Raw genomic sequence first — 141,004 nt, 5'->3', positions numbered from 1 at the left:
TTGCAAATAGTTTCTCCCATTCTGTGTGTAGTCCCATCGCTTTTGTGATGGTGTCCTTTGAGGCACAAAAAATTTTCAGTTTTGAGAAGTCCGATTTAACGACTTTCACTTTTGTTATCATAGTTTCAGTGTTGTATCTAAGGACCCTTTGCTGAGCCAAGGTCATGAAGACTTGTCCCTCTGTCTTCTTCTAAGGGTTTCGTAGTTTTGCTCTTGCATTTGGATCTTCGATCCATTTTGAAATAATTTTTATATACAGTGTGAGGTAGGGATCCACCTCATTGTTTTGCGTGTGGCTATCCAGTTGTCTCAGTGCCGGTTGTGGAAAAGACTATTCTTTCCCCATTGGATAATTTTGGCAGCCTCGTCAAATAGAAGGGAGTGTCTTTTTTTTCATTCTTATAGACTTTAAAACAGAGAGGGGAGTAGTCAGTGACTTTTTATCTGCCATTATTTTACAAATTTACATATGTAACAGATTGTAGTAAGCAAAACCAGTCTTTGTTGTTGTTGAAGATTGATCTGTAAGTCAAGTTTAAAAACCTCTGCTTCTAGTCGTTAGTACTCGGATGTGATTCTTGAGAGGTCCCCAAAATGCCAAAGAGCAACTTTTGAGGTCTCCATTGGGGGGGGGGGGGTAAAGTGCTACTAAAAAGTCACTGAGCGGACAGGGGGAAGTTCCTATTCTGTCTCTCTCTTTTATAGCTGCATAAGATTTTATTGGGTTGTTTCCAATTTTATGTTATTAAAAATAATTTAGCTAATAACTATGTACAGACGCCAATTTTCATACATGCAAGTACTTCTGTAGAATAACATTTTAAAGTTGAAATTGCTAATTCCAAAGTATATTACGACTTTGTTGTAGATGTTGCCCATTCCATCCCATTAGGGGTTGTGCTGAGTTATAGCCCCACCAGCAATGTATGCATGCCTGTTTTCCCAAAGTTTAACCAACATAGTGCCTTATCAGACTTTTGGTTTTTTATCCATCTGCCAGGTAAAAATGGGCAATTCACTGTAGAATTTATTCTGCATTCCTTACGTTAGGAATGAGATGATACATCTTTTCCACATATTTAAAACCAATTGATACTTCCTTTTTGGCATATTATCCATTCATATCCTTTGCTATTTTTATTGTGTTTTTCCCCCTTATTTGTTGAAATGCGCTTTATATTTTAGGGATGTTAGGTCCTTGTCTGCAACGTAAACTTCGACTGTCTTTACCAGTGTGCCACTTTGTCTTTCGAAGTTGCCCACAGGCTTTTTGGGTTCGATTCTCCAGTAGGTTTTCTTGTATCGCACGGCAATTTTGATTATGTGGTTGAACTTAGTTTTTCTTTTACAACTTCTGGACGTTGGAGTCATCATCGGAGAGATCTTTCTTTGCTTCCTTCTCGGGGGATCTCTTTTAAGGTCAAGTTTATTGAAGCATAATTTACTTAAAGTTCACCCTTCCATGAGTTTTGACAAACACATACAAGGGAGTAACCACTGCTACAAACAGGGTGTAGAACTGCTTTGCAGCCCCGCAAAGTTCCCTCCTGTCTCTTTGTATAGTGAAGCTCTCACCCTAGCCCCCAGCCCAGGAAATCACCAGTTCCTGTCCACATACTTTTGCCTCTTCCAGCACATCGTATAAATGGAACCATACTATAGCCTTTTGAGTTTTGCTTCTTTCGCTGAGTAGAACGTATCTGATACTCATCCATGCCCTGTGTTCTTCAGTGGCTTGTTTCTCTTTATTGACGAGTAGTGTTTCACTGTAGGGATATACCCCAAGTTTTAAGGGGACATTTGGATTATTTCCAGATTTGGCAAATACCAATAAAGCTGCTATAAACATTCACACCCACTGTGTGTGTGTGTGTGTGTGTGTGTGTGCATGAGTTTTCATTTTTCTTGGGTAAGTGCCTGTGATTGTTGGGTCATCTGATTAATAGATGTGTAACTTCATAAGAAACTGCCAAACTGTTTTCCAAAGTGGCTGTGCCATTTCGCATTCCCACCTGCAAAAATGAGTGCTCTGGCCGATCTGTATCGTTGTCAGCACGTGGTGGTGTCAGATTTTAAAATATTATCTATCCTAATAGGTGTGTAGATGTATCTCAGCGTGATTTTAATTTGGATTTCTCAAGTGACTAATGATGTGAGGCATCTTTTCATGTGTTTGTTTTCCATTCGTGTATCTTCTGTGAGATGCCAGTTCAAGTCTTTTGCTCATTTTCTTGGCTTGTTTGTTTTTATGACTATGGTGATGTGAGAGTTCTTCATGTGTTCTGGATCTGTGTTATCAGACATGGGCCTGGCAAACAGTTCCCCCCAATTTGTGGTTAGTTGTATTTGTCGTCTATTGCCACATAACAAATTAACCCCAAACGTAGTGATAAAAATGATAAACATTTATTATCTCGCATAGTTTATGTGGGTCAGAATTCACCCACTCGGCTGGGTGGTTCTGGCTGGGATCCCTCACGAGGTGCCAGGTTAAGATGTCAGCCAGGGTTACCTCCTCTGAAGGCTTGACTGGGGCTGGAGATCTGCTTTCAAGGTGGCGCACTCAGGTGCGCACAAGGAGCTGTGCCACAACACAGCTACTGGAGTCCCCCCCGAGGAACAATCTAAGACAAGGCAAGATGGAAGGCAGAATGTCTTCTGTGACAGCCTCAGAAGTCACATGTGGTCATTTCCCCAAATGCTATGGAGGTCTACAGAGGTCCGCCCTACTTGGTATAGGAGGAGATGATGTAAGGGCATGAATGGATAGCAAGAGGCAGAATCTTTGGGGACCATGGTAACGGGTGCCCACCTTTGTGTTTCCACTTTCTTAGCAGCCTGGGGAATTTGATTCTCCCTCATGAGCTGCAGTTCCTTCATCTGAAAGTGGGGACGACAACCCACATGGAAAACACTTTTGAAAGCATTTTGTGGACCTGTGCAGACACTCATCCCGCTTTAACCCCATTCTCCTTCAACGGCGCCATTTGGCTCCTTGAAGTAAAATGGCAGCTTCTCCCAGACCCTAAGGCATTCATTCTTTCACACATTTATCTACTGAAAAGCTACCATGAGCCCAAAGCTGTTCCAGAGGCCAGGTGCTCGTGATCCAGCAGCGGACAAAATCAAGGCCCCATCCTCGTGGGGCTTCTTACGGAGGGAAACCAAAATGGAAAGGAAATGAAAAATGATCAGAATAGCATCTATGACTCACAGGGTACCAACGATGTGATAGGCCTGTGTTTCATGTATTCCTACAACAATCCCAGAACAAAACAATGGTTGGCTCCATTTTACAGAATTTTGTGAAGGTTTCAGAAAGAGAAAATGACTTGCCCAAGCTCATAACTTAAGTCAAGAGGATTCGGATCCACTGCCGTCTGGCTCCGAGGACCTGGGGAAGAGAGTCGACTACCTAAAAGTCCTGAAGCACCTGTGAGTTTTGGGGAGGGGTTGGGGTGGATGCTGGACTGAAGGGGAGAGGCTGGCTCACGAGTTCTAGCATCCTCCAAAGAAGCCCCTTGGCAAGAGCCCCCCTACCCACCCAGGTCCCAGCAGAGCCACTGACCCCCCCCCCCCAGCACACGGTCGGCGATGAGCCAGGTTTCATGAGCAATTCCATTCCACGCATGATAAGACTGTGCAGGAGATGCTTAATTAGATTCTTTCTAAACCTTGGGTTTCTTTGAAATGAAACAGCCAGAGGGCTGTAGGGCGCATTGTGCATGCGTCGGCTTCTCCCTTCCCAGAAACAGGGCCAATCTCCAAGGCTGGAATAAAAGCACTTGCCCCGCGAAGGCATCTGGGCTGACTTCAGCGCGAGATCCCCCGGCCCTCACCGGCCCCCCAGCAGCCCCCCTGCTCTGCAGGGCCATCTGGCCGCTGCGGGCGGGAAACCATCCTGGGGGGGGTGGGATGGGTAGCGGGGGCCGTTTCCCGCTCGGGAGATGCCGGGTGTTGAAGTCAGAGCCCAGATGGCCCCTGACTACCGGGAAGGCCTGCCTCGGGCCTCATCTCCGTGCAGGGGTCCAGCCGGCCTCTGGGCCTCCCTGACTAGCCTCCCTTGGAGGGACCTCCACAATCTTACCCTCTGAGAGCCTCAGTCCCCCGATCTGTGCAAGCTGGTGGTGACCCTGGCTAGACCTGGGTGCAGCTGGAATGTGCGTTTTCAGAGAGCAGAGACCTCACCTGTGTTACTCGAGCTGGAGCCCTGAGCTCACGCCAGGGCTGGTACACAGCTGTGGACTCCATTTGGACCCGCCCAGCGTGGGTTCCCGAACACGAGTCGTTGTGAGAGTTTTTGTTACTCAGGCGCCTGTACCACCTGGGGAAGGGGTTGCCAGGTTGAGTTTAGGATGCCCAGTTAAATCTGAATTTCAGATAAACAACAAATCATCTCTTAATATAAGTATAGGCCATAGCGCATGAAGTATTTGGGACATACTTATGGTAAAACGCTATTCATTGTTTAGCTGAAGTTCACGTTTAACTGAGTGTCCTGAATTTCCTTTCCTAAATCCCTACCTACCTAGGGAAGGTATCGGCCACTTGGAGACCCGGGGTGCGATTCAGGGTTGGGGGCTGGGCCTCGGAATCTGCATTTTGCCCCCATTCTCTGGACATCTCCTTGCGCAGGGTCATTCATTCACACGAGGATGAAACATGCGGTGCTTCAGGAGAATGAATTCAGGAGCAGGCCTTGCCCTCACCTCGTCTGTTAACACAGCGTGCCCCCTGCCCCCGCACCGCAGGGCCGGGGAGGGACACTTGAGGGGGGCAGCACCGATGAGGGGCAGCTCAGGGTCCTGGCTTAAAGCCCTGGAATGTAGATCAGGTGGTCCCGGCTTCAGATCCGGGCTCCTGGACTCACTGCGCGGCTCGGAGCCAGTCAGCCCCTCTGGCCTCCGGCGTTTGGTGGGGAGACGTCATGGGCCGTCGGAAGAACGGACATGACACAAGGCAAGTGCCGAACTCAGCGCCGAAGCATGACGGCGATCGATGATGGGAACCCGGTGCGAGTAACGGTCCTTGCTGATACGTACGGGGCACGCCCCTGCCCCTGCCTCGCTGGCTCGCAGGCGCCTCGGCCCAGGCAGGCCTTTGCCGCAAGGGCCTCAACACCTGTACGTAGCGGCCGAGGGGCAGCTCTGTGCCGATCCCACTGAACAGGCGCAGAGGCTGGGGCCCGGAGAGGAGCGGGGTGCTCGTTCACGGCCACACCGGCTGGCGTGGGCACGTTCACCGTGGCACGCACTGCTCAGGCCCCCGTGGCCGTTAGGATCCGTCGGGCTGCACCCAAGTCCAGACGTAAGTGAGACAATGAACCTCCGTCACAGTGAGGACACAGGGGACCAGGAGGTACAAAACAAATCCAGGAACGCGGCAGTGAGAGTCAGAGATGGGTCCCGTGAACCAAATCGACTGGTCTGGTAGCTCTGGCCTGTGGCTGGTGGGGGGACGGAGAGACACCAGCCCGGGGGCTTCTTCTTAAGAGAAAGAAGGCCTATGTGGCCGCCTGGCGGGTCACTGTTAGCCCTGGGTGTGGGATTTGTGAAGAGAGTGGGCCAGCTGGTCCCTGCCACCTGTGTGCGTCGAAAGGCTTGAAATATCGGCACCCCGGACGTGACGTGGCCGCGTGTGACCCGCGAACGTGGTGGGTGGGGGCCCTGAAAGCCCTCGTCCACTCCATAGACCCATGGAAAGGGCAGGTAGGGATGCCAACATCAGTCTGCCCTGCGTTTGAGTCCTGGCTTCTACACAACCCAGCGCCGAGACCCTCTCTGATCCTCACTCTACTCCTGTGACGAGCAGAGTTTTAAAACCCACCTCCCAGGGCTGTTGTGGGTTGGGGAATGAACACGGAATCTGGTAGAGAACTTAGTCGGCTGCAAAGGGCTGGCTGAGCGAGGGGACGGTGTTGACATCATCCTCCGTCTGAGCTCCCCATGCCCCTCTGGTCCTTCCCAGTCCATTCTCCATGATGTCCCAGGGAAGATTCAAAAACAATTCCTGGCCCCCTGTGACCAGCCTCGTAAGCTTCCTCTTGCCTCAGGGCCTTTGCACGTGCTGTTTCCTCTGCTTACAATGCCCTTTCTTCCCTGAGCCCACTGACTATGCCTGTCCCCTCTATTTTAATTGCCAGCGGCACCCCACACCTCTCCTTCATTGAACTCGGAGCTGTGGCTCGACGCCCACCCTGGAGGAATTATATAATCCCCTTCTCCCTGGCCCGCAAGCTCTGAAAGGACAGGGGCCGTGTTTCCTTTTGCTCATCGCGGTCTCCAGCACCCCTCACGACACATGGCCCACCGTGGGCCCCTGGCTGGAAGGGGGCGGAAGAATGGAGGCCCAGGAATCCCATGCTGAGTCCTACGTGTCACCTCTGCTCTCTGGGTCCCTTCCAGAGCCAACCGAGAGATTGTAAGCCTGAGGGAGGAGGCGAAAGAGGCCATTTGCTCATGGGTCTTGCTCGTTTGTGGCGAAATGTTCTCTGCGGCTTTTCTGAGCCTGGCTCGTGCCAAAATAGACACGCTCCCCGCCTCCTGCCTCTCCCTTCCCTGGCCGCAGCCGAGCCCTCTGCCCCGCGGACACGCTGGGGCCCGGCTCTGGTTTCCCTTGGCCCCTGGCTCGGGATGTTCAGGCCACACAGCAGTCAGCTTGTTCCTGCCCAACAAGAGTTGCCAGCTCTCTGGGACAGGCTGCCCGTGTGTGCTGGGCCCGTGGGGAGCCCTGGGGCAGGAATCTGCTCGGTGGCGGGGAGGGAAGGGGGTTCCCGGTCCCGCCACCTGCCCCCTTGCCACATCCTGCTCTGGACTCCCGTCCCGGGGCCCAGCGGACACCAGCACGTCCCTGGGAGGCAGAAGGGAACAAGCCACAGGGAAAGAGCTCTCAGGTTCCCCGCCCCCCGTCTCCTCCGCTTCCCCCTCCAGCCCCCATCCCATACTGGCTCAAACATGGGCTCCCACGATCAGGAGAAGGTTTGAAGGAAAGTCCGCAGCTTGATGGTCATGGCTTCGGCATGCTCATTTCCCGTGAAGTACAGAGGAGGGTGGGTGGCGCTGGAGGGCAGGAGGTGGGTGTGGAACACGGTGAGTGCCAGGCCCGAGTGCAGGCCCAAACCCGGAATTTTGCTTCCGTCTCCCTTCATTCTGGTGCCTTCCGAGATTCCAAGTATCACAATAAAAACATTTGAGCCCACATCAGTTACAATCATCTCTCCCACCAGTGTTTGGGAGCTCCAGTGCCATAACAGGAACGTACATTTAAATTTTTTTCATGTTAATTTATTTATTTTTGAGAGAGAGAGAGTGAGAGAGAGACAGAGCACGAGTGGGGGAGGGGCAGAGAGAGAGAGAGAGAGAGGGAGACAGACTCGGAAGCAGGCTCCAGGCTCCGAGCTGTCAGCGCAGAGCCCGACGCGGGGCTCGAACCCACAAACCGTGAGATCGTGACCCGAGCCGAAGTCAGACGCTCCACCGACTGAGCCAGCCAGGTGCGACAACAGGAAGGTACATTTAGCCGATACCGTCAAAGGAGAGTTGCTAAGTCTTGGGTCCTGCTTTCTGGCACGTTCCGTTGTGAATCAAATGGTTCATCTGACTCCTCTGGAGCCCGATAGATTGTCCCTCAGGCATTTCCATCTGCTGGGTGGCGTTTCTCTAACTCCTGTGCCCACTTCAGCCTTTCAAAGTCACGTTTGACCGTCCAGATTCCTTCACGACCACCAGCACATGCTGTGGGGAGCAAAGTCAAGGATCCCGATCTGGCCAAGAACCACATTTGTCCCTTCAGATGGATAAGCAAACGGGGGGGGGGGGGGGGCTTATACTTCAGTCTCCTGTAAATTTGGTTGCTGTGAGTCTATCCCAAAAGACCTGTAATATTGGGGGTATCTATGGGAGCTTAATATCTGTGCCTGAAAAGGTATGGCCCTCCTTTGGGGGCTTTTTTTTTTTTTTTTTTTTTGAGAGAGAGAGAGAGAGAGAGAAAGAGAGCATGTGAGTGGGGGAGAGAGGCAGAGGGGGAGAGAGAGAGACAGAGACAGAGAGAATCTTAAGCAGACTCCACACTCAGCCTAGAGCCTGGCACAGGGCTCAGTCCCACAACCCTGGGATCAGAATCTTGACGGACACCAAGAGTCAGATACTTAACCAACTGAGCCCCCCGGGGGCCCCCGGAGGCTCTTTTTAGCTGGCCAAACTCCTATCCCTTCTGACTGTAGGGACCAAGCCCTAGGCTTTACTTTTAAAGTGAATCCCATACTTATGTTTGTAAATAACATTTGTATCACGCGGCAACTTTACTAAGCAATTTCGTACGTGATTTTGCAGCGTCCTCCTGGTACCCCGGAGGCATTTTGTGCGAAAGCGCATCTGACTTTAAACTCTAGCTACTACCTCGAACCGTTAATCCTGCTAAGATAGGACCCCCGGGAAACTGCCAGCGTTTGACTTTTCTGGTCCACGTAACAGGGCAGTTTCCTACGGTTCAAGCAACGATAGCGAACCTTTCCAGAGCTCTGACCGCAGAGACAGGATCCACGAATAGTATCACAGAGCGCAACTGTTACCGTCATCCCCGTGAGCTCAGAGAGGTTAAGTGTCTCACTGGAGGTAACACAGCGGCAGCTCCACGAATCAGCACTGAGGTTGTGCCGCAGGCCATTGCCACCTGTCCGTGGCCCTCCCGCTCCCCCTGCCAGGCTGCCTTCGTCTCTTGCCTGCTGTGTCTCACTGGCCTCCCGGCGGGTCTTGGGCCTTCTCGTCACTTGTCCCTTAGCGGGCTTCCAAAGTCCCATCTCCTTGCCTCACGCTCCCTACACTCGAGCCACGCCGAATCCAACCACACGAACCGAACCGGCACGCCAAGTCGTCCATTCGACAGACGCCAAGCGAGCGCCTGTGCGTGCAGGCGCTGGGATGTGACGGTGAGCAAGTCGGCCGGTCCCCTGCCGTCCCGGGGCTGACGTTTGAGTGCAAGAGGCAGAAATGAACCGGTAAAAACACCACCACGATACATCAACATTGGGGCATCGCCGAGAAGGTGAGGTGAGGGGATGGAGGGAAAAGACCCGCCGGTCAGGGAAGCCTCTCTGCCAAGATGACACTGGAGCAGAACATAAACACAGCTGGAAGAAGAGCATTCCAGGGGCTGGAGCAACAATGCAAAGGCCCTGGGGTGCACGGCGCATTCAAGGAACGGCCAGGGGTTAGGGCGGCGGAGCAGGATGGGGGAAACGAAACGGAGGAGAACCTAAGTGATGCAGCGTGTGACCCACGCAAGACAGTCTTTGGGCACAGAGCAAACATTGGCCAACTGTTGGCCTTTAGAAGCGGGCATCGTCCCCACCGTCACAGGAGAGCTTTCTGGAGGGACGTCCCGGCCTGGGAGCAGCGAGGGTTCGGCCTGCCTCCCTGTCTCTCGGCCTGCTGGTTCCTCCACGCTCCTGCCCCAGGCCCTGCACTGCAGGGGTGAGGTAGCCATCTGGCACTTCCTGCCCTCGTTCTCCTCGCCCTGCTCCAGCTGGTGGAAGGCAGGCCGCACCTGGCATCTGGGTCACACGTGTCGGCCCAGGGCGGCGGGGTCACCGTCGGATGGCTCTGCAGGACCCGGCTTCCTGTCTGGGAGGCCCTGGCCGACAATGCCCCATTGTTCCCGGTCGTCGCAAGGAGCTTGCTCAGGACGCGGAGGCCCAGGCCGGAAGTGCGTTATTTTGGGGCCGGGTGAAGGCCTGGATGTGCTTTGCTGTGAGCATTTTTCTCAGGAGAAAGGTCAGTGGGCCCGGCCTGGGGGGTAAGTCAGTCTTGTTGGCTCTGTTTCCCACGGCGTCCCCGGCTTCCTCTGTGAAGAGGGGAGGGGGGCCGGTCGTGCCGCCAGGCCGGGGCCCCCGCCCCCACCCCGGGGAGCCTTTTCCTCCCTCGGGGGCCGGCCTGGGGCCTTGCTCGGGGTCAGGGACTCCTGAGGTTAACCTGCTCCGGGAAAAGAAACACACGTTGGCATTTAATTTCAGGGGGTTCACGGGGCCCTGATGAAACAACCCTGGTGTATGTTTGTCGTATCCCCGTGTGTCCTGCGTATGTACATAACGGGGCGGGGGTGGGGGGGTCACAGGACTGACTCCAGCATGGTCGCCGGCTGGGACAACTCGCTCGGACCCTGGCTGTCCCACGTGACCCAGGAGCAGGACTCGAACCTCTTCAAGCAGCAGGCTCCCGCCAAAGCATAGCGGTCACGCCCACCCTAGAGCTGTCGTGGGAACCTGAGTTCACTGAGGTAGAGCGCACCTGCCCCCCGGGGGCCACGGGGCCTGAATCTGGCTCCTGGAGGTGGGGGGAGGGGGTGGCAAAGATTCTGCTTCTCTGTGTATCAAGCACAGATACGTACAAAAATACACCGTTTATCTGTGGTGCTAAAACGTTAGGGGAGGGGCAGTTGGGAAAAATCATCTAAAAATGCTCCTTCGGGGGATGGTAATGGAAAAAGCTTACAAAATGCCGATGTGGGGGGTGTAGTATGTGCTCAGTAAACGTTAGCGCGTTGCAATTCCTGTTACTGGCAGCAGGTGTCCCAGGAACCCTTAAGAGCTTGGGGTGGGATCCGACCTCTGTCACGGGCCAGCTGTGTGGCCTCAGGCAAGTTGCTTGACTTCCCTGGGCCTCAGTTTTGGCTCCTCTCGTGTGGCTAGCGTGTCGATTACATGAGGTGATTGGTGTCGCGTAGGCGGTTCAGTGGGTGACGCGTTGTAAGCGCTTAAGGAACGTGAGCGGTTGTTAATATCTATTACTGAAATTGTTATTTTACGCACAGAGACTTGGGCCGATGGTTCTAAGCGGGGGGAAGCCGTAAGAGATGGTGTTTCAAGGTCAGCCCTCGAAGGATTTGTTTCTCCCAGGCGTCTGGTCTGGTTTCCGCCTCAGCCACGGGGGCCTGGCCTCGGCACTCGGGGAGGAGGGGCAGTAACCCAGCAGCGCACTCCGATTTGAAGTAACGTGAGGCCTTTGCACACCAGCGCACATCCCTGATGACCGCAGGTACCCAGGAAACAGCTCTGTTTGAATGCTGGCCTCGGGGCAAGGTGTCCTTGGTACATGAACCCGCTCTCACATGTAGGAGCCAGGGTCACCGTCCCCAGCCTTCTGGCCATGGCACCCATCTGCCCCCCCTTCCCCTCTGCACTCTTGGGCCTGGCTACGACAGGGAGGGAGGGGTTTGTACTGTTCACACGCCGCCCCAGGTAGAAGGTAAGCTCCTCACTCTCTTCATCTCGACCCTCAAAACTGGGTGAATACCCGCTGTCTTAGGACAGGAGGGTCTCCCTGGCACCCATGCGGTCCAGCCCGGCTGCCTTCCTCTCCTGCCTCTCCTCCAGCCCTCCTCCCTCAGTGGGCTCCAGCACACTGGCTGCCTGCCTGTCCTGCCTCAGGGCCTTTGCACATGTCATTCCACTGCATGGAACCCTCTTCCCACGTCTGCATTCTTCTCAGCCTCTAAGCCATAGCTCAGCTGTCCCTTCCCAGACCACCGGATCTGAAGTGGGCTCCCCGTGCTGCCCCCCCACCCCCCAGTCCTGCTTGACTTTATTTTGTTATTACTTTAATCATGAGTAACAATTCCAGCGTGGTTTTTCGTTTTTTAATTTACGTGCCTATTTCACATTCTGCTCTCTGCATGGTATGATGAGCTCCATAGAGGCAGAGGCTGTAGTCCCCCAGCTCCTGGTCCAGGACTGGGCCCGGAGGTCCTCAGGACCCGCTTATTGTGGGCAAGAGGCCAGCCGAGGCCTTTTATAGCCCTGGTTATTTACCACAGTTGCCACCCCCATTTTACAGATGTGGCCACGGAGAGTGGGGACTCCTCGCGTGTGCCAGGGCTCAGGGAAGCTCCCAGAACCCCCACCCAGGACCCAGGGAAAGGCTGGGCTGGAAGGGAGGTCTCAGAGTGGCAAGAATGGGACCCAGGCCCCGGCTTTTCCGTTTCTCCTAAAGGAGCATTTCCCGAAAATCTCCCCGTTGTCTCTCCGTAAGTAAGCAGGGCTGCGAAGGGACCCGGAATTCAATTAGGCCGAAAGATCCGGACAAACAGGACAGGTGGCACTAATCAAAGCTGACGCTCAGACAAGGCCCAAGAGGGCCCCCGGGCTTTGTGAGCTCAGAGCACCTCTGTGGAGACTTCCTTCCTCCTGGGCCCCAGACAGATGGGCCCCTTGGAAGGATGGCCGCCGGCCAGCACCCTCCCCTGCCTGGGAGCCGTGGGGGGGGGGGGGGACACGCATGGGCCAGAGAGGACACCTGTGGGTGCCCCCAGCTCAGAGGCCTTCGGGCAGGGGTACCGAGAAGGAAAGTGGGGTCACACTGGTGCTTCATGGCTGTCTCTGGCCAGCGTGGGAAGGATGAGCTTGCCCTGGGCAGTGATTGAACATCTCCGGCCCTCAGTTTCCCCATCTCTAAAGGCCATGCTCTGGCCCAGCCTCGTCTCACCCCTGAGCTGGGGTGGGGGGGGGGGCTGCTCTCCCAAAGCGTGGAAGACAGCCCGCATCTGGAGCCCCCACCGACCTTCCCGAAGCCCGGATCCTCCCTCAGATCCCACCCCGGAGGGCTGACTGGACGCCCCCTGGGCTCCTTCCCCTGTGTGAACACAGCCGCCATGCTGACCTTGGGCCACGGCTCCCTCCAGCTTTCCAACAGCCCCATAAACCAGGCCCTGCCACTGGCATTCCTCTCACAGATGTGGAAACGGAGGCCCAGCGAGGTTAGGAGACGCTCACCAGCTTTCCGGGTTCGGAAAGGCGGGGCGGGGATTCGGACCCACGTGGGACACTAGGGATTTTGCACTGTTCACCGTGCAAGTGAGACATCCTTGCTTGAGCCATCCAGGTGGCTGGAGAGGACCCTCCCTCCATCCCCTGCTCACCCCTCCGTGCCCCACGCATGCTTCCGGGGGTCCTCCGCCCCTCCCTGCCCTCTCCTCTCTCCCTCTGTCCCTCTCCCCCAGTAACTAGACGACTTAGGCAACTAACGCTCTTTGGGGAGCTGCCCCGCGGCTCCCTGGGCGGCAGAGGATGCCCACGCGGTGTGGCCCATGCGGTTCCTGCACCTGCGGCCGGGACAATGGACAAGAGAAGGCGCCTGCAGACCAGCGCAGGGGAGGGGGGCCGCCTGCGAGCTGCACCCCTACAGGAGGCCCCAGGGCCCGAGGCGTGTTTGCTCTGGCAGCTCGTGAATAGTCTTGCAAAGGCTCCACGCTCGCCACTTCCTTGGGGAGGGCATCTCGTCTTTTTTAAGTCGTTCCGTTGTGTGGGTAATGCCTAGTCTTTCCACGGGGCCATCTGCCAAGGTAAACGTCGGTGTTGTTTTAGAAACTTGCATTATGTCACTGTGGGAAACTGGGTGGACAGACACCTTCCCCGCCCCCACTTTTAAGTAGGGGGTTGGGTGGGAGGCGGAGGGGGGAAAGGCTCCCCCCCCCGCCCCGCCCACTTTTCTCACTGTTGCTTTAACATGAGACACCGTCTGGAAGGTGCCGGCTTCCCGGAGCTCCAGATATATGAAGTTGTATTAATTACATTCAGGGCTTTCTTTCTCCTCCCGACCCTCTCTGAGGGTAAGGCAGTCACTGGTCATTTCCTAGCTAAATAAATAAATAAATAAAAAGGAAAAAGGAAGAGGGCGACAAAGGGAAGGGTAGGCGGGGGCTTCCTGGAGGAGAGACCCTAATGTGCTCAGGAGGAAAGTGTGAAATATGCCGTCAGGAAAGAGAAGGGGGGGAAAAAAAGAAAGGCTTGGAATGAAGTCTGCTCTGTTTGTCTGAGCCGTCGGCCCGCAGGAGGGCGAGGGGGTGATTTTAATTAAAGAGGACAAAATTGAATGAGGCCTGGGCCTCAGGACCTGTCCTGTAGCTCGGGGGCCCCGGCCGCCATCTCCTGCCAATTATGTGGCCCGCCACCGACATCAGGATCCCCAAATTAGATGCCATGGCCCGGGGCCCACTTTGGTGTTGGGCGGGCCAGACGCACGGCTGCCATGGCGCACGGCCCCAAGACACGGGGAATTTGTTCTTCCACAGACGCCAGGATGAGGCCGGTGTGGCAGGGCACCAAGGCCGGCCAGGTCTCCCGGGTGTCGGTAGCCGGAGCTGGCAATGCCATGGCCACTGGGTTTGTCTGGGTCTGTTGGGCAAGAGCGGCAGAGAATGGGCCCTGAGGCTCTACCCCAGGCCACCTACACCTCTCCGCCACTCCTCCAGGGAGGACTCTGTGATCGGCGCTCTCGGGGGGCCCTCGGCACTTGCCTTGGCCCCAAGGGAACCTTACCCCTTGCCTCCCGTCCTTCCACGAGTGCTGGATGTTGGGAGTCCAGCAGAGACGGGGACACACGGCTCTGTGTCCTGGAGCTTACAGTCTAGGGGCACCAAGGCCCTCCCAGGAGCTCGGAGCTGTAAAGGAGAGTACGGTGGGCCTTGGGAGGCAGAGGACAGGGACCCCCCCCCGCCCCCCCGCCTCATCTGGGGAAGGGACAGGCAGGGTGAGTGGCAGGAGGGGCCAGTGCTGTATCACAGCGAGACGTCCTTGCTTGAGCCATCCAGGTGGCCAGAGAGGACAGCACACACACTGGGGCCTCGGAGAGCCCGCAGGGAGAGGGGGCCGGAGGCCTCCCTGGGACCCCGGGGTCACCCGTGAGGTTGCCCTTTCTTCAAAGGCTGGCCCGCCCGCCCCTCTGTGCCCGGGTGCCTGGCGGGCAGTCACATTCTGTTCACGCACTCGCCAGCCTGCCCGCGCTCCCGGGCTGCTGGCCTCCCCCGGGAGGGCAAGGGACGCCCTCGAGAGCACCCGGCTCCCCAACAGCAGAGGGGGGCTTGCTTTTTGCCAGACTGCGGTCTCCGTGACTCACCGCCACTCACCGGCTGTGCGTCTCTGGGCGAGTGACTTAACCTTCCTGAGCCTCAGTGGGCTCACCTGTGAAAATGGGGCTAACGGCAGCCCCCGCCTTGAGGGGTCCCGGTGGAGAGGTGGAGACTGATATGTGTGAAGTGGGCAAGATCCCCGTCCGTCTTTGCGACCCCTCTGGCCCTGGGTCCGTGCGGTTCAGTGTCCAGACGCAGGTTGCCCAGGACGGGCCCGCACGTGAGCTAGTGTGTGTGGACACGGGAGATACAGACACACCCAGCCCACACGGGGGCAGCCGCCCCCGTGTCCTCTGCATGCTGGGCACCGGGCTCTGCACGCCTTTCCTTCCCGGGACCTCACAACAGCCGACGAGCAAACGGAGGTCCAGAGGGGTCCGCTGGCTTCCGGAGCGTGGCACAGCTGGAGCGCGGTCCCAGCGGGACCCCCTCCCACCACCGACACCCCCACCCCGTGCCGGCTGCGGTGCGCTTTCCTGGTCGTCATGGACACTGCCTACGTGTCCTCTGGACTCCCGAGAAAGCCGCAGACACGAATCCCTCCCCGGGACGCCCCTGTCTGCAGGAAGCAGGCGGTTCCTATGCCCCGCAGGCCAAAGACACCACCAGGGCTGGGGCTGGGTTCGAGGGCCCTGTTGCTGGAAGTGCAGGAAATGGTAATCAGGAGCCGTCCGCACGCTCTTCCTTCCCTTAACGCGTTTCCTCTGACAAGAACAGCAAGGCAAGGCGGGCAGAGGGCTCACGGTGGCCCCGGGGCCCAGCTGCGACCGACCGACCCGACCGGCATGAAACAATCCCCGTGACCAATGGGATTAGGGAAAGTGCGGGGGGGGGGGGGGGCAGAGCGAAACACCCATGGGTCGCGGTTGGAACCCCCCACCTCTGCACGTGCACCCGTGGCTGGTGCTGCTGGGGCTTGGGGACGGGTGCAGGGCGCCCGGGAATGTTGGGTCTTAGAGGTGCTGGGCCAGGTGGGGCCAGAGACACGGCACAGGTGACCGTGTGGGGCCGAGCCTGGCCACAGCCTCGACAGGAAAATGTCTGAAGCTTGGGCCACGGTTGCCTCCACTCTCAGATGGGGTGGGGGGTGGGGGGTCTGCCAACCAAATCCCGCCTGACCTTTCTCCCCTGGCATCATTTGGCCGGAAGCGACCGAGCATAGCGCCCTCTCTGGCTGCTGCTGTCCTTTGGAAGGTCCGGGGCGCTGAGAGGCGTGGGGCAGCTTCGCAGCCGAGGGCATCAGCGGCCCTGGGTCGGTTTGAGACGGGAGCCCCTGTCTTGTCCCCCTCGGGTCATGGGGTGGTAGGAAATGCTACATGAAAGGGTGCCAAGGAAGCTGAGCCGGGGTCACTCCGTGCCCAGCCTACATGTGTCACTTCTCATTTCGTTTCCCAGCAAACCTACAGGATGGGCGTCCTGGTCCTGAGACCTCAAGGCAGTCAGGAAGTGGCCAGGGCCAGCCGTGAACCCAAATCCATTGTTTTTGACAGCTTTATTGAGATGTGATTTACAAACCATACTGTTCACCCATTGAAAGTGTACGTGGCTTTGAGCATATTTACAGAGTCGTGCAAGCGTCACCACGTTCCTAAATTCTAAAACATTGCATCACTTCCCAAAGGCCCACAGTCACCCACCCACCCCCCTGTTCCTCCCGCATGCCCCCTCCACCCCTGAGCAAACACTGATCTGCTTTCTGTCTCTGCAGACATGTGCATTCTGGATGTTAGCCGTAAACGGGGTCATACGCTACGTGGTCTTTTATTTTTATTTATTTATACGGTTTTTGACATTTATTTATTTTGAGAGACAGAGACAGAGCGCGAGCGGGGGAGGGACAGAGAGAGAGGGAGACCCAGAATCCGAAGCAGCTCCGGGCTCCGAGCCGTCAGCACAGAGCCCGACGCGGGGCTCGAACTCACGCACCGCGAGATCGTGACCTGAGCCGAGGTCGGACGCTTACCTGACTGAGCCACCCAGGCGCCCCTGTATGTGGTCTTTATTTAATGCTTTGTTGGTTTTTTTTTTTTAACTTAGTGTCATGTTTTCAAAGCACATCCACATCCTAGCAGGTCTCAGAACGTCACCCCTTTCTGTGGCTGAATAATATCCCGACGTACGGATACACCATGAGTTGATGGACGTTTTGGGGTGGTTTCCACATTGGGGCTGTTGTAAGCGGCACTGTTGTGAACATTCGTGTGCGGTTTTTGCGCGGACGTGTGTTTGCAGCTCTCGTGGGCACACACCCGTGAGCGGAATCACCGGATCACAGGGCGGCGCCGTGTTCGACTTTCTCCGGAACCTCCAGACTGTTTTCCGAAGCAGCTGTTTTTCCTTCCCGCCGGCAACATCTAGGCGTTCCAGTCTCCCCGCATCCTCGCCAGCACTGGTTGTCATCTTTTTGATTCTAGCCATCCTAGAGCGTGTGAAGTGCTCCCACCCGCCACTTCGAACTTACGGCCTTCCCTCCTCTACCAAATGAGCTCTGCGGCCTTCCCCCCCGCCCCCCCTTCCTCAGTCCCCTTCCCCTGCATCAGCTTCATAGAACCCCTACTGAGTGGGACTCCACAGGGTCGAACGGAACATCTGAGCCTAGAGGCCCACATCTCCTCTTTCCTTGTTCAGAGTCCGTGGACACAGGTCTTGACTGAGCGCCTGTGCTGCGTCTGGCTCTGCCTCGGGAGGTCGGGGTGAAGGTGAGGGCCAGCGTTCAGCTCTGTGATGATACAGCTAGTGCTGAGACAGGGATGCTCCGGGGAATCGTGTCCTTGGAGAGGCCCTGGAGGATAAGAAAGCTATCGTACAAAGGGAGGGAGGGGTAAGGGGCTCCACGTTTCCTTCCTTCCTTTGACAGTTATTTATCGATCACCAGTTGTGTGCTGGGCATTGTGCGAGCAGCCGAAGGCACGGGGCGGGGCGGGGGGGGGAGGGCTGCGCGCCCCCTGTGCCCCCACCTCTACATAGATGGGACCTGGTGATGGCAAGCTTATTTTCACATTTGATGAGATCCCTCCAGCTGTGTGAGCAGTCCCTAAATTGCAGGCCGGCTTGTGTCGGGAGCGATTTCATGCAAATCACGGAGATGAGAACAGCTGACATTTGTGACCGGGTGGACACCCATAAGCAGCCACAAGCACCTTTGTAACCATTAAACACAATGGCCCGTGCAGTGGGCTTCTAATTGCTCCTGTGCGGGCATGGAAAGTCCCCTCTCGGGCCCGGCCAGGTCCATGCAAGCAGCACCACGCTGAGTGGCCTTTTAAGACCTTAATGCTCTCCATCTCGGTGATACAAGCTTCCCGGACGTTGAGAGAGCAGTTCCATTCGGAAAAGCTCCTCTGTGGGTGTTAGATTTGCGTTTGACGGGGCTTCCGGATTCCTCACCACGAACAGTCTTGCGCGTGGTGGTTGCTTCGTTCGGGGTCTCGATCCGGTTTAGGGCCGGAGCGTAGGGCTTTGGGGGACGATCCCCTTCCTGGGGACACTCGGGGATTTGGGCCAGGCGTATCCTCCACCCGAGGTCACCCTCTGGATGCCTGTCAAGTGCCCGAGCTCCACAATAAAGTCTTACTGTAAAAACCGCACAAACAACTCCAGCCATCTGCTCCCTGTCTTTCGGGCGTTCACTCGTGATTTATTTGTTTTCTGGATATTCTGCCTACCCTGTTCCGTCAGGACTTTTCAGCGAAAAGCGAGTCTTGCTTGTTTTGTGCTGGGATGTGACGGGCTCCTTCCTTTTCCTGTTTCACTGAAGCTGCGACTACTGGGCGTCAGGGAACGGCGCCTGGAGCGAGTCCGCAAAGAGAACAGGGCTGCCTGCTGGGCTCTGAGAAAACGGAGGCTGTCAGTGGGGTCTTTAGCCATGCGGCTGGCTCCGGAGGCCTGGAGAGGAGCAAGGCACGGGGTTCAGCTCCCTGATTATGTTTCAAGATCTACCTTAGCTTCAGCTTGTTGGCCGTGTAACTTGAGATGCCGCACTGTGTTCCCAAGCTGAGGCATGATTTCCCCTGCCCTTGGTTGCTGGGGTGTTGACTGAGGAGGTCGTGCTTCGTAGGACACCCTACTTGGGGCGTCCACCGTGACTTCAGACGAGCTTCTCCAAGTTCAGGCCCCCACGAGGCCTGGAACTCATCTGCCCGGGCTCCAGGGCCTCCGTGGGGAGAACCAGGGGCAAAGGAAATGGGGGAGAGGTGCCCCCAAAGGTATAAAAATCTCAGGACAAGGATTGAGGAGGAGCCGTGGCCCCGGGTCCCCAGTCCCTCGGCCGGGGGGCCGCCTGAGAACAGGTGCTTGGGTCTCCCTCTGAGGGTCACTGTGCCGTGAGGCAGGGCTGGCTTGGCATCCCGCCCCCTCACTTACTAAACTGGATCGGCCATTCCATCACGTCATGACCATTTTCGTTCAATATTTGTTGACTCCTTCCTGCACACGCTCGCTGAGGTGGCGCTGGGCCCCTGACATGCAGTGGGGGGGGGGGGGGGCGCAAAACCCAGCCCGTCCCCTCCAGGCGCCCCGTCCGGTGGAGGAAACACGCAAAAGAAGGGAACCAGGCACGTCAACGTATCATTACAAATGTGCCACGCACGCGCCCTGAAGGAGAAGAGAGGAAGGTGGTGAGAGCAAAGCCCACGCATTTCAGGCAAGGTGGCTGGCGACCGCCCACATGACCGAGCCCCAGAGGGAGAGGAACGGCAACGACAAAAACAACAGTGGTCGTGATAATCAGCAGTCTCGCGGGTGCTTGGTAGGCAGCGCGGGAAGGCTGCACCTGCGCGGACTTTGTGCGTATTGACCCGTTTGAGGGTGGAAGCCGTGGTCCAGTGGGCACCATCGTCGTCTCGTGGGGGGACTGTGAAGAACCAAGGTGACACTGGGAGCAGGATTCGGTTTTCTCGAGCAGAGGCCGTGCCCCGAGCCCACGCTTTTCAGAGGGGCCAACAGAGCACAGTGATGCCTCCCGTTCCCCGAGGGCGGAGACCAAGCCTTCCGCCCCCGGTGACGCCGGCCGTGGGACCTTCCAGAGGAGCCTCAGCTCCAATCCTGTTCACGGCCCGGGATGAGGTTGGGGCAGGAGAAGCCCGGCTCCGGGCCGGTCGTGGTGAGGCCCCGTGCACTCCCGACTGGGCGCTGGAGGCGGGCCTGGTGCCTCTCCTCCCGGCAGGCCCGGGGCCAGGCCGGCCAGCACAGGCCCTGTTCGAGCCGGCAGCGGGCAGGCAGAGCGGGCCACCCCCAGCATCCCTCAGGCTCCGTATGGAAGCTGAGACATTTGCAGGGACCCCAGGACAGCTGTGCCCCCAAACCGCCTTGGATGGCGGTGGAAAATACACAGCCTCCTGCACCTCTCCGTTTGGTTGAAGACAGCAAAATATGTCAGGGCCGCCGCCCTCCAGCTCATACGAAAGCCTCACGTCCTGGAGCCCAGGCCGGAAGCCCCAGAGAGAAGCCCCCTGCCCCGAAGAGGAGTCTTGCCCCAGAGCGGGTGCTCACGGCCCAGCGGGGCAGGGGGTGGGGGTGGGGCAGGGGTAAGGGGGTGGGGGTCGGGGAGGGTGGTTGGGCCGCCAGGTACCAGCGTGCGCTTGGCAGCCAAGATTAGATCATCGCCGGAGGCGGTGGGGACGGGACAGCTGCCGCCTGCATCTGGAACCCCCTCCTGCTTCTCTCAGCGGGGAGGTATGCGGATTTGGGTGTCTGCTTTTTGGATGCTTTCCTCTCCCCACCCCCCAGCTCCCCACTCAGGGGATTAAGCAGATTGGAGGAAGCAGGATAATAGCGTCTTGGTGACAGCCCAATTTTCTTTCCTTTTGGAAGGGCTCTCACGTCTCCTCTCCCTGCTAGCTCCCTCTTTCCCAGAGCTCTTCCTCTGCACCTCTCTGCGCCTCCCTTCCCGGCTTCCTTAAGCTTGTCTAAAACGTGAAGGCAAGCCCAAGGTCATCCCATTTCCCTCGGCCAGGCTGGCGATGTGCTGTTTAAACCGCCTTGGCCAGGAAGGCTGTGCAAGTCAATAAACACAGCACTGAGTCTGATAGCAGTCCAGGCGAAACACTGGCGGCAGTCCGAGGTGCTGCTGAGGGCCGACTCCCACCCCGGGCCCTGTCCAGGAGGTCCTAACTGTGGCTCCAGCATCGGTCCCGGCAGCCAGAACTTCAGTCCTGGGGCTCCTGGGGCTCCTGGGGCTTGGTACCTGTTCTTTGATTTCACCTGTTGGGACAATGGGGCAAACGGTGCTTATCTGGGTCACCTAAATGCATAGGGATCTGCTTTCTGAGAAGTCACCAATGGAACACTCGTTAGAGTTGGAGTTGTGTCAGCTTTGAGTTGTGGTCAGGGCTGGAGGCGGCTAGGTTTAGGGTCAGGAGTAGAGTTTGGATTAGAATTGGCTTGGGTTGGGTTGAGATGGGGTTAACGTTGGGTTGGGTTTAAGAGTAGGTTTAGAGGAGGACCTGGGTAGCTTAGCTGGTTAAGCGTCTGACTTCAGCCCAGGTCAGGATCTTGCAGTTCGTGAGTTCAAGCCCCACGTCAGGCTCTGTGCTGACAGCTCGGAACCTGGAGCCTGCTTCGGATTCTGTGTCTCCCTCTCCCTCTGCCCCTCCCCTGCTCACACTCTGTCTCTCAAAAATGAATAAATGTTTAAAAAAAAAAAAAAAGAATAGGTTTAGATATAGGAGTAAAGTTGGGTTGGATTAGGTTGGATTGGACTGGGGCTAGAGTTAGGGTTGGGGTTGAGTCAGGTTGGGTTTAGGGCTGGGGCTAGAGTTGGTGTTGGGGCTGAGTTGGGTTGGATTGGGTTTAGGGCTGAGGTTAGATCGGGGGTTGGAAGTTGAGTTGGGATGAATTATGGTTGGCGTTGGAGTTAGGTTTCCAGTGGGATTGGGATCAAGGTTAATCACGGTTAGTAATTAGGTTCACTTTGGGAGAAAAAATTACCAATTTTCTCCTTTCCCCATCTTCTCTCACTCCTTCCTGGGAATGGAATGGGTTTTCACTCTGGACACGACTGGGTCACTAAGTGACATTCAGGGCCATGAACAGAGGACCTTTTTGGCTAGCCAAACACTAATTCAAATGAGTTTTAAGGCTATCGCTATGGGGTGTATCTCCATAACACTCCTCCCCTCCCATGGGGGGCAACCTAGACAGCTACATGAAGAGGAGACCCAAAGAAGGGAGAGTGGGTTCCCCAGGCCCAGTTCTTGGGGTTGAAGGGCTGGTTTGTCTTGTCTGGAGGACGAAGGCAAGCAGAGTTGTACCTCATTGACTCATAAAAGGGAGAAGCATTCACTGTATCTCCAAATCAATTTCTGTTTGGGCAGTCCCAGCCTGAGTCCTTGGCCTCCCTCTCCCAGACCACCCTCTCACGCAGTCACCAAGCCTTGTCCATTCTCCCTCCCGACAGCTCTTGGATGCATTCATCCGTCTCCACCTCCACCACTGCCACCTACCTGCAGCTGTCACTGCCATCTCCTGTCACCTGGCCCCAGAGCTGCCCGGGGGGGACCCTAGTTCCCGGTCTTGCCCTTTCCAAGCATAGCCTTAGCTAGGTTTCTGGAAAACAACACAGGCCTCTTGTGGTCCAGCCTCTCCTGCCCTTACCAGCCCCACCTTCCCTCTTCTTCTCAACCTGCCAGCACTGTGTCCTTCCCTCCAACCCCACTGGCCTCCCTGCGCTCCCCAAATGCCCTCTGCCTCCCACTGAGAGCATGCTTCACCAGCCTTACTGCCTACCCCTTGCCTCACGCCGCAGGCCCCTGCTGGGAAGGCTTCAGTGGCATAGTGTGACCTGCTCATGACAGTCCATAACCCTGTAGGCAGCGCGGCCTACAGATAGAGCTGGGGGTTCTGTCAGGAGCTTCCTGGAGGCCCCGGCTGATCGGGGAGCAGCTCAGAGCACCGATATAGAATCCTGAGCAGACTCCTGGCCCCCCAAAGATGCCCATATCCTAATTCCTGGAACCTGAGAGAAGGAACTTTGCAGCTGTGATTAAATTATGGACCTCGAGGTGGGGAGACTGTCCAATCTAATCACACAGATCCTTAAAATCAAGGAACATTTCCAGGCTGGAGTCAGACGGAAGTGTGTCAACAGAAGCAGGGTCAGATGCACGTTTGTAGCTCTGAAGGTAGGGAAAGGGGGCCACAGGAAGGGGGCCACAGGAAGGGGGCCACGAGCCAAGGAATGTGGGAGGCCGTTGGAATGTGGAAGAGACAAGGAAATGGACTGTGCCCGCGGCGGCCAGGAGGAACCGACCCTGGGAACGCCTGACTTTGCGCAGCGAGACCGGTGTTGGGCTTCTGACCTCTAGGACTATGGGATATTAGATCCGTGTTGTTCTAAGCCACTAAGCGGGTGGTAGTTGGTTACGGCAGCAACGGCGAACGCGGACGACTGGCTTTAGAATTAACAGAACCGGGCCTGTATCTTGGCTCCAGCCCTTAATACCGGTGTGATCCCGGGCGAGCATCTGGCCAGCGTGGGCGTCCTCGTATAGAAACAGTTCCTACCTCATAAGGTGGTCCATTGACTCACGTCCTATTTCTGGGCCACCGGCTGGGTGCCGGCACCTCTGTGTCCCACGTCCGACCCGAGGAGCAACTCAGTGCGTGGTTACGACTGGCACGGCTGGAACCCGGTCCCTGCCACGGCAGGCCCTGCTGACAAGTCTGCTCCTTTGGTCTTGCTACGGAGGTGGGGGTGGCGGGTGGGGTCTGTGTCCCCTGAGCGTCAGCGAGAAAGGCAGAAGTGTCCCTGGGTCACGCGGGCGCTCCATCTGATTGGGCGTGGATGGACACACGCGCTCCTCTCTCCGGGACTTGAGGGCAGCCTTCGCCCAGTCGGGGGTGGAACCCACGGGACTGGGTTCTTGGTGATCTCGCGGGTTTGGTGACTTCTCTTCCTTCCCCCTCCTTTCCTCTCCCTTCCCTTTTCCCGCCCCTCCTCCTCTCCCCTCTCACTGTCTCTCTTCCGTGAGTAGGGGCTGCTCCGGGAGTGTGTGTGTTTTCTGTGTGTGCTTACATGTGAGTGTGAAAGCCTGTGTGTGTGTGAGTGTGGGCGCTTGCGGGTCAGTGTGAGAGCGGGTGTGTGTGTGTATGTGTGTGTGCGTGTGCGCGCGCGCTTCTCTTTAGTAAACCTGGCACCTAAACCGCCCACTCCGGGGTGGTCCCGGAGATGACCCCCCAAACCCCGTAGTATCCGGGAGCAAGAACAATCCCAACAGTGAGCCCGTTTTGACGAGCCATCTCGCAGGGTGGATTTGGGGCCCTGAGGCCTCCCTGCCGAGGGCCTCTCCTCCTTGTTGGGGTCCTCTTCCTCCCTCCCTCCCCGGTCCTGGGGAGGCCAGATGGGTAGAGCTTGGGGCAGAGACCCAGGGCTTCCCAGAACCCTGCAGGAAGCCTTTGTCACGCCTTCTGGTTTCACAAGGTGGTCTTGGACTGCTGACTAGACCCACCGGGTTGGAGCCCAAGAAAACGGAGACTGGGTCCCCACGAGGGTCTGACCTCGGTGTAGAGTTTCATTCTGTTGGCCCGGGCGCGCCATGGTAAACACTTTCCAAAACTCTGGGGGCTCCCGCCATGGGCTAAAACCGTGAGTGCAGCCCTCACAGCTGCCAGGGAAACCACAGTCCCGGACCCCGGCCTCCCGACCCCACCCCTGGCTTCCAATCCACCTCCTCCAGAAGCCCCCATCACCGTCTCATTATGGGGTCCCCGTCAGAGACCCCCAGCCCACCTGCTGCACTCGGTTGATGGCCAGTGATGTCTGGATAGATCAGCAAAGAGGCGAAGGCGTTCATCTGACTTCAGCACAGAACTCGAGTCTCTTACGAACATACAGTTTTGTCAATTCCCTCGCAAAAATCAAGCCCCCCGTGGTGGGTTTCATTGTCCCCCCCCCCCGACAGATACATGCACCCAGATCCTTATTTGCGACCTTGTTGGGCATGAGGATCTTCGCGGATGTGACTAAGGTGAGGGTCTGGAGGTGAGATCCTCCTGGATTAGGGAGGACCCTGGGTCTACTGACATGAGTCCTCCTGTCAGACAGAGAGGAGACACACAGACACAGAGGAGGCAGCTCTGTGACGACGACGGCAGGGAGGGGGGCGAGGCGTCTCACGCAAACAATCGCCAAGGGTTGCTGACGGCCACCAGGAGCTGGGAGAGAGCCTGGAACAGACCGTTCCCCACAGACCTCAGAGGAACAGAGCCCTGCCAACGGCACCTTGACTTTGGACTTCTGACCTCCAGAACTGTGGGAGAATACATTTCCGTTGTTTAAAGCCTTTGGGTTGTGGTCATTTGGCAGGCCCTCGCAATCCTATCCTCCTTACGGGATCCAATGCCCCGCCCCGAGGAACGCCGTCAACTCACCACAGACCCCCACCCCTCATCCGCCTTGAGGTCCAGTCTCTCACTGGGGATGCGGCCTGCCTCCGTCTCCCCGGGGCCCCCCACCCACCCCCCCTTGCTCTCAGCTGCCCTCTGTCTGCTTTCTGTGGCCCCTTGGAGAGCAGGCTTTGTTGTTCCACTGCTGCAGAAGGAGGACAATGTCTGGCCCAGCGTCTTCCCCCCTTCTTCCGGCTCTGGTGCCTTGGATCTCTTTTGGGGGGGCTATGCCTCTCCGATTTTCAACCTGAGAGGTCCGCACAGAGCCCGTGACCCCAGGCTGGTCAGTTAGAGTATCTACCTTGTGGCCACTCTGGCTCATTTAGAGTTGGGTACCTGAGCCAGGGGGTCAAGGAGATGCGATTGTGCGGCTCTGAGTGTGGCTCTAATGAAGCAAGTCCTCTCCTTGGGTTGGCCGATCTGGGAGGCGTGAAACAGGACCCACCATGAGCCACGGGCAGGGAGAGCCTGCCTAGGCATGCGACCAATGTGGAGGAAACCAGAGCTCAGGACGGAGCAAGATGCTGATAGCAGTTTTAACGTCCCTGGATCTTGCCATGCCTGAAATCCGCCCTATCAATCTAGATATGCGCTTTCTTGAATCAGCGTCGTCCCACAATGTGCCTTGAGCCACACGAAACTGGGTTTCGGCTCTTGTCAACCAAAAGAGCATTGTCGACAGAAGAAGGCATCCCGGACCTCCCTGCAGAGACGAACAAAAATAAGGGGCACAGGGAAAGTGTGTTCTTTGCAGCCAGCCCCAGTCATTTTGGGGTTCCTCTGGCCAAAGGCCACTTCCCTGGCTCTTGAGTCCCTACCGACCCCTCTCCCCCCGCTACTGTCTGTAGGGGTAACCAAACCCACCAGCGCTGATCCGGGAGTCATCCCCCCACCCCCACCCCCACCCCCGGCCTCAGTCCTGCCTTCAGATCGCCGCTACGGTTTTCCGTCCTCAGAATCTAAGCCTGCTGTGTCCCACCCCCACCCCGCTCGGTTCCCGGCTCCGTAGCTGCCTTCCTGCCTTGCTTGTGATCCGGTTGTTTACCCGCCGGCTCTGCTCCCAGACCTTGTGCCTGGGGAGGATTGTGGGCACAGACTGGGCACCAGGACTCCACGAATGACCCTAGCTTCGGGGGCCCAGACCCACCCAGGGCGCCTGCGACGATGAGTCAGGCCTCATTGCAAGCACTTTGCATGGAGCTTCATCAAGGGGGTGGCGTGAATGGCCTCCGTGCCCTGCAGACCAGGGCACGAGGGACCGGGCCGGGGAGGGGGGGACATTTGTACGCGGTCGCAGACGGCTGGGATGTGGTGGGCTGGGGTGTGACGGCCCGGTTTCAAAGCCCACGTTCTTAACGGGAAGAGAGGGGGAGGGAGAAGGGGGGGGGCGGGGAGAGAGAAAACGGAGAGAAGGTGGCTGCGTGGGTGTGTGCGTGAATTTGGGTGTCAGTGTGTGTATGAGGGTGGGGGGGGGTTATGAGTGTGCACAGAGAGATGCGTGTGCAAATACGCACGTGTACCCTCGAGGGTGTGTGTGTGTGTGTGTGTGTGTGTGTGTGGCGTCGTCCAGGGCTGCCTGCCGGCTCGCCCGTTACCACTGTGCATTTTTAATGCCGGTCTCATCAGCGTGCGGCCGAGCTGACTCACCCCACTCGCCGGGTGAGTCACCCCTCGTCTGAATGCAGACGTGGGGGCCGCGCCGGCACCGAATCCCCCGCTGGCCTCCGTTCTCGGCCGAAGCCCCCGCCGATCGCCCACACCCACGCCTGTGCTGCCCTTGTGTTGAAAGGGCCACTTCTTGAGGTGGGAGGAGAGATTGACAGGCTCGGAGGCCGCGGACGCGCTCCCTGGCCAGACACGAGACGGGCAGGGCGAGCAGACGCGCCACCCGGGCCGCCCCCGCCCCAGGGGTCCCCCGGGCGCGTCGTGCCCCGAGTGGGCAGCGGGGGCAGGGCCGGGAACACGGCAGCCCCGGCCCAGTGGGAGGGACGGACGGCAGACGGACAGACACACAACGAGACGCAGACAGATGGTGAGAGGCGCTGCCCATGCCCCTCCATAGCTGTTGGGACCACAGGAAATAGGTCCACGTTTATTTGTGTCCCGGGACACACGCCCCCCCCCCCTCCGGTCAGGGCCGCCCACTGCACCTGCGGGAGCTTTAACGTCAGGCCTGGCCTGCCTCCCCTGGTGGCCCCGGATGGGGAGGGGGCGGGGGGGCAGGGGCAGAGTGGGGGGTGGAGGCCGCTCCGACCACCCCCCCCCCGAAGATTCGCCTGCCACCCTACTCTCCATTCACCCCACTCCGGGAGGCCGCAGAGGTGAGCGCGGTCTGTCACCCGGGTCCAAACGCTCAGACTGGCAGGGAGCGATACGATCACCCGTTTCCCCAATGAGCTTGACTTCGGGGGGCTGGAGGAACGATCTGTAGCACTTTTAAAGCCTTTTATGGGTCAGTCTGTTACCGCTGATGACAGAGAAAGGAATCACGCTATTAGGCGGCCAGAGCTCTAAAAGGTTGGGGTACTGGGTATCTCTGATCAGAATGCTGTGCTGGGAATAAATGCCCGCGCCTGTCCTCGAGGGGCCGTGAGCCAAAGCCGCATCAAGGCACCTTGTGCCCTCGGCCGCGCACCCTGCCCTCTGCCCGAGGATGCACTTGACTGAGAACCTCGGCAGTTGTCTCTCCTGTGGCTGGGCCCGGGCCTGCCGAGGGCCCAGCTCGGGGATGGCCCACGTTTGGGATCAGAGACGGGTCTCCTGGGGGGGGGGAGCCCGCAAGATGGTGGGGCTGACACAACTGAAGGTCGTTCCGTCTCTCTCGATTGCCTCACGTGTCTTGTTCTCACTGCCTCGTCCTGGTGTCTCTGCTTTTCACCCCCACCTTCCTTCTCCTCTTAGGCTCCTCCCTCCTCCAACTCCACTCCTCTTTCCCTTCCTCTTCTGCACTGACTCCAACTCCACAGGCCTGACAAGAGTGGACGCTGCGGGTTCCTGGCCTTGCTGGTCCTGCCTCAGACTGAGAATCCGGTTCCTTCAGAAGACGTGTTGCGTCTGTTGAAGCCGGTTTTCCGGAAAGGCCTGTGGCATATACATGGACGACCACACGGTGGTACCCACCCTGGGTCACGAGGCTCGTGGGATTCCCGGATGCGACCAACCACACATAGGTTGGTGGGCGTCTCACTTTCCCGGGAGGAAACCAGACATGGTCCCAGGTGGCATGGGTGCATGGCAGAGGGTGGCACGGCCCGTGGCAGAGCCCAGGAGAGAAGCCCAGATCCGGGTGGGGAGCCAAGATGGCCCTGAGGGGACGTGCAGAGGAACGGGTGGGCGGAGGGGCGGTGCCCCCAAGCATCACAGCGGAGCTGGTGTCGTGCTGGGCCTCTGGGCCCTGGAGCCATGCAGTCCGCCATGTTTTCCACCTCCCAGGTGAGGGGCTCCAGAACCAGGCTCTGGGTTTGCACTTTCCCTGGCAGGATGGGAGGCGGACAGACGGCAGGCCCTGGAAGTTTCTGTACCGGGCACGGCTCAGTCTCATCGCAGCGGGCCAGTGGGGTGAAGGACCTCGGGGCTGCCGAGTGGTAGCTGTTGTTCCTGTTTCTGGGAACTTCTCTCGCGCCAGCCTTGTCGCTGGGAGCATCCGGTCTAGGGTCTCTGGAAGGCTCTCCTCTGCTTCCTTCCTTCCAGCCTCATGTCCCGACAGCACCATGTGCCAGGGGGGCTCACGGAATATTGTTTTGCTTCAATAGCTCAAGCAGCCGATGAAATGTTTGGTGACAGGTTCTTCACGAGGCCTGGCCCTCGGAAAGCCTGTCTTCAAATGACTGCCAGGGCCTTCAGTGCCGAGGCTGCCTTCCTTGGGGACCATCAGCATGTGGAACTTATTTTTAATGTAATAGAACAAGACTCCCCCTTCCTCTCCCTCCCCCTGCCTCCTGCCATCGTTCCCGGCTGCCCCATAAACACGGGGCTGTTGCTACCTCTGGGGCTTTGTTGCTGCGTCCAGCCTGGAAAATCTCCTCCCCCCCCCCCGCCCCCACCCGCCCCCGGTTGGCTTGGCCAAACGTTCCCATGCCTCAGGGGCTATGCCAAGGCCCTGGCCGGGCTAGGAAAGCTCCACAGATACGCTGACCCTTCCCATCTCCCCCTATGGAGGGAACGCCCAAGGGAACTTGCTCTCTCGGTGACAGGACCACCCTGGTCAGGCCTTGTGCTGCCATCATCGCCCCCACCTTGGCTGGTTCTCCACTGGGATGCTTCATGTGATGTCCTCCCCACCGCAAGGCCGTTTTCTTTTTCAGTTGTGTGTTTTTTTTTTAACGTCTATTTATTTTTGAGAGAGAAAGAGAGCGCAAGCAGTGGGGGTGGGCAGAGGGAGAGAGGGACAGAGGATCTGAAGCGGGCTCTGTGCTGACAGCAGAGAGCCTGATGTGGGGCTCGAACTCACAAACCCTGAGACCATGACCTGAGCTGAAGTCGGACGCTTAACTGACTGAGCCACCCAGACGCCCCGGCTCGTTTTACAGGCAAGGAAGCCGAGAGGCCGGCCCCCAGCGGAGTGGCGCAGTGGGGCCTCGACCCCAGTTCTGGCCCCACGGCCTGCCTCCTGCAGCCTCCCTGGGACCTCTCATCACGGTTCTGTCACAGCTGCCTTTAAGACACAGCTGGGGGAGGGGCCACACCAGTGGCTTTGCACCAGTGACAAGATGCGTCTTTGCAGATAGTAGCTTTTTCGTGAGGGATTCAAGTCAGTTAGGTTCAAGGGGGGAGAGAAAAAGAGAGGGGAGGGCGGGGCATTGTGGCTGATTCAGTGCTCGGTACATTTCTTCTCTCTGGGCCTCTCCCGGCTCCAGAAGCCCCCTCCCCAGCTGTGACGTCGCCGGCCAGCCCCTGCAGATGACAGTCTGTGATTCATGACCGGCCATCTGCTTTCTCACTGCCGGGGACAGCCAGAGCCCAGAGCGGGGGCCCACCCGGGCTAAAGGGTAGCTGCACCCTGACCCGGCACAGCCCTGGAAGGGCGGCAGACCTTTCTGGATTGTTCGCATGTTTGGAAATGCTGGCTGTCTCACCCAAGTCTGCAGATAGAGGCATCTCACCAGTCCGGGTTGGAGTTTCTAAACAGTCAGATAACCTTGCTCCCAGAGAAAACAGCCTGAATGCCATTTATAGATAGCGACACGATTTAATGAGATAAAGCCTTGGGCATCCACGAACCAATTTATGGTGCTAGCCATGATGAAATGGCTGTTTTCTTAATAGATACCCAAACCGAACACAATCCAGAGCTCTAGAAGCTTCAAAGAAACTTCTCAGCTCTTGCCTCTTGAAATCTCGGGCAAAATCCAAACACTTGTCAATCCTATCACAACCGTGAAAATGATGTGTTTTTGGAATATTATGTGGCACCCATTTGCCAGGGGGGGAAATGCCCCAGCTGCTTTCGGGGCTCGAAGCCAGCGTCTTCGCCCTGGTTTCCCATAATGCAAACACCAGATTCCAATACCTCCTCCAGAGGGGAGATTTCAGATGAGTGGCTTGTCCTGGAGAAGCTTAAGCACCTGGAGGAGCAATAAATATCAACCTTCCACTGGTTCCCCATTTCCTTGAACTTGCTGGTTTTCTAAAGACACCCACGTGGGTTGACCATAGTAAGTGGGCAGCTGAATGTCAGTCACTCCTTAAAAATAACACTCTCCCCAGAACTCCTACCCTCATGGGTCCCCCAGACAACAGCCCTTGTAGACCACAGCTCCACCAGCCCCCTTTGAAAGGGCACAGTCACCCCCATGGTGTCTGTTCTGGCCAGCTTGAAAAAAAGAAAAAACGGCTCCCTCCCCTGAGTTCCTAAAACATTAATCATCCCTACGATTCTCCAGGCAATTAATCATGTAATGTCTTGAATATCTCTTCTATTGTTGTATTGAACGGCTGTTTAACCCTTATCAGCAGTGAGGTTTTCGATACTTGTCTTTCTAACTAGACATGAACTTCCAGAGGGCTGGGCAGATGTCCACCCATCTCTCTCCCCTGCCCCTAGCCCAAATGTGCCCGGTCTTGCCACCATCTGGGTTAGGCGTGCGTCTTCTTGTTGAGGATAAAGTGTTCCGGGGCGCCTGGGTGGCTCAGTCAGTTAAGCGTCCGACTCTTGGTTTCCACGCAGGTCACAATCTCATGGTTCATGAGTTTGAGCCCCACATCGGGCCGTGTGCTGACAGCATGGAACCTACTTGGATTCTCCCTCTCTCTCTCTCTCTGCCCCTCCCCTGCTCGCTTGCTCTCCAAAATAAATAAATAAACTTAAAAAAAATAAATAAAGTGCTCCGCACAGAGATTGGTTCCTCATGAGTGCCCAATAAGGGCCACTGACAATTAGCATGATGATTAATGTTTTTGCTATTTGGCCTTCTCGCGTAGTTATCAAGCACCTTTCCTGTGCCCGGCATTATGCCAGGTGCTTCAGACGCCACCTGACAGTGGTGCCCATGGATTTGCTTGGAGAGTTCTGGAATCCAGGTGGACACTCCGGGCATCTTCCCTACTGAGGGATGCATTTATTCCCTGGCGAGAGCGTTTTCTTTCCTCCAAGGCCCTCGGCCCTGTCAAGGACCCTTCAAATCTGGGCAAAGTTGGTTGTTTTTTGGTCTCAAGAGCTGTGTGTGGCTTTCAAAGAATAGAGGGTTTGTAGGCAGAAATGTGCATCAACTTCTCCCCCAAAAGAAGTCAGGAACCGCCAGCAGGGAGGTGGTGAGCCAGGGGGGTTCCGCGGGTCTGGGGTAGCTCAGAGAGGCCCTGTGGGGTGGCGGGAGGGGGTGGGGGGGGCACTGCTCACTGCGAGGTGGAGAAGACTTTCATTCTCAACAACTGCCCTTGGCCAAGACGGGAGGGAGATCCAGATAGACTCCAAGGGTCATACACATATATAATAAATACGTATTTGTACAGTATATAGTATATATAAAATATATAAATGTATTTTTAAAAATCTAAAACCTCTGTCATTTGCAATAATATAGTTATTACTGGACCGTCTGATAGAGCTCCACCTATCAGATTTTTAAACGCTTCCTCTGGAAGCTTTGGGGGTGCTGGGTGTACCCCGGGAGCTCAGTGCGGGGGGGGGGGGGAGCTCCATAAGGGCAGAGGCTTTGGCTTCTCCGCCTGCTGAGCACACAGGTCATTATGTTTCTTTCCCGGTTCAGTTCTTTGCGGTAATCCCATCTGTGGGCTTTGTTACAGCAATCCAGGCCTGAAGTAAGAGGCTTATCTCCCAGGCTGTATATTATTCCATTCAAATCCTCACATTTTAAACCATGCTTCATTCCTGCCTGGGGTTTATGACTCTCCCGGGGTCCATTCTGCAGCCCACTTCCCAGCAAATCCGGATTCGGGGACAGCGGAGACCAGCCCCAGGCCCCAGAAGGAGAGAGACTGACATCTCCCCAGAGGGCCCCCGGCCCTAAGGACAATGGATCCTCTGTCAACCTGTGGCAAACATTACAAGGACCTAAAGACTCTTTCCTGGCCCCAGTGCGCCTTTTAAGAAATGAAACAAGTTAAACACACACACACACACGCACACACACACCAAAAACAAAGCAAAAATTGGTGGTGATGATGATGATGACGATGGTGAAATCAAGGTGACCTTATCTCCATCTGGCCCCTAAAGAAAAGAAGGCAACGCAGGCCCTTTCTGAAGCCTCCCTGGAGAACGGGGTATGTGCAGACCCCACTGTGAGAGAGCCCCACTCTTAGGGGAGTGATGCCCACGGGGACAGTGAGCACGGGGAGCCCTGGCTGCTGATGTTACCCTGTCTTCCGGGGCATCTGGATCTGACGGCCTCCCTGGACGCTCAGGGATCTCCGCCCACAGCCGGCCACTGCCCTAAGGACCCCTGTAGTGGACCGAGTGGTGCCCCCGCAAATTTCACATCCACCTGGGACCTCAGCGACCCTATCTGGGAATAGGGCCATTGCAGGTGTATTTAGTTAAGGATGTTGGGATGAAATTATCCTGGACAATTTAGGTGGGCCCTAAAGTCAATGACTGGTGTCCTTATAAGAAGAGGAGAGGACACCAAGGAACAGAAGGAAGAAGCCGGTGTGAAGATGGGGGCAGAGACTGGTGGGATGGGGCCACAAGCTAAGGAACACCAGGAGCCACCAGAGTCTGGAAGAGACCAGGAAGGACCCTCCCCTGGGAGCCTGCAGAGGGAATGTGGCCCTGTCTACAAATTGATTTCATTAAAAAAATTTTTTTTAATGTTTATTTATTTTTGAGAGAGAGAGAAACAGAGAGAGGGAGGGGGGAGGGGCAGAGAGAGAGGAGGAGACCCAGAATCCGAAGCAGGCTCCAGGCTCCGAGCTGTCAGCACAGAGCTTGAGGTGGGGCTCAAACCCACGAACCATGAGATCATGACCTGAGCCGAAGTCAGATGCTTAACCGACTGAGTCCCCCAGGCGCCCCACACCTTGATTTCAGACATCTGTCCTCCGGCACTGTGAGAGAGTAAATCCCTATTGTTGTCAGCCGCCCAGTTTATGGCACTCCGTGATAGCAGCCACACGAAACTAATATAACCCAGAGGAATCTGAAGTTGAACCTCTTTGGGAGAAGGTGGCAGAGAGCTGAGACCCTGGAGCCTGGCGCCGGGTCCCGGCTAGGAAGCTGCAAAGGGGAGGGTGGACCCGTCTGTGGAGGGGACTGTTCCAGGCTGTGTGGAGCTCCGATAGCCAGCGACACTGGGGAAAATGGATGGCCCAGAGAACTTTCCAAACAGCAGCCGAGGGCCCCCAGAACGTGTTCCCAATGTGGGCTGGGCTCCTAGTGTGTCCCCCATTGCTTCCTACTTGGGACCAGAGGTCCTGGAATGGTGGTGGCCAGAAGTCTCCCCGAGGAGCAGCGGCCGACCTTCCTGACCAAGCGAGAACCCCTCAGCTCTCACCTGCCTCCCCCTCGGAGACCCTCTGCTAGACGGACTGGCTGAAATGTACCAGGCCCTAAGAGGGTCATGCAGTCTGGGTTTGAGTTCTGGCTCTCTTGCCCCCTAGCTGTGTGGCCTTGAACAAGGGACTTCCCTTCTCCGAGCTCCCTTTCCCCCTTTGTGAAATGATGGCTAAGCGCTCTGAGCCTCAGTTTCCCCGCCTATCAAATGGAGATAAGAGTAACGCCTACCTCCTCAGGTAGACGGTCTACGCGGGTTTCGTGCAGGGGCTGCTGGTGGTGTTAACCCCACGTTCGTCGTGCCTGATTCCGGCACTCACCTGGAGGGAGCTGAGGCCCCACTGCATTCAGGTGGCCGGACACACGCAGAGGACCAGTGACGCACCGCAGGGGGACGCGGGTCGCTGTGAGAGTTCTGCCGTGTGAGAGCGACGGCGGCTTCAGCGTAGCGACCGGGGCTCCGTGAAATACGTAACGTAATTAGCTGTTCTGTGGAGAGGCTTTGCAAAGACCTCATTGTCCCCAGTCCCGTCTGGGCTTTATTTCTTCTTCATTCTTTGCACCTCCAGGAAGTCGTTCAGGGTGGCCTTGGTAAAGGTGAATGGCAACACGGCAGAAAGCCTAGGCCTGGCTTCCTGACCTGGCTGTCATCACCTGTGTCGTTGCCTCTCACGGTGCTTTGTATACAGGGGTGGGTTTCTAATCCTCCCAAGACATGCAGAAGAGGACAGCATGATGTCTGTTATTCCACTGATCCCCGGGATTGATGGGATGCCTCTGGCCGGTCAAGCGGGTGACCCCTCATCTCCCAGAGTCTATGTCCTAATAGACCTTCCCAAGGAGGAACCCCCCACCCCCCGACCAGGGGCCCAGTGTCAAACAGAGAATTGGGGAGCTACACACACAGTGATCGATTAGCAATGTCTGCTCGGAGCACGGGAGGCGCGAGTGGGCACTGGCGTGCCATGTTTTTGCCATCATTCATAGCTGAGAACCTCATTCCCCCTCCCCAAAGCCCCATACATTTTCTAGGTCTTAACCCAGTGGCACGCACATGATGGATGCTAAAAATATTTGTTATTTGATCGATAGTTTATTCAGCAGCCGTTTTAGAGCCCGGTGACTGCAGGCTGGCTGAAGGGGGCGGGGGACACGAGAGGGCGGTGTTAGAAGCATCTGGCTGCCGGAGAGGATTCGGGCAATGTGCCCGACACAAAGGTCAACCGTCTTGCCAATCTGGGCACCGGGAGCCATTCCTCCTTTGCCTGGGAAGCTTCCCTGCTCAGGAAGGCACCTTTGCTGTCTCTGATTTCGTGAACTTTGTGCAAAGAAGCCGTGCTCACCTCCCTCGAAGGCCCCGGAGTGCATGGCTCCTGCCCTCCCAGTGGAGGGAAAAAGGGATTCAGGTTCCGTTTGATAAACACTCTTATAAAAGCAGCCCTCAGCAGGCAGGAGAAAGGCCCTATTTAATGGGGCCTTGTCGGAGAGTCTGGAGCTTAAATTCGCTTCTTGAGAAAAGGAAAAATACCATACAGACCCATACCCACAAATTCATAAACGTGGGCGTGATTTATGAGCCCACACGTCAACTGGTGTTTTCTCGCAGTAACTGTGAAATCTTTCCTCCTCTCTGACCAAGACGTCAACAGTACGGTCCCTGTATACGGTTTCCCACTTTTTCCAGAGCCAAGAACCAGGAAAAAAAATTTTAAATGAGAGTGTACGAAAAGTAAAGGTCAGGCCATACCCAGCCAGTTTGGGGAGGCACATAGGGGAGCTTCGTCGAGGAGCCGCTGGGCCCCAACCAGGGCCACTAGCTCCTGACTGTGGGTGATCCCCGCCCCCCGCGTTCCCGCAGCCTGTCCCTCTCCCTGCGGCTGGCGCTCATGAACACTCATCACGCTCCTGTAGGACACGGGGGAGCGTCCAGCAGGCTTCTCTGCAGCCCAGTTGCCTTTCCTAGCATCCACGGGAGGTGATATCCCTTCTGAAAACCAAGAGACAGGCGACCCGGTCGATGACACAGTCAGGTCCGGGCAGGTCCACAGCGTGTCTCCCAGGTTCCTCACAGTGTCCACGTGCGTGATCCAGCCCCTGAGTCACCGTCACATGGAGACGGTGACCAGCCACGGGGCCACCATCTAGAGCCCGAGGCGTGACAAGCAGGAATATTCACCTGTACCCCGCCCCCCCGCCTGCGTCTTCGTTCTCTTTCCTACTCTCCTCAAGGGTGGGTGGCCCGTGACACCTTTAAAAATAAAAGCGAGCAGAGAGAGAGTGCCAAAACCGTTCCTGCAGCCTTTTCCACCAGAGGAAAGCGAGTTAGGCCAAGTGGAGAACCATGGTGGTTGAGAGGCCCGAAGAGTCAGAAAGAAGGAAATGTTCTCGGTGGTGACTCTTCCTGTCTCAGGAATTTCGGGAGAAGGGCCTCGGAATCCTCGTCTTCCAGGGGGTAGCAAGGGCAGGCGACCACAGGGAGGGGGTAGTGAGACCACCCTGACCCCACCCCCGCTCAGAACCTTCTCCGCGGGGATGTAGTTTGGAAGGCCTGAATGAAGGCTTCCGTCCAGAGGGAGTGCTGCTAACCTCAGCCTTCAGGGGCGCTGAACCTTCCCCACCTCGAGAGGACCCACGCGTACAGACCCCAGGGGTCGCCAAGAGGCTCATTAGATTCAGCCAGACCCACGGTCCTTCCCACAGCCTCTCAGGCTCTGCATCACCTTCTGGTCCCTGCTGTGTTTCTTCCCCATGCCCTCCCCCTCCCCCGCTTTTTTGTGAGTGCATCAGCCAGGCTCCCGCCCTCATGCTGTTCCCTCCCTAGGCGACACTCTTCCAGGATGGTCTCTCTGCTCCAACTCCTGGAGGCCTTCCCAGATCACCCTTCATGGGAATCTCCCGTCTGCCCAGAGGCAGGGCCCCTGGGTCACGCTGGCCGAAGCATCCCCAGCCATCAGCTCTGTGCCGGGCATGTCGCGGGTACTCTGTCAATGTCTGTTGACGACTGGGTCGCACGCTCCTGTTCCTGGGGACTTTGCGGAGGTTTGACCTCGGAGGACTTTCTTACAAGGTGCTCTCAGCTGAGTGGGTTGACGAATGTCATGGGTGACGTTAGTAGATCCCCTTCCCCCAGTTAACAGTGTGATCGAGGGGCTGGGTGTGGGCTCTGGAACCAGTCAGACCTGGGTTTCAGCCTGGCTCTATGTCTCTGTGACCTCAGGTCAGTCACATACAACTGCTTCTTTGTCTGCGGAATGGGGAGGCTTAGCGGCCCTGGCTTCCCGGTTTGGGAGGCGATTCGTTTCGGGTGCTGAACTTAGTTGTGGCTACAGCAGACACTCACACACACACACACACACACACACACCAGAAGGAACCTGGTTAGGCAGAGTTTCTTGAAAACTGGGATGCTGTTTCTCCATGAGCTGAGAGCCTGGGGTGTTCCTTTACCAGTATGCCCTTCGGGGGGGCCTCCAAATTGGGTGGCCCTCCAGGCGCCTCTCATTTTAAAAGATCAAGGAGCAATGAAAAAGCCTCTCCCTCCACACGGGGAACTCAGGCGTAGGATTTGCGTGAAAAGCATCCCAAGGCATCCTTGTTTTGCCTTCAGACGCTCTCGGCCCCTCTCCTCCCCTTCCTACAAGGTAAATGCTCAAGATTGTCCATTAGAACTTCCTTAACCGGAAACTAAAGAATTACAGGTTCGGTCACAGTTACATCTGCCCAGCACTGCCGTCAGGAGCCCGGAGAGCCCCACGCGGGCCAGGCCAGCCTCCCGGGAGGCCACGCTGCCCCGTCATCTGGTCATCTCGTGTTTCAGGCCTCCCGCAGCCCATCCCCCAGCTCGGGAAAGAATGCCTGTCAAAGATTCTCCCTTCTGGGCTCAGCTTTCAAGGAGCAAGGAAATTATCACGCCCGGGGGCTCTCTCCTATCACTCCGGATCCATCTGTTACCTGGAAAGTTCCTCCAGACCAGGGCCACTGGCCAAGGCGGATGCATTTGAGGAGAGATCCCCTCATTTCACACCACACCGCACCCTAAGCCCATAGACCTGCCACCAGCTTGCCAGCGTGCGTGGCCTCGCGCCGAACTTCAGGCCCAAGTGCCCTTGGCAGGGATGCGACCCGGCCTCCGTGGCCCTGCACACACTCTCCACACGGCCTGGGCTTCCGGACTGGCTCCCAGGCCAAGCCCGCTGAGCATGGGGCCCGGCCATTCCCCGCAGCTCTGGTCGGGGCCCCACTTCTTTCCCATCATGAGGACGGCCTTTGCTCTCAGGAGGTTCATTCATTCATTTGCTATTCATTTATTCTTTCATTCGCTCAAATATTTACAAAGCCCTCACTCTGCTTGAGCATAATATAGAAGTGAATTGGGTATACAAGGTCCCACAGCCCTTTGTGGCTCTGGGAGGGAGATAAGGAAATCCTTGCTTTTCAGTCTGTGGGGCTCTCCGCTCCTTGCCTGCCCGGCGTCTACTTCTCCTTCTTCGGGTAGGAAATTGTGATTTTCTTCGGGAAAGCATCCCCCCACCTCTGCCCCAGTCGGTGTGCTGGGGGAGAGGGCCCACCTCTGGCTCTCTCATGAGTAGGCGAACCAGGCTGGGCGGGATGGAGCCTCATTCTCCTGGTGAGAGCAACTAATTGGGTTGTGTGGCCGAAGTCAGGCCAATGAGACTCAGTTCTGGAACCTTTCCCGGAATGACCAATGAGTCCAGAAACACTAGTCAAGGCCAAAGAATCCATTCATTCTCCCATCAATCCGAGAAGACTTCCTGAAGGTAGAGTTTTAGGTCTTTAAATGACGGGAGACAAGTGAGGATGGCCAGCACCCCCACCAGGTGGTCAGTCACCTACTGACCCATCCACCCAACGTCAGTCGGGGATGCCCTGTGTACCAGATGGTTCCAAGAAAAGCTGGATGTGTTCTAAGTGTGTGTGGCTTGGCAAGAGGGCCTGAACCCTTTTACCAGCACGTAAATGGTTCCCTGCTTCCGTTCCCTCTGACCTGCACACCTCACCCGAACCCTTGCTTCTGAACTGGATAAGCGATTGCATCTCCAAAGTGAGATATGGCGCCCATCCTTCCTGAGAGCCACACGCAAGAGATACTGGGCTTCGTAGGGGACTTTGGGAAGGCACTGAGTTGTCTCTGAGGGACAGGATAGTGCACTAAAGGGCTGCTCTGGGAGTTGAACTGGGTTCAAGGCCAATGCTGGCATTGGGCAGCTGTGTGGCCCTGGACAAATGGCTTCACTTCTCTGGCCTGCATGGTCTCTGGGCGCCCATCCCATAACATTCGTTATTTCCAAATCAATTAGAAATGCTATGGCCAGGAGGCTTGGAACAGGAGTCAGTGTATGTGGGGCTGACCAGTGACCCCTTGGGAAGATGGCTGCCATCTGTCTTGTTTGAAGAGACGCTCCCTCTGCCGGACTGCCCCAAGGCCACCTCTCCCAAGCCAACCCCCCGACACCATGTCCTCCTTCCTGTTTTTCCTCTGTTCCAGGTGGAACAGGGTAGGAAATTCTGTCAAATAAAGAGGCGACGTGGCTAATGGCATCCCAGGGAAATGAGGCATAAAACCACACGAGTTATTTGGCTTCACATAATTCTTTTATCAGGGGCCCTGGAAAGAACTCCTTAGAGGGAGGAAGTCTGATTTCTTTGGAAAGATGGAATTCTGGTGAAACGAGAAGGCAGTCGGGCCCTCGTAGCACTGATGCAGGATGGAAAGGACTGCAGGTTGGCCTGAGACAAAGACCAAGGATGTGAAATTCTCTCCTCCCCCCGCCCCCCGACACATCCACCCACATGCACTAAGACCGTGTTTCTTCCCCACTTTTCTAAAAGTCACATGTGGGCTTTTACTTGGCCAACGTTGAAAGAGGCCTTGACCCCAGGATGCTCTTAGAGCAAAATCCAGTCTCCTGACTTTGACCTCCAAGGTCAACAGGGAGACCCGCGGCTCTGATCTCACCCAGCATGCTGCGTGCCAGCCCACCCCACTCCTTCCTGTTCCTACGAGACTCGGGGCTCATCCTGCCTCCAAGCCTGTGACCTCAACATTCCCTCAGTGTGAGTGCTGTCTACATGGTGGGTCCTGCTGCCCATCAGGGCGCAGGTCAACGCCACATGTTCCCAGAGGCCCTCCTGAAATATCCTGGTCTACACCCGCCCCTTACCCTTTGGTTTCCTCCTGGCACTTCTCAGTCTCTGAGTTCACGGTTTTTATTTTTTGCTCATTCTCTGCTTCCTCCTCCTAGAAAAGGGACCGTGGGAAGGCACCACCACCCCAAGTTGGGAACAGCACCTTCCAAATCTTGCAGGCATCTCTTTGTAGCCCAGACTCACTGTCAACAAGCAAGGAAGGAAATTCTAGGAAATACAATTCAGCGTGGCCACGCCCCTGGGGTCTGAACGCCCCCACAGATTCGGTTGTTGAAATCTGAACCCCCCCAAAGTGATGGTGTTAGGAGGTGGGGCCTTTGGGAGGAGATTAGGTTATGAGGGTGGAGTCCTCATGAATGGGATCAGCGCCCTTCCTTATAAAAGAGACCCCACAGAGCTCCTTGGCTTTAGCCACCCGAACATGACTGTGCAGACACCTTGATCTAGGACCTCCAGCCTCCAGAACTGTGAGGAATAGATTTCTGTTGTTTACGAGCCCCCCCAGTCTGGGGTATTCTGTTACAACAGCACGGCCAGACTGAGACCACAAGTTCACACATTCAAAAGCCATCGTCCTAGGTCCACACGATGCTGGCTGATGGGGTGAGTGAGTGAGCGGTGTTGGAACCAAGTGTGAACTCAGCCCAGCACCTCATTCTCTGTGTGGTCCAGGCTTTGCTGACCCCACAGCTGCCTGTCCCAAGAGAACCTTCCTCCCAACGCTCGCCTGCAGTCTATCAACACCCTAGGCTGTCCACTCCACCCAGAAGACTATTTCTCTACCATCCACCTGGGTGGCCTTCAGCACGTTTTAAAATTCAAGCTTCGAGCCCTGTCTCCTTGTGGAGTCACTTCTCGCCAAGCCTGAGTGACAGCCTTCCTCTCTGTCTTCTTCTCCCTTCCCCTCCCTGGGAACCATCCGGCATTCCATGTTTCTTGTGTCTCTTTCCAGAGACAGCCTAGTCATTTACCAATGAAATTTATGTGTTTCTCACATGAAAGATGGCAAACATTTTTCTGGATCTTGCAATTTTTTTCTTTCTTTTTTTTAAGTTCCTTTATTTATAAATAAATAAATAAATATTTATTTATTAAATAAATATTTATAATATATATATTATAATATAATAATATAATATATATAATATATATTTTCTTAACACTGTATCTTGGAGACCTTTCCAAATCAATATATACTGAGCTGCTTTTTTTTTTTTTTTTTAACTGCTCCATGGGATTCCTTCTGGATGGACCATAATTTATTTAACTGGCCACTTTTTGTTGGAAATTCAGATCGATTCCGTGGTTTTGCTCTGATAAACAACATTGCAGTGAACATCTTTGGACGTGCCCAGATCATGCCTCTGCCCCGACGACATCCTGCCAATTTCTAGCGCTCCATGAGAAACCCTCCAAGAAGCTTGCTTAAATCTTTACTGAGTTGGGGGCTCCTGGGCGGCCGAGTCGGTTAAGCCTCTGACCTCAGCTCGGGTCGTGATCTCACAGTTCGTGAGTTCGAGCCCCGCACCAGGCTCTGTGCTGACAGCTTGGAACCTGAAGCCTGCTTCCGATTCTGTGTCTCCCTCTCTCTCTTCCCCTTCCCCACTCACACTCTGTCTCTCTCTCCCTCTCTCTCTCTCTCTCTTTCTAAAATAAACATTAAATTTTTTTTAAAAAAAGATCTTCCCCGAGCTGGGCTAGCTGCTCCCCTTTGGTCTCCGTGCACCTGGGGCGTCCGTCCACGGTAGCACTTACTATGAGATATTCCTGTGTCTGACTCTCCTTGGGTCTCGTGCATTCCTGAATCTCCAGCACCGTTCTCAGTGGCCAGCACCCAGCAGGCACACAGTAAGCGTTTGTGAACTGAGTAAACATCAAAATTCAAGCCCTGACTTCCAGGGACCTCCAGATCTCGCTCTGCCATAATTTAGGTGTGCGTCCTCCTCCCCTCTCCCCACCTCGGGGTTCACCCAGCTCAGGCAGGCTCCCCTTTGTGCCATGCCCTCCCATTGCTGAAGCCTTTTCCCGTCCTTCAAGGCATAGGTTTTCCTCTACCTCCTTCATGAAGGAGGCCTCTGCTGAAATTATCAATCTCTCCCTTTTCTGAACCGTCGCTGCCTTTATAGTCACTTTGGCATATTTTTTCAAGCTCCATTGCTCACTAATTGTTTCCCGTCTGTTGGCTTTGTGTCCCCAGCTAGGCTGTGAGTTCTTTGAGAGCAGAGTATGTCACACAGACCTCTAACATCTCCCGCAGTGCTGGGCTCGTGGTAGGGGTTCAATTCTTCCATATTGGTAAAGCCATTGGTCCCTTCATTGATTGACTCAGATCTTAATAACCGATTGCTGGAAATGGTCCTCGGGGCAACAAGGAGGCGCTCAACATCCTGATCCTGATAACCTTTGTCGTAGGAGATAGCACCCATGCAGAGGAGTCCGGGGGCGCTCGGCTTCTCTCCAGACCTACCCTAGCCTTCCCCACCCTCCTTGGATTGGGCCTTGCGCGCGAGTGGCCCGCGGGTACCTCGAGGTGCACCACTCTGCCGTCTCCACGGACCTGAGAACGTCTCTCCTTTGGAAGGTGTGGGTAACACACATCCCACCCACTTCCCTGGCTCCTCCTGAGAAATGGAGCGTCCAGAGAGAATCGAATGAGCCTCACCCAGACCCCACGTCCAGTCATATTTCCAGAGATAATTTGACACGAGTCCGACTCAATCAGCCTTTATTTCCATCAAGAAGACACGAATCAGGCTGTCGATGCCATCAGGGGAGAATAGTGAAGTCACATCTAATGCAGCCAAAGGAAACATTTAACTAGGTTTGCTACTGAACTTTGGAAAGAAAAAAAGAGAAAGAGGGTACCAGGGACATGTGTTTATCACCGACAATCCAACCTTGAGACTCAAATTGATTTAGACGGCCAGCTGACGATGAGCTGGCCTTTCGAAGGGAGGAGGAGAAGTGCCAGTTGGAGACACAAAATTTAGCTGGATTTTTCCCCTCTGTCCCTTTCATCACAACCTTCTCGTTAGCCCAAATACCCCTTGAGGCCTTTGGGCTTACGGATGGCTCCCGATTACAGGTAGCAGACCCCAAAGACATCTGCCTGGACTCCGCTCGGCCCAGCCTCACAAACCTCACATCCTGACCCCTGGGCTGTGTTGTAGAGAAGGATGCATCTTCCTACTGTGATGCTTTTGATGCCTCCCAGCCCCCTCTGACCCCGGCGGGCCCACCTCGCCCCCCACCCCCCCATTCAGGATGTTCACATGTCATTCATTAGGTCATGCGCGACGTGTGAGTGCTTCCGCTGGCAGACACTGGAGACTCAGAGGTGTGTCGGCCAGTGCCTGCCCTCCCCGAATCCCTGGCTATGGAGGCGACAGATGTGAGGACCCAAGACAAGATGGCATCTCCTGCAGGCCATGAATGAACGTGGTGCTTTGTGCTCCAAGAAGTGAAAGTGACTGATGTTCCCTGGGGGCCGGGGGGCCGGGGGAGGGTGGGAAGCCTCACCAGTGACGTCTCAGCTTGATCTTGAGAAGTTTCCAGGAGAAGAGGGTGGAAATGGAGGCACCTGTTCCAGGCAGAGGATATCACATGTCAAAAGGAACAGAAACCGTAAGCACAGAGTGGGCAGAGAATGTTCCACAGGACATAGGATTTGCAGTAGGTGTACCTCGAGAGACCATGGGCACTTCAGGCTTTTAGAGGCAAAGTTAAGGAGTTCGTTTTTTTCCTGTAGGCAGCAGGGTGAAAATGCAAGTGTCTGACTGGGAGAGGAACATGAACCGATTGGTCTTTGCAGAAGGGTGATGGTTTAGAGACTGTCCCGCAGCAGGGACCAACATTGGGAGCATGGAGACCGGGTAGACTGGCTGTGGTTGTGATTTTCTGGGCAAAAGAGATGAGACCAATGGAGTGGCCATGGGGAGGGAAAGGGGGAAGGGCCACAGACATGGCGGCATCTGGTCGGGAGTGGTATACTGGCTCGGGCAAAGAGGAGTTGCCCACGGTGGATGGTGACAAAGGGGACCGAATCTATCTATGGGGACCAAATGACGAGTAGTGCCATTGATGGAGATCTGCAACAGAGGAGGAGCACCCCTAGAAGGGAAGCCGGGGTTCCCTGTCGTGCCCTCAGGGGAGAATAGCGAAGTCACATCTAATAGAGAGCCAAAGAAAACTCTTCTCTCGGTCTGCTCCCGAACTTTGGAGACAAAGCAAGAGATAGAGGCACCAGGGACCGGTGTGGCCTCTGTAGGACACCCAGGCAGCTTTGTGCGGCCGGAATGTGTTCAGAATGAGCGACGAGAGCAGAGGGTGGCATCCGTGGAGACAGCCCACAGGTAGCCGGCACCTGAAACCACAGCAGGTTGATAGGACAAGAAAAGCAAGGACAGGGCGCCCGAGTGGCTCAGTCGATTGGGCGTCCAGCTCTGGATTTCGGCTCAGGTCATGATCCCGGGGTGGTGGGTTTGAGCCCTGTGTGGGGCTTCACGCTGAGTGTAGAGCCTGCTTGGGATTCTTTCTCTCTCCCTTTGTCCCTCCCCGCTTGCTCGCAGGTCTCTCTCTTTCTGAAAAATAACATAAATAAAGTAAGCAACTGAAAAAGGAAGGAAAGAAAGAAAGAAAGAAAGAAAGAGCAAGGACAAAAGACTGGGGGCAAATCAGCATTCGGGGACTGGGTGACAAAGGGATTGTGGAGGAGAACCAGTCACACCCAAAGTGCTGGAAGTCAGGGGAGGGAGTTTCAAGGAAAGGCAGATGGTGATGTGTAAAGGGCACAGAGCAAGGATGGAAAACTGGCCTAAGGCAGAAATCTGTTGCATTTGAGCACCCAATATCCCTTTTCTTGGGTCCAACACACTGATCTCAAAAAAGGCAAATGTGTACTGCGTTTTGTTTGAGCGGCTCTGACCCTGACACCCTCACCTTCCTGAGTCCAGACGCCGTCACATGACTCAGGCCTGACTGATCACATGATCGCTGCTTTCTGGCCTCAGTTGAGGGTTTAGGGTCTAGAGAGAAGGATGTGACTCTGGACAGGTCAGTGAGAGTTAATTCTAGAACTTCTGCTGGACTCATTAGGGAAAAGTAGTGTCCTTCCTCTGGGATTGCTCTGCTGTGAGATACCAGAGCAGAGCTTCAAGATATCAATTTGCTACCTCCTGGGGAGAGCCAGCCTGAGCATGAAACCAACACAGAGGAAGGAAGGGCTGAGAGAGAGAGGGAGAGAGAGAGAGAGAGAGAGAGAGAGACAGAGACTGTTCATACCATGTACCCTCTGGATCTAGCTTTGCTGAGGTTGTTTTTGCTGTTGTTCGGTTGTTGTTGTTGTTGTCAAGTCATTTGGGCCACGATATTTGCTTTTAAGCTTAAGCCAATCTGATTTGGGTTCCGTCACATGTAACCAAAGGGGTCCCGACCCATAAACAGCTACGCCACGGGGATGGCATCTGGAGAGGACTACAGCCCAGCTCTGTGCTCGCCCATCACACAGCATACAACAAACAGGTCAGTGGCTACAGCCATGGGAAAAAACTAGAAATGGATGAGCCCTCTGTGTCTCAATACCTGTTACCATGAAAACACAATGATTTCCTTTATATTTTTCAAGGGTTGAGTCATGCAGGTCAGTCCTGCTTTGGCACATCAACTTATTGTTCCTGCCAAGGGAGATGGTTAAGATGGGAAGGCTGATTTATTTGAGTACATATGTGTCAACATTGTCCTGGAAAAAAAAAGAGAGAGAGACAGAGAGAGAGAGAGAGAGGAGTGCCGAAGATATCCTTTGCTGGTGTGAGCTACTATCAGAGAGGTCTCTTCCTCGGCCTCAAAGAGCAAAAGCCATGAGGTTAGACGTTGGTTGAGTCTTGAAGTTGACGGAGTGTGGGTACAGGGTGTGATGGGCCTAGGGCCCTGGGAGAGGCCAGTCCTTTCCCAAGGACACGGGCAAGTAGTCGGGGGGCTACTTTATAGGGGGTGGGCTGGGACCTGACTCGTGAGAAGGAGCCAAGTCACGTGAAGAGCCCAGGTGAGAGGGGCCAGCCCATGCTAAGGTTTGAGGTAAGAAGGTCAGTGTGGCTGGAGTCATAGCAGGTGCCGGGGGGTGGGGGGGCGGGGGGAGACAGGGTCACCGTACTCTCTATCTATGCCGCCCATTTAGGGTACCGACCGCCTGGTACTCTTGGGTACTTCAAATATTTAGTCTCGTCGTTCTCTCAATCCGCGAATTCACCGATTCCCCCAAACATTTGTTACACCAGGCAACAGAGGGGACTAAATCTTTTTTTTTTTTTAATTTTTTTTTCAACGTTTTTATTTATTTTTGGGACAGAGACAGAGCATGAACGGGGGAGGGGCAGAGAGAGAGGGAGACACAGAATCAGAAGCAGGCTCCAGGCTCCGAGCCATCAGCCCAGAGCCCGACGCGGGGCTCGAACTCACGGACCGCGAGATCGTGACCTGGCTGAAGTCGGATGCTTAACCGACTGCGCCACCCAGGCGCCCCAAGAGGGGACTAAATCTTGAAGGAAGAGTCGGCCAAGCCGACGGGGGAGACTTGAAATCCAGGCCCCGGAAAGCTTAGCCCTCCGGGGGGCCTGTTGAGAAGGGCCTCGAATGCCAGGCCTCCATCCCAGGGGACACTCCACCGTGTCGAGAAGGCACTTCAGCCACAGGCAGAACACGAGGAAATGTTGATATGTGAAAAAAAAAAAAAGTAATGAAATCCGGAATTCTGGACCAATCAGCTATAGTCTGGTAGTACGTAGAGCCAGGGGGTAATATGGTCCAAAGGCTTAAGAAGAGTGAGGAGGGGCGCCCGGGTGGCTCGGTCGGTTAAGCGTCTGACTTCGGCTCAGGTCATGATCTCACGGTCTGTGGGTTCGAGCCCCGCATCGGGCTCTGTGCTGACAGCTCAGAGCCTGGAGCCTGTTTCAGATTCTGTGTCTGCCTCTCTCTGTGACCTCCCCCGTTCATGCTCTGTCTCTGTCTCAAAAATAAATAAACGTTAAGAAAAAAAAATTTTTTTTTAATATAAAAAAAAAAAGAAGAGTGAGGAAAGTAACACGTAAAACGGACACTATTCCATCAATTAACTTCATTTTTTTTTTTTCTGCCAACCACGAAAAGACCATCATTAGTTACTATTAGTGAGGGCCTGGCTTAGAGGGCACCTGTTTTCTGCTGAGCGTCGCGGGTGTGGGCCGGAGGGAGCCGTTCCGGGGCCTCAATCAGGCAGTGACATGATGAGCTCTGTGCTTTGGAAAGGTCACCGTGGCCGCAGCGTGGAGGCTGGCTGTAAGAACCAGCGTGCGGGTGGAGTCGGGGCACGCGGCAAATTCCTTGAAGGCAAGGGTTTTGCTCCGTTTCACCCCTTCTAGCGGCGCCTGGCAAGAGCGAGACCCGGCCGCTGCCAGGTTTGTGGAAATGCCCACTGAACTGAGCCGTCTGGTCTCAAAACCTGGTAAAATGGACTCGGGACGAAACAGAACTGTTGCCTCTATCTGGAGCTCTTCTGCTTGGGAGAGGCGTCGTGGCTGAGGACAGAGCTAGGGGGAGTTCTCCGAGGTTGGAAACACTCAAGGTTTCGAGGAGCTGTTTGGGGAGACGGAACATCAAGTTCCTGTTTCCTAAATCTGGCCAGAACCTGCCTGTTATGTCAGATCTGTGCAAACACGGTATGTATCAGGCTTTTGCTGTTCATCTTGATTTAAAAAAAAAAAAAAAATGACCATCTGTCTTTCGATAGGCGCTAAAAAGGTCAAAGTCCAAAGGTGTCTATGTGAGACTGTTTAAACAGTCTCAAACATGAGAGTACATTATAGACACATCTGGATTTTCAAACCACAGAACAGGAATCTTGCAAATGTGCTCGGAGCGTGCCCAGTTCCCACCACGATGCCCTGCACTTTGGGGACGCTGCCTTCCGGGGAGAGCAGAGCCTGCGTGAGCAGGGCCTTCTGTGTGTCAGCAAGGCGGCTGCTGTCACAAACCGCGTTGCCCGTTTGTGGAGCACTCACGAGATGCCGGGGCCACATAAGGGCTTCACCGGCCTCATCGCCCCTACAACTTCTTCACCAGAGCGTGAGTCTCGCACTGCTGACCCACATCGTCCGACCATGAACTCGTCAGCGCTTGAAAACCTTCTCCGGCCCCTGCCGTCCTCTGGCTTCGGCCGGGAAATTCCATGTTTCTGGTTCCCTTCCACATTGACGAAGATGACAGGAACACAATAAAACACTTGTCTCCAAAAGTGACTTCTTGGATCCACTGGCAAAATGCTAGAAAGTGGGTATGAACGGAGCCCAAGAAACAGGACACCCAGGCTCTTTGAGCTCGGGGAGTATTACAGAATCCTATCCCGGGCCAAGAATGAGTCACAATGAAAGCTTTTAAAATATAAAACCATCAACCCAGATTTCAATTCCAAGGAAACACATACTTGGCCATGAGGGAATGCTTAAAAAAAAAAAAAAAATCAGGCTTAAGCCACTTGACAGGAAAATTAAACAGCCAAGGAACATTCAAATAGAATGATTTACATCCTCCCCCCCACCCCCCTTCCAATATGGGTCAGGGCATACATGGATACAGTCTCGGCCAGTGTGCCTGTCCCCTCCCGGGCCCTCTTCTTTTCACTTAACACTGTTTCATGCACACAATCCCGTGCCTGGCTGCGGCTGGCTTATAGCGGCACGGCATTGCCTTTGCCAATCTCTTGGATTCTTCATGATCCCCGTGCTGTTGGGCTCTTGGGCTGCTTGGGGTGGCTGTTTTGGGAATACGAGGATTTTTCTTCCATTATTTATGTGTGCGAGCACTGTTCATTTCTCTCAAACAAATGGAAGCCTGATTGATTTCCTAAGTGTAAGAACGAGATTGGCCCGCAATAAATATTTAAGACTGACCAGGAAGGGCGACCACCGTCTGCTGAAAAACAAGCCCGGGAATTACTTTGTTAAAAGCTTTCCCAGCGAAGGGGATGAATGAATAACCATCCTATACGGTATTTGCTCAGCATCTGATGGTTTACAGAGGTTTTCACCTATCTTACTTGATGTTCACAATAGCCCCAGAGAGGTAGACAGGGCACGGATTACAAGGATTATTAAAGCCCCACATTCCCCTCCTCGTCCCCCCCCCCCTTCTTAACAGATAAGGGCGCTAAAGGCTTAAAGTCATTCGACGGAGGTCAGACAGTTTGGGGACTAAAACGCGGGGCTCTCGGTCATTCATACGCATATTTAATAAACATCGATCCAGAGCCTCTTCCAAGCCAGGTGCGATGGCGGTGGGTGCAAAGATGAATAAAACACGGCCCCTGCCAGGAGGAAGCCCGCGCTCTAGCCCCGGGGAGAGAGAGAGCCTGTTGAAGTAAACAAGGGCCTGCTTTGCAAGGTGATGAGTGTGCTCAAGAGAAAGGAACAGCGTGCGGACCACATTTCTAATCTGATGTTCCGACCGAAACACCGGCTCGGTTGTTTATTCACAATATGTGTTCTCCGAGGGCGGACGGAGAGGGGGGCTTGACCGTGCGCCGGGAGAGGGGACCGGGGGGGGGGGGGGGGGTCACATCGCTGGGGGGCTGGTGGGGGACCAAACGAGCAAATAATTTTCGGGGTGCACCCCGGCTCCCCGAATGGCCCCCGCACGAGCTAAGTCAGGGTCGGCGACCCCCCTCCCGCCGCCGCCTCGCGCAGGGCGGGCGGCGGCGCCGGGTGTCCGCCCGCGCGGCGTGCGGGGTCGCGGGGTCCGTCCCTCGTCGGCGCCCCCGCCGTCGCCCGGCTCCGCAAGCCGCAGCCCCTTCCCCGGCCCGGCTCTTCGGCGCTCCGCTTCCTTCGCTTTGATGCATTTTTCTGGTTCCCCAAGGTCTTCTTGACGTTCCTTTTTAGTTTCACGAGCGACACGTAGGAACGTGGTCCTTTAGAGCAGGGCGAGGACGTGAGGGGCGCCCCGGCCCGGGACCCCCGCGGACGCGCCCCCGGCAGGTGTGGGCCGCGCGGCCGCCTCGGCGCCGCTGCCCGCCGCGCTCGGCACGAGGAAACGCTCGCCACACACACGCGTGTGCCAAGTTGGGGCGACGCGGGAGCGGGCGTGAGGGCCCGCAGCCGGGGTCGGGGCGGCTTCCCGCGGCGGAGACCCCGCTGCCGCGACCCCCGCCCGCGTGTCCTCCCCGCCGCCGCGCGGCTCCGCGACCCGGGCCCGCTGCCCCCCACGCCCCAGCCCACGTCCCCGCCGCGGCGCCCGGCTCGGGCCTCGGCCCCGGGTCACACGCCCGGCGGGGCTCGGGCCTCTCGGTACCCCGCGGGGCCCCTGCCCGGACGCCCTCCCCCCGCCCCAGCCCTGCCCCGGGCCGGCCGGACAGCGGGGCGCGCGGGGAGACCGTCGGGGCGGCCGTTGGGGCGCGGGGCCCGGGCCCCTCCGCGCAGGGAAACGGCGTTCGGGGAAGGAGGGTGGGGGGCCGTCAAAGTTTCGGGGAACTTTCCCACTCGAGATTGCACAACCCTGCAGTGCCCCCTACAGAAAGCGGCGGCCGGGGAGGGAGGGCGGGCGCCCCCCACGACCCCCGACTGCCGGCGGCGGCTCGGCCCCGGGCGGCCTGCAGCTCTGGCTTTGCTTTTTTTTTTTTTTTTTCCTCCTGGTTGTTTTTCGGATACATCTTTTTTTTTTCACAGTATTGAAAAAAAAGAAGAAAAAAAAAAAAAAAAGCGAGCCGGAGCCGCCGCCTGCAGTGGAGCGTGCTCGGCCTCCAGAGGCAGTCGTCTCCAACTTTTGCTCTCCCGCCCCAACTCCGAGCGCGCCTCAAACTTCGCCAGTGTTGGGGCCCAAATTTGCCTGCCGCTCAACTCCACTCTAATGCGCGCGCCAAGGCCCCCGGCGGCGCTCCGCAGCCCCGGGGGCCGCGCTCCTGAGGCTCGGGCCCGCCCGCTGGCGCGCTCCCCGAGCCCCGGGCCCGGTGCGGGAAGGGGGAAAGCCGGCGCCCCGGGAGCACCCCGGGAGAGGGCGGAGCGCTCCCGTGCCCCGGGGCAGGGGTGGGGCAGGGAGCTCCCGCGCCCGGAACGTTGCGAGCAAGCCTTGCGAACGTCGCAGGGGGGCACTCGCGAGGGACGGACAGGAAGAGGGCCAGGGGGGACGCCAGAACCCGGGACCACAGCACGGAAACGGCCCGGGGCTGAGCTGCAGTCAGATCCGGGGATGGAGGGAGCCGGAGAAGAGGAGTGAGGAGGCCGGGGAGGCAGGCCCTGCTGCCCTCCTGGAGGCCGGCAGGCCGCTGTGGCAGTGGAGGACCGGGCCGCCCAGAGAGGGACGGGGTCAGGAGGTCGGGCCCGGGCCTCAGCAGGCCCAGACGAGGCCCAAGAAGGGAGTACCAGGCGCCCTGGAGTTCAGGGCCCAGGCCTTGCCTCGGCTTGTCCAAAGGAGGCCTAGGCCAGGCCTCTGGTGGGGAAACTGAGTCACGGGCAGGCCTCAGGGCACGGCCTGGACGCGTGTGAGCCAAGTGAGGGGTAGGGGGCACAGCCCCTGGGGGGGTCTCCGAGACTAAGGGGGGTAGGGGGCTTCAGGGCCTCCCAGTCCACCGCCGGATTGGCGAGTGAGACGCTTGTAGATCCAAGGTTGGATTGGGGTGGGGTCTCTGGGACGTTGGCTAGCGAGGCGAGGATTGGGGGGATTTAAGTGCTTAGAGATCGAAGGCAGGCCTTGAGTAGGGGGAGTCAGACAATTGGAAAGCCGAGGTGGTTATTTGGGGAGGGGTCTCGGCGCCTGGGCGAAGCGCAAAGCTGCGCCCGCCTGGCTCGAGGCCTTGTCCAGGCAGGTGTCTGTGAAGGGTGGGCCCGACCCGGCCAGGCCAAGAGCAAGAAAAGTGAACAAACCAGGAGTGCTAAGTGGGCGGGGGGCCCCTGAGCGGGGGGTCACAAAGGGTGAGACATGGCCACCAGGCGTTTAACCGACGCTTTCTTGTTGTTGCGGAATAATTCCATCCAAAACCGGCAGCTGTTAGCCGAGCAAGTGAGTAGTTACACCACCTCCAGCCCTCTGCATTCACGTAGCATTGCTGCGGTGAGTCTCCCGGCGGCCTCTCCGACACACGCACCGTGTGCACAGCGGCTCTGCCTGTCTGTCTGTCTCTTGTCTGTCTCTCTGTTTAAAAAAAAAAAAAAAGAGAAGAAGAAGAATGAGACTAAGAATAATCCGAAGTGGAAGGTCTCTGGGCGAGGGGCCGGGGACGTGTACAACCCTGGACGGGGAAGAAAAAGCAAAAACAAAAACAGTTTTAGGCCCCTGCTCCACCTCTGCCTTTGCCCTCTCTCTCTCTTCACTTCCGCAACCCTCCTCCCCCGCCTCCCTCCCGCCCCGGGCGTCACTGCCCGACAGGCCGCCTCCGATTTACATGTGTTTTAACACGGAGATTTGGAAAAATTGGGGCCTTCCGGAAGCCTTTTTGTCTCGTTTTGTGTTTAAGCCCCCGCCCTCCCCCTCCCCCTCCCCCCATACGGAGCCTCACTTTGGGTTGCAAGATCGCCGAGCCCGTATCTTTGCAAATGAACGACACCCTCCCCCAAATGAGGAAGCAGTTGGGGTGTGTGTGTGTGTGTGTGTGTGTTTTGTTGTTGTTTCACCCGTTTTCTTTTAATGGCCTCGCGGCCCTGTGTGGGGCCCTGTTCCCTGTGAATAATTGCTTCACTGTTTTTCCTGGGGGCTCCTGTTTGGGAGACTAAGGTGCTAGGTTCTTCGTTTTCCATTTCCCAGACAGGAAATTAAGCTTCTCCCTCCATTCGAACTTTAAAAAAAACAAAACAAAACAAAAAAAAACCAAACATGTATGTATGTGAAAATTAACCTTCAAAATAGCACATGCTTTTTGATTTAATTAATCTGAACCTTTCTTTAGCGCAGCGGTAGGATCTTTTAGAGGGAGGGCCTGGGAAGATTGCCGAGGGGCTTTTTTTGTTTGTTTTTGACGAGGTCTACTTACCTTTTCTGAGCTTCAGTTTCTGGCTCTTTCTTGCTCTGGTAAATCAGGGCCCGGGTTGCATGGTCTGTGCAAGACCGTGATTAGCTCTGGAAGATCTTAAATTGAAAAGTGAAGTTAGGAAACTAGTTTGTAGTGGGGGGGGGGGTGCTCCTTGCTATAAACAGGCTAGGTTTGAATAGAAGCAGCCTTGGAGGATGAAGGAAATAAAGTCACCCCCAAACCAGACTCTGAGGGACTATACTTGAAATATACAGCGCTGGGGACCTCACAGTTATTTCACCTATTAGGGACTGTATTACCTTTTAATTTTTTTCCTTTATGGCCTTACTGAATGCTTCAGAAAAATCATGCCATGTGTCTTGATGAGTGACAAAGACAGTTTTTCCCTTTTGTAACTCACAAGTGGAAAATGTCTTTGGCCATATTGCTTCTATGGAAAAGCTGTTGTAAGCCGCGTGTGCACAGTTTCAGGAATAAAATCGTGCAAATTCAGGTCAAAAGGCATAGAAAACAGGGACGGGGTATGTTTAGATTTGTATTTACTTAAGAATCTGAAGTTGTTTTTTGCATTTATAAACTGAGGAAGAAATGGTATTGTACCGAAAGAGGTGTAAATGAAAACGGGCTAATTCCAGTGCTGATTTTTTGAAAAGAAAGCTCTGAAATAAGCCAAGAATTAGAGAGTAGAAATTGAATTAATAAAATTCCTCAGTGGAACTTTAGTTTTATCAAACAAGATGTAAAAATTGCATATTCCTCAAATGCTTGGTTTTATGCTACCTGATGGGGGGCGCGGGGGGGGGGGGTGAACAACAGAACCAAAACTCGGGTTAATGTTTCTAAGGTATCGGTTTTAATTTATTGAAACAACGTTGTTTGCTTTTAAATTTTTCATCGTATAAAGTTCAAAACACCCTGAACTGTTGGGTAACATGAGACTTTTATTATCATTATTATTAATCATTAAGTCAGACAGTTTAAAAACCTGGTGTCTGAGCCGGGCAGCTTTTTAAAAGTGCATCTCTGAGTCAGACCGATTTTTAAATTGGTTTTCTAAGGTAGGCCATTAGAAAATATACGTATAAGCTAAGTCAAATAATTAAACATGGATAGCTAAAGTCTATAATTTGGAAAATTAGATATGTCAAAAAAGGTATAGATGTATTTAGCTAACTCAGGCAATTTCTGGAAAATAGGTTTCTGAATCAAACTATACATATCTAAGTCAGAACATTAGAACGATATTTTCTGTATGTTTCACCATTTAAAATGTTACATAATGATATTAGTCTCTGAAATTTTTCTCAGCTTATAAGCAATCAGATCATTTAAAATATCCTTGTAGTCAATTCAGACTATCTAAAAAATAGAATTTGCAAGTAAACAAAAATGGTTTGCTTAAGTTAGAGTTAAAAAGCCCCACCTATTAATATTTTTAATTGTATGCATTAAGAAAACACATGACATGTCAAGTTTTTCTCAAGCGTTCAGGGGTGAAGTAACACATCTTCAGTCTGCTTCCAATCAATTCACCAGAAACTGTTCTACACACACACACACACACACACACACACAAAATCAAACATGACAAGATGTTAACATGACTAAGTAGAGGGTATGATTTTTTTCAACTTTTCTGGAAGTTGTAAAAGTGCTATAAGCATTTGGGGGGGGGGTTGGGGGAGCCATGTCTAACACAATTTTTTAAAACTTTATCCAGTAACTTCTGCAGCATTTTTCACTGCATGTTTAGCTCATAGAAAATTTAACACCTCATTTCTGAATTGCAAATTTCAAAACCATGTAGCAAATCAAACAAAATCAAAGTTATTAAATTTGAATATGGCCTGGGTCTTAGGTGACATTAAGAAATAATTAGTTAATTAAGCTAATTATAATTAATCAAATTTGTTAATTTTATTAGAGAATACCTAACTGAAATGTTGAGTAGTGAAATGAGTAAAATGCAACTTACTTTGTATATTTAACCCCCCACAAATGAAACAAATAAGGCAAAATGTTACTGGTTGTTAAGTCTACTGATGAGTATGTGGGGTGACATCATACATACATTTTACATATTTTTCAGTATGTTTGAAAAATTTGAAATAAAAACTTAAAAGATATATACAGGGCATATTAAAAACGTGAGCAAAATAATTCAAAGGAGGCAATTTGTAAATATCTGATAAAACTCAGATTCATGAAAAAGGAAGCAGCTAAATTCTAGAGTTTAATTTAAAAAAATCATAACCTGAAATTTCTAGTTCCTAGTTAGAAGAAAAAGCTGCAGAAGTTGATTTCCATGTGTGTTTGTTACCTCACACACAACCCAAAATAAATCAAAAAATCACATCGAACTGCTAGTTTGGAGGAGGGGGGTTAGGGGGCTTTTGTTTTCAAGTTTTAAAGCTGAATTTTCACATCCTTATTTAAGGAAAAGGCTGTGATTTTTTGATTTGATTAGAAGGCTGTGTGCACGTGTGTGCCTCACACACCTCAAAACACAGGACACCCAAAGCCATATCGTTCAAGAAACTTAAACATGCATTTCACTGCATCCTAGTTTAAGGGGAAAAAACCCAGAAGTTCTATGGTGGCGACGGTGGGCTTGCTCTGTGCGCCTGTAGACATGCATGCTGAAACAGGTTGATGCAGCATTCAGGCAAATATGTCACAGCTAAGCAGGAATTTAAGGAGGATGTGCAGCGACAAAGCAAGCCGAGTCCCCAGGGCCAGCAGAGACCTAAAGATCCTTGACCCGACATCCCAGCTGTGATAACCCTTATGCCTCCCTTCCTCGACCACATTCTGTGATGGCTACAGGGGAATCCAGCAGCCAGTCAGTCCCAAACAGCCTTTGCCTGCATGAACCCCAAGTCTGTACCTTGTATCCTGTGGTCCTAGCTCTGGTTCTGGCCCTCAGGGTCTCTGACACGGGAAGCCTCTTCCTTCTTCTGCCTGATAACCCTGCAGCCTTCTCCTTGCCGAGAGCTTTTTCTATCTAGCTCAGCAGCCCCGGCTCACACAGCCTGGTTAAGTTTCTTGCCTGTGAATGAAATCTAGTTTTCCTCTATGCCTTTTAAAGTTTAGCAGCCAGAGCTGAACAAAATTCTCCTTAATTGTGGTTTTGCTTGTATTGATATTGGTAAAACTAATTGTTAGAAACAGACAGGGGTTGATTTTGTTTGTTTGTTTTGTTTTGTTTTTTTAGACTTGCAGCAAAATGCAATTGTTGGCGTTTCTCATTCATTGTGTTTGGGCCTCAGTCCTAGATCCCCCATCATTGTTGTGCCTCACGGCAGTGTGAAATAAAGGAAAAGAGCACTGGACTCTGAGTCTGGCGATTTAGGGTTAAGTCTCACTCTGTGGCTGACTCTCACTCAGAATGAGTCTTTAGGCTCCTTGGTCTCTTCCGACATCTTTTGCCTTATTTATAAGTTGAGGGGTTTGAGTTAGGTGGTTTCTGAGGGCCGTATGGATTCAACAATGCCTTCTTGAGTTCTGGTCCAGTACGTGGTTTCCCCTGACCAAGGCACACAGCCCTAGGAGCCCTAGCTTCAATTTGAAAAGGAGAAATAGTCAACAACGTCGCTGTGCCCACTGGGCCAGCGTCGTGCAAAAATCCTTGGAAGTGGCTCCGGGACCTCGCTGACCTAACTTTGACGTTGTATCAGCCAAGTGCAGGGTTGAAGGCACCGCCTCATTCAAGCAGTTACAGGCAGCTTGGCTTTAAGGAGCTCAAGTGAATTTACAAAGTAAAATAATCATTCAGGAAAATGTGTGAAGTCTCAAACGAATGAATGAAAAGTAGTTGTTGAGTTGCTGTTCTGACCTTGATGAGGTGCCATATGACGCCTTTGGTCTGGAATGGGTCTAAGAGAGGGTTTGGAGCCACGCGGTTAGTGTTGACTTGCCTGATCTATCCTGTGCTTTAAAATAATGCGTAATCTATCAATGGAAGCTGGAGTTAATTGGCCTTAGATTAGTTTGAAACCACATTATTTTTAATAAAACATGGTGTGCTTTAGGGGGAGAAAAGATACTGAGGATTAACTAAGGTTATAAGAAACCTGAAGTCCTTCAGTCTTGACTGTAACGTAAGCCGAGATTTATTGAGAGCTTACTATGTGCCTGGCTCTGGGCTCCGGGCATGTGGGCACCTTCTGTGTGCAGCCTCACAGAGCTCTTGTCACACGGGTGTTGTTGTTTTTCTCACGATACAGATAAGGGAACTAAGGTTTGTCCAGTGCCCCCCACCTAGAGAGTCCGGGAGCTGGGGTGGGGCCTCCGGCCAACCCGGCCCCAGAGCCCCGTGCTAACCCACTGGGCTGCAGTACTGTTTGTCGCTGCACATCCCGGAATGTGGAAGGACCCATTGTTTAAGTCTTGGGGGTGTTTTTTCCTTACAGTAGGGTAGCATCTTTCTGTGTCTTGCTCTCCAGCCATGCCTAACTGCGTTTTTACTAGCATATTGAAGGTTCTAGTCCCCACTGAGTCTGTTGGAAAATTAGTCCTCTGTCTTTAGAATCCAAGTATGAAATCATTGTATATTTCTCTTTAGAGCTGTTTGCTTTCCTGCCTCTAAAGATTCCCTCTGAGCAGTGAGGCTTACTTGAGAATAAGGGTACTTTGTTGGATAAAAGAGAAGCAAAGTTTTATTTTGGCCGTAACGGAAACAAAGTAAATATCACGATAGCATAGACCTGTGCTTCCAAGTCATTTTGCTCAACTTTTCCAGACTTCCTGAGTAAACACAGATGGGTTTCCACTTATTTTTCAGTTTTATGTAGAAAGTTCGTTAGACTATAAATTCCACATGCTACTTGGAGTTTTCAATATTTGCTTGGTTATATGCCATTGGCAGGTCAACCTAGACTTAGACATTGTAAAGATTTAGAAGGTGGTGATGTGTAGTAACGTGTTTTCATTTGGCTGTATTTTGGTTTTTCCTCATGGTAATTCTAAATGTTTTAATTTGTTTCTTGACCAGATTTTCTGGTAATTTGATGGCATTGGGGGTTTTGAACACCCTCTATTTTTAAGTAGCAAAATGGGGGGGAGGTAGGTGGGGACTCTTTGGGAAGCTGACCTCTGAATTTAATTCCCGATGTGTTACGGTAGTAGCTGACTATCACTAATAATTTCCTGAACTGTTAATAAAATTAGAGATGCTGGGGGGGGGGTGCGGGGAAGAGGCCTGAACACCTGGGTCTGTCGTCCCCTTCTGAGCCATAAAGCTCTGTGACGCTGGGAAAATGGATTTATACATTCTGCAGCTTAGTTTTCTTACTTACAACAAAAAGAGGCTTTATCTAGTCCGTGATTCTGATTTCACCTCTTATCAGCCAGTAATTGTAAAAACCGAAAGATCAGGGTGTGTGCTGGGTTAATAATCCAAGAGGACAGGCTCACGTGTAGCAGAGACCTTACCCGAGGCTCGCGGTGGTACTTTGTTCGAAGATTCGATGCCAAGTAACCACAGCAGAAGGGACAGAGAGGTACAGGCTGAGACACCGAAGTTAGGGGTTCTGCCCTCTGTCCTGTTCTATTAATAAAAACAGTGCAGTGCTTTCTGCATGAAAATGTTAAGCTCTTAAAAAATAAGAACACCGTCTTTTTTTCTTCTTAAAGCAAAAGGTAATTAAATCAGATTTCCGTTTGACACTGTCTTCTCTATTAACATTTTCTAGTACTCCTGTTATGGCAGGGTGTGTATATAAATATCATTCTCTTTGTTCTCGTGGCAAGTTGTAGAAGGAATGAAGACGCCTTTCAGGTTTATAATGTCAGCTAATTGAATTTTTACGTGGAGGAATACTGCTTGATTACACTTTTTATTACTGTCATTGTTTAATAATATTTTGGTCCTGACAGACCAGTTTCATTTGCACTATTAATTTTTAAATAAGGAACTTACGTTTTTTAATTTTCTAAATTTACTGCTGAACATAAAAAAAAAAACAAAAAACACAGTTGGTGATGGAAATTTACCACAAATTATTTCAGTGATCAATAACACAAAAAAGTAAAAAAAAAAAAAGACCTAGTTCTTTAGATTATCTATCATTGGTAAATATCTGTTCCGAAGCGAGAGTTCCATGTCGATCTAAAAAAGAACCTTTAGTTTTGAATTGAAACTTTGTCCTCTGGCTGCCGGTGCTTCTTCCTCCCTGTTCCCCCCTTAGGAAAATCTCTCGTTCTCGTTTTGTTTTGTTTTGTTTACTTGCTTTGATAATGGCTTTACCAATAACTGTGTGCTTTCTAGACTAATAATAATAAATGGCAAGCAAATGGGGAGAGTTTTTCTTTTCTCTTACCACCTGTGTCTCTCTCCGGGGAAGAAGGGTTTCTCGGCTGGCTTATTACCGCGGATAAAGCCGTGTCTGCGGGATTGAATTTGTAGAGACCTTACACGTGTGGTCACTCAAATATGATCTGAACGCAGCCATAGACCGTTTCTGTGGGTTGTCCATTTGCTAATTCTGCTGCGTTTGCAGGGCTCATTTACATGCTAAAATAGACACTTCTTGGACCCGGTAAAACTGCATTTTAGCTTTGCTCTCAAATTACTGTATCTTCCTAAGGGAAATTTAGAATATTGTATGTGGTATTTGATACTGATCGAACAGATTAGCATTATATTGTTGTGAGACTAAAGCAAGTGTATTTTATTTGCTTTATGGTATTTTAATTTTTACAACTGCTTATTGTTTCCTATCTCATTCACCGAAACAACAATCATGGTAAATAAAAAAAAAAAAATACATGTGTATTGATGTAGCTTTTTTTCTTTTTTTTTTAAAGGAGCAATCAAAAGGGGGAGATTTTTTAAATGCCTTGGTTAGTGGATCTTTATTTTTAGTCAACTTTAGAGCTGTTTAAAATCAAAGTGTTTCTCAACTGACCATGCCTTATCTGTCTGTCCCCATCCTTCTTTCTTTTCTGCTATCCCTAACTGGATGGGACTGATGGGAACAACATGTCTCTTCAGGAGCTGGACGAGGTATTGTGTTTTGAATATTTCTGTATGTTAGTTAATAAAATTATGTCTTTTTTTTTTTTTTTGAAGTCTTTGGTCATATACAGAATACTAACAGAGCTGATACACGTTTTAGCGTTTCTTTTGACTACTCATAATTGTTGTGTTTATCAATTTGATCTTCAGAATGTCTTAATATATTTTCACCCCAGGTAAATTGGTGGCTTAGAGAAGAGTTTAAGGAACAATTATTTGCTACACTTGGGAAAGTGTCTCAACTTGAGAAATAAATAGTAAAGGTTGAGTGAGCCTTTTCTTGAACTTACAAAAAGCCAGATTGTTTTTAGGATTGTGTGTATAACCCCCTGCTTTCTGCGAAGCGTGCTGCTTGCTTTCTGCGAAGCAAGGCTGCTCAGGTAGAGTGTGGAGGACATGGTGTCTGTCTGGCGAGAGCCCCAAGGAAGCGGGCTCACAACCTGGGGGCCTGCCGGGGAGGCTTCGCGGTCGCGGTCACGTGCCGGGGTGAGGCCGGCGACCCTCTGTGTGTGCTCGTCACTGCAGGGTCCCCTCTTTGCCCCCTTCCCTTCCCAGCAGCGCACGTTCGGCCTTTTCAAGACTTAACTAGCAACTCACCGAGAAGACGGACAGGGTGCATGTTCCTAGCACTGTAGTCTAGAAGCGCTAATGAAAGGGTTGAGGCAAAAGGGGATTGAACTGTGGCTGTCAGTCTTGTGTCTCTCTGACCCATTTCCGCTGTGGAAGGATAAAAATATTTTTTCCTGAGGGTAGACCTTTTAAAAAGTAACAGAGAGGAGGTATTTGGGGGTTTTGTTTATTGCAATTCAGATGGGACCACCGAGGTGGGATTCGGGTGACTGTCTTCAGAACCAGTGGAGCTCCTAACTAGTAGATGAAGATCTACCTGTACGTTCTACAAGCTGTTTTAACTAGTCAGTGGTAGGAACAGATGGGGAACAACCTGCTGCATAGCCTTCGTCGAGAGCTGGTTAAAGAAATTGGGTAGCATCTTGATTCCCTGTACCTCGAAGGGTGCGGTCCCTCCGTGGGGCCGCGGCCAACTGAGCTCCGGGACGCATCACCGAGTGGGAAGGAGCCTGATGCGAACTAGTGTGGAAGCTGTGGTTCCCGCTCTTCTGGGTTTTGTTGTTGAGAAGAGCAACTCCCATTTACGCTTGGGTGTGCTTAGAAATTTCTGAAGAGACAAAGTAGACAGTTAACAGTGGATCCCTTCCAGGAAAAGTCTGGGATGGAAGAAAAACTTCCTCTCTATCGCATACCCTTTTCTTAGGTTGGATATCTGGTTCTAAAACCTGTGCATGCACTACTTCTGTCATTAAAAAACAACTAGTATTTGGGGCGCCCGGGTGGCTCAGTCGGTTGAGCGTCCGACTTCAGCTCAGGTCATGATCTCACGGTCCATGGGTTCAAGCCCCGCGTCAGGCTCTGTGCTGACAGCTCAGAGCCCGGAGCCTGCTTCGGATTCTGCGTCCCCTCCACCCCCCAACCCCACCCCGCTCTCTGCCCCTCCCCTTCTCACACTCTGTCTCTAAAAAATGAATAAATGTTTAAAAAAATATATTAAAACAAAACAGAAAAAAGCTAGTATTTAAAAACAGCTACCCAAGGGGCGCCTGGGTGGCGCAGTCGGTTAAGCGTCCGACTTCAGCCGGGTCACGATCTCGCGGTCCGTGAGTTCGAGCCCCGCGTCGGGCCCTCGGCTGATGGCTCAGAGCCGGGAGGCTGTTTCCGATTCTGTGTCTCCCTCTCTCTCTGCCCCTCCCCCGTTCATGCTCTGTCTCTCTCTGTCCCCAAAAAAATAAATAAACGTTGAAAAAAAAAATTAAAAAAAAATTAAAAACAGCTACCCTTAAGCGAGTAGCTCATTGATCCCGGTGTCTTGGCCTCCCTGCCAGCACTGGGCCCGGGCCCGGGCCCCAGCCCTGGAGAGCTAGGAAGTGACTGCAGCTCCCCGACAGTGGAGTTAAGCGTCTCTGGGGCACAGTGGACAGGATGTGCCTGGGTTTGCCGACCAGACTCGAAAGGCATGAAGGCCTGGGGGCTGAGAGCGGAGGCCTTTTAGATTAGATGCAGCCCCTTCTTGAACAGTTGGGGGCTACGGCTCCCAGAAGGAAGTGTGAGATGGGGGATAGATAACAAACCACAGAAGAACAGAAGTCAAAGAAACACTGGCCACTTTCCATGTGAGGAGCACATCTACGGTCATGTTACTTAGGGGTCTGCCCCGGGAGCCGAGTTCCAGTCTTGCCTCCCTCTTCAGAAACTGGCTACCCACAGTGAGAACCAGCAGCCCTTCTGCTTTTCTTCTTAGCTTCTGGGTGTTTAAAGGGGGTCTCCACATCCTGTCACCAGAGACGCTGCCCGGAGGGCCACTTGGCCCCACGCGACTCCCGTGCTTCTGGGATTCTCTAGACTCAGTCAGCCTTCATTCTGGGTCCACATGGCCACCTCGTCCTCGTGAGCACTTCACTTGGCCCTTCTTGTCCTCTGTCCAGGACTGTTGTATCTTTTATGAAGTTAGCTTCCAGAATTGTACGTGACCTGGGTTTTGTCTACTTCGTTCATTGCTTGTGTTTATTGTTGACCCAGCTAATTACAATGGCACATTTCTTACCATTCAGCTCCAGGTGCTGGGTTAGGAGCTGGGGGTGTTGGGGCTTGGTGTCTAGAGCCCTGCTTCACCACAACTGCCGCAGGGCTTGGGGTCGGTGTCTTCTGGGGATAGTGAGAGTGACACACGGGTTCTGGGCATGAGTTAGAAGCCCATCCCTCTGGAGTTGAGGCCTGAGCAGAATTTCCTGACCGCATCCCTCGGGTCTCCCAGAGTGAAGCCATCTGGTGGCACCTTACAGGGTGCCCACGGTAGACTGTCATTCTGCCCGGATCAACTTGAAAATCTGCGCCCTGGGGATCCCGCTCTGCGTCTTTCTCCACAAGTAGCAATGGGGTGTCCCTAAGGAGGAAGCACACCCGCCGTTTACTTTCTTACCCAGAGAAGTGTCTGGCCCTCTGCTTTGTTCCCTGCTCTCATCTACTTCTCTTCCTGTAACAAAGTCGTCTCCCAAGCTGTTGGGTCTTTAACATTCATAATTGGACGTAATAAAAAATTACAAGATGTAAGTGCCAAGCTCTCCAAGCACATAGCCTGGGCAGGGCACGGTGACATAGTGGGGACATGGGGGCCGCAGGCCGGGCCCGCTGGTCACCTGCTTGGAAAGTCTCTATCCAGGGGGGCGGGCTTAGTGTCCATGTTTGTACAACAGGGGGCAGTCCTCTCCGAGGGCTTGTTGTTGGGGTACAGGGCTCCCGTCAGTGGAAGGACGGCAGCGACAGCACGGGCCATCATTGCTGCCTGAGTTTTTAAGGGTGTGAACAATAGTTGAGAGAAAAGGAAAATCCGTGAAACCAGCAGCATTTATATCTGGGTGGTAGGATTCTCTGATTTTTGTTTTTGTTCTCTTTTTGTATGTTTCTGTTATTTATTTTTCACACACTTAAAAAAAGTGTCTCTTTTGGACATTTAGTGTCTCACCAACCAGAAAAATTAGTCACTATTTAAATGATCACAGATTTATTTTTTAAATTTTTTTTTTCAACTTTTATTTATTTTTGGGACAGAGAGAGACAGAGCATGAACGGGGAAGGGGCAGAGAGAGAGGGAGACACAGAATCGGAAACAGGCTCCAGGCTCTGAGCCATCAGCCCAGAGCCCGACGCGGGGCTCGAACTCACGGACCGCGAGATCGTGACCTGGCTGAAGTCGGACGCTTAACCGACTGCGCCACCCAGGCGCCCCAATGATCACAGATTTAAAAATCAAACACACTGCAGTGCTGACACCCCCTGATTTTTTTTTATCCACGTGCTTTTTTACTCCCTCAAAAACCTGAGATTTCTGAGGCCTAACCATCTGTGAGCAAAGTCCCCCAGCCATCTCGAGCCCAGCGAGTCCCGCTTGTGGTCTGACTTCATCATACACACCCCTAGGTTGTCTCACGTGGAGGCGAGAGCGGCCAGGCTGTGAGTTTCGGCGTCCCTTCAGGACTTGCTAAGTGCCCGCCGCCACAAACCATCCAGAATTGTCAGTATTGTTTCTCGTTACCAATCCATTATGACGGAACTTAGTTTATTTTATTTGTGTTCAGATATGGGGGGGGGGGGGCATATGTCAGACTTTGCTAATCTCTGCGGAGGCTTTGCTGTGTCCTTAATCTTACAGGACACCAAATCAGCCTTCTTGTAAAGGCAGGGTTTCCAAAGAGTAGAAAGGCTCTAGGTTTGCGGCAGCCGGATTTATAAGAAGAGGACGCGTGTGCGCGCGTTCCTTCCGTAGATCAGGAACTTGTCCGTGCTGTCTGGTGCTCTTTAAGGGACGAGTGTCGGCATCTAAAGTGGACCAAGGGCAAAGGTAACTGTAGGGAGACCGGCAAGGAGCCCTGTGGGCGTGCGGTTTTGAACATCTGTTGGAATTTTCCTGCGTCGATGACCCCGGGTCCAGCGCACCCCCAAATCAGAGCCCCAAATCAAAGACAAGAATTCTGACATTCTCCTCAGAATTTTTACTGATTTTTTTTTTATTTAAAAAATACAGAAAAGTTTTTGTTTTTGTTTTTATTTCAGAAGCACAAGTTCGTTTTAGAAAAGCTTTATAGACCAGGATCATCATATATTCAGAGAGGGGACTAAGTTGAAATTCAGCAAGGATAAGCAAGGAGAATAAAAAATCTGGCAGTTTTTTAAAAAGCCTGTCTTGACTGAAAGGGCAACTTGAAAACTGACAGGATCATCCTGGATCTTAAGAATATAAGAAAACGTGTTTTCAGATGTGAAGTGAGGTTGAAAGGGGGTGATTGTTTTGCATGTAACATAGATTTTGTTAATGTTCATATTTGTTTCTATTTCAAGTAGTTGACATTTCTCTTCAATTATGTTTTTCCCTTCTCAAAACGATGTGGGTTTTTTTTTTCATTTTGAATTCATACTGGTAAGATACAGGACACATTTCATCTGAGTACTGCTGAATTTCTTTATCAGGATGAGCTATGGCTATAGACTATACGAGGAAAGAGACAATTTTTCCAATATTTAAAGTTTGCAGCCCCAAAGACTGCATAGACTATCTTACTGGCAAAATCCTGATGCAATGTGGGGAAGCCAGGGCCAGCTTTTTGAGCTGGGATCTGTCACTTTCGGGCAGGGATCTCTTAATTAGCAAGCTTCCTCAGAGCGTTGAAAGAGAACGTGTTGGCCCCAGTTTTAACTTATACGCATTTGGGGGGGGGCGGACACAACTCTTGGGTAAAACCAGGTACCGCTTAAAAGAGGTGGGTCCAGGGGCGCCTGGGTGGCGCAGTCGGTTAAGCGTCCGACTTCAGCCAGGTCACGATCTCGCGGTCCGGGAGTTCGAGCCCCGCGTCGGGCTCTGGGCTGATGGCTCAGAGCCTGGAGCCTGTTTCCGATTCTGTGTCTCCCTCTCTCTCTGCCCCTCCCCCGTTCATGCTCTGTCTCTCTCTGTCCCAAAAATAAATAAACGTTGAAAAAAAAAAAAAAAAAAATTTTAAAAGAGGTGGGTCCACTTCAGCTGACTTCACGTGTGATTGAAGTTTCAGGAAAGTCGATTTGTTTCAGAAAAGTCGATACTGATTACTACGCAGGTAAATTTAGATGAATACCACCTCTGTATCTTTTTTAGTTTAATGTATTTCTATAAACAGTAAAAACAGTACAAAAAAGGTCATGAGCTTAAAAGCCTACATAAAGTATTACTCTATTGCAAATGATATACTAATAAAATTAGTATATAGATTATATAATAATAATCTAGATTAGATAATAAGCTGGCGTCGAGGAAATTCTGTGACCCATGAAGAGGTACCTTAGCAGTTTTGGGGTTTGCTTTGTATAAACAGCTGGAGGTTTGAGTTCAGGTTCTGCTCCAGGAGACAGACCCACAGCTCTGTGTCCCGCACGAGTTGGCCGTGTGGTCTGTCCCTCCTGCCTTGGTCAGTATGTCCTGTGCAGAGTTGCATACCTTTCCGTGACTTCAGAGCAGGAGTTTGAGGAATAAACGGCTCGACTTCTCCCGGTCCGTTCCTGCTCTGTGTACGATGAGGTCTGAGCCCCGTTGCTGTACCCGCAGGTGGTCAGTGAGAGAGGCCGCTTTATGTTGAGACTCTTGTGCTCACTGGGAGCTGGTCCCCTCTCCCTGGTACGGTTTGGTGGGGGGTGGACCCAGGCCTGTGTTTCATGGTGGTGGTTCAGTCTGAGGGCTTGCTGTCCTGATTTGTTTTCTTAGCAAATTGCAATTCTATTTCACGGGCCTTCCAAAATGAGTGGCAGCCTGTGGAGGAGACGGGGCCTCTGGAGTCATTGGACCCAGTTTTAATCTGTCACATAATAGCTCTGTGACCTTGGGCAAGCTACTTGACTTTTCTGAGTTTCAATTTCCTCATTTATAGATTGGAATAACAGTTCCTAGCTCACCTAGTTTCCGTGAGGATTAAAACAATAAAAAGAATATAAGATTCCTATCGGTGAACTCTTGAAAACAAACAGGGTGGCTGTGGTTGAGAATTGCCACTTTATGGACCCAGCGCCCCAGATTGTGCAGGTCGGATGACACACAGTTTGTCTGTGACCCGAGATGACTCTGTGGTCCTGTAGGGTCCACGCGGTGGCAGAATGCTGGTGACTTAATCACGACTCAGAGACGCTCAGGGAGCAGTTACGAGGGTTCTGGTGTCTTCGGTGTGGTCATTGCACGCGGTGTGATCCGGGAACACACAGAATGTCCTAAGCCCGTGGGGGCAGGGCCTGGCAGGGGCGGGGGGTGGGGGTGGGGGCAGCTGCAAGATGCCAATTTGCTTGTAGGAATTTTTCTGTAAACTGTTTAGCATAGAAGAATTAGGATAGAAGAATTCTTTGAATGTAGGTTTTTGCTTATGTCACATTTTTTCCCTTTATCTGTTGATTTTTAAATTTTGTCTTGTTTCCTTATTAGAAAAGCAAACAAGTATTTGCTGAATGAATGAAAACATAACTTTAGGTACATGCAAGGAAGTGGGGGGGGGGGGGAGAAAAGCAACATAAATTCTTCACCCAATGCCACAGTATGGTTTAGGGCATTTACAAAGTATTACCTGTAAAGACTTTTATATTACTGTTTTCCATTATTTTTCAATCATCATTTGGATCTTTGGAAACTGGCATTTATAAATTCTGAACTCCGGAGGGCACCTCCAGATGGCTCTCAACCCGTTCACTGCCTCAAGGCAAGCCAGCAGCTTAACTCAGCCAGGCCCGGCCTTCCCTCCCCGGGTCTTCAAGGTTTTCGAAGCCAGTGTCTGAGACCCGGGAAAAGAACCAGAGCTCTGGGTATCATTTCAAAATAAGTGAAAACACCGCGTGTGGACACTGAACTGAAGAAAGGAAGCGACAGGCAGACTTGCGTTGAGATTTTTGAGGATTGCTTTTGCATGGTGGGTGATTTGCTGATCATTTCAGGCAGTTCTTTGAGACATTTTAACACATGGTTAATGACCTTGTGACTAAGATGACTGGCTCAGTCCCATTTCCAAAATAAGCGAAACGTGTGTAAGTAAACCTTGCTCCTACTGAACACTTTGTGTGAGTTCCGTTTGTAGCCTCGTATTTTTTTGTTTAACTTGTATCTGCTCGCATTAATTGTTGAGGTTCATGCCATCCTGTCCGTACGTAGTGCTAGTGATAAGAGGTCTTTCTGTTAAGGCTCTTCTGTTGATTTTCTTTATTACATTTCTATAGCCAGATCAAGTCAAATTCATGTTCACAAGTATGTCCGAGAAAATTAAGAACTGGTGCATGAAAAGATAGGAACACAATCCCAAATGCTAGCAGTACCAAAGCAAGCTTATGATACAGGCAAGTGCACTTACTCCTACATTTCTTGGTCTTCTCAGGGAGTGACATTTAAAAGGGTGTGAGAGTGTGCTTATCAAAATGGAACCTGAGTAACTTTTTTCCCATGTCCCTTTATTTCCCCGTAGCTTGCCGACGACCGTATGGCTCTGGTGTCGGGCATTAGCTTAGATCCAGAAGCAGCAATCGGCGTGACAAAGCGGTCGCCCCCTAAGTGGGTGGACGGAGTGGACGAAGTAAGTGGGATGTTAGTTTCACGCGATCCTATTTTTTTAAGTAATTGTATGACGCCGACACGTGTAAAGGTGCTTTTGCCGTGAGAAGCGTGACGACACGGTGAACGCAGGCACCTGGAAGTAATCCCGCCTTAGGGTCGCTCGCCTTACACCCCACCGGAAAAGGGGTGTGAGCCGGTGGTTTGGGCTTCAGTGGGAGTGGCCTGGATTAGAGAGAGAGACTCAAGCACCATGTCATGAGCAGTGGGATTTGAACTTCGATAATCTGAATGCAAAGTCGCTCACGCGTCGGTGAGACTACAAGTTGGCTGAAGCCCGGACCCTGTGCTCTAGAGTGTAGCTGATCGTCTCAGAGGCAGACAGATGCCTGGCAGGCGGCACTGCAGCTTTGGTGGTTTCATTTGCGTAGATACAGTACGACGTTGGCCGGATCAAACAGAAAATGAAGGAATTAGCCAGCCTTCACGACCAGCATTTAAACAGGCCCACCCTGGACGACAGCAGTGAGCAGGAACACGCCATTGAAATCACCGCCCAAGAGATCACTCAGGTGAGGGTGGGACTGGGTCCCCAGGCCGGAGTGGGCAGTTCCCGGCCCCCTCAGAGGCCGGAGCGTGGCACAGCTCTCAGATCGCACCTCCCTCCCCCAGAGTTACGCTTCCCAGCCCGCAGCCCACCAAGAGACTTGAGACCCCGGGCTCCCCCAGGTTATCAGCCTGTGTCTTAGACGAGTGGGGACTGTTTCCCCAGTTGTTGGTACCTGCCACCGTGAGCTGATTTAAAAATAAACTCAGAGCATTGCTGAGTTCAGTCACTTGATCTAGAGATGTATAAGTTCTTATATTAGTGCTTACAAATCGTTCATGTTACAAAATGGTCCTCGTAATTGGAAAAGATTGGGAACTTGCGCTGCCCGAGGCTGGAGTGTATTAGCATCTTCAAGAAACTTAGCACCCTAGAAACATTCCTTGTAAAATGTTAAATTTGAGCAATTAAAAAAAGTGTGTATTTATTTGAGAGAGAGAGAGAGACACTGACTGAGCAGGAGAAGGACAGGGAGAGAGAGAGAGAGAGAGAGAGAGAGACAGACAGACACAGAATCCACAGCAGGCTCCAGGCTCCGAGCTGTCGGCACAGAGCCCGATATGGGGCTCAAACTCATGAAATCATGAGATCATGACCTGAGCCAAAAGCCAGACGCCCAACGGACTGAGACACCCAGGCGCCCCAAATTTGAGTAGTTTTTAAATAATCTGACCAGTGGGGAAACCTTAGTATTTACGTTGTTTACTTGTTTAAATCTCCTGGTGCTCAGAGGTTCTGGGCGCTGGGATGTGTGGGTCCTGGCTCTTCGCAGGGGGTCCGCGCCACGGCTCCCCTTTGCTCCCTTTGCTCCCTCTGCCTCCCGGTGTTCTCGTAGGCAAAGTGGGAACAGTAACGGTAACCGCCGCCTCGGGGTGGTGGCGGGGGCTTGGGGAGAGGACCGGAGTCCCAGAGCGGTGCGTGGCCGGGCAACGGGCCGGAGGGGGTGTGCGCCCCGCCCCGCCCACAGCGTTTGGCCACGCCTGGGAGCCTCGGAGCCTCGGGTTGCTTTGGCCTGTGCGCCTTGGGTGACTCCGGCCTGTGCGAACGGAGCCTCTCCCGGCTCTCAGACCCTCGAGCGCAGCGGCACTGGCACTCAGGCCCCTCCTCCACGGCTCACTGGGAGCCGTGGCCTCCTTCTCCCAGCTCTTCCACAGGTGCCAGCGCGCCGTGCAGGCTCTGCCCGGCCGGGCCCGCAGGGCCCGCTCCGACCAGGAGGAGCGGCTCCTTCGCAACGTCGTGGCCTCCCTGGCCCAGGCCCTGCAGGAGCTGTCGGCCAGCTTCCGGCGCGCGCAGTCGGGCTACCTCAGACGTGAGTGTCCCCGGGAGTGATGGACGGGATTTCGAGGCATGAAAGTTCCAGCACTAGGACCGCTTTTTGTCTCCATCCTTCCTTTTGGCCGCTAGTTCTCCATTTCGTCCCGAGCCCTCCATCGCCACCCCTTGAGCACGTTTCACAGCTTATGCAACGAAAGGGACCCGCCCCCCCCTCCCCCCCCCCAACACACACACACACCGTGCGAAATGATGCCCGGACCGAGGCCGAGGACGGGGTGTCAGAACAGTTACATGCAGCAAAAACAAAACTTACTCTTTGCCAAGCTCGAACAATGTGAAAAGCATTCTAGCACGTTGGCGAGGCCCGTAGCTTCCCAGATGTGGGGTTGGAGGACAGTGCGAACGCGGAGGTAAAAAGTTGCAATCACGTGGAAGCTTCATATTTGCAAAACAACTGAAGTATTCGAGTGCCTGAAAATCTTTTCTGGGAGTGGGTGAAATGCTGGCTGCTGGCTGTCCTGGCCAGTGATCCTCTCAGCCTGCCCTGCCCTTTCTTCCTGAACAGTGGGAAGTCTGGTGTCAGCCTCGTCTGCGTTCGAATTACCTCATAAACTAGGTTTTTCCTTATTACCACTGCAATCAGTAATATCCCCACATACTCAAAAAAAAAAACAAAAACAAAAAAACAAAAAAAACCCTAGTTCCCCCTCCATCTGACAACTGGCATATTGGTATTTTAATTTTATTACTTCTAAAACTTGATTAGGGCCATTTGAAATTGTTACTAGAGATGCTTCTGGAGAGAAATACCGATTTTTTTAAAAAAATGTTTTGTAACAGCAGTGCGATTAAATATTTCTGCCTTACTTAGAGATGCTCAGATGGTTTCAGTGTCCTTTTGTCACTCACTTGGCATCGAGTGAATTGTACCCATTTGCAGTGTGATTTTTGTCTTGAAAAACGCCAAATGCTTGCATATTGTTTTATGTTTATAATCTTTACTCTCCCCCCACCTCTGTTGGAGATAGGCTTCTTTTAAAGCTGCTGAGAGTACCTCCATTTTGACTGTTGAGTTTTACTCCAGATTTCCCTTTTTAATGGCGGCGCAGTAACCAGGACGGTTTACATATTCCAGTAAAGTGAATTCCTATCTATGATAGGCATGAAGAATCGAGAGGAAAGATCCCAGCATTTTTTTGATACAGCAGTACCACTAATGGATGATGGAGACGATAATACGCTCTATGATCGGGTACGTGAAGGGGCTGCAGAACTGACTGCTCCACACTCGCGCTCCGCTCTGTTCCTTCTCTTCATAGACCGTTGGCTTGTGTGCGATGAGATGGGTCAGCGCTGCTTCAGGTAGAGTCTGTGCAGCGGTTGCAGGAGCGGTCGTGGGGGCCATACTGCTTCTCCCTCTGCAGAGGCTACGAGGAGACCTTGCAGTCTTGCCTTCCGGAACCTTCAGGAAAGCAGTCTGCCCACCCCACTTGGGGAAGAACCCAGAGAAGCGCAGGGTTCATCCCGCTGGTTTTGCTCCTCGGCCCTTGCGGAGCGGCCGACGTGGGTTCCCCCGCGTCCCCTGCTCGGGCCAGTCGTGCTTTAGATCCTGCGGCGTGTTTTAGGAGTTTGGATCTTGCCTGTCGGGGGAAAATCAGTGCTTGTGTGTTGTTTACCTGCTTTGTGGAAGTGTTTCCAGAATTCATTCTTTGACTTACGTCTAACATCACACACCATCCCTTTCTGGAGGCGGGGCGGGGGGCGGGGGGCGGGGGCGGCCTCCAACGTACAAACCCTGTATGTTTTGTTTCGCTAGGGTTTTACAGATGACCAGTTAGTGCTGGTGGAACAGAACACGCTGATGGTGGAGGAGAGGGAGCGGGAGATACGCCAGATCGTGCAATCCATTTCTGACCTGAATGAAATCTTTAGGGACTTGGGAGCGATGATCGTGGAGCAGGTACGTGGTTTAGCTCCCTCGTCATTGAGTTTTCCTGCCGTACCTCGGGTCCTTCTTCAGACTTCTGATTCTGCATTCCCGTCGGGGAACAGAATTTGCCCCTCTCCCCCCACGTGTGCACGTATGTACGCGTGTGCGTGCACGTGTACGTAGGTACATGTGCAGATTACATACACGTGCTAACGTCACTCCCTGTAAAAATACCGAGAGCTTTGTTTCTCTCTCTTTTTTTTTTTTTTTTTTTTTTTTTTTTGAAGTAAAAAACAAATATCCAAAGGTCTCCTATTCTCCGACCGAACTCCAAGGATGCTCAGGGGACCACCCCGCTTTGGGGGTCTGGTGCCCCCCACTCAGCAATGATTCTGGCAGTAGATAAAGTTTCCCTTCTAATATTGGCAGGTTACTGCGTAATGGCAACGGGAACCACTAGCTTTCAAGTAGAATTAAATTGTCTGTTCGCTGTTACAATCTGATTACGGGGTTTTATTATCTTGCCAGCAGGGATTTGGGTCCCGATCCCCCTGCCACCAGCTGCAGAATGGAGTGTTGAGGCTGTGGAAGATCTAGTTACAATAATTACTCCCGTGGTTCCCAAGGAACTGCTCTTGCTATCTCTACTGATACAGCGTGTTCCATTAAGAGCCCTGTTCTTGCATGTAGCCTGGTGTTCCCTTCTTTCTGTGTGAACCGAGAGATTAAACAATTAAAACCAGAATTCTCCTGGAGGCAAAGGTGTAATTTGACGTGGCGGATTGGAGCTCGCTGTCTTTGCTCCGACCCATGGAAGCCTGTGTTGACGTGTGTAGACATGATGGGCAATTTCCAGGCCTCATCATGGCTGGGTCTAGTTTAACCCGCGTTCTCTGCTTACCTGCATCCAAGTATTTACGCAGCGGATGGGCACAGAAGTCAGCCCTTCGCCTCTCAGAGCCTATTTCCACTGAACCGTATGTTTTTTAAAGCCCCAGTAAGTCTGAACGTGGCATATCTTAGAGTGGCTAAATCCAAAAAAGAAATCTCAGTTTGTCAGTATTTCTGTCTCACGAGGTAGACTTTATTGTCACTAACACAGCACTCTGCCATTGAGTGCCTAATATCGCTTGGGGATGGATTCCAGAGCTTTCCATGTGCACCTTTACCACCCAGTTAAGTAAAACAGATAATCCTGTGCGTAACGATGTCTGCAGTGTGCCTTTCTCATTTTTGAAGTTCCGTTTTTCCCGTTGGGGTTGTTGATGGTCTGTAACTGTCATTTCTTACTCAGGGTACAGTCCTTGATAGAATTGACTATAATGTCGAGCAGTCCTGCATCAAAACCAAAGACGGCCTGAAGCAGCTTCACAAGGTAATGTCGGATGTTTCGGTAACCTAGAACTCGAGGAACTGTTCTCAGACACCAAGGCTTCCCCGGAGGACCCTCCGTGTAGCAGCACAAGAACGCACACTGGCGGCTTGTGTGGAGCCGGCCGTGGCGGTGGTTACCCTTGTCCGGCAGGAAACGGTTCCAGGTGCACCTCACACGTGGGTTTGACGTTGCTGAGAACTCCCTCCCGTGACAGGAAATTACAAAGCAGCTGGGCTTTTCTTTCTGTCAGAAAGCATCTCGCTCTTTGAATCTTGTTTCAGGAAGTCAGGGGAACGGGCATTTGTTAGACGCGCGTCGAACGTTCTGTTGGCTCGTTGGTGCTGACTCGGGGCTCTCTTGTTGTGACGCCCTTCTGATGGATTGCTGCTGGAGGGTCATTCCGGAGCAGATAAAAGTCTCGTTTTCCCTTTTAGTTGCCACGGCGTCTCTGTGTGCTACCTTGAGAAAAGAGCCGTTTGTTGACGTGAGGCTAGCTCCCTTACTCTTTGCTGGGAAGGCGGCTCTTTCGGGAAGATCTTTCATGATACTTGTTAAAAATAAACGGGAAGCGTCCTCGAAGCCTGGTCGTCAGTGATGAGAAACCCACACATGCAGCCGAGGGGATCTCGTGTGTAATTAGGGGCCTGTGTGCTTTGAGAGGGACGAGGACGCTTCACAAAGGAGACAAATTTCTGTCCGTTTCCTTGTATCTTTGAGACCCGGTGACACTCGGAGCCATAGCGTGAGCATTTTTCCAGTCCACTAACGAATCGCTCTGTCGCTCTGCGGAAGCTGGCTGCTCTCCGGCCAGGACGGCCCCGGCTGCGGGTGGTGTCGAGTGCACAGGAGGTGACGCCTGCCGAGGTGTGACCAGAAGCCCTTGACGCTCGCTGCCGCAGCAGGGTGGGAGTGAGACTCCCGGCACCTGGTGCGAACAAGAGGCCCGCCTCAGACGGGCCGAGGGCTCGAAGCTTGCGGACTCGTTTTGCCGCCAGCCTTGTGTATGGGGGTGACCGCCAACTCGAGTTTCCCCGCTCTGTAATACCCAGCTTCTGATCTGCTGTTGCTAGAGTTTCTTCAATAAAAACTAGTGAAACGTGTCCTCTGATAGAACGCAGACCACGGGCAAAGCTTTCTCCGCAGGAGCGTACAAATCCAGGGGGAACGAAGAATGTTGTTTCAGGGTCTACTTCATGAATCATTTTGAGAGGTTTTTAAGTCCCGTGCGGCATCGGCTCCCCTGGCGTCCCGGGTTCCTTGTCAGAGAAGTGAGCCAGCCCCGTCTTCCCTCTCACGTCACGTTCCGTCAGCAGCGTGGCCGGCCGTCAGCCGGCCGTCACCTCCTCCGGGGCTGATTGAGCCTCGGGAGTGGCCGCACACGGGCCCGACTGGCAAGACGGGCTGACCCGTCTAGGCCGCGGTTTCCTCCTGGTGGATGAGTGGCTCCCAGGGGGTAGGTGGGTTCACTTAGGAAGCAGAACTACCAGTCAGAAGGTTGGCGGGGAGCACGGAAGTAAGACAGAAGGGGCTGGATCTTCTCGGCAGACGTGGCCATCAAGCTGCCGCCTTCTTGTCCTTGCCCGTGAAGTAGCCACCCCGCCACCCGCCCCCGGGGCAGCGCGGGGCCTGCTCTTCCTTTCTCTGGGCCAGTCCCCGGGAAGCCGAGGCGGGCCGCCGTTGGGTTTGTGCGCGGCAGGGGAGGTGTGACGGCTGGCGCGTCCGCCCCCTCTCCCGGCCTCCAGGCTGAGGTCTGCGGGTGCGGTGTGCAAGAGGGTGCGGGGTCGGCAGAAGCACGGGGAGGGAGGACCGCGGGCGGGGGGGGGGGGGGTCTCTCTCTGCTCTTGCTACCCATGGCTCACTCCTTCCCATTCCCATCTCAAGGGAGGGGTGTGCTCTTGTTTCCAAAGTCAGGGGAGGCGGAAAACACCCTCTGGGGGGCCGTCAGTCCCACGGGGGAACCGTAGCCAGTTGTTGGGCGTCATGGTGAAGGAGGTACACGTCCGTCCGAGGAACCGTGCCCAGGAACGGGAGGCTCGGGTGGGAAGAGTGGCTCGTCGCAGACGGTGGGAGCAGGCGGGGAAGCGGGTCGGCCCGGCCCTGAGGCAGAGCCGTGGACTCCTCCTGCCGGCCTTTGTCATAACGGCGGATCCCGGGCCCGGGCTCTGGGGCGGGCCCGGGCTCTGGGGCAGCCCCGGGGGAGATGGGTGGCTCCGGGACCGCGGCACTCGTCCACTCGTGTCGATTAATTGTGCCGGAATTGGCGGGCGGGACTCTGATGACGTAGCCCGTGGCGGAGACGCCAGTTAGGCAGACAGACCCGCAAGCCCAGAACCGGAAGTGGGCGGGCTCGCTATTCGGCTTTTCGGGGAAATGACGGCCTCTCTCCCCTCCTCTTTCTGTAGGCAGAGCAGTATCAGAAGAAGAATCGGAAGATGCTTGTGATTTTAATACTATTTGTCGTCATCATTGTCCTCATTGTTGTCCTGATCGGCGTGAAGTCTCGCTAGGCGGCCGTGCGGCCACGTGGGCCGCCCGTGTGCGCTCCCGGGCGCGAGGGGCTCGGCCGCCCTGCGGGCACAGCGGAGGCGCGGGCTGCGGACCGCGTGGGGGCGGCGAGCGCCTGCCTGGACCCCTCGTCACGGTCGTGCTCCAGCAGGGGGATGAGCTGCTGTTTCTCCTTCGTTGTCAAGAATTTAAGGACCTTTGATGCTGCTGCAGAATAGAGATTGAGTTCTGTCATCGGTTATAATATATATTTTTTTTAGAAAGAGAAAATGAGTTGAATGTTTACAGGCACTCCGCAAGCTGTTCGATATTGTATGTGCATATGCTATTTTTTTAGCAGTCATGTCTGAGCAGCATGTAAAAATAATTTTTGGAAACGTTTTTTAAAAACCATCTGGTTTTTAAGAAATTTGGTACCAAAAATTTATGAGTAGAGGCAAAAATGCCTCTTCATCTTTCTCTGTATATTTTCCAGTTGAAAACAAACTGAGAAGTCCTTTAAGAATTTATAATCCGTTCCCCATTAACTTAATTTAGCTTTTCCATCACTGTTAATGATCAGAGTAACAAAGTGTGAAAAATAAGAAACCATCATTGATGTTAATTAACACATTTAGATGGGCCAGTTAAAACAGCTTCATAAGTTTAAATTAATCGTAAATGGACTATTCCTCATTTAGAGTTTGTGCACTGCATTTTCTACTGTAAACCCAAAGGGGTTACCAAACAAAACCACCTAAATTTAAAAGTTGGTGATTTGAACCAACCGCACCTGAAAACATGAAAAAGGGAAGCTTGGCCGTGTCATGGAAGTCACCAGAATCAGCCAGTGTGCCCCTGTCCTCGTCCCCAGCCATCCTTGCCCAATCCATTACTTACACACTAACTACATAATGACCTGTTCAAACTAGCCACCATTTAATGAACTGTGAATTTACACAGAGGCCATTCTAAATGGGTCACCCCATTTAGGATTAGTGGATCTCAAATTATTAACCAAACATCACTCCATTTCAAAGTAGAATATTCCACCAGGGGCATGATTTATCGGCTCTTGCGTTGCTGCTTAACATGCCCGGAAAGTAAGCACGTTCCGACAGATTGTGAAAATCTTGACTAGAAGTCCCTCATTTGTGCGAGCACGAATCAGATCGCCAGAGTGGGACTTTGCCGTTTTCTTACCTATTATCACTATGGTGCTCGAATATATTCCTGGAACTGTAGAATAATGTGGAAAGCGATGATGGCTTTGAAAGCTCAACTTGTTCACGTTTTTACTTGGTCTTGAGACGCCAGTATAGTTCTGATGGTCTTTGTATAATTTTCGATGGCTTTTCCATTGTTTTTTACCTCTCCTGAGAAGTTTGCGAAGAGCGTGACCTCATTAAATGTGCTATGTTTTATTTGGATCAGTCACATAAAATGTGTCTTTAGAATTGACTTTGAAGTCGTTTCCAGAAACTTAAACGCAAGTCCAGACGTTCAGGTTGTCCAAACAGATCATGGTCTTAGCACCCACACCCATGCCCCAGCCTGCCCCTTCCCAAGTTCCCGGCCACCACTGGTTTTCTCACGACCGATGTGGCTGTAGAACGATCCGAAGGTGCCCCTGGCATTTCAGGAAATCGCCTGGTATTCCCTGACCAACCATTATGTATTAGGCAAAAAGGTCGGGAAGTAAGAATCCACCTCCTTGATCACCCCTGACATGTGCGGCTTCTGCAGATCTTGAGAAGAGCCGTAGGCATTTTCTAGTCACAGCGGGTTTTAATCCGGTGGCCGAGTCGAGATGTTCCTCTGGACCGACTGCTCCCAGGAGCGGGGGCCGTTCAAGGTCACGGGGCTTCCCTCCCCAGCGGTGGACAGCGGTGGACAGAGGCTCGGTGGTCTTAACGTGCAAGGCAAGTGACCCTTTAAGAAAGGATCGCCAGAAAAAAAAAAAGAAAGGATCACCATTTATTTATATTTATTTTCAGTTAACAGGGTGATTGGGGCTGGTTTTTGCCCCCCTCACCCACCAGGGTAAAGTTAACGGATCTGACAGAAGTGATCTTGAGGATCTCGAGTGAACTGAGAAAGCAGTGCAGTGCCACAGAAAGCCCCCCGCTGTCTGCTGCCATCACCTTGTCCCCAGGCGGGGAAGCGGCCCCAGGGCGTGTGCTCCTCAAAACACTGTATTTTTCTTTTGAGCCTTTACTTAGGGAAAGATCAGCAGCCTTGGGGGAAGGAAGAGTAGATTGGTCCGGGGGCCCTGGGGCCTCAGGGTAACGGGTGATTCTCTGCCTCTGAAGGAGACGGGCTCCTTTTGCTCCAGACGGCCATTGTCCCAGGGAGGGCCGGGCCATTCAGCTCTGTTGGGCTCTGGTGGTAATGATCGCCAGCCCGGTCTCTCCCCGCGCCTGGGACACGACCGGAGAAAGGGGGTGGGGGGGAGGGGGAGGCTCCCTCTGGGCAGCCCTGGGCTCGGCCCCTGGACACCTGCCCCCTTGAACGTGTCCGGGGGTGGCTCCGTTGAGGGGGCCGGAGAGGAGATAAGGAAACGTTTACCGTCAGGTCTCCAAAGCTCCTGATCTTTCCTGCGATTGTAACAAGTCTACTGTCTCTTGTTGTATTAATTTGGGGGTGGGGGGTGCTGGCTTCGCCATGGGCGTGAAGCGGTGTGTGTCTCTAATTTAACGGATTTACCGCTTTCTCTGCTAATTGAGAGAGCATTATTTATTTGTTTTGACACGAGTGCTTTCAGTGTTTTATCCTAGCTAATGGCTTCTTAAAGGTAATAAAACCCTTCCAACCTAATTGGTCAGATAAGACTTTTTTCCTTGTGTGCTTAAATAAAGCAATTAGTGAAGCGCTTCTATCCAAAATGACTCTTTTTTTTTTTTTTTGTCCTTTTTTAAAACTAATTCACTGTTACTGGAAACTTTTTGTACAATAAAGCAATCATGCGGATTAAAGAGCATCCTGCCGTCCTCGCATTAATTTTAACGACGGGGCTCGTGTTTTCTTCCAACGCATCTGTGTTACAGGAGGGCTTCGTCCGTCCTGTGATCGCTTGGGCCAAATGACTATTTGTTTTGTGTCGGAGGCCTTGCCTCAGTGTCTGAAGGTCCATCCATCTGCCTAATGGACGCTCGCAAAGGGACCAATCTGTCTGCCATCCGGTAGACAAGAGGGAAGGTGCCGTAGAGGCAGATAATTCTTTTCCTTAGGGAAATGTATGCTTTATATACATACCAAGAAACATTAGGAGACCTTCAAATGAAATTGTGGTGTGTGAGCCTCGTCGAGAAGTAATTCTTACGTCTGGGCTCCGGGAGACTTGCATTTCTAAGTGACTATGAATGTTTCCTATTCTGTGCCACGGAAAACTTGAGAGCGAGGCTTTGCCAGCTGAGCTCAAAGCCAGGACCTCGTTTCCCATCGAATGTGTTGTGTCCCGGGCTCCTCCTCAAAGGCTGGGCTGGGTCTTTGTCACCCAAGCATTGTCTTACACGTCATCGAGGCATGATGGGGTGAGTCTTTTTTTTTTTTTTTTTTTTTTAAGTTAAACGCCAGAATCTGCACAGGAGCGGTCTGGCCCAGCGGTCCCCTTGGCCAACGAGGCATTCAGTCCTGGGCTGTTGCTGTTGCTTGTGACGATTAGTTGCCTTCAGAGCCTGTCGAGGAAGCGCCCAAAAGAAGCAACCTTCTCTTGTGCCCTCACCTTGTGTTTTGGCTAGGAATTCTATCTCCCCAACTTGTTCAAAAGCCGTTGGCTCTGTCCAAGAATCAAAGCCGCCTCCCAAAGGGTAGACCTTTGCCGTAGGCTTCGAGAACATTCTGACCAGCGATAACAACCTTGAAGAAACCCTCCACTTTGACGGGGACAGCCATGTAGGTGGCAGCGCTTGGGAACGTTCTGTAGGCTCTGCAGGGAGCCTTAGGAGAACGGGCTTCGGGAGCTCTGATCGTCACCCAAAATGTGAGCAACCTAGAATTCTTCCCCGTTCTGGAGCTGCAGCAAAATGACTTGCCCGGCCCGGCGTCACGGGTAGGATAGTGTGTTACTCTAGCGTGCTGGCTTAACTTTGACCATCGGGCTCCCCTAGTCTCGTCAAAACCTGCGGGAACCAGCTGGAGAGGCCCAGGCCACGTCTTCCCAGAAGGAACGTCTGATAGGCGGGTGTAGGGAGGTCAGGACGGAGCTGCCGTGTTGCTACTCCAACTGACTCGTGTAGCACGAGTTCCCGCGTCAGATTCTGAGATTCGGGCCGGGCCAACGTGGCTCGTTTGCCGTCAGCTACCTTCGAAACCTAGCAGCGAGGGTACGCGTAAATGTGGCTTCGGCTTGTTTGTCTCTGTGCGTGTTAGCCCTTAGGAACTCCTCATTTCCCCTCTCCAGATGGCCCTGACCACCCAGATGCCACCTCTGACCTCGTTGCCCGATGTTTTCGTTTAGTTTGGTTTTGGAATTGAGGTCAGCGATGGGCGTTCGTTCAGGTGACCTAATGTGGATGCGGGGTGGGCCCTGCTCAGAGACTTCCAGCTCGTCTGAAAACGATCCAGATGTGGCACTCCGAGCCGGACGGCGGGCACGAGCTGTGTGCCTCACGCGTCTCGGCCTGACGGCACACCACCCTCAACTTCCTCCTACCAGTCTCCGGCGCGGCCTCCTGACGCCACAAAAGACATTCCGCAGAGTCGAGTGGCAGAGACTCGTGCACAATTACCCGGTCGGTTGAGGCAAAAGAAAATGATCGTTTGTCCAGTTGTCCAGGTGAGCTCTCTGGACCGTCCCGGATGCTCGGGATAGTCGTGTGGGCCTTCACTTCAGCTCCGTGATCTGGCTCAAAGGGACCCTTCGAATGAGACGCCATTCGATACGATGTGCATTTGCATCAGACGTCGCGAAAGCAGACCGTTGGGTTGAGTGTTTCTGCTTGTCAACTATTCTTATAGAATTGTTTGTAGCTAATCATCCCAAGTCTGCCATTAGTGATCACCGTTTCTCTCATTTTATAGATGTAACGGAGGCAAAAGGGGCTCTGGTTTGGGTCACGTGGTCCCTCTTGGAGGAAGCGCTGAGGGAGTCACATGGTTTTTTAACTTGACCTTCTGACTCGGGACCCCGTGGTGGACCTCCATTTTCATTGCCAGTTAGGCAGAGAGACCATCTTCCTCTCCTCCCCCAACCAGCCCCCTTTCCCAGGTGGGGAAACCGAGGACCCCCCCTCCCCCGCAAGGGGCCTCCCCAAGGTCACGTGACTGGTACAACCCAGGGCTGGAACTAGGATGTTCAGCGTTCTCATTTGCACACCCGGGTACCACTTCTGCCTGTGTCATCTGGATCGTTCGTTTCTTTCCATAAAATCAAATGACCGTCTACGAGAAAGACTTAATGGCCAAGATGCGATGTGGTAAAGGCTTCCTCAAGGATTTTTTCCTTATTACAAAGATCAGACCAGACTGAGGCTAAGAGAGATTTGCAAACAGCGGTATCTCATTATCCCTGGTTCAGTTTTTCGTGTAATTGGCGTGAAGAGATTACCGCTGATGTCTAAGCCGGCTGCCGCACAGAAAATAATGATTCTTCTGTGACATGACTCGGTGTGCACACGTGTGTGTACTTGGGGGTGTTTACGAAAGGTATGTGTGTACATAAAATGCTTACCAAGATGGGTAATGTCATTTTAGAGTTGTAAATAACGAGAAATAGGCTTGAGCAAAACTGATCTTACAATTGCCCGAGAATGTAACACTTCATTTCCGCACTATGAAATGGCTAGAAATTGATTTTTTTTTTTTTTTTAAATCCAATTAAGCCTCAAGGTTGGTTATCCATTTAAAAGGTCGGCTGAGTTAAACAATGACAGTACCGTCAGTTCATGCTAATAATTAAATTGACACAGAACTTGAGCGCCTTCCGTCGTGCCTCGTGGAGGCAGACGTCCTGCGTGTTGATCGAAAATGTAAAGGCAGAAGTCACCCCCCCCCGCCCCCACCCCGTCCCCACCGGGGTGCCCGCACGCCAGCCGACCGTGAACCCTGACCGGGTCAGTCCGCAGGCCCCGGCCGCCATCCCCGTGGCTTCTTCCCCTGGGATTCCCACAGAACACCCTGGAACGCCCTGGTGCCCACTCACCTCCCATCTCCCCCTTCTTCCGGCCCCGGGGCTGTTGGGAGGCGGAAAGTAACCTCGTTCAAAGAGAAAAAAGAGGGGTCTCTTAGCGCGTGTACCCTTGGTGTACCCACGAAACCACTCGATTTCACGCGCTGCCGAGTTTCTAATGGGACAAATAAATCACGTCTTAAAAATAGTACTTTACGGTGCGTATTGACCCTGTGTTCCCAATGTGTTAAGGAAAAGACTTCAGAATGTCTTTTGATGGTGCTCATAGGCGATGTTCAAGTATTTGAATTTATGAAGGTGTGAGGCGAGCCAGGAACCTGATTGGAACACTCTTTACCCTGTTGGGGCTGTAACGTCACTCTTGGTTTGTAAATTGCCGAGAAGGGATAAGTGATCTTATTTCAAATCTAGCATTTTAACCTGCATCGTAACGTGAGTAAGGTTGCATCCGTTCAGTACTTTCCATCCGTAACTATGAGCCACCCTGAAAGATGGAACCTTCCAGAGTTAGTGAGAGAAAAAAATTGTATTGAAGTTCCCTCTCGGGGCCCTTAAGGCTAACAATTCCCGCTTGGTATTTTGTCCCCCACCACACCCCCTGCCTCACGCTCCTCAGCTGCCAAAATCCTCAGCGACAGATGTGTGATCCTGTCTTACTTTCCCAAAGATCCACGGTTAGCTAATGCCGATAGACGTGTTGCTCCACACAAGAGTGTTTCTGAGGCAAAAATGGGACTCAGGTTTTTCAATATTGAATCATTTCTTTTTATTAAAAAAAATATATGTATTTTTTATGTTTATAAATGAGACAGAGAGAGACAGAGCATGAGCGGGGGAGGGGCAGAGAGAGAGGGAGACACAGAGTCTGAAGCAGGCTCCAGGCTCCGAGCCGTCAGCACCGAGCCCGATGCGGGACTCGAACTCACGAATTGCGAGATCATGACCTACCTGAGCCGAAGTCGGAGGCTTAACCGACTTGAGCCACCCTGGCACCCCAAGATTGAATCATTTCTGATGCACTAGAGAAACATGCTACTTAAAAGGATCCTGTAAGTGAAGGTTTTCCTAAAGAAAAGATTTCTTGATCAAAATAAACATTTACCCCCTCATTTTGCTTTTCTGTACACCTTCTTTCCCATATGCTAAGTTGCTCCAAGGGACGGGGAGCCACGCCCGGCCTGTTAATTACTTCTCGATTCCTTCCTGCGGGGTCACCCCGTCCCAAGGTCCCAGGTCTTCCATGTGCCCTTGAAGACTTCCGCGGCGACGGAAATAATTTTGCCGGTGTTCAGCGTAAATAAGAATGTGGTCCCCGAGACAGGAGGGTTATTACTGTCCGACCCCGCGGCCTCCCTGGGAGGATAATTTAGGCCCAGAGCAGCCAGCTCAGACCCTCATTTTCTCGAAAATTCCTAAAAACTGATGTTAGCAGGAATGCTTTTTGTTGTTAATAAGCGGTTCCTCTGGTACATTTGTATTAACGTTCTCTCATCCCGCTGATACCAGAAGGTAAAGAGCGCTTTAGAGGAGATTGCAGAATGTGCTTTTTGAACAGAGTGCGAAAGAGTACGTGCAGGATGCTGTCTTTTGTACAGATCCGTGAATACGTATAAACGCGTTTTGTTTTTTTCAAAAAGAAACAGGAAGGACAAACCAAAACCTGATAAAAATGGTCACCTCTGGGGGGAGAGGGGAGGGGAAAAGGAGGAGAAGGGACAGGGAACATCTTTGAGCATTCCTTCACGCGGTTTCGACACTTGAACCACATACATGTCGTTCGTGGGGCGCCTGGGTGGCTCAGCCGGTTGAGCGACCACCTTCGGCTCAGGTCACGATCTCACGGTTCGTGAGTTCGAGACCCGAGTCGGGCTCCTGGAGCCCGCTGTGGATGCTGTGTCTCCCTCTCTCTCTGCCCCTCCCCCGCTCATGCTCTGTCTCTCTCTGTCTCAAATAAATGTTAAAAATAAAGGAATAAATAAATGCTGTTCGTATTCAAAAAAGAAAATGAAAAAATGAAAACAGCAAGCCCTTCAGTTCAATACAAACAGAGGCACGGTGACGAAGGAATGAGGTGAGCACACACACAAAAGCCAAGTCAAGTGTTGCCCACCCCAGTGGGGTAATGCTAAGAACAAAAAGAAAGAACTCTCCAACTTGAGGCGGTGGGTTTGTTGCCACGAATGCTATGGAAAGAACACTCCAGGAGCCACAGAAGGGTGACCGGGGCCTCACTGTGGGAGAAGGAAGTACAAACATGGGGTGGGGCGCGTGAGGACGAGCCCAGTAACACGGGCTTCGAGTCGGAGGAAGCCGTGTGAACCCACAATGTTAAAAGCAAACAAACAAACCCAAATCCTCCTTCTGTCTACCAAACGGATCGGGAACAGCAACAGCTGAGGAGCACTGAGCACACTTCCCACGCAGCACTGGGTTTCCAGATGGGAATCTAAACGGCCATTCCCCCGGTTTCAAGAAGACAGGGCTCCCATGAGGCCTGGCAGACTCTTGATTTGGGGCAGGGAAGGAGCAGAGGGAGCCTGGGCATCATCAGCTCCTTCCAAAGAGGACAGGAGTCCCCAAAGACGGAATAGTGACACGTGGAAAAGACACGGGGGAGGGGCACCCGCGTGGCTCCGTCGGCTCAGGTCGTCATCTCACGGCTCGTGGGTTCGAGCCCCGCGTCTGGCTCTGCGCCGACAGCTCAGAGCCTGGAGCCTGGTTCGGATCCTGTGTCTCCCTCTCCCTCTCTGCCTCTCCCCCGCTCACGCTCTTTCTAAAATAAATAAACACTAAAAAAAAAAAAAAAAAAAAAGACATGGGGGGCTGGCGTGACGGGGCCCTGACTGGCCTGAGTGGGGACAGTGACCGTGAAAAATCCAGACATAGGGACGTAAGTGGGGCACGGCCGGTCCCGGAGCCCATGGCCACCGCTAGGGCACAGGCCCGATTTTTGGGTTGATCCCCCACTGCCACCATCTTGAAATTTCTTGACAAAGAGGCTCTTGCACTTTCCTTTCTGCACCAGGACCCGACAGATTATGTGAACTGGTCCTGGGGACAAGGGGAGGCAGGGAGGTCGCTACTCAAGACTTCCAGGTGGCAAATGTGGGAGGGATGATTCAGCTAGAAAAATCACCGTGTTGCAACCCATACTTGATTGACGCAGAGATCGTCACCGGCTGTGAAAGCTTTGGGGGGAGAGGTCAGGAAACAGAAGAGGTCACGGTCTCAGAGCGTCCATGCGCTTTGAAGAGGAAACCGAGTTGAATGCTATTAATTACGAAGAGGGAAATGGACCTTTACCGTGAAGAGACCTGGTCAACCCCGCTTATACCCAACAGCCCACCTTGGCTAGTAACAGGAGACACCTGGGTTACGTGGTTCCTGATGAGGCGCAGCGGGAAACACAATGTGTTTGACGCGAATCTAATCGTAAGGAAACACCCCTACGAATCCAGGCCGTGGGTCCCTCTATGAAACATGTTAATGTCGGGAAACACAAAGGCAGGGACTGTTCTGGATTCAAGGAGACCGAAGAGAATTGACAACCAGGCGGAAGGCCTCGTCTTTATTTGGGTTCTGGATTTTAAAAAGGCAATGAAGGACATTTTGGGGACAATTAAACACATTTCAGTGTGGACTGTAATAGTATTGCTTCAGTGTTCATTTTCCATGGGTACGATCAGGATATTATCGTGATTATGTGGGCTCGTGTCCTTGTTCCTAAGAGATACACGCTGACGTATTTAGCGTGTTTAGTGTATGCAACCAACTTTAAACAGTACAGGAAAAGACATATGTCCGTGGACACACACACACACACACACACGCACACATCATATGATCCAGGTAAAGGGTAAACAAGTGTTCACTATTTGTTTTTCAACTTTTCCAGAAGTTAATGCATTTTTCAGAATTTCTAGAGAAATGTGATTTTCATGGCTATTAGTTCATTTTCAATCCTTCAAGGAACATTTGGCACAAATCTGGGTGCCGTGCCTGACGCAGGATTTACAAAGGGTAACTGAGGTGCTCCCTGACACCCGGGCACCTACGGTGTGGCGAAGGAAGACGCAGACACGCACAGCACAGACCACGTTCTGCGAGGTCACGCGGGTGTCACCGTCTGTCCGTTCACTGGGGGCTCGCCGCCCCACCAGCTGCTCCCGGAGCCAATCGTGCCTCCTTTCTGTCCGGGCGCGTGAAGCAGACCGTTGTCCACCAGGAATGAACCCTACCTTGATTTCATGTTAGTCTTGACCGAGGCACTTCCACTGGCTCTGTGAGCCGCGAGATCAGGTTCAAACAACGTGGCTCAGCGTACTTCTCACGCACGCTTTATGTGTGCGCATGAGCTTTTGACGGTTCTGAATGGACCGTGCTCTTCCGGACTGTGAGCCCTCGCATGAACAAACCCCTTACCGGGGATCAGACTGCCTGGGACACCTCAGTTTGTCCTTGGCCGTCTCATCCCAGCTCAGTCTTCCCCAGGGACTGGATTTCTGAGTTTTACCACCCTCTTTGCTCCCGCAGCTCTGCACACACGCACGCATGCACATCCCCACACCCCACCCCTGCCACACACACCCACGTGCCATTGGACCCCCAAAGCCTGACCAGGCCTGGAGCTCTTGGGAACTGATGTTCGGTAAGTATCTGTTTGGACGAGCGACGATACTAGAAAGAACCAACAAGCGCTCCGAGGGGAATGAGTGTTTCTCACATCAGAATAATGGAATCTGGGAATCTCGTGGCACTCAGTCTAAGCAGGCATCAGAGGGGGTTTACTACAGGCGTGAAATTAACAGATAAATGCGCATTTCATACCCCCAGAGCCATCTTACAGGGCATGAGCTCAGAAACGTGTTTTAGGATGTGAACGGCACCAAAAGCTTCCTCCGGAGTCCTGGGAATTTCATTCGGATTTCTTCCAGTTTTAGGGCTTGTTTCCCCAGCTGCCAAAGCCTGAACGCCCGGTTGAATTCGGGATGAGTCACACCCCATCAAAAACATACGTTACTTCTTGGGTTGCGTTAAAGATCTGGTAAGTTGTTTTAAATTTTTCATTTTTTTTTGAAGAAAATGAAGTTGAGGTGCATTTTTCATTGACAGTGAAATATATACTAAGCTGTGGATTAATACCTTCGTAAAAATTTATCTAAACAAAGTGCTGCCTGCCTTATTTATGTTGGAGTCCGTCAAGTCTGCGGTGCAAAGGGTAAGTACTTTCCTGGAATATATTTGTATCTGTCACAAGCTACATCTTGAGGAAACTGGCAGGCATTTGAAGTGAAATAACTCCTTAGCGGTCTGTTTAGTTTGGATTTCTTCGACTCGGGGTGGGGGGAGGGGACGCTTGGAAGGCAAAATCCGGACTATCTGCTCCTAACAAGCATCTAGCATTTTCCCTGGCTCTGTGTATCGCAAGTGTTCTCTAAACGCCTGTTGGGTTGGGTAATCTTGTTCATCCTGTCTTGGGGCTGTTGGGGTTATTCTCCTCTTACATATGAAAGAATTCTCAAAGGAAAGAGTCTCTAGAATGATCTCTCTACGAGCAGTTTCTCTCCCCCTCCAACTCCCTGCACTCAAACCTGCCATAGCCGGCTTGCTAAAAGCGTGGCTTGGATCCTTCCGCGGGCAGAAGTCTCTGGAGTGAATCCCCGGCTTACAACCGCAGCCCTCTCCTTCCCTGTTCCCTGGGACCCTCTCATCTCCCCCCGCCCCTCCCCCACCCCCGGGGATTCAGAGCCCGGTGGACACGTGGCCACTCTGGGTCTGGGCTCTCCTCCCGGGTTTCCCCCCACCTCAACGCCTTCCCTGCCCTGTTAGTGTGTGCCATTTCACCCTCCAGGACAAAGCCCCCGGCCCTCCCCCTCGGAGAAGATCCCCCTCGGCCTTCCCCCCCCACTGCTGGAGTGCCCTGTGCCTCTCTGCAACGTATTTGCAAACAGAAAAAAACAGCCATAGATCTTCATACGGAGCTCTTCTCGTACCCTTTACAACGTGTGAAAACATTCAGCTGCTGTAAAACCTTTTGAGGAAAATAAGATCCAATTAGCGTCGACTTTCATGTGGGGAAAGCTGAGGGTTTTCGAAGGAATCCCTTTCGCTGATTCAACAACTGTTTTTCTCTCGGCACCTGCTCTGTGCTGGGCCCTGGAGCAAAGAGACTCAAGTCTCCAGAATGCTGACGCTCCGGTCTGGAGGGACCACCGGGGACCCCGCACCAGGGACCGTGACTCAAAACTCACAGGGACGACGAAGCTGTGACTCGCGGGGGGCCTGGCCAGGCAGGGAGCTGGGGAGGCGCACTAGGAAACCAGCAGCCGAGAGCCTTGGATGCCGAGCTGGGGGAGATGGCTTTGGTAATTTTTAAGGTTGATAATGAAGGAAACTCAAAATGGGAACGGTGGCACATGGAACTAGCAGGCGGTAACAGAGAGGGGTGCCAACAGGCCCTTGAGCAATCAGGATGTGGGCAGGAGCCTAATTTTTAAATGAGCGCGGGGAGCGCTTCCTCATCCGGGTCATCACTCCCTGAGCCTTGTATCTGAGCTGCGGCGGGAGCTAAGACCCTTCCCAACCAGACACCCACCATCCACCCCATACCCCAGGGCCCCTCCACCACCCCACCACATGCCCCCCCAGGCACTCTCCAGGTGTCCCCCCCCCCCACCTTGCCTAGCCTTCCCTCCTCAATGAGGGGTGGCTCTGGTGCCGTCCTGGAAACCACCCGCTGCCCCTCCTCTGGTCTCGTCGCCTCCTCTCTCCCTCCCCAGGCGGGGTGGGAGGCCGTAGGGGGCAGCTTGCTCAGACGGCTGTCAGATGACCCTTCCTGCCGAGGGGGTGGGCTGAAGAAGGGCCCTCCACGGGACAGGGCCACGCCTGAGTTTATAACTGGCCGTCCCAGAAGCAGTAACCTGGACGGAAACCCACATAATGACACCCTACTCACATCCAGGACGCTGCCTGGAAAATGGTGGGGAGCCGATCAACGAACCCATCAAGCGAGGAGGAAGGAACGATACTGCCCAGCACGCCAGGCAGTGGGGCCTTGTCTAAGTCAGGGGCTGGCAGGGGTCCAGGCATCACCCCGCCAGTGCAAACCTGACAGGTGGGGGGTGGGGGGGGGTGGCGTGGGAAGGGCACGCACCCGCCAGCCTAGGGTCACCCAGGACCACCGCTGGCAGCTGGGCCTGCTTAGGACTCATCCAGACTGTGGTCCAGTGGGAGCTGCGTGGGTGGACTTGAGGTTGGGCCTGGGTCGTTTCGGGATATGCTGGAGGTCAGGGCCACCAGGGTGTGCTGGGGCTGGAGGCCAGGGCCTCTCCCTGGAAAAGCTATCCGGAGAGCTCTGTTTCCCTCACTTTGAAGGCAGGACCCACTGGGGGGGCCTGGGGGGCTCAGGGCCTGCCTCGCCGGCGGCGGCGGGGCCTGCTCGGCGGCGGTGGGGGCGGGGAGGGGGTGGCCCGCCGGGCTTCGGGGCCCGCCCCGGGATCGGGATCGGGGCTGCTGGGTTTTCGGGCCCGCCCCGGGGATCCGGGCCTGCCCAGGGGCCTGCAGCCTGCCGGCACCTGGGGCCTACCCCGGGCCCGGGGCCGGGCTGCCGGTCGGGCGCCTGCCAGGCCGGGCCTGCAGGTCGGGGCCCGCCCCGGGGTCAGGGCGGCCCGCTCCGCCCCGCCGGCCCGGCGCCCCCTCGCGCCCCGGGCGGGCCCTGCACGTCTCGCGAGCGGCCCCGGAGCGGCGGGGGGAGGCGGGGCCGGGCAGGGCCGGGCAGGGCCGGGGCGGCGCCGAGGCCGGGGCCGGAGCGGAGCCCGAGCGGAGCGGGGCGGCGGCCGGGCCGGGCCGGGCCTGGGGGGGGCGGGGTGGGGGCCCGCGGGCCGGCGGAAGATGGCGAACGTGGGGCTGCAGTTCCAGGCGAGCGCCGGGGACGCGGACCCGCAGAGCCGGCCGCTGCTGCTGCTCGGCCAGCTGCACCACCTGCACCGCGTGCCCTGGAGCCACGTCCGCGGGAAGCTGCAGCCCCGGGTCACCGAGGAGGTGAGCGGGCCGCGCGGCCGCCCGGAGGCCCCGCCCGGCGCCCGCAGGGGCGCGAGGCCAGCCCGGCGGCGCTGGGCGCCCACCCCCCTCGCCCCCCCCCCCCGCCCCGGGAGCCGCCTCCAGGGCGCCGCCGCCTTCGAGGGGCGCGCGCGGCCCTGCGGGGGAGGAGCCGGCCGCCCGCTTCCGGAAGCCCTCGCGGCGGCACCTGGCCGGGCCCACCCCGGTGCGGGCTGGCAGCTCGAAGCCAGGCGGCCCCCACGCCGGCCTTTTAAATCCCCAGCGTGTAATCCCACAAGGGTGGAATCGTGCCAGCAGACACACACACACACACGCACGCACGCACGCACGCTTAGCTCCAGCGAGATGCCACACATCTTAATTACGGATCGTGGGTGCCCCGGGGAAGCTGCAAAAGGGCCCTTTTGGCGACGCAAGCGCCCGCATGCAGGGCCGGGCTCCCGGCATGCGGGCTGTTTGAAGTCTGGTGTCTGTCTCTTGTCTCTCCCCTTCTGATCCAGCTCTGGCAGGCCGCGCTAAGCACGCTCAACCCCAACCCCACGGACAGCTGTCCCCTCTACCTGAACTATGCCACCGTGGCCGCCCTGCCCTCCAGGGTGAGCCGGCACAACAGCCCTTCCGCTGCCCACTTCGTCACCCGACTTGTGCGGACCTGCCTGCCGCCCGGGACCCATCGGTGCATCCTGGTGAGTGCCGAAGGCCATCCGCCTACCATCGGGGAGCGTGTGTCATGCCTGCTGGGCACCCAGGCTCGCGGTACCTCCCAGGTGGACATGGGGCCACAACCCAGGACACTGTAACCCCTGCTCACAGAAGGGAAGCTGAGGTCAGAGAGACTAGGCCATTTACCCCAGATCATTTTCGGTGGCAAATCTCAGACTCCTGAACCCATTCCCCTCGGCGTCCTCCTCTCCTGTCTCGGAGACGGTCCACATCCGGTGGCCGACGTGTCCCTTTCTCACGCAGTGAGGAAGTGGCTCCGGGCAGGCCCCTGCGCGGTGGCTGTGTTGGGGCCCCTCTGTCCAGATTGTACCCACAGTGGCCTCTGGCCCAGCTTCGAGGCCCCAGCACTGCCTGAGTGCAGTCCCCATGGGTTTGCCCTTCCTCACGGCTCTGCCTCTCTGTGCCGCAGATGGTGTGCGAGCGGTCGGACGCCTTCGCCTCCGCGTGCGCCCTGGCCCGGGCCTTCCCCCTCTTCACCCACCGCTCGGGGGCCTCGAGACGCACAGAGAAGAAGACAGTCACGGTGGAGTTTTTCCTGGTGGGACAAGACAACGGGCCAGTGGAGGTGTCCACTTTGCAAGTGGGTGTCTGCAGGCTCGGGCTGTGTCCCCTGGGCCTGCGCGAGCTGGGGGCAGCTGGAAGGGGAGTTGGGGAGCTCTCTCTTTGTCTCCCCCGCCTCCGGAGGGGGTGACGTGGCGCTGGGCTACTGCAGCAATTTCCCAGAAGGCCCCCGAGGCCTTTCCAGAGCCAGGCAGCTGCCCCCTCTCTGGGTGGGCTTCCTTTTCAGGATTCAGTCTGTTCGACCCGTATTTACCAAGCACCTAACCAGTGCCAGGCACTTTCACATTTCATACTAAGAATCCCGTCCGCGTGTATATCACGTTACTTCCCGTGGTACACTTTTACACACGCGATTGCATTGGATCTTCAGAAGAATCCTTTTTTCTTTATAAAGTTTATTTATTCTTGAGATGGGGGAGGGGCAGAGAGAGAGGAAGGGAGAGAATCCCAAGCAGGCCCCACGCCCAGTGTGGAGCCGGAACTCCCGGCTCGATCCCACACACCCTGAGGTCGTGACCCGAGCGGAAATCAAAAGTCGGATGCTTAACCGACTGAGGCACCCAGGCGCCCCAGGATAATCCTTTTTTGAGGTGAGGCAAGGCTGGGAGAGATTCTAAGTCAGAAGTCCTTGTATGGGGGTTGGATTCCTTTCCCGTGGCGACTGTCCCGTGGCCTCACCCTCCTCGTCCCCGGCCAGACCGGGCTGTGCTTCCCACCCCCACCCTTCACTTCTGTCCCAGGCCAGCACCCCTCACCCTCCACCTGGATTCTTTGCTCGAGGAGGAGAGGCCATGCTTCCGTCTCCACTGTCTCGTAACAGCTCCTTTCCTTTCCTTCCATTCATCTCCAGACGTTGAAAACACACGGCTAATTGTTTTGCCTTTCTGAACTCCCTTTTCCCCCTCAGCCCACCGAGTGGAGTTTCCACCCCACTTCCTGACATTGTTTTTTTAAGGGCCCTGTCTGCCGGACTGGGACCTTTGGCATCCCGTTTGTCATCCCTCCTGGAAGGGTCTGCCCCACCCAGGAGTCGTGCCTCCTTCCCACGTCCCCTGCGGCCTACGGCCATATCTTTATCCCTTTCCCGACCGTCCAGCAATCCCATCTCTGGGTTCCCGTAGGCCTGCGAGCTCATCCCTCAGACGGGCACCGATGACCACCTTCCCCTGTAGCTGCGGGGATCCCTTTGGAGGTCGGGCCTCTCTCCACCAGACCCCGGGGCTGCGAGCCTGAGCAGCACCCTGGACCCCCCCCCCCCCCCACTCCCCGACTCCTCCAAGCACTTCTCCCTCCCTCCCTGCCGCCCCGGTGGGCTGACTTCCTGCTGGGCCTATGCCCTGCCAGGCTCCTACCTCCTCCTCAGCTTCCCTGTCCAGGTCCTTCCTGCTCTGGACCTGCCTGGTCTCAGTCCAGCTTCTGCCCTTCCCCCCGGGGCGGGGGCCTGGCTATCTGGCTGAGATGGCCTCCCTCACAGTCAGGCCCTCTGCCTGCTGAGTGCGAGCACCATCCCACCTCGTGTGATACATCTTTGCTCAGCCTCTGTGCCCCACGTTGGGATGGAAGCTTCCAGAAGCTTCCGGTCTGTAGCCCCAGCACGGCCCGACCCGTGACGAGGGCCGCTGGGCTGGTGGGTCCCCTTGACCCCCGTCCAGGGCATCTTGCTCTGCCCACTGCCACTGCCACGGGGAACCCCACCCCCGCCCCCGCACCCTGCTGCTCTCCTGGACCATTGCAGCAGTCTCCTCGCCGGTCTTGCTGCCTCCAGATGCTCGTCCTTCCTCTGACCACGTGAGCGCGGAGTTTTCCAGGGCTTGTCGGGTAGCAGGAACTGCTCTTAGCGCACGCACACCCGTGCTTAATCCTCTCGACAGCCTGTCTTGGGGCCTGTCCTTAATCCCATTGTAGAGCTGGGTAGACTGAGGCTTTGCAACATCAGGTGACTTAAGGGGGCCCCACCAGCAAGGGACAGAGCCAGGTCTTAACCGCGGCCACCGTCTGTCAGTCCTCTGTCCCGTCCGTCTTGGATCATGAGCACAGGAGCTTCTGATAACCCGTGTGGCCCTTTCTATACTCTGGGGCCCCCCTCGACTCCCCTCCAGGTCCTCTTCCCGTCCGGGCTCCTGTGGCCTCTCCTCCCCTGTAGCGTTTAACCGAGTGGGGTGTTGCGATTTTCTGCTGGACCGGAATACCGTGGACACGTTCAAATTCCCAGGGTTTAGTGTGGAGCCTGCCACACAGCGGGAGCTCCCAGAAACGTGGGTGGAATGAAATGAATGAATGAATGAACGCTTGATCCTGCTTTTGTGACGGGGAGGCTGAGGCACGAGGAGGCACAGGCTCTTCACCAGGCTCTGGGGTGCCGGAGGGCACCCGGAGCCTCCCCGGCCTCCCCCGCAGGTGCCGTCGGCCCTCTCGCCCGGCCGCGCCGTACCAGGAGCTCTGAGCACACGGAGGCCTGCTGGCCGAGCGCCTGGCCTCCTTCGAGACGAGTCTTGGGGCACTGACACGCTTCCCAGACAGCAGCCACAGGCTGCGTCACAGATGAGCAATGTTCTCCGCGGCAGCCGCGGACAGGGACCCTCGGCCTCCCAGAGGAGAGCCCACTGTCGGGCGGCAGGGACCGCACGGTCACATCTCCTATCTGAGCTGTCCGGTCCTGCGTCTTTGCCTTTGAGGCTTTGGGGTGTAATTACCTGGGGATGGCAGGAGCTCTCTGAGCCATTTGGCAGGGCCTAGGAGGCGGCTGGGCAGGTGCCGTCGCCCCCGAGCCTGGCCTCCCCGACGCTGTGGGGCTGGGGAGGGCAATGACACGCTCCAGCTGTCTGTACCCCCGCTGCACCTGTGCCGTCGCTCTTCTGATCGCGCCCCTTCCCTGCGCGCTGATGGAGGCAGCCGGCCTGCCCAGTGTCTGAAGCATGGGGTGGTGGTGGGGGGCGCAGGGTGGGGCAGGGGGCGCCGTGGGCGGCAGCCAGGTGGAGACGAACGAGAAGGCAAAGAACTTCCAGGGTCGGTGTTAAAGCGAGAGCAGGACAGACGCTCTTGGCAGAAGTTAGAGGCAGGGCCTGGAGGGGTGGCTGGTGGCGGGGGCGGGCAGCGTCCGCATCGGAGCGCAGACGCCCGTCTAGAGGGCGTCCCCTGTGCCGGGCTGAGTTTGGTGGACGGTGTCGGGTCCCTGCTCCCTCCTGGGCTCTGGGCCAACGTGTGAGCCGCACGAGGCAGGGTGGGGACCCCGTGCCCAGAGTGGTGTGGCATTGGATGGCCAGGAAGACAGGGCAGGGAGTCTGTGACACATTCACCTGGGGCTCAGGTGAGAAAAACGCCACCCTGATGGCCGGAGGGCCGGAAGGAGGGCCAGCGGGTCCAGGGGCCCAGGACAAAGAATACTTTTACTCTTTGGGGAAGGTCCAGAGAAGCTTCCGGGGGACACAGCCTTCAAGAGGCGCCACAAAGGATGGCCAGGGCCTTGACCAGAGGAGAAGGGAGGGTGTGTTACAGCTCAGGCCGCAACAGGCCACGGGTGGCGTCTTTACAGATAGGTATTCCTCACAGTTGTGGGGGCCGGATGTCTGAGGTCAGGGTGGGGTGTGGTGGAGACTTCCTGATTGGTAGGTGGTCACCTTCTCGCCACGCCCTCCCTCTTCCTACGGAGGACTCTACTCCCACGGTGGGCCCCACCCTCCCGACCTCATGGCAACCTGATCTCCTCTCAAAGTCTTCCTAATAGCATCACGTTGGGGGTTAGGGCCTCAAGGTACCAGTTTGGGGGCGACACAGACGTTCGTTCAGTCAGGAGCAAAGGACAGCACTTCTCCCCAGCAGGGGATGTGGGATTGGCAGGTGCCAGGGGCGGGGATGCCCAGCGTGTGCTCAGGGCCAGGCCCAGGGGCCGCCTGCCGCCAGGATGAGGGGGTAAGCAGCCGAGGAGTCTTGGCAAGGAAGGTGGGTCCCACTGACGGCCGGCCGGCACGCCAGGCTGCAGGGCTATTGTGTCATCTGTGTTGGAGGCGAGGTACAGAGCCGCGCTGAACTTTCTGAAGGCTGCTGGATGGGTCACAGGCACTGGAGAGCAACAGCGGTCAGCGTGACCTGCCCCTCGAGGCCCTGTCAGCAGCCCCGAAACCTCCCCTCGGTGCTGCCGGTGCCTTTGGTCCCTGGGGGAACAGAGAGGGAGGGACAGCCTTTGCTGCCTGGTCCCAGGTCCCCGGTGACAGCCTCTGGTTTTCTTCCCCAGTGCTTAACAAACGCCACGGAAGGCGTGCGGCTGGCTGCCCGTATTGTGGACACTCCGTGTAATGAGATGAACACAGACACGTTCCTCGAGGTTCGTGGCCCAGGGGAGTCAGTCATGCCAAGGTGGGGCCAGGGTGGGAGAAGCATCGGTGGACCCTGAGGAAGCCAGAGGAAACCTGAGGCCGGAGGGGACGGTGTCCATAGTCATTGCACCTCGCCCAAGGAAGCGTGGGGCGGCTGTGGACAGGGTCCTGCTGTCCCTCCAGCTGCGCGGGGCCAGCAGGCCTCGGCGGAGGGCGGAGGGAGGACAGAGGCTCCTCCGCGAGGCCTCTCTGCAGGACTGCAGCCGTGAACCTGCAGGAAGTTGTAGTTTGGAAGCTGGGCCTTCTGTCCTGGATTTGATCACGCCCAAAGCCGAGAGAGCTGGGGCCCTGGCTCCCCTCCGCCACACGGGCGTCGGCTCGTCCCTGGCCCAGAGCCACGGCCTCGTCCTGATTGAAGCCATTTTCACATGTCTTTGTGTTGCTTTTTCCATGATCGTGTCCAGGAGATTAAGAAAGTTGGAAAAGACCTGGGGATCACCCCAACGATCATCCGGGATGAGGAGCTGAAGACGAGAGGATTTGGAGGTGGGTAGAGCTGGGCCTTGAAGGCCGTGGCCTCAGGCCGGTCCTGCGTGCTGGGGGGCGAGGGTGGCGGTGGGTGGCACCCTGGGTCGCTTCAAGCTTCCCCTGAAAGAGGCCAGCCTGCGTCCAACCCCAAGGCCAGACCCTGGGAGGTGGACCGTCTCTGGGGGAGAAACGAGGCACTGATTTAGGTTCTGGTTTGGATTCTGGAAGCCACGGTGTCCGAGTCCTTCCGTGGCCTGCTCCCTGTCCACAAAGGCTACCGTCCTGGCTCCCTGGGCCAGCTCAGCAGGACCTTTCTGCTCCTCGAGTGCACAGGCCCACGTTCGCATCAGGGCCTCGTCTTTTTTTTTTTTTTTTTTTTTTTTTTTAATTTTTTTTGTTTTTAAATTTACATCCAAGTTAGCATCTAGCGTGACGATGGTTTCAGGAGTAGATGCCTTAGTGCCCCTCCCCCATTTGGCCCCTCCCCCCCCCCCACAGCCCCTCCAGCAGCCCTCAGTTTGTTCTCCAAATTTGTGAGTCTCTTCTGTTTCGTCCCCCTCCCTGTTTTTATATGATTTTTGTTTCCCTTCCCTTATGTTCCTCTGTTTTGTCTCTTCAAGTCCTCATACGAGTGAAGTCATAGGATTTTTGTCTTTCTCCGACTGACTCATTTCACTTAGCATAATACCCTCCAGTTCCATCCACGAAGTTGCCAATGGCAAGATTTCATTCTTTTTGATTGCCGAGTGATACTCCGTTGTATATGGATACCACATCTTCTTTCTCCATTCATCCATCGATGGACATTTGGGCTCTTTCCATACTTTGGCTACTGTTGATCGTGCTGCTATAAACATGGGGGTGCATGTGTCCCTTGGAAACGGCACCCCTGTATCCCTTGGATAAATACCTGGTAGTGCAATTGCTGGGTCGTAGGATAGTTCTATTTTTAATTTTTTGAGGATCCTCCATACTGTTTCCAGAGTGGCTGCACCAGCTTGCATTCCCAGCATTAGGGCCTCATCTTTACAGCTCTCTTTCTCTGAGTACTTCCCCGAGATGCTGTCATGGCAGGGCCATCATACCCTGCACACCTTGAGTGGAAGCCACCTTCTCGGAGGGCCTTTCCTAGCGGCCAGGCCCATCCTCCCCGCCCCCCCAGGCACTAGGACAAGGTGCCCTCAGTCTCGCTGGGGGAGGGGCACTGTACTCTTGATATGTGGCTGCCAAACAAATGATTCCAGAAGGAAGGGCCACGCGGTCCTGTGGGCAGGGAATCGGGCACGGTTGAGCCGGGTGCTGGGTGCAGGGTCTCTCCTGGGCAGAGACCCAACATGTTGACTGGGTCGGCCATCATCTGAAGGCTCGACCGGGGCCGATGATGTGCTCTCTGTCACCGGGCCTGGGGTCTTTGCTGGCTGTCCCTTGTCACGAGGGCCTCTCCTCGAGCAGAGCTCACAGGCGGCAGCCGTTTCCCTCAAAGCACAGCTTCTGGGCGAGGAAGCGCGAACAGGCGAGGAAGAGCCAAGGTCTCTTTTTGTAACCCAGTCTCGGAGGTGGTATCTCGTCACTTCTGCTGTATCCAGAACAAGTGGGACCTGAGGTTCTGTCCACACGTAGCGGGAGGGGCCCCACGTGCTCAAGAACGCCCGGAGGTGAGGGGCCCAGGGGGCTCTCTTGGAGGTGCCACCACAAGACACGTAAACCATCCACACAGGTCGAGGGAGAGGCTGCTCCTCTCGGGGAAGAATCTTCACAGAGGAGAGGACGTTTGCAGCGGGTCTTACAGGATGTGTAGGAGTTTGTCCGGCAGCCATTATCAGCTGTCGTCTTGGTTTTCATGATTGTTCGGTCCGGTTCCTGGGGGACTTCGAGGCATGGTCTCTGCCCACGACAGGCTTTCTTGAGAAGATAGGAAATGGCATGGCTGCAGCGGGGCTGTGGTGGGAGTGAGCTTGGAAAGGGTGGAGGGCTCGGGGTGGGAGAATGAGCGTGGGCTGGAGCGGCCTTGAAGCGTTATCCAAAAATCATTTCATTCTGCAATCGTGTTCTTTTCTTTCTGGGAATGATACAGGTTTTTTTCCCCCTCAGTGGATTTTTTTTTTTTTTTTTGCCTGACGATACTTCGCATAGAATTCATTTGCAGCCCCAGAGCTTTGGAACTAATTTGCATTCCCAATCCCACGCTGGCCAGGGGGCAGGAGAGGGGGCAGGTCGCTCGGGCTGGGACTGCACATGCTCCGGGAGAAGTATCCACACGCCAGCGGCTGTTTCCTGGGAGAGAGCTGGTGTTTCTGGGGGAGGGGGAGGGGGGGGTGCTGCTGGGAGAGAGCTGGTGTTTCTGGGGGAGGGGGAGGGGGGTGCTGCTGGGAGAGAGCTGGTGTTTCTGGGGGAGGGGGAGGGGGGGTGCTGCTGGGAGAGAGCTGGTGTTTCTGGGGGAGGGGGAGGGGGGGGTGCTGCTGGGAGGTCTCTGCTCGGTTCGACCCGAGCCCAACTGACCCTGCCCCCGTGCTTTCTGTAGGAATCTACGGTGTTGGCAAAGCCGCCGTGCATCCCCCCGCACTTGCCGTCCTCAGCCACACCCCAGAAGGAGCCACCCAGACCATTGCGTGGGTGGGCAAAGGGATCGTCTACGACACCGGGGGTCTCAGCATCAAAGGGAAGGTGAGGTGCCGGGGGCCAGCGCTTGGACAGGGCCCGGGGGGAGGAGGGTTGTAGGCAGGCCCATCGCCTCTCAGGGGCGCCGGAGGAAGGCAGCAAGCGAGGTTTCTGGGACCTTGGCCTTGGGGCGTGCCTCTGGGGAGCCAAGTTCGGGAAGAATCGGCCGGGCTGATTCCTCTTCTGGGGAGAGACGGTTTCGTGTCCACACTTCAAACAAAAAAATCTGGACGGGATCCAGAGAAAAGCCGCAGAAACAATGAAAAGGCTGGAAAACTAACCCAAGGAGGCAAGGTTTAAGGAATCGGTGGTTCCACCTGAAAAGAAGGGCGTGGGGTGGTGCCCACTGTCCCCACGACCATCCAGGGTTTCCACAGAACGCTTAGTGGGGGTCTGCGGGAGCCTGTGCGGAGAATAGGCCCCCTGGAAAAGGCCGGAGGGGTTTGGATCCCCAGGCAAGCCGCCGACAGGTGTTCTGGTGAGGCCAGGTCTCAGAAGTCTGTCCTGTGGGCGGCCTTCAGGCGTGGCCGTGTCCGGAGGCCTGGGCACCCGTCGTGGCTCCGTCTCCCTCCTCCACACCCGGCGCGTTCAGGCCTGCTGTGCACCGCGAGCCGAGGTGGCACCAGGAAGAGGAGGAGGGACACGTCTTCATCTGCTCACGTCACACACTCGCATTGAGCAACTACTGGGCACCCGGCCTGGGCTGGGCCCTCCAGCGCCAAGACCCAGAAGGCCTGGGAAGGAGCAGGCATGTGACATCGGTGCCCCAGGAGACCTGGAAAAGGAGAGCCAACCTTCCCAGAGAGGACGCTTTAGAAGAGACGGGACAGGCCAAGCTCACGCAGAGCAGACACGGAGAGCTGGCCGCCGGCGGGGCTCACAGATGTGTCCTGTTGGCCCAAGCGCCGGTCTATAATCTGAGTGAGTTACCAACGTTTACAAAACAGGAAGATTCTCACAGAAGGCTGGCTATTCGACCTTTGGTAAACTCAGCGGATCTGGCGGGACGGGTCCTCTGTCTCCCCCTGGCAGCACTCGCTGGAGCCGGGAGGCGCCGGCCCGTGGATGAGGCGCGCACGGTGGGGTTCACCGCTGCTCCGGCGCTTTCTGACCTGAACCCCAGTGCTGGGCGCTATTTCGGTTAGCGGCTGTGTGCTGCCTTTCGCACCGACCGCTAGTCCGTCTAGTGCATTTGGTACCCAGAGTGGATGGCCTTTTTTTTTTTTTTAACATTTGTTTTTGAGAGACGGAGACAGAGCACGAGCGGGAGAGGGGCAGAGAGAGAGAGGGAGACACAGAATCCGAAGCGGGCTCCAGGCCCTGCCCGACACGGGGCTCGAACCCAGGAGCCGTGAGATCATGACCTGAGCCAGAGTCGGACACTTAACCGACTGAGCCCTCCAGGCGCCCCTGTTTTTTGTTTTTTTTGTTTTTTGGTAACGTCCCTCCTCCTGTAAACAACGTTGTTTTCAGGACTAATCAGGAAATGATCCAATAATAAAGGTTAAAAAAAACAAACACCTTCCATATGTATTATCATGCCAGTAAAAAATTGAAGTATTATAGCGGCGTTTGGCTCAGTGGGTGAAGCGTGTGACTGTTGATCTCGGAGCTGTGAGGTCGAGCCCCATGCTGGGTGTAGAGATTACTTGAAAATAAACAAAGTGTAGGGGCACCTGGGTGGCTCAGTCGGTTGAGCGACCGACTTCGGTTCGGGTCATGATCTCACGGTTTGTGAGTTCGAGCCCCGCGTTGGGCTCTGTGCTGACAGCTCGGAGCCTGGAGCCTGCTTCTGATTCCGTGTCTCCCCCTCTCTCTGCGCCTCCCCCACTCGTGCTCTGTCTCTCTGTGTCTCAGAAATAAATAAACATTAAAAAGGTTTTTTTGATAAATAAAGGGATAAATATTACAGCACACGTAAAGAAGACAGTAATACATCGACACTTTTAAATAACGTTAACGTGCTGTTTTAGACAGAAAATAGCGTATGTCTCCCTTGTGGTCTGTCATGATAACAGATGTTAGCATGACGGTGTCTGTTTTCAGGCCTTCGCTTCTGCAGATTTGTCTGGGATTTTATCCAAAGTGATCTTTTCCACATCTTTATGTCTGTTGCCTGGACAGAGGTACCAGATTTGTGAGACCGTCTTCACTCGTGCTTGGTCCAAATCGGTCCAAAACCACGATTAATTTTAATTTTGAAGAGTTTCTCTTGCATGAAGCGGTCAATACACAGATACCCCATTTCCCACGAAACCCCAGAAATTGTGATATTGTCCATGTTTTCAGCCCCTCGAGATGGATTCTAGCGGCCTTCAAAGGTCTGCGGAGTAAAAACGTTTTAAACGAGTCCAGTGGTTCCCATAGACGGCGGGAGGCTGAAAGTCCCAGGCTCCCTGCACTCTTGGGTTCGCTTGGAGCCCACGGTTGCGGGCAGGACGCGTGGCACCGTGGGTGCCGACCCCACCTCCGTTCTCTGGTGGAAGGCACGTCTGTGCTGGTCAGGCCAGTTGTGCACCTGGCACTTATTAGCATCCATGTAGAATGAGGTTTCTAAAAGGACACGTAATTACCATGGGTGGGTCCAAACCTTTTATTTGATACGATTAAAACTCACTTCAAGCCACGGATTTTTCGGGAGAAATATTTTACCACTGATGACAACAGGCAAACCGACTTTTAGTCTGTTAATTATTATTTTCAGACTCCAAAGACCGTGTAGCCCTGGGCTGCACCTGGTGCTGGCTACAGCTCTCCCTCACCCGTGACACTGGCTCTTGCCCTGGAGGCAGCTCAGTGCCAGCGGGGACAATTGCAAGCTCCTTTCTCCTGGGATCAGATGCTTATTTGGGATGCTGGTTTGTTGGAGGGCCAGAGTGAGAAGCAGGGCTGCTGAAGAATGAGGCATATGTTGCTGGGGGCACTGTCTCCAAAGACTTGAAAGGTAAATCAGGATCAGTGTGAATTTAGGTCTCAAATGTGTTCGTCTCAGAACCCCTTCCCCTCTCAAAAAGTATTGATCCTAAGGAGATTCTTTTAGAAGAGTGATGTCGGTCGATATTTACCCTACTAGAAATTAAAATCGGGGAGAGATCGTTGCTTATTTTAAAGTAACAGTGTAAACCCATTGCATGTTCATGTAAATATTTTACGAAAATAGCTGCATTTCCCCCAATGCAAAGAAGCCATTGAGAAGAGTGGCATTATGTGACATTTTGCCAGTCTCGTTCGCGTCTGCCTTACTAGAAGGCAGCCGTGATCTTGTAGCTGCTTCTGCATTTAGTCTATCGTGATCTGTTGTTTTAGTTGAAATATAAAAAGAAAGTCTGGCCTCACTCATTTTGTAGTTGGAAAAGGGAGAAATATTTTAGTGCCCGTTACAAACACCCAAGGGCGTTTTTCTTTGCTATTATTACACCAAAACTCGTCGAGTGAGAGCGTCTGTAAGCTTAGTGCTCGTGCGGCATCAGAAACCGTGGCAGTGTCTCTGTGCGCTCTGTTATTACGGTCTGCCTCGAACTCCACGTGATCTTGTGGCGTCATGCGTGGGCCATTCAGAAGACACTGTCCCCAGAGTTAGGCAGAACCTCCGAATTTTGACACAACATATACTATTTTAAAAAGTCACGCTTGGTTCCACCACCCATGTCGTTGTATTTCTAAAAAATTTTTAAAGAAATGTTTATTCACTTATTTGAGAGAGAGAGATAGCGAGCAGGGGAGGGGTACAGAGAGACAGAGTGAGAGAATCCCGAGCAGGCTCCACACTGTCAGCACAGAACCCGATGCGGGGCTCAAACCCACAAACGGTGAGACCATGACCTGAGCCAAAACCAAGAGTCAGACGTTCAGCCAACTGAACCACCCAGGTGCCCCAACGTACGATATTTTTTTTTTTTTTTAAAGGGACACTTCCGTGTCTTTTCTTTCTTTTTTTTTTTTTTTTAACGTTTATTTATTTTTGGGACAGAGAGAGACAGAGCATGAACGGGGAAGGGGCAGAGAGAGAGGGAGACACAGAATTGGAAACAGGCTCCAGGCTCTGAGCCATCAGCCCAGAGCCCGACGCGGGGCTCGAACTCACGGACCGCGAGATCGTGACCTGGCTGAAGTCGGATGCTTAACCGACTGCGCCACCCAGGTGCCCCACGTACGATATTTTTAAAAGCCACACTTGGTCCCACCGTCCATCTCATTTTTAAAAATCGCTATTAAGAAGCTGTCACAGAGACAGATACAAGTTTTTCAAAATCATTATTTTTGCTTGAAAGCTCAGATTTTACCACCGGCAGCGACTACTGTCGGCTCTTCTGGAAGTGAGAGTTTCACTTTGTTCCTTTTTAAGAAAACATCTGCCACGGGGCGCCTGGGTGGCTCAGTCGGTTAAGCGTCCCACTTCAGCTCAGGTCGTGATCTCGCGGCTTGTGGGTTCAAGCCCCGCGTCGGGCTCTGTGCTGACAGCTCGGAGCCTGGAGCCTGCTTCGGATTCTGTGTCTCCCCCTCTCTCTGCCCCACCCCTGCTCGCACTCTGTCTCTCTCAATAATAAATAAAAGTTAAAAAAAAAAAAAAAGAAAACATCTGCCAGACACCTAAGTCTGAATAACCGGCACACGTCAGTGGTTCCTTGAGTCAAGCTCAGTGTTCAGGAGCGCAGTTCTCTAGCCGAGCAGAGACCTCGGCGACCGTCCCCAGCCCCCGCCCTGACCGCCCGGCGAGCGTCTGGCGAGAACAGGACCGCTCCGCACGCACCTTCCATTCCATCACATGGAACATGGAAAACAGCTGCCCTCGGCGGTGGAGACTTGGAAAAGTTAATCATGTATCTGCATCGGCGAGGTGACAAGGGAGTTGGCCCCACCATGTTTCTCTGCAGGACGGAGGCGAGTCCCGCGGCCGTCCGTGTCGTGGCCGCGGCCCAATGTTGCTTTGCCGCATCGTGTGACAGCCCCATGAGTGTCCCGGGCGGATGACATCTTCCTGCTACTCTGGGAAGCATCTCTTTTGTAAAACCGGGAAGAACGCGGCGGGGGACGGTCTGCAAAGCTCACGCAGTCAATTGAGGTGCATTTGCCGCCTGGTGCTCCTTGTCTGTGGTCGGGAGGTCACCGCCCTGGTGACAGGGAGACACAATTTCAGAGACCATCTGGAGCTATTCTGTGCGGGCCGTTTTGCAAGTGGTTTGATTCCAGATCTGAGGCCCCGGTTTTTCCGTTTAAACAATCCTGTGCTTTCTCGCCGATTAGGTCAAAGAGACAGCTTATTTTCAATAGTGCTAGCCGGGTCATCTTCACTCAACTTAATTGTAAAAGCAGCTCAGTTTATGTCTAAAAATGCTTTCCATTAAAACCCGAGGCTTGTGTAATCCGATAAGGGTTCAAAAAAATCACCCGGTACGTTTCCGACCCAGATCCTGCATCTGATGGCCTGTTGCGAATTTAAAGTATGAACTTGTCAATTAGAGCTGGGAGCCCATCAAATGGAAAAACGTGTAACCGCTCTCAGCCGGTTTGTAGAAAAATCACAGTTTCTCACAGTTACTTCTGCAGCATGAGGGCACCTGTGCCTGGCACGCCCTCCCCCTCCCTTAGATGTCGACAGAGCGGGCGGTGGGGTTGGGGACTGGTGACAGTGACCTTGGGGAAGAGTTCGCGTTAACCTGAGCGCATTGTTGGAGACATTGATGTCAGGGAGCAGAGGGAGCTGGGGCCAGGTGGTGACAGGTGCGGGGAAGCCTGCCCCACAGCCCAGCAGCCCTGCCCGGACACTCAAGCCTCGGAGGCCCCAGACCTCAGCTCCTTCCTCAAAAATTGGGCAGAGACAGACAGAGAGAGCTGTTGCAGACAGACCCCCGGGGGAACTTGGCAGCCTGGGGGTGGGTGGCCGGGTCGTAAGAGCCAGGCCACGGCCAACGTGGCGGGTCTGGGCAGCTCCCCGGCTCCCCTCCCTCCCACCTCTGGTTCATCAGGTGACCCCCAAAGCTCCGCTCCGGCAAAAGGGTCCCATCCCCTTTCGCCATTATGTCCCAGCTCTTGTGGAGAACAGCCGCGTGACCGGGGCGGGGGGGGGGGGGGGGGTTTCTTGGGTTCTGTGTGAGCTCAGGGGACCCGGCTCCAGGTCTTGCAGGTCTGAGGGAGCCGCTCTGGGGTCCTATGTGCCAGGCAGGGGTGGGGCACTGCTGATGGCAGGCCAGCACCCACTCGTGCTCACTGTCGTCCTGGCCCCTTTGTGCCCCCTCCAGACCACCATGCCGGGGATGAAGAGGGACTGTGGGGGTGCTGCGGCCGTGCTGGGGGCCTTCAGAGCTGCCATCAAGCAGGTGAGTGTGGCCCCACCGTCTGCAGTCCTCGAGGAGGGGGACTCCCTGGGGGTGGGCTTGCTTTCCTCCCCCCCCCCGCCCCTGAGACCCCACAGCTCGGCACCTCTCTCCCTGCTCTGCGGGGGCTTCCTGCCTGCTGCTGGGGCCCCTCTGCCTGAGTGTCACCTGTCCTGAGTGCCACCTCTCCATAGAGTGTCACCTGTCCTGAGTGCCACCTCTCCACAGAGTGTCACCTCTGCCTGAGTGTCACCTCTGCCTGAGTGTCACCTCTCCTGAGAGTGTCATTTGTCCTGAGAGTGTCACTTCTGCCTGAGTGTCACCTGTCCTGAGTGCCACCTCCCCATAGAGTGTCACCTCTGCCTGAGGGGCATGTCTGCCTGGGCACATTGCCTTTTCCTGAGTGTGTCCACCCATGCCCACCACTCAGGGTCTGGCTTGTGTCAGGCTCCCCATGAGCGTGTGTCCGGTGAAGAAGCCCGACCTAAAACCACATGGCACGGACAGGGCCCTGTGCCGAGCTCATGAGCACAGGCCTTCCTGGGTGCCCCTCCTGCCACGACCCATCTGTGGGTCACATCATGAGAGTGCTGTCTGAGCCGGTGGGGACGCGGGGCCACTCTCTCCACACTCTGCAGACGGGCCATCTGGGTCCATCACGCCCAGGAGCAGGACTGCCCTCTGGGATGGGGAGGGCCGCTCTGGAGCCACCCCACCCGGCCTGCCTGCCCGCTCTCAGGGCCTGGGGTCAGGGTAGGGGTCGGGGGGGGGTGCCCAGCTGGCATTGGTGAGCCATGACCAGGTAGAATGGGACTGGATCTGCCTCGGGAATAGCCTGGTGACCGCTTTGAGCAGAGACATCCGGGGGAGCAGAGGGGCCCCCAGCGCCCCCCACCCCCACCCCGTACAACTGAGGTCGCTGAGCCCAGCTCACCCGCCAAGTGGGAGATCTTCCCGTCCGGGACACGTGCAGCCTCACGGAGCCCAATCATTGGAATCAGATTCCTGAGCAAGGGACCAGCCGGCTGTGACTGTTCCTCCTGCGTCTGCCCCGAGGACGTGGCAGGCACCCACCTGTTGAAGGCCGTTCAGGAGGCCACCCCCGAGAGCACAGGCCCCTCAGGTGTTCCCGGGCACCGAGGCCTCGTCCCCAGGCACACAGGCAGCCACTCTTTCGGGTGCATCACCTCATCCTGGCTGGTCTGCACCCATCAGAGACCAGAGGCTCTAAAACGAGAGGAAGGAGGGACTCCAGGGAGGCCTCAGGTGATGTCCTTCGGAGCCTAAAGTCCCCACGCCATAAAAAGTGTTCGTTCAACAGAGGCATGGGGTGCCCCGACCGCCATGGTGGCTCACCTCCTTCAGGCTCCTCCTATGGGGCCCCCCCTCACCTCACCACATACCAGACTTTCTTTCTCCTTCAAATGAAAACAAAAACAAAAAGGTCTTGGCAGACAGTTTCCAATTCCGGCTGGTCAGGAGTCCAGCCCGTTGCCCGAGACGAGCAGACATCCCCTTGGCAGTGGGCGAGGCTGGGGAGGGGTTCTCTGGGGGAAACAGTGCTCCCCTCCCCGGGTTACTTATTCATTCAACACTTTGTTCCCACTTACGGATGTGCAGATTCTTAGTTCACCCTGTGGGTTATAAGCCAGCATCACCATTACGTATTTTGTGGCTCACATCGAGGCCCACAAAAACTGGGGTTGAGGGTGGAGCCTCTAGGCCGTGGCGCGCGGCCTTAGAACCTCAAACCTCGGCTGCCTGCGGGTTTTCAGTCCCCCCGCCCCCAGGGATCCCAAGACCCATGTGTCTCACCCCGCTCCCCAGTGCCCGGTAATACGAGCCCAAGGCCCTCAGCACCTCTAAGCTGGCCTTCCCCGTGGGGACCCCACACCAGAAGCAGCAGCACACCAGACCTTCTGAATGCAAAACTAGGTGGGAGGGCATCCGACAGGGTCAAGTTGGGGGCCGTGGTCTCTCCGCACCGCCCTGCTGTCCTGCTGTGCAGACTCCTCTCCGGACCCAGACCCGACATGGCTCCCTCCGGGAAGACTTCAGGGCCCCCCCTCCCTCCGCGGCGGGATCCATTTCTCTAGCTTCGGAGCCCCTGGGGTCACCCTGTTGTCTCGAGGCCACACGTCACACTTGATTTGATCCCAGCCACTCACCCCCACGGGGACGAGGACGGCTGGAGACGGGGGCACAGCCAGGCCGCAGGCCCCACGTGCTGGGCCGACGTCCACAGCCCGTCCTTAGGGGTCTTAGGGAGCTCTGAGCGGGCGGGGCGGGGGGCGGGGACCGAGACTCTGGAAGCCGCGAACACTCATCCTCACACAGCCCGGCCGTCAGCGTGGTCCCAGCTGCTTCGGGGCCTTCGAGCCGACGGGCTGCCCAACGGTTTCGGCCCCAGGACGTGAGTGGGGTGCTCTCCCCAGGCACCGTGTTTTGGGTTCAGGCTCCAAGCTGTCCCGGCCCGGTGCCGTGGCCTCCGCCTGCCACAGGCCCGCGTTTACCTTCGATGGGGGTTCGGCACCTGTAGCGTGACACCTGCTCCGGAGAGCCCCAGCTGCCCCCCAGGCGAGGGGTCTTCTGGGGCAGGCTCAGGGCCCGTGTGGGGCAGAAACTGACTCAGCCTGTTCTGTGCACGTTTCTCCGTGTGCACACGTCATGTTTTGGCATCAGAAAAGTAACTTCACACCGAAACTTGGGTGAGGCGAGCTCTCCCCAACCCCCCACGCGCACATCTGTGTGTTAGCTTGCTCTTGTACACCGACGCAGAGCTCAGAGGGTTTGTGCAGTGGGAGACGTTGATCGCTGGCCGTGCTTTGTGGACGGGAGGCAGGGGCCGAGCCACCTGCCCGGCTCGTGCCCTGGGTAAGTGGGAGAGCCAGGAGGAAAGCCAGCAGCCCCGCTCCCGGGCTCATTCTCGAATTGCGTGGGCTCTGTCTGACAGGGGTGGCGAGATTCTCCCAGACGGGGTGCAGCCGGGACTGCCTGGGAGTGACGGGACAGTGCTCTCTGCTCCCCGGGGCTCCGGCTGTCTGCTGTCCACAGGGGTCAGAAAACTCTGGCCGGTTCTGTCTGTTCCGCGCACTGCTAGCCGGTGACTGGAGCCTCTGCCCGTGTCCCCTGCAGGGTTTCAAAGACAACCTCCACGCTGTGTTCTGCTTGGCCGAGAACTCAGTGGGTCCCAACGCCACGAGGCCAGACGATATCCACCTGCTGTACTCGGGAAAGTAAGGCTGGTTCCTTCACCCCCTGGCTGCCCTCTGGGCATGTGGGCCCTGCTGGACCTCGTGGGGGGCGGGGAGGGGCTCTCTTGCTGGACCTCGTGGTGTGTGTGGGGGGGGGGGGGGGCCCTCCTTGCCAGGGCCAGGCTGCTCAGCTCTGACCCACGGCCGTCCTGGAGGCAGATTCCACCCTGCTTCTCCAGCCAGAGGCACATCCTGTCGGGGGGATGCCCTGTCACAGGAGCCCCTGGCCAGCAGGCTGCTTGCTCCCAGGGCTCCGGGGGCAGGTGGCGGGTCACATCACTAGATGAGGTGTTGGGCTCCCTCAGGGTGCCTGGCCCAGGATCCACCCTGCCTTAGGGGGATGCGCCCTTCCCAATCTTTAGGCTTAAAGTTCTTTGTGTGCCTGAAGCCCTGTCCCCACCCCACCCCCCACTCCACCTCCAGACCTCCTACTTGAGGGCTCGCCCTGCACTTCCCCCTTGGGATCGGCCCTTGAACTGCTTCCCAGCTGCAAAGGACACACTGAGAAGTCAGTGGGCAGCAGCTGAAGGAGCAGGTGGTCTAGATGCGCAATAGGAGAGTCCGCTCACCGCCCCGTACACGGGCGCCTGTCTGCAGGGTGACCCCCGGAGGGGCTCCCCCTTTTGTGTTTACCTAGTGCCAGGCTGTGTGGGCCCAGGGCTGGCCCAGTGCACGTCAGGCTACCCGCACAACCCTGTTCTCCCACCTCACAGACGAAGAAACCAAGGCACAGGGGGCTGCGTGGGGTTCCCTGGCTCACAGCTGGAGAGCAGTGGGGTGGGACTGACCCTGGCGTTACATCGCTGTAGGGGTGGGAGCGGCCTTGCCTTCCGGGGAGGGAAGCGGGCTCTAATGGGGTCCCCCCAGTTCCAGAGGGACTCTGTCCCAGTGCCCCAGGGAGCACCGTCCCTGAGCAGGGGTCTCTGCGGCATCCCAGGACTGTGGAAATCAACAACACTGACGCTGAGGGCAGGCTGGTCCTGGCGGATGGGGTGTCCTACGCCTGCAAGGACCTGGGTGCGGACATCATCCTGGACATAGCCACGCTGACCGGAGCGCAGGTGGGCCACCTCGACTCCTGGTGCTGTCCCCCCCCCCCCCGCCCCGCCCCGTCCTCACAGCCCAGGGGGAGGTTGGGAGCTCGTCCCTGGCACCCAGTGGGAGGCAGGTGGCAAGGCCCATGGGCTGGGTCCCGGCGTCAGGACAGCTTAGGAACCGTCCTCCCTGGCGGCTCACGTGGCTCCCGGTTCTTTCTTTCTTTGCTCCTCGCTGCCCCTCTTGGCTTCTGTGGGCGCCCCGGGCCCCTGCTCTCCCGCGCGGCCGCTCCCCTGCGCTCCGCCCCTCCCTCTGCCCCGGCCACCCTCGCAGGGCATTGCCACGGGCAAGTACCACGCTGCGGTGCTCACCAACAGCGCGGAGTGGGAGGCGGCCTGCGTGAAGGCTGGGACGAGGTGCGGAGACCTGGTGCACCCGCTGGTCTACTGCCCCGAGCTGCACTTCAGCGAGTTCACCTCGGCCGTAGCTGACATGAAGAACTCCGTGGCGGTAGGTTTGCGGTCCTCCCCCCCCCCCGCCCGGCCGGGTGGGGTGGGGCAGACCGAGTCCCAGGTGACCCCAAGACCTAGCAGCAGTGTGGACAAGGGCCCCCCAGGTGGGCCCCAGATCCGTGCTCAGGGTGGAAGCATCTGGAACGCGGATGCACCTCTCCCTAGTCCCCCTGCCTCGGGTCCATGCCAGAAGTTTCCTCCCCACTCTGGGGTCTGCCTCCTCCATCAGCTCTTTTGCTGGCTCCGCAGCTCCCTGGGGTGAAGGCAGAACCCTTAATCCACACACGTGCAAAGGCCTTGGGGTCCCTCTCTGCAATCCCCCACGCTGGGCACCCCTGCACCCCAAGCCCCCTCGTGCAGACACCAGGGGAGGCAGTGGCTGAGGAAGATGTGGTCCAGGGGGTATGGTGGGGGTGGGGGGGCATCCTCAGCGGGTCCGAGTGAACCCTGAACTCGCTTTGGTGGAGCCCCTCCCCCACACCCCTGCTGGGGGCAGCAGAAAGGTCGCCATTTATCCTTCTGTCCCCCTAGGACCGGGACAACAGCCCCAGCTCCTGTGCTGGCCTTTTCATCGCCTCACACATTGGCTTTGACTGGCCTGGGGTTTGGGTCCACCTAGACATCGCTGCACCCGTGCACGCCGTGAGTCCAGGCCCCCCCGGGGTGTCCTCTCCCCGCCTGCCCCCCACCCCCCGCCCCTGCACGTACCGCACGCCGGCCTGGCCGCTCCCACCCTCTCGTGCACCCAGAACCCCTCTCTGTCTCCGGGCTGAGCTCATCAGCAGCATTTCTGTGTGGAGGGTCACACCGCCTGTGGCCCGACCTCGGCCAGCCATGCCCCTGGTCTCCGGTCTCCTCATCCCCGGAAATAGAGTGGCTGCCGTGCCCGGCCCTTCTCCTCCGCTGGAGACCCCGGGCCTTCGGCTCACCCTTTATCCCACCCAAGAAGACCCCGGGGGTCGGGGCCAGAGGGCAAAGAGCCATCCCACCGCCCGACTCGGCTCTGGGTGTGGCAGGATGGCAGGAGGGGGGCCACGGGCCGAGCGGGGGGTGGACGCCCTCGCCCTGGCCCGGGAACCCCTTCCTGCATGGGTGGGCTTGCCGAGGGGGTCTGGCTCAGCCTGGCGGAGGGCTTCCAGCCTGCCCTTTGCCCACAGGGGGAGCGTGCCACGGGCTTCGGCGTGGCTCTCCTGCTGGCACTCTTCGGCCGGGCCTCTGAGGACCCTCTGCTGAACCTGGTGTCCCCACTTGGCTGTGAAGCGGATGCCCCGGAGGCCGACGCGGAGAGGGACTCCAAGAGGCGCAGGCTCGTGTGAGGCCGGCCGCTCCCCGGCCCCCTTGTGACACAAGGCTCTTTACCTCACTTTGCACTGATTAATTTTAAGCAATTGGAAGATTATACCTTAAGATAGGCTTTGGTTTGTTTTTATCTTTAGTTGTCACAGTGATAGAAACAGCTCCTTCGTTAAGACAGCTCAGGGTCTGGGGGATGGCCCGGGGGGGCGCTGGGGCTTGCGGCTGTTTGAGTTACCCGCCAGGCCTCCTGCCGGCTTCTGCACACTCTCCTCCCTGCAGGGGCCTCCGCACGCACGACCTTGAGGCTCCGGGATGCACAGATGACCCTGCCGCCTTGGCCAGGCGGCCTTTGGGCCTCCTGTCCCTGCTCAGTGCCCGCAGGGGGTGCCCGTGGCCTTATCCTTGGCCCCCAGCCCCCTCGCATGGCATCCACGTCATGGAGAGCCCAGGCCGTGCTCCAGCCAGGGCAGCTGCTGCCTCCAGGCAGCCCACCCCTTTGAAAGGACGGAAGTAACTTGTTTCAGGGACCCAATTTTACGGAAGCAAGAGGAGTCTCTGGGCCCTTAGGAGTCCCTGGAGGGTGAAGTAAATATGGCCGCATCACATTACACGTGTGTCTCTGCCTCGTCTTTCTCTCACCCTGGTTGGGAAACCCACCCCGAGGCCTGCCTGTGGCTCTGAGGCTCCCGGCCCTCCCACCTTCTCAAAAACCGGTATCCAGCATCGAGATGCAATGTGGCAACCTCGCTCTGGCCGACGAGAGCCCCGGGGTGTGGGAAGAGGACGGGGGTGGGGCCAGAGTCCTGGGTCGGCGCCCGCACAGCCCAGGCTGCTTGGTTTTCTGAGGTTTCACGGTGTGGACTCCCAACGGGAGGCCCTGGGGCTTTCTGGGACTCTCCCATGGTCCTGTGGTCTGCAGGGAGGGCTGTGCTCGCCCTACGTACATCACGAGGCGAGTACCATACTGAGTCGATCATAGGTGCCGAAGGACAGGCTGTCGGGAGACTCCCTCCCCCCACCAGCACCCTGTGTGGCAGGTGAGGCAGGACCTTTGTCCCCTCTTATGCTGTACCCCGGTGGGCTGCCTGAGCCCGGAGGAAGGCATCGGGGACTCTGGCACCACCTGGCATGGAGGAAGGGGCCACATTTCCTCGGGTGGGGACCGAGGCGCAGAATGTGGCTGTGGGACACTAGTCACCAGGCTGTGCCCCGGCCCCCTGACCACCTCATCCCTGCCCAAGGGTCCCTAGGCTCCCAAGTCCCTTCCCCAGCTCTGGATATCAAGGTGACTCTCTCTGGGCGTAATCCCAAGCTAATAGTTATTAACTGCCTGCTGTGTGCACAGTCCCAGCCGGGCCCGGAAAAGGCCGGGAGCAGCTCTGAGGCCCCAGCCCTGTCTGGGAAAGCCCTCACCCAACACATGAACTCACAAATAGCAGTCACAAGGTGGTAGGTGGGCTCCGCGTGGTGGGTGGCCAGAGGGGCCGGGAGCCTTCACGGTTCATTAGCCTGCTTAATGGCCTCGCAATAGGGCAGCTCTCTCCAGCTTCCCTGAGATGCCCTGGAGGAGGCAGGGGTCACCGAGGTGGCCTCGCTCCTTCTCCGGGCAGCTGGCACTGTCCACTCCCCCCACCAGGGGGCTGCAGGATGCAGGGTCAAGGAGTAGGGGACGAACTGAGTCTCCCTTGTGCAAGCACAAAGGCAGCCTCAGGGCCAGGGACCCAGCTGGGGACCAGCTGCATGCCCAGCGTCAGGGGGACCGTGGGGGTGAGCCGACGGCTTCGCTTTCCCAAGAGCCAAAGGGGCTTAGGACACGACGGCCGCTTCCCCTGGCCGCACCAGAGCCTCAGCAGCAGGGTCGGGGGGTGGCCAGTGGCGGGGGGCAGGCGGGCCCCGACGGAGCCACCCGATCGCGGTCTCCGGCAAACGGCTCAAGAAGACGGAGCCTGGCAAAGGCCTGCTGTCCCAGCGTCCAGCTGACCCAGCGCACGGACCGGAAGATGGGGGTGCAGAGTCTGGGCGCCCCGGCCACACCAAGCGGCTCGAAGCACCTGCGTGCCCGAGAGGCGCTCTGTCACCGCCCGCCCTGAGAGCCTGCCAAATGGGGGGGAGGCCTGCAGGTGTCAGCACCCCCGTCCCAAGAGAGGAGAGAGGCCACAGCCCTGCTCCGTGGGGTGGGACAGAGGAGCAAGCGCTGGCCCTCGTAGGCCGGGAGGCATCCTGCGGGTGGGCCTGGGAGGGGCTGCCTGGCCTGGAGCAGAGCACAGGTCACCTGGCAGGCAGGAATAAAGGAGGAGAGGCAGGAAATATCCCTTTCGGGGGAGAGAATTCCCAGCTTCCTGCTGGGAACCAGCCAGCTTCTCCAGGGCTTGGCAAGCAGGTGGGGGGACAGCAAGACCCCACTCTGCTCTGTATCAGAGGACCTGGCCCCGGATTCGGTCGTGAGTGCCTTGTGTAACGGTAAACCACAGGGCACACAGGGCTCTTGCCCCCCACCTCCCAGGGCGGTTCTGGGGAGCAGGGCGAGCAGGGGCCTGAGAGTGCTGAAAAACCCAGGGCTCGGGCAGGCTGTCAGGGCTGGGGGAGGCTGATGGGGCCCCCCCAGGAAGCCTTGGCGAGAGAGGATTTCTCAGCCCCGCTGCCTCTGCACTGGGCTCCCGGAAGCGGGGCTCCAGCCGGGAGGAACCGCAGGCTGACAGCGCGTCCTTGGGCACGCACAGACCGTGGGCCCGGGGCCGGGAGGGCCCCCCACCCCCCCTTGGCCCAGGTTGGAGGCGGCTGGTGCAGCAACCGCCCCTCCTGTCCGGCCTGGGTCACGAGAACCTGCCTGACCCCCAGACACCCACACGCGTTTGCATCTGTCACTTCCCATTCCCGTGCCACCGAAAATAGGGGGAGCGGACCTAATTCAGAGAAGCAGTTGAAGCAGAATGATATCATTGCCATTCAGGGAATGCTGATCGTTCAGTCATTCCAGAAAATCCCACCCCACCTCACTGCCCCACTTTAATTACCCACCCTCTGGCCGGGGCTGGCAGTGCTCCCAGGAGACCTCTCGTGCTCCCCCCACAGGCAGTGCAGCCTCCGCTCAGGCACAGCGTGGCCGGACGCCCCAGTGCAACCCGTCTTCTTGCTCTGTGCGGGGACTCCCTCCCCAGACCCCCTTCCTGTGGCACCTCCCGAGGGCCCTGTGTTTGCAGTCGGCCTGGAAGGGTCAACCTTGTCCCCTGGGGCACACTGGCATGCCCCCTAAAACTCTCGGGCAGCCCCTGACGAGCACATCTGCGGCCCCAGCAGCCCCCTCCCCCGGTACATGTTTATGGAGTTTGAATTTGCTACGTGATTCTCTGCCCAGAGCCCCTGTTCAGGCTGTGTTCCCTGGTGAACCGATGTTCCGCATTTTTGTTTATTTGTTTGTTCTTTAACAAAAGGTTGTTTTGGTTTGAAATTCAGCAAAAACACACGCTGTATTCGGCCTCCTCTCCATTCAGAATTCAGTAAATTAGTTGTTTTCCAGTCTGCTTCGAGTCCTTGCCTCAAATGAGCCTCCAACAAGATAATGCATTTAAAAGCCCTTGGAAAAGTACCAGGCCCCACGCACATGTGACACATTGTCATCATGCAAGCAGTTCGCTCAGCCCTGCGCCCCGCACCCCCCCAGAGCTCAGCTCTGGAGAACGCTGGCCGGGCGGGGGTCCCTGCACCCACCCCGTGGATAGGGCTCCGGAGGGGACGCCCCCGGGGCCCGGGCCTGCTCTCCCTCCTGACGGCCCCTGGTTCTCTCTTCCCATCTGGGGGGCAGGGGGACAGGGACGTGAGGGCAGGAGCATTCGGGAAGCCAGCGCTCCCCCAAGACGTGGAACAGGTCCTTACGGACTTCCCACTGGGGGGCTGTTTTTGCTTGAGTTCCCACTGGGGTCCTGAGAGCTTTGGGGATGAGTCCAGGGAGGGAGCATTCTTCAGTCAGGAAAACAAAATGAAAAGCAAAACCCCCAGGTTGGAAAGCTCTGAGGCCTGATTTACATTCACCATGAGCACAGTGAGAACACTCACTGTGGGGGAGCCTCCGCCGCCTCGCCCTGCCCCCACCGGGCTGGGGGTGTAGGAGGCCTCCGCTCAGCCACAACTACAGGCCTCTTCTTAATGCGACGCTCTCCCTTTCTTCCAGCGGGGTTTCAGTGGGTTTCCGCGGATTTTCTTCCAGTGGATTTCTGCGGCGTCCCCCAGCGTGCTTGGTCCAGGGTGGTGACGGACAGCTTCCTCATCCAGGGGTATCTATGCAGTGCCACCTGTATACAACCCCTGAAAAGCTCACCCCTCTTGTGGGAACCCTGCTCCGGGCCACCTCAAAGGGGGAGCCAGCCCTGAGGGAGGCTGGACGCAGACCACGCCCCCAGCACCCAGGGGGTTGGGGCTGAGTGAGGCAGGGTGCTGGAAGGATCCCGCAGGCTCACCTCAAATGCTCACTTTCTTGTACCAGCCAGGGGGGCGTTCCTAGCAACCCCTGGAAGAGTTTCGTAAGCAGTGTGCCCAGCACACAGCGGGTTATCCTAAGTCCGCCCAGGGTGTGGGGTGTGGAAGCTAGTACCTGCTGGGAGGGGCTGGGGACCCTCCACCCAGGCGGCCCCTGCCCTGCACCTGATCGCTGCCTGCGGCCACACCTGTGGATCCTTAGCGGCAGGCGAGAGGGCAGCTGGGGGCAGGCTCCCAGCTGCCGGAAGGAAGGCCGGTGGGCCGAGCTCAGCACGGGGAGGGGGCGGGCGCCCGGGGACGCACGGTGCCCACACGGGGCGGTGGGAGCCCGGCTTGCCACCACCCCACGCTTGTCACCAGTTGCCCCGGAAAGCGTGCTGCGGAGGTTCTGAGGGCAGGCAGGCCACAGAGAGCTCTTGTTTGGGGGTTTTTTGTTTTGTTTTGGTTTGGTTTGGTTTTGTTGTTTTGGAGCTTTTCAGGGACCAGTTAAACTCGGTTCACGTGTAATGGGCCTCAGGTCAGAAGGGCCTGGTGAACACAGTCCTGGCAGCCTCCTGGGCCCCCGAGGAAGGGCCATTTCCTCCTGTGGATGCAAGACAGCGCAGTCCCATTTCCTCCCCAGCTCTGGTAAGAAAACTCACTATAAACAAACAGCCCACAGGCGGCAGAGAGGGCCTGGGGAGAGGGCCAGCTGGGAAAACCTTTCTCAGGGAAAGGAGATCTGAACTGAGATGGTAAGGATGAATGAGTCTTAAATGATGCGGAACGTGGAAGGATAATATGAGGCAGAGGGAGCTGCGTGCGTGCAAAGGCCCTGGGGTGGGAGCGGCCGTGGCAAGCTAGAGGCACAGAACCGAAGCCAGGTGGCCGGAAAGGAGAAACGGGTGCAGGGAGAGGCCGGGGTGGGTGGTGAGGTGGGGGTGATGAGCAGAGCTGGGGCGCACACCATCTTGCAGGACCCTGGCGGGAGTGGTTTTTATTCCAAGAGCCGTGGGAGCCATTGAGGAGTTTGGAGCTGACAAGGGACAGGTTGAATCCATACCTTTCAGAGACCCTCTGTCTGGAGCTCAGCAGGGGCCTGCCCCCCAACACACACCCAACGGGGGACCTTCCTCCACACTCCGTTGTAGCCGGGGTAAGTTCAAGCTGCAGTGAAGGAAGGCCCGAGCCTCTAAGGAGGGCCCGTGAGAGCAAACGCGGGAGGGGCTGCAGTTCCTAGGTCTCCGACCCCAAAGCCAAATCCACCTCTGCGGTGGGTGCCTCCACCTCCCCACCTCCCACAGTGCGGGGGAAGCCGTGGCCCTCTGATGCTCCCTGCACCTGCTCTGGTCAGGTGCCCGAATCGCCCTGCGCGTCAGCCGCATGGTCATCGGGGACAGGAGAGCGCGGTACCCACATCCACCCCGCAGGGGGCTGTAGAGGGAAAACAGTGTTGGCGGTCACAGAAAAGCCCATGGAGAGCGAGTGTAAACTCTTGACGAGACTAACACACCACTGTTGGGGAGGCACCGGTGAGCGGCCGGCTCAGGTAAGGGGTCAGGCCTTGAAAGAAGGGGCGCACGTGGGAGAGACGCATGCTTCGGCGACTCCCTCCCCGAGGATGCCCCAGCTCTCCGCACGGGGCGGCCGGAAGTCCCGCAGGGAGAGGGCCGGAGGGGGCGGGGGGGGGGGGAGGGGGAGCTCCGGGCTGCCGGGCAGAGGAACATCCTGGTCGTGGGGGCCAGGGGGTGTCCTGCAGGGAAAGAAGCAAGGTCTGTGCTTAACATCCCCTTAAAGCTTGGCGTGATCGTTTCCAGCCACGATGGCGTAGAGGCCCCGGATTTGCCCTCCCGCCCTGAACAGGAAAAGCAGACATACGCAGGAAGCAGTGGGTTTTCAGACGCCAGGAAGCGGGCAGCACAAGAGCCTTCTCTCCGGGAGAACGGACGAGAATGCGGGGAGCCCTCCAGCTGCCCCCGCAGACGGCCTGCAGGGACTTGCGGGCGGTCCAGGGAGGAGGAGCCCACTCCGAGCCCAGTGGTCCTCCTGGGTTGGAGGGAGAGAGTCAGACATGCAGGAAGGACCGGGTGCCAGAGCACAGCTCTGCAGGGGCTCCCGACTCTCCACTGAGTCCTGCCCTACCCACAGCCGGGGCAGGGGGTGCCATGAGGGCTCCCGCAAGAGGGGCCTCCCCCCTGCAGTCCCACCCTGGCCTCCGAGCCGACGGGATGTGCACTGGGCGCTTGCGGACAGCTCGCCGGGGCCCGGGAGGCCGAAGGGACAGAGGCAAGAAGGAGGTGGCACCGCGGACCTAGCTGGGTACACCGCCTGCTAACACAGAAGGGCGGGCGCAGGAGGGGAGGCGAGGGAGAAAAGCGACATCCTCCAGGGCATCTTTGACGGGATCCAGCCTCCCCACGTGACAAAAACAAACAAAATGTCCAGGATGACAATCAGCATTACTCGGCATAGCAAGAACCAGGAAGAGCTGACCAAGTGTCCAGGGAAAAGGCAATCAAGAGATGACATCCCTAAGGTGACCCAGATGTTGGAATTATTGGACAAAGGCTCAGCAGCAGCTGTTCTAGTTAGCCTTCACGAGGTAAAGCGGAACAGTCTTGAAATGAAGGGGAAACCAGACATTCCGGCACAGAAAGACAAGCTCTAACAAAGAATCGCCACACGTGATGTGGCCTCCTGGGCCGAACCTTGGGACGAAGAAAAGGACGTTCGTGTACGAACTGGCGGAAGCTGAGTAAAGTCTGGGGCGTAGTTAGCAGGAACGTACCGAAGTTGGCGGCTTAGTTTTGGCAAACAGGCCACGGTACCTGGCAACGTCAGACGCCAGCGTTAGGGAAAACTGGGGGGAGGGGTATTTGGACACACTCGGTGTTTTTGAAGCCTTTCTGTGGATGTAAATATTTTTGAAAGAAAAGTTAATTTAAAACGGATCCAGGGGCGCCTGGGTGGCTCAGTCGGTTGAGCGTCTGACTTCGGCCCAGGTCGTGATTTCAGGGTTCGAAATCACGGGTTCGAAATTCAGGGTTCGTGGGTTCGAGCCCCGCGTCGGGTTCGGTGCTGACAGCTCGGAGCCTGGAGTCCGCTTCGGATTCTGTGTCTCCCTCTCTCTCTGCCCCTCCCCACTGCTCGTGCTCTTTCTGTCTCAAAAATAAACACTAAAAAAAAAAAAAAAATGAATCCAATCAAAATTTTAGAGCAGGGAAACAAAGTATCTGATATAAAAAATTTCACAGGGGATGGCCTAATAGAATGAGAATGATAGGAAGTTTGGAAACAAGATTCACAGATCTTGTCTCATCCGAAGAACTGAGAGAAAAAAACAAAACCTGAGCGTCTTGGGGACTAATTGACACTCTCGCTGTTGAAATCCCTGAAAGGGAAGAGACTGGTGCAGAAAAAAAATTGGACTACTTTGTTGAGGTATGATTGACACAGAAAAAGCTATAGATATTTAATGCATTGAATTATAGATGTATAATCTATAAATTACAAAAGATTATATTTTAAGTTATAAACTATAGATAATTGGTGTGTTTGGAGCGGGGAATACACCTGTGACGTCATTGTCACTATCAATGACGTCCTCCCCCTGCCACCTGTAAGTTTCCCCTGCTTTCTCTGTCCTCTCTTGTGGTGAGAGAACCTGATATAAGATCCACCCTTTTAGCAAGTTTTTAAAAGTATACAATGTGGTATTTTCTAAACTTTTTTTTAAGTTGATTTACTTTGAGAGAGAGAGGGAGGAGCAGAGAGAAAGGGAGAGAGAGAATCCTAAGCAGGCTCCGTGCTGTCAGCGCAGAGCCCGACTCAGGGCTCGATCCCACAAACCGTGAGATCATGACCTGAGCTGAAATCAGGAGTCAGACCCTTAACCGACTGAGCCACCCCGGCGCCTCTGTGGTATTCTTCATCGTAGGCCCTATATATTATTGGGCATCTCCACAATGTCTTTATTTTGAATGGCCCCCAAGTTTGTAGTTTCTACTGAAATCCAAAAAAAATTTTTTTGAAAGAATAATGGCCAAACTTTCCCAAATAGATCAAAAAACCTAAATTTCCAGGCTTACAGAATTCCAAACAGGATACACTCAAAGAACCCCCCTACCACCCTCCCCCCCGCCCACACACACATCAGAATGAAGTCACTGAAAACCAAAGATACAGAAAAATATTGAAGGTGGCCAGAGAAGAGGCATACGTTACATGGAGGGAAATAATGACTGAAGATTTCTCATCAGAAACAGTGGGGAAACAAAACAATATCTTTAAAAATAGGTGACTAAAGCCCTGGCAACTGAGAATTGAAATCCAGCGAAGGCATTTTTCGAGAATGGAGGCAAAATAAAGACACACCCAGAAGAAAAACAACTTCGGAATCCATTCGCGGGGAGACTGGCTCTAACAGAAATGCGGGAGAACGTTCCCCAGACAAGAAGAAAATGATACAGTATGACTCACAGCATCAGCAATGAAGGAAGGGCAGCATTTAGCAAAGGTGAATATTTGGGCAAATTGACTATTTTTTCTTTTTCCTCCGAAGTACTTTAAACTACATAGGACATTAAAAAGCCACCGTGACGTTGGGAGAGTCAATGTCTGTAGATACAACGCACAGGACAGCTATGACAGAGAAGGCGAGGGGAGGTAGCCTGGAGAAGGTAGAGGTTAATCTGTGAGTACATTTTACATGCAGTGGTAAAACATCAACTCTAAACAGACTGTGAAAAGTGAGGGACGTATACCCAAAGCAACAACTAAAAAGTAACAGAAAGAGAGCTAGTCGAAAGCCGTAGACAAAAAAATAAATGAAACAAAGTTTCATTTATTTTGTTGGAAACAAGTTTTCAAATATTTCAAAAGGCAGAAAAGGCAACATGGGGGGGAATGAGAAAGGTAGGAAAATCATAAAATGTTAAGATCTGACTTCAACTACAGCAATACTTGTATTAAATGTGAATGATCTAGGGGCGCCTGGGTGGCGCAGTCGGTTAAGCGTCTGACATCAGCCAGGTCACGATCTCGCGGTCCGTGAGTTCGAGCCCCACGTCGGGCTCTGGGCTGATGGCTCGGAGCCTGGAGCCTGTTTCCGAGTCTGTGTCTCCCTCTCTCTCTGCCCCTCCCCCGTTCATGCTCTGTCTCTCTCTGTCCCAAAAATAAATAAAAAACGTTGAAAAAAAAATTTTAAATGTGAATGATCTAAACACAGGGATTAAAAACAGACATGACCAGATTGGATCCAAAAAAAAAAAAAAAAGACCCAGTTAGATGCGGTCTATAAGAAATACACCTTAAATATAATTGTATAGGGACCGGCAAACTGGCCCATAGGCCACATGCAACCTATGCCCTGTTTTAAAGAATGGTTTTCACAAGTTTTAAGGGTTACAAAGGAGAGGAGGAGGAGGAAGAAACAGAAACCATAGCTCCCTCTCTCTCTGCTCCTCCCCCGTTCATGCTCTGTCTCTCTCTGTCTCAAAAATAAATAAACGTTAAAAAAAAAAAATTAAAAAAAAAAAAAGGGGGGCACCTGGGTGGCTCAGTCGGTTGGGTGTCCGACTTCAGCTCAGGTCACAATCTCGCGGTCCGTGAGTTCGAGCCCCGCGTCAGGCTCTGGGCTGATGGCTCAGAGCCTGGAGCCTGCTTCCGATTCTGTGTCTCCCTCTCTCTCTGCCCCTCCCCCGTTCATGCTCTGTCTCTCTCTGTCTCAAAAATAAATAAACATTAAAAAAAAATTTTTTTAAAAAAAGAAACCATAGGTGACCACAAAACCAAAAATATGTATTTACTGGCTCTTTACGGTAAAGGTGTGCGGGCTCATATTGATGGATCAAACATAAAGGAATGGAAAACAATATACCAAATTAATCCTAATCAAAATAAAGCAGAAGTGGCTACATTCATGTCAGAAAGAGAGGACTTCAAAGAAAACTACCAGGTCAAAATAAGGCTACTACGTGATGATAGAAGACTCCATTTCCAAAGACCCAACAATCCCAAATATGGACGTCCCCGATGGCAGAGCCCCAAACCACGTGGGACAAAATTGGACTGAACTGAAAGAAGAGATAGACAACTCCACAATTATATTTGTGGACTTAATCGCTTCATTCTCAGTGATCAATGGCATAAGACAGAACATCAGCAAAAATATGAAAGACCTGGGTAACATATCGGTTTGGTCCAGTTGATAGTTCTAGACTGCTGCAGCCAATAGTAACAGAATACTTATTCCGTCCAAGTGCAAATGGGGCATTTATTAAAATAAATCATATTCTGGGTCATGAAAAAACTAACCTTAAATTAGTTTTAGGAATCCAAATGAAAAGGAATTAAAATATTCTCTGACCATAACGGACGTAAACTGGAAATCAATCAAAGATATCTGGAAAATCCACAAACGTTGGGAAATTAAACAACATACATCTGAATAACCCATGGATCACATAGGAAGTATCAAGTAAATAATCTGGGATCCCACTGTAGAAACTGGAAAAAGAGCAAATTAAACCCAAGGAAAGAAGGAAAGAAATAATATATAGGAGCAGAAACTCATATAATTAAAAATAGAAAAATAGAGAAAGCAAGTGAACCCGAAAGTTATTTGAAAAGATCAGTACACTTGATGACTTTCTAGACAATCGGACCAAAATAAAGATACAAATTGTAAATATCAAAAAAAAAAAAAATGAAAGATGGCCTATCCCTGCAGGTGCTACAGATATTAAAAAGATAATAAGGTGATCTCTCTATGCCATAAATTCAATTTAGAAGATGTGGACAAGTTAATTGAAAGACACAAAACACCAAAACTCATTCAAGAAGAAAGAGATAACCTGGATATGCCTATATCTATTAAAGAAATTGAATTTTCAGTGTAAAATCTTCCAACAGCAAAAACTCCGGGCCCAGCTTATTTCCAAGGCAAGTCCTCCTCAACGTTTCATGAAGTAATAGTATCAGTTCTGCTGAAGCTCTTCCAGAAACTAGAAGAGGGGAGAACACTTTCCAGCTCATTTTATGAGGCCGGCGTTACCTTGATATTACAACCAAAGATATTAGAAGGAAACCAAAGATCGACACACCTCATGAACGTGTACACAAAAAGCATCAACAAAATATTGGTGAACCAAAAAAATACTGGTGAATCAAATCCAGCAACATACAAAATGGCAACGTGCATCATTACCAAATGGGGTTTACTTGGTACGACACGGTACTTGACAAAATTGAACATCCGCTTACGATAAAGATTCTCTAAACGAGGAACAAAAGGGTCCTTCCTTAACCTGGTGAAGGGCATCTACACAACAAAACGGCAGCTAATATTGCACTTAATGGTGAAAGGCAGAGTTTCTGTCTTAGCGGATGAAAAGGGTCCTGAAGGTGGATGGCTATGTTAGTACGTTAGGAATGTATTTAATACCACTGAAACTATACACTTAAAAACGATTACACGGTAAATTTTTTATTTGTGTATTTTACGACAAATTTTTTTTTTTAATGGGGGAAAAAAGTGCATTGTATAATCCCTGGTATGAACATTAAAAACAAAGCGTAGGGGCGCCTGGGTGGCTCAGTCGGCTGAGCGTCTGACTTCGGCTCAGGTCATGATCTCACAGTTTGTGAGTTCGAGCCCCGCGTCAGGCCGTGTGCTGACAGCTCGGAGCCTGGAGCCTGGAGCCTGCTTTAGATCCTGTGTCTCCTTCTCTCTCTCAAAAAAATAAATAAATAAATAAATAAATAAATGTAAAAAAAAAGTGTAAAAGTGCATATTTTAAGCAATAGCAAGGAACTAAAATGGGCTATGAGAAATTTAAAAAAAAAATCTGTCAACCCAAGAGAAGGCAAAAAGCAGAGAAGGGAAAAAAAAGACACATTAAAAACACAGAGCAAAGGGTAGGCTTAAACCGACCTTATCAATCATTCTATTAAAATACAGATGGGCTGAAAAACTCCAATTAAAAGGCAAATCTTGTCCAACTAGATTTAAAAATGCAAGCTCCAACTATGTGTGATCGATAAGAAATAATGAAAACATAAAGACATAGTGGGTTAAAAGTAAAGGGACGGAGAAAAATAGACTATGCAAACAGCGAGCACCATTAAGTTGGTCTGGTTACACTAATATCACACAAAAAGTAGACTGTAAGAAGTATTACCAGAGAGAAAACGCAATGTTTCATGATGGTAATGAAAACATTTTGCGGTCCATCAGGAAAGCATCACAATCACAAAGGTATACGTACTTCGTACCAAAATTTCAAAATACACGAAGTGAAACTTCGGTTGAGCCAAAGCGATAGAGAAATTCACAGTCGTAAATGGATTTTTAACACTTCCTCTCTGAAACCAATAGTAACGCTAGACCCAAAAAATCAGCCTGTAGAAGATTCTAGCGACGTTGTCAAGCACCTCTCCTTAGGGACCTCTGTGGAACACCAGACCCAGTAACTGTAGCATATCCCTTCTTTCGTGTACACGTGGAAAGACCTACGTGGCAAGGTCTGTGCATCAGGATAGACCGTATGCTGGGCCCCAGAATGTCTCAGTAAATTTCAAACGATTGAAAACTTGCAGAGGTGTTTTATCTTTCTATGAACACAGCGGAATTAAATTAGAAATCGATAAAAAGAGATATACAGAAAAGCTCCCAAATACTTGGAAATTACGCAACACATGTTTAAATAACACATGGATCAAAGAGGAAATCACAAAGGAAATCTTAAACACTAAACCGAACCATCGCGAAAGTTCAACGTGCCAAAACTCGTCAGATGCCGTCGAAGCAGTGGTGGAGGTCTACCTGTTGTTTTCGTTTGTAGTGGAAAAGAGAGAAAGGTTTCAAACTCAGTGATACAATTTGCCTTTCAGGAAGCTAGAAGGAGAAGAGCAAATTAGGCCCGAGCACGAGAGTGAAGAAAATAATAACGATAAAAGCAGAAACCCGTAAGGTAAAAACAAGCCACAGCTAAAACGGGTGCCATACTCGATGCCTCACGCGTTGCGACATCTTCGCACTGCGGGTCTCGAGAGTCCAGACGGTTGCCGGCCCAGCGTGAGCTCCAGGCAATGGTCTCCCTGTTGGCTTCTCGAGGTGTTTTTCCACTACCTCGATAGATTCCTTGGCCACATGCGGTGATCACCACTCGGCTAGCCTCAAGGGGAACGCTCTGCCAGTTGTCTAGTGTCCTCTCTGCGTTCGGCTTTCTCTCCTTTCTCTGACTCACGGGTCCTCACCACTTGGCTTCCCTGAACCCCAAACTCTGCTCAGTTCATGGAGACCAGGACTCTGTTTGCATTCCCAGTCCCTGCGCTGTGGCCTTGAGACTCTCCAGCCACAAGGAAAAAAGAAAAAAAGAGGAGACGGAAAACAGATGGGAGATAGGAAAGCATGTGACAAGATCACTTAAACTCAACCGTATCCCTTCTCACATTAGCTGCAAATAGTCTAGACGCACCAGTTAAAAGGAAGAGATTGCGGCCCTGGATGTAGAAAATAATACCCGACTCTGTGCTGTCCACCAGACACTCACTACAAGATTTACAAGGAGGAGTGAAAAGGTAGGGCAAGATGCAATTCGAATGCTTCCCGAAAGAAGGCTGGAGCCTCTCGGCTGAATGCGACAAAGCGGGTTTACGGGTGAAGAATATTACAGGGCTAAGGAGGACCATTTCATAGTGCTAAAGGGGACTGTTTATCAAGAGAACCTAATCGTCCTGAATATGCACACGCCAAGTAATAGGGCTTCAAAAGCTGACAGATTTCAAAGGAGAAATAGACAAGTCCAGAGTTAATTGTGGTTTTCAGCAGCCTTCTCTTGATAATTGGCAAAACAGACAGAAAGTCAGGGAAGATATAGAACACTGTACTGTGAATGACCACAGTAGGAGACACGTTCTCTTCAAGGGCACCGAAAACATTCGTCACAATAGATCATACTGTGGACCGTAAAACAACGTGCAGTAAATTCAGAAAGATTGAAATTATGCAAATAATATTCTCTGAATGCAGCGGACTTAAATTAGAAATCCATATCAAAATATCTGGAAAATTGCAAATATGTAAAACCAAAGTGTATACTTCTAAATAATCCATCAGTTAAAGAAGAAATCACAATAGAAAGGATGAAATATTTGAACTGACGAAAAATTGAAACACGACTTCCAATTTGTGGGTTCAGAAGGAAACTTCAGACAGTAAAACACATATGTTAGAAAGTAGGAAAAAACTTGAGTGACCTAAACTTCCACCTTAAAAAACAACAACGAAAGGAAAGTGAACCCCAAATACAGGCGAAAGGTGAAAAACAATGCAGAAAACTCAGTAAAATCAAAAGCTTATTTTTTGAGAATGTCAGTAAAATTGGTAAATTTCTGTTCAGATTGATCAAGGAGAAAAAAGAAGATAGATATAAACTGCCAGTAACAGAATTAGAGACCATCACTGAAGATCCAATAGAGATGAAAAGGGTATTAAGTGAATATTATGAACAAGGTCTTGTCGGTAAATTCAGTAACTGAGATCAAATGGACAAATTCCTTAAAAGACACAGGCTACCAAACTCACTCAAGATGAAACGTATAACCTGAACAGTCCTATAACTGTTAAAAGAAATTGAATTTGAACTTTAAAACCTTTTCGCAAAGACAACTCCAAGCCCAAATAGCTTTGCTAGTGAATTCTCCTGAACATTTAAGGAAGAAATAATACCAATTCCATGCAAACTCATCCAGAAAATAGAAGTGAAGAGTACCCTTCAAAACTCATTTACAAAAGCCAGCACTGCTCTGAGATCAGAACCAGACAAACACATTATAATAGTAGAAAGCGACAGAACAGTACCCCTCACGCACGTAGATGCAAACCACCCCCAGAAGATCCTTGCAAATTGAATCCATTCGTATATGCGTGTAATATCTCATAACGAGGTGAGATTTATCCCGGGAACTCAGACCGGCTTAATATTAGAAGATAAATCAACGTAATTCCTATCTACAGACCAGAGACGAAAACCAGATGATCATCTCAACAGGTACAAAATTCAATATCCATCCACAGTAAAAACTCTCAGCGAGCTAGGAATAGAAGGGATATTAACCCAATGATGAGCAACTACAGAAATCTTTAGCTAATGTCATAATTTACAATAAAGGATGGGATACTTTCTTAAGATTAACGCAGTGCTGGGAGTTGAAGCTACCGTAATAAGGCGAGGCAAGGAAATAAAAGGCACACAGAGACTGCCAAGTACGGATAAAGCTGTCTCTATCTGCACGTGACTTGATGGTCTACGTATGACATTCACATCAACTCCAAACCCCACCCCCCCCCCCGCCGCCCAAACCTCCTGCCAGTAATAAATGTTCAGCAAGGTTGCAAAACAGAAGATCTACGCGCAAACATCAATTGCGTTTGTATCTGCTGACAAAGAACGCGTGGAAACCAACATTTAAAACAGAACGCTGGGCTTCTGGTTTCCAGTCTGGCACAGAGGAAGCTAGAAGTTGCCGCTCTGTCCTAAAAGCAAGCACAAGCATGAACAGACTGAAAAAAATGGACAGGCTGTCTCAGGTCTGTCAGAGTGAGGTCACAGGGCAAACAGCAACTTGAAGAGACCAACAGGGAAAAACAGTGCATCACCAGTCGCCGGGGCGGAAACCCACCCCCACGGACCTCTGGGGAGCCAGCGACCAGGTAGGGAAAACCAAACTCTTAAATTGACAAACTGTGGGAGGCTTGGCGTGGACAAGTGGGAGAGACTCCAAGGGGACCCAGTCACTGGGAGGCCCCATACGTTTGTGTATTTTACCTCTACAAGGTCGGCCAGACCCTCCCAGTGAGTATCAGAGAAAGATTCCCTCATCCTCCTGGCAGGGGCAGGAACCATTTTGAAATAAGACCGAGCACTGTATTCTTGAAAAGGTGTGACCTCCGAGAAACTGGTTAACCAGAGACTAACTTGCTAGGGTTTCGTCCGCACCTTACTGACCGGGAGGAGGGAAATGCCAAACTCCAGCCCATAATAGCCATCCTGCCCCACCTAAGGAGTTGGGGGGAAATGAGAAGCATGTCTGAAGTTCACGGAAGGATGATCCATGAAAAGAAAAGTGACAGGCTATATTTCATCAAAATTAAAAAATTTCTGCACTGTGAAAGACACTGTCAAAAAAAAAAAAAGAAAAAGAAAAGATAAGGCAAAGGCTGGGAGAAAGTATATGCAAAAGGCATGTCTGATAAAGGAACTGTGCTCCCAAATATATGAGACTCTTGTTTTTAAATTTTTTAAATGTTTATTCATTTTTTGGGAGACAGAGAGTGAGCGGGGGAGGGGCAGAGAGAGAGAGAGAGGGAAAGAGAGAGGGAGACACAGAATCGGAAGCAGGCTCCAGGCTCCGAGCTGTCAGCGCAGAGCCCGCCGTGGGGCTCGAACTCACAGACCGCGAGATCGTGACCTGAGCCGAAGTCGGACGATTCACCTACTGAGCCACCCAGGCGTCCCTGTAAGAGACTCTTAAAGCTCAACAGCAAGAAAACAAACAGCTTGATTTCAAAATGGGCCAAAGACCGTAAGCAAAGACACCTCGTGCATGATATAAATACGGCAACTCAGCATATGAAGACCTGCCCCACATCACGTCATCCAGGAAATGCAAACTGAAACAGGGAAGTACCACTACTCACCTCTTTGACCAAAATCCAGAGTACCAAAAACGCCGAGTACGGGCGCAGGTGTGGAGGAGCAGGAACCCTCATTCATTGCCGGTGGGAACGCAAAATGGCGCGGCTACTTGGGGAGACATGTTGGCAGTTCCTTCGGAAACTAAATGTGGTCCTACTAGGCTGACCCAGCAGTCGTGCTCCTTGGTTTTTCCCCGAAGGCATTGCAAACCCATGTTCACACAAAACTTGCACACGGATACTTGTAGCAGCTTTGTTGATCGTTACCAAAACTTGGAAACAACCAAGATGTCCTTCAGCAGGTGAATGGATAAACGACCTGTAGTACATCCGAACAACAGAACATTATTCAGGGCCAAAAGGATATGAGCTCTCAAGCTATGAAGAAGAAATTTAAACGCATATTACTAAATGAAAGGAGCCGATCTGAAAAGGCTACATCCAATTATACGACGTTCTGGAGAAGGCAAACCTATGGAGACCGTAGAAAAAGCAGTGGTTGTGGGGCTGGGGGGTAGGGAGGGGTGAACAGGGGGAGCACAGAGGATTTTTAGGGCAGTGAAACCACCCTGGATGATACTATAATGGTGGATACATATCACTGTACATTTGCCTGAACACCGCACCAAGAGTGAACCCTTCTGTAAACTGTAGATTCTGGGTGATAAGGCTGGCTCGGTGTAGGTCATCAATTGTATCAAGTGACCCCCTCTTGGGGGGAGATACTGATAATGAAGGAGGCTGTGCCCATGGCCAGGGGGCATGTGGGAACTCTCTACGCCTTCTGCTCCGTTTGGCTGTGCCCCTAAAACTGCTCCCCCAAAGCAGCAGTATTTACAATTGCTCCAAGGAAAACAACGTACTTAGTGGCAACTTAAAAGACAAACAAACAAACAAGAAACCTGTGCAGAATCTAAATGCTGAAAATTATAAAATACTGAAGAACTAGAGATCTAACCAAATGGAGAAACGTGCCCTTATTTATGGATTAGAAGATTCAATAGAAGAAAGACGCCGATTCACCCCAAACTGGTCTATGCGTTTAATGCAATTCCAATCCAAGCCCGAGTGTTGTTGTGGGCATGGGAAAGGATATTCTAAAACGTACATGGGCACTGGCCCTAAGACAGCTAAAACAAAAGAGCCAAGTAGGAGGAATGGCTTTACCTGACGTTAAGGCTTATTCTGGAGCTACAGGACTCCAGACAAGTGTGGGATTGGTGGAGGAGGACGAAGAACCCGGACACGGACCCACAGGCCTGACTGACTTCTGACGAAGGTGTGAGAGCTATTTCACGGAGGAAGGACGGCCTTTCCACTAGCGGTGCTGGAGGAGGAATTCGATCTCCATCGGCAAAATAACGAACCTTGAGCCAAATACTACACATCAAACATTTGGAAGAATACAAAAGGGAAAACCTTCAGAGTGTGGCGCCAGGCAAAGAGTTCTTCCCCTCGTTCTCCAAAGCATGATCCGTGGAAGGAAACACTGATAAAGTGAGCCCCATCACAATTTGAAAACTCTCCTCTGCCGAAGACTCTGTTAAGAAGATAGAAGGGCGGGGCGCCTGGGTGGCTTGGTCGGTTAAGCGTCCCACTTCGGCTCAGGTCATGATCTCACAGTCCGTGAGTTCGAGCCCCGCGTTGGGCTCTGTGCTGACAGCTCAGAGCCTGGAGCCTGTTTCAGATTCTGTGTCTCCCTCTCTCTCTGCCCCTCCCCTGTTCATGCTCTGTCTCTCTCTGTCTCAAAAATAAATAAACGTTAAAAAAAAAAATTAAAAAAAAAAAAGATAAAAGGGCTACGAACTGTAAAAAAAAAATATCTGCAAACCACATATCCAACAAATGACTTATGTCTAGAAGGCATAAGGAATCCTTGGAACTCTGAAAAGTCATAATACGGGCAAAAGACATGAATAGACATCTGACTGAAGGGGGTGTTGTAGAGAGCAAATAAACACACGCAGAGTTGTTCATCATCCTGAGTTAGGGAAATGCAAATGAAAACCCTAATGAGCCATCACGGTATGTCTATCAGAATGGCTTAAAAAATAATGATAATATCAAATGCTGGCAAGGATGTAGAGAAACAGTTTATTTTTATTTATTTTGTTTTAATTTAATGTTGTATTTATTTTTGAGAGAGAGAGACAGAGTATGAGCAGGGAAGGGCGGGGAGAGAGGAAGACACAGAATCCGAAGCAGGCTCCAGGCTTCAAGCTGTCAGCACAGAGCTGACGCGGGGCTCGAACCCATGAACTGTGAGATCGTGACCTGAGCCAAAGTCAGACGCTCAACCAACTGAGCTACCCAGGCACCCTGAGAAACAGTTTATTGAACCATGCACCCAGCGACGCTCATCTGCATTGGTTCCTTTTTGTCTATTATTTAGACAGAATGGCTATGGCCCTTTGTAGCAACGTGGATGGAACTGGAGAGTGTAATGCTAAGTGAAATAAGCCATACAGAGAAAGACAGATACCATATGGTTTCACTCTTATGTGGATCCTGAGAAACTTAACAGGAACCCATGGGGGAGGGGAAGGAAAAAAAAAAAAAAAAGAGGTTAGAGTGGGAGAGAGCCAAAGCATAAGAGACTGTTAAAAACTGAGAACAAACTGAGGGTTGATGGGGGGTGGGAGGGAGGGGAGGGTGGGTGATGGGTATTGAGGAGGGCACCTTTTGGGATGAGCACTGGGTGTTGTATGGAAACCAAATTGTCAATAAATTTCATAAAAAAAAAAAAAATAGTGATGGTATCCAATGCCGGCAAGGATGTAGAGAAACCGGTTCACGTGTGCACTGATGGTGGGAGCGTGAAATGCACAGCCAGTCTGGAAAACAACGTGGCAGCTTCTTATGAACCACAATTGCAACATGACCTAACAGTTGCACACGTGGGCATTCATCCAGAGAAATGGGAACCTAACGCTTATACAGAAACCTGCACAAAATGTTCACAGCGTCTTTATTCATAATAGACAAAAAGGATGGGGCACCTGGGTGGCTCAGTCGGTTGAGCATCCGACTTCAGCTCAGGTCACGATCTCACAGTTTGTGAGTTCGAGCCCCGCGTCAGGCTCGTTGCTGTCAGCGCAGAGCCTTCTTGGGATCGTCTGTCCACCCCCTCTCTCTACATACGCCCTCTGCTTGCACTCTCTTTCAAAAATAAAAAATAAACATTAAAAAAATATTTTAAAAATAATAGACAAAAAAACAATACAGATGAGTGTCACTGGGTGCATGGTTCAATAAACTATGGTATATCCATACCATGAAATACTACTCAGCAGCGAAAAGGAACTGTTGACATATACCACAACTTGAATCGTGAGAGAATTATGTTGGGTGGGCCTCATCACAATGTAAAAAAAAATTTTTTTAATTTTTTAAAATAAAAAAAATTTTTTTTCAATGTTTTCCCAAAGGCACCGTTAAGAAAAGACGAAGGCAAGCCATGACCTGGGAGAAATATTTGCAAAACAGGTAATTGACAAAAAGGCTTTTGTCCACAATATATAAAGACTTCTTGCAATGCTTCAAAGAGAAGACAACAAAAATTTTTCTAATGGCCTTAAGGTTTGAACACGTTTCACCAAAGAAGATACACAGATCGCAAATAAACACATGAAAAGATGTACAATATCATCTGTCAGTCGGTAACTGCAAATTGAAACTATAATATAAAATTTAAACTACAATAGAAAAACCATTACAGGATAAGGGTCCGTCCACGTTTTTAAAAATTAGCCACGGAGGGGCTCCTGGGTGGCGCAGTCGGTTAAGCGTCCGACTTAAGCCAGGTCACGATCTCGCGGTCCGTGAGTTCGAGCCCCGCGTCGGGCTCTGGGCTGATGGCTCAGAGCCTGGAGCCTGTTTCCGATTCTGTGTCTCCCTCTCTCTCTGCCCCTCCCCCGTTCATGCTCTGTCTCTCTCTGTCCCAAAAATAAATAAACGTTGAAAAAAAAATTTTTAATAAAAAAAAAAAATTAGCCATGGAATGTTGGAGAAGATAGAGAACAACTAGAATTCTCATGCAGTGCTGATAAGAATATAAAATTATATGATTACTTTGGAAAACAGTTGAATAATTTCTTAAAAAGTTTAGGAAAACCTTACTATACAATCTCATTCTAGGGAGAGACATGAAATCATATAACCGTGCAAGGGTTTATACATAAATGTGGAGAGTAGTTTCATTGATTATGGGCAAAAACTGGAAAACACTTCAATGTTTATCACCAGGTGAACGAAGACATACATTTTGGCATTTCTTTTTTTCTTTTTTAATTTTTTATTTATTTTTGAGAGAGACAGAGACGGAGCTCGAGCGGGGGAGGGGCAGAGAGAGAGGGAGGCACAGAATCGGGAGCAGGCTCCAGGCTCCGAGCTGTCAGCACAGAGCCCGACGCGGGGCTCGAACCCACAAGCTGTGAGATCATGACCTGAGCCGAGGTCGGACGCTCAACTGACTGAGCCACCCAGGCGCCATTTTGGCGTTTCTTTAGAACATTATACTATTTAAGCCGTAAAGAAGAACGAGCTTGTGATGCGTGCAATAGTATGAATAAGTCTCAAAGTCATGCCGAGTGAATTTGTCTATATATACTTCTGGAAAATGCAAACGAATTGACAGCTACAAAGTGCAGATCAGTGGTTGTATGGAAACGAGGGTAGAGGCAGGGAAAGAGCTATGGTGAGGCATGAGCAAACTTTAATGGGTGATGGCAATATTCGTTATCTCGGTTGTGGTGATGGTTTTACAGAGGTATGTGTGTGTCAGCACTCGTCAAATTGTAAACTTTAAGCATGTGCGGTTTATTATATGTCGATTCTAGTTCAATAAATCTCTTAAAATCCCTAGCAGAACTGATCTAGAAATAAGGGGGGAAACTCACAAACTACCAGTATCTGAAATGAAACCTAAAACAAAAGAAACATAGGGGCGCCTGCGCAGCTCAGTCAGGCAGGCAGGCTGCCTTTGGCTCAGGACATGATCTCACAATTTGTGAGTTCGAGCCCCGCATAGGGCTCTCTGCTCACAGTGCAGGGCCCACTTCAGATCCTCTGTTCCCCTTTCTCTCTGCCCGTCCCTCGCTTGCATACACACACACTCTCCCTCTCTCTCAAAAGTAAACGAAAGCTTTTTTAAAATGAAAATCAATTTAAAAATGTACCCAAGAAAGCCAAAGCAAACGTAAAAGACATAAAACAAAGTGTAGGGTGGATATTATGAGAGACTCTATGACGATACATTCAACGACTTATATGAAGTGGATAAATCCCTTGAAAAACATTACCCAAACTGATACAACCTGAAATAGACACTCTCAATTGTGCGATGTCTATTAACGAATTTGGATTTACTATTGGTTTCTTTTCACAAGGAAACTCGAGGCCCATAGCGTTTTACTGGCGAGTACTATTCAATACACAAAGAAAAAATAATAATGCAACTTTTACACAAACTCTTAGAAAACCGAGAAGGAAGTATTTGTCAAATCATCTTACGAAGTCAGCATAATCCTGACACCAGAAGCTGACAGAGGCATTATTAGAAGACTATAGACCAATGTTCTTCATGAAACAGACTTAAAAATCCCTAACATAACATTAGCAAAATGAATTCAATGGTAGGAAAAATGATGCTGCATCGTAATTAAGGAGAGTTTTTTCAAGGAATGTAAAGGTCATGTAACATTTAAAATCAACCAATTCTAACTCACCATATTAATAAAATAAACGGGCAAAACCATATGGTCATTTCAAAGGTACAGAAAAGGTATCTGACAAAATTCAGTGCTTATTCATGACCAAAGCTGTCAGCAAACTTGGACAAAAGAGAACTTTTTCAATCCGATAAGGGATGTACGTATATGAAAATCCTAGTTCACGGTATGGCCACAGACCACCCCATAACACAACAGAAATGAGCCAATCAAAAAGGAATGACTAGGCATATAGAGCTACCTAGCCAATAAGGGTAGAACCTGAGAAGAAACAAGGGAGAAGAAAGTGGGGGGCGGGGGCAACCCAAACCTTATAAAACAAAGACCCTAACCTATGTCACAGGCATTCACTTTTGAATGCCTCCTCTCTGTAAAGAGAGCTTTCATATTATTCTACCTTTCTGACCTTGTACTCTAATAAACTTTTGCCTTAGAAAGAAAGAAAGAAAGAAAGAAAGAAAGAAAGAAAGAAAGAAAAGAAAAAAGAAAAGAGAAAGAAAAGGAAAAGAAGGATAGAAAAGAGAAGGAAGGAAATAAAAGAAAAAGAAAAGAAAGAAAAGGAAAAGAAGGAAAGAAGAGAGAAGAGAAGGAAGGAAAGAAAAGGAAAAGAAAAAAGAAAAGGAAAAGAAGGAAGGAAAGAAAATAAGGAAAAGAAAAGAAGAAAGGAAAAGAAGGAAAGAAAAGAGAAGGAAGGAAAGAAAAGAAGGAAAAGAAAAGAAAAGAAAAAAGAAAATAAATCCTAGTTGACATCTTATTTGTTTCTGAAACACCGAAGGCTTTTCCCCTAAAATTGGGAACAAGAAAAGAAAGTCCACCCTCACCACTGTAATAAAGCAATAAAAATAAAAGTTGTATAGATTAGAAAGAAAACACGAGCCTCACCATGCAGATAGATGCTCTAACTCAAGGAAAATCTTAAAGAATATAGAAAAATAACCACTGCGACCAATAAGTACTGTTAATAAGGTCATTGGATAAAACATACAAATCAATTCTATTTTTTATTCTAGCAGCAACTAGTTGGAAATGAAATTTTGAAATGACTCCCTTGATAATAGCACCAAAAAACGTGAAACACTTAAGAATAATTTTAAAGGTGTGCACGACCTGCATATTAAAAAGTAAGAAACAGGGGCACCTGGGGGGCTCAGTCAGTTGAACGTCTGACTTCGGCTCAGGTCATGATCTCGCGGTCCGTGAGTTCGAGCCCCATGTCAGGCTCACCGCCATCAGCCTGTCAGCGCAGAGGCTACTTCAGAGCCTCTGCCCCCGTCTCTCTGCCCCTCCTCCACTTTCACTCTCCCAAAAATAAAATAAATATTTTAAAAAATAAAAAGAAATAAAAAGTAGGAAACGATGCCAAGAGAAATGAAGGGTCTAAATGGATAAATCATGGGGGTGGCCTGGAGCCTCAGTGTTGCTAAGGTGCGATTTCTTCCAAACCAAACTATGGGTGTTTATCCTTTCAACACAATTCCAATCTGAATATCAGTGAGACCTTTTGTAGAACTGACAAACTGTTTCTCCAATTTCAAGGGAGACGCGAAGGACCTAGAATAGCTAAAACAGTCATGAAAATGAACAACCAAGATGGAGAACACACACTTTCTGCTTTCGAAACCCATCGAAAGCTCCTGTAATCAAGATGGTATGGTATTGACAGAATCAGAGAAATAGATCAATGGATCGTAATGAAGAATCCAGAGATAGATTTATATGCATTCAGTCAATTGATTTTTCACAAAGGTGTCAAGGCAATGGCACCTTCAGTGAGAAAGAAATGTTTTTGCAGGAAATGGACTGGGAAAAGTAGCAAAACGTACGGGAAAAAATGAGCCTTGACCTCCACTTCACATCACACACAAAATTTAATTTGAGGTAGATCAGAGACCTAAATACACAAGCTAGAACTATCAAGTTTCTAGCAGAATACGTATAGGGGTGCCTTCATAAACTTGAGGCAGGCAGATTTCTTAGGTCCCAGAAAGCACTAGCCACAAAAAAGAAATATTGACAAATCGGACTTCTTCAAAATTAAAAATACCTCTGCTCATCAAAAGTCAACATTGAGTACATAAAAAGGCAGGTCACAGATAAGAAGAAAATATTTGCCATACATGTATCTGATAAAGAACTTCTGTATCCAGAATATTGAAGGAATCCCGAAAACTCACTAAGAAACAAACACAGAGCAAGACTTGAGTCGACCCTTCACGAGGAAGACGCACACACGGACGACAAGCCCATGGAAAGCTGCTTAGTGTCATCAGTCGCCACGGAAACACACAAGCACAGTGAGGTACCACTCACATCCATCAGAATGGTCAACATTCAAGAGATGAGTCCTATCTCTTGCTGGCAAGGTTGTAGGGCAACTAGAACTCTCGGCGATGAAAGATGGCACACCCACTTTGGAGACTGCATCGAAGCTTCATAAAAAGCTAAACACCCAACCTTCCTGCCACGAAACCATTTCGTTCACTCGAGAGAAAAGAGAACACATGTCCATAAAAATGGGCACGACCAGAACGTCTACTGACACCAGAACGAACCAATTGTATGGATTTATACAATGAAGCACTGAGTAGGAAAGAAGAATAAGCTGACACAGGCAACAATATGGGTGAATCTCAAAAGCTAACGAGCACCCATTCTCTGATTACACGTGGACGCGGTTCGTGAGCGGGGAGAACGCATCTAGGCAAGGAGAACAACGGTTGCCGTGGGTATGGACCGGAAGGTCCACGAGGGCACTTTCTGGGACAATAGAAATGTTCTCTGTCTTGCTGGGAGTGGTGGTTGCATGGGTATGTCCGTTGCTCAAAACTCATTAAATTGTACACTTATCTGTGGATTTACTACACGCAAATTTGGCCGCAATAAAAGAACGATCACGAATACATACTGCTGTCCAACCCTCAGCCAGCATCCCCCACCCTCGTCCACCCCCTTTAATGTTCCAAATTCACTCCTCAAAAACTCTGCCGCAAAACACAAAATCACAAAGCAGAAAGATAATAAAAAGCCTGTTAACATAATGCCAACGTATTTTGGGGACAAGTAACGTATTGTCTGTCCCTCAGAAGGTCCGCTTTTAAAACACGTTCTTTCTAGCCATGTAATTAAAAAGAAAACAATGTCATTCTGTCTCACAAAATAAAACAAAGCAAACCATAGTGACTGATTTCTTTCTTTCTTTCTTTCTTTCTTTCTTTCTTTCTTTCTTTCTTTCTTTCTTTAAAGCAGGCAAACCTAATGTGTCGTTAGCAGTCAGGGCCGTGGCTTCTGCCGGGAGGGGTGGGTAGCCCCTGAGGGGGACGTGAGGGGCTTCCAGGCTACGGCCCATTTCTGTTTCTGGGTCTGGGTGCAGGTTATGATGGGTGTTCTGTTTGTGGAAAACGCATCAAGCGTTGCACTTTATGTATGTTTGTGTACAGGTACGTATAGACGCGTTCCTCGATGTTTCTCGATTACACTTTCAAAGAATTAAAAACAAAAATTAATCCCAAAAAGTCGATCGTGGCGAAAGGCTGGCAAACGATGGATCGACTCAAAATAGACATTGTTTTTTGAAAGCAGGAAGAGAAGAGGAGAAAGAAAGGATGGACGGACGGACACAGCGTCTCACACCCACACGGCCCTCTTCCAAGGTCAGTCATTCCGATTATTGTTAACACGTGGGCTCAGAACTTCTCATGCTCACTTGTGACGTCCCGCCCACGGCTGGGGAGTCACGGCAGGGCCGAGGGTCCGGGTGGCGCCCGATTGTCTCTGACCGGTCCGGAAGGTGCTGGTGTGGATGGGATCACGTGGGATGCCTGCCCACGGCTGCTCAGTGGGCGGGGCCGATGGCAGGCTGGTGCGATTTGCGACGTTGGCAAGGATGATGTCCTCGGATCCGCAATTTGCTGGAAACTGCGTGGCGGGCTGGGGGCAAAGCGAGATGCGGGGAACCTGCGTCGGGACCCGGTGCCGCCTCTGTTATCGTCACCGGGGTTCATCTTTGTGCTCTTGTTGCGTTGACGTGACTCCCCTTTCCTGTGCCAGGTTCGTTCTGTCTTCACAGCCGTGGCCTCACGGAGTGTAAATATCTGTAGGGATCTGGAAGAGAGAGATGCGCACATGAGAACTGATGCGTGGGGGCTTCTCCGGGAGACACTCACAGGATGGGGGCTGCATCACCGGGTCAGCGGGTCATAGTCCGCATCCGAGAAGGGGGCCAGGCTCTGCCGCTGAGAGCCCACGGAGAAAGGAGCACGATCGGGGGCGCTTCGGGAAGCTGGCCGCGTTGTGCTCTGTCCTCCCTGGGTGGTGACGTGTGTCAGAACCGAGAACAGCAGAAATGAGTGGAGATGCCAGGAGGCCAGACTTGGCAAAGGGAAATCCCTTCTCTTTTGAGACTGGCAGGGAGAGAAGAGGGGAAGGGTACACCTGGGGAGAGGAAAGGCGAGAACAAAAGCTCAGAGGCTGCGTGAGCGCTAAATCCACCTCTAGGACCGTAGCTGGGGAGGCGAGGGTTTCGGGCTGGGAAGCAGATGCCGGACCGCCCAGCCCCCTTCACCACCAACCCCGGACACCCCCTTCCTCTCCACTTCGCCACCTCAGAACCACCGATGGTGATCTGGACAGACAGATACCTTCCAGGGACGCCGGGCAGGAGGAGGAGTGAGAAGTGGGTGCTGAGGTTGGGGGAACCCGGAAGTAGATGAGCTCCCTTGCTTCGGTCACCTTGTCCTCCAAGGGGACTCGGCCATGTCAGGCTAAGTGTTTTTACCAGGGTGAGAAAAATGGCTCAGGGGGTGGGCCGTGCCTTAGCAGTGGACACATGGCCAAGTGTGACTTCCTGTCCCCAGCCCTTCCCCTTCTCACCCCCCTCTGCCACTTCAGGAGATGTCACCTTCTTAGCCTGGATTTTGGGGGCCCCACTAGCCTCCGGTTCCTGCTGGTCTCCCCCTATTAGTCTCCATACGCACGGGCCCCTCCTTTGCCCCCTGGAAACCCTTGGGGGATCCATTGCTTGTGCCCTCCCCTGCTCTCGTGCACTCTCTCTGCCTCTTACTTGGCCCTCAAGGCCTTATTCTAGTGTCTCCTGACTCCTGAAAACCCCCTAACCTTTCCCGTCCTGTCCCCAAGCAGAGTGGTCAGCCGTTGTGTGCCCCAGGACCCTGACCGGCCTCATGGTTCTGGGGCTCTGCATGCTCTCCAGCATGGACTATTGTTCCCAGACACGTGTCCCCTTTCTTTGGTCCAGTGTTCAGTCCCTTGAGGGCTGGGCCGCCTCTGACACTTCCCTGAACCCCAAGACACACAGCAGGACATAGCCCCCGAGATCCGAAGCTGGAGGGGACTCTGCTGTCGCTGTCACTGCCCCCTTGCCCTCTGGCCGCTGAGCACGGGCAGCCTGGAGGGTGCCGCAAGCAGTCGGGTCTCTTCCGCCAGCCCCGCTCTGGCCGGCCGACGCCCCCGGTTCCTGGGGTGAGGGCCCAGGCTCGGACGGGTTCTCAAGGGAGGCCAGAAGCCCTGAACCGAGAGGAGGTGGCAGCTGCGGGGCCCCTAAAGAAGCCCACGTGGCCAACTCAGCTAAGGTGCCTCACAGTTCAGCCCCAGCCCCGTCTGTGTCTGGCTTTCACCTTAATTAGTAAGAGCTTTTCAGAGAAACAATAAAAGGACGACATAGCAACTTGGACAGGGCAGGGAAGGCAAGAGCCATTTTGGTAATGGAGTCTGTAGAATTACTACTCGAAAGAGAGACGGGGTGGAGGGGGTTGGAGAGAGAGAGAGAGAGAGAGAGAGAGAGAGAGACCACTCTCTGCTATTACGAAAGCCAATGGCAAAGCTGTACTGCCATCTGCTCGGTTATTAAAGATCACTGATGGCCACCCCGCCCCCAGGAACAGAGCGAGATTGCACCTCCACGAACCCAGAGTTCGGACACTTGTTCCCAGAAAGCCAAAGTGCTGAGCTCAGCGGTCTGGGGAGAAATGTGTGGGCCCCGGGCTTGCTGGCTCACCCCAAAGGCCCAGGAGCCAAAGAGGATGATGGCGAAGCTGAGTGCCTCCGCCAGGAGCGTGAGTTCATACACATGGCACACCAGGCTGGTTGACAGGTGGGAGAGTTGAGGACAACACACAGATTCACTTTCCCAAAACCTGTACCTGCAAAGAACACGGAAGGAGGCCGCTCGGGCATTCAGGGACGGACCTCTGAGCAAACGCTAGGCTTCTTTCTCTCAACACCTTCATTTCCACCTCCAAGGGGCCTGGTTGCTCATGGTCAAACCTCGTAACTAACCCAACCACAAAACCTCCAGGGTTTCACCCAAAGGCAGGTCAGACACAGACTGGCATGGTAGAATGGTACCCGGTTCTAATCTTTACTGCTTGAAACGAAGCAAGTTGTTCTATTTCTAAGCCATAGGCTCCTCACCTGCTAAAGGGGATGATGAGCCCTGATCTGACTATGCCATGGGGTGGCTATAAGGATAAAATGTTGGAGTGGATGCCAAACAACACTGGAAATGAGAAAATACAGCGTACATGTTATTATCTGTAATATACT

At 53.4% G+C, this 141,004-nt stretch overlaps 2 protein-coding genes across 8 annotated transcripts; both read left to right on the top strand.

The window, feature by feature from the left end:
- Positions 1 to 51,504: 51,504 nt before the first annotated feature.
- STX16 (syntaxin 16) lies at positions 51,505 to 79,158 on the top strand. 7 transcript variants are annotated; one of them, XM_030309307.1, is made up of 10 exons: positions 52,336 to 52,414; positions 60,376 to 60,387; positions 68,185 to 68,301; positions 68,427 to 68,534; positions 68,944 to 69,084; positions 70,263 to 70,428; positions 71,555 to 71,646; positions 72,211 to 72,354; positions 73,619 to 73,699; positions 76,102 to 79,158. In XM_030309307.1, exons 3-10 carry the CDS (start codon positions 68,293 to 68,295, stop codon positions 76,204 to 76,206), a joined length of 846 nt encoding a protein of 281 aa, XP_030165167.1. In that variant the 5' UTR covers positions 52,336 to 52,414; positions 60,376 to 60,387; positions 68,185 to 68,292; the 3' UTR covers positions 76,207 to 79,158. The 7 variants fall into 7 exon arrangements, with proteins under 7 accessions (XP_030165162.1, XP_030165164.1, XP_030165163.1 ...); XM_030309306.1 differs by having other exon boundaries at positions 52,387 to 52,465; XM_030309302.1 differs by lacking the exon at positions 68,185 to 68,301 and having other exon boundaries at positions 51,505 to 52,465.
- An 11,039-nt stretch (positions 79,159 to 90,197) lies between these two features.
- NPEPL1 (aminopeptidase like 1) lies at positions 90,198 to 112,173 on the top strand. Its single transcript, XM_030309301.1, has 12 exons — positions 90,198 to 90,353; positions 90,872 to 91,057; positions 91,504 to 91,674; positions 95,887 to 95,976; positions 96,433 to 96,514; positions 99,018 to 99,160; positions 105,394 to 105,471; positions 108,604 to 108,704; positions 109,660 to 109,783; positions 110,091 to 110,267; positions 110,801 to 110,911; positions 111,427 to 112,173. The coding sequence occupies exons 1-12, from the start codon at positions 90,204 to 90,206 to the stop codon at positions 111,583 to 111,585; spliced, it is 1,572 nt and encodes a 523-aa protein (XP_030165161.1). The 5' UTR covers positions 90,198 to 90,203; the 3' UTR covers positions 111,586 to 112,173.
- Positions 112,174 to 141,004: the final 28,831 nt, after the last annotated feature.

This window comes from Lynx canadensis, chromosome A3, assembly GCF_007474595.2.
Source record: "Lynx canadensis isolate LIC74 chromosome A3, mLynCan4.pri.v2, whole genome shotgun sequence".
In the NCBI taxonomy this organism is placed as follows: domain Eukaryota; kingdom Metazoa; phylum Chordata; class Mammalia; order Carnivora; family Felidae; genus Lynx; species Lynx canadensis.
The sequence above is the reverse complement of the archived record's forward strand: the minus strand, read 5'-3'. Positions and strand labels throughout refer to the sequence as shown.

Bases quoted from the DNA above. Each gene is read 5' to 3' on its own strand.
- STX16 (XM_030309302.1), top strand. From the start codon at position 52,334: ATGGCCACCAGGCGTTTAACCGACGCTTTCTTGTTGTTGCGGAATAAT. The intron at 68,535-68,943 runs GTAAGTGGGATG...TCATTTGCGTAG, and splicing joins GGGTGGACGGAGTGGACGAA to ATACAGTACGACGTTGGCCG. The intron at 70,429-71,554 runs GTGAGTGTCCCC...TATCTATGATAG, and splicing joins GCAGTCGGGCTACCTCAGAC to GCATGAAGAATCGAGAGGAA.
- NPEPL1 (XM_030309301.1), top strand. From the start codon at position 90,204: ATGGCGAACGTGGGGCTGCAGTTCCAGGCGAGCGCCGGGGACGCGGAC. The intron at 91,675-95,886 runs GTGGGTGTCTGC...TTTCTTCCCCAG, and splicing joins TGGAGGTGTCCACTTTGCAA to TGCTTAACAAACGCCACGGA. The intron at 110,912-111,426 runs GTGAGTCCAGGC...CTTTGCCCACAG, and splicing joins TCGCTGCACCCGTGCACGCC to GGGGAGCGTGCCACGGGCTT.